General features: G+C 37.2%; 2 protein-coding genes across 2 annotated transcripts; one reads left to right on the plus strand and one right to left on the minus strand.

The window, feature by feature from the left end:
- Window positions 1–4,476: 4,476 nt before the first annotated feature.
- On the minus strand, window positions 4,477–78,269 carry enpp1 (ectonucleotide pyrophosphatase/phosphodiesterase 1). Its single transcript, XM_067384604.1, has 25 exons — window positions 77,949–78,269; window positions 73,697–73,769; window positions 71,823–71,951; window positions 57,425–57,550; window positions 55,345–55,405; window positions 52,205–52,302; window positions 51,826–51,905; window positions 50,177–50,296; window positions 42,242–42,351; window positions 41,826–41,891; window positions 41,479–41,551; window positions 41,061–41,169; window positions 37,659–37,790; window positions 36,501–36,532; window positions 36,271–36,398; window positions 34,960–35,029; window positions 31,986–32,073; window positions 26,264–26,442; window positions 23,239–23,278; window positions 22,991–23,145; window positions 18,674–18,800; window positions 16,999–17,073; window positions 11,629–11,761; window positions 10,735–10,879; window positions 4,477–6,454 (listed from the first exon to the last, which is right to left on the minus strand). Exons 1-25 carry the CDS (start codon window positions 78,075–78,077, stop codon window positions 6,302–6,304), a joined length of 2,631 nt encoding a protein of 876 aa, XP_067240705.1. The 5' UTR covers window positions 78,078–78,269; the 3' UTR covers window positions 4,477–6,301.
- Window positions 78,270–81,708: 3,439 nt separating this feature from the next.
- Window positions 81,709–104,241, plus strand: kcnk3a (potassium channel, subfamily K, member 3a). Its single transcript, XM_067384611.1, has 2 exons — window positions 81,709–81,991; window positions 103,361–104,241. The coding sequence occupies exons 1-2, from the start codon at window positions 81,709–81,711 to the stop codon at window positions 104,239–104,241; spliced, it is 1,164 nt and encodes a 387-aa protein (XP_067240712.1).
- Window positions 104,242–127,021: the final 22,780 nt, after the last annotated feature.

Below are 127,021 nucleotides of genomic sequence, written 5' to 3' on the forward strand. Positions count from 1 at the left end.
AAAGACTTGAAAACTATATTGGCATTAGTGGAATTGCTTTGGTATGGTTCAAATCGTACTTATCTGACCGTTATCAGTCTGTAGTAGTTAATGAAGAGATGTCGTATCGATCACAGGTTCAATATGGAGTACCACAAGGCTCAGTACTAGGACCTTAGGAGAGATAATTAGGAAGCATGGTGTTAGTTTTCACTGCTACGCTGACGATACTCAGCTCTATATTTCCTTGCGCCCTGACGAAACCTACAAATTCACAAAACTAACAGAATGCATAGCTGACATTAAAAACTGGATGACAAGAAATTTCTTATTATTAAATTCAGAAAAAACTGATATCCTAATCTTTGGACCAAAAACTTTGTCACGAAAAAACCTTGAATACTCTCTAACACTTGACGGGTGCTCCATTAAATCTTCGTCCTCAGTGTGCTCTTTGATACCAATCTTTCATTTGAAAGTCATGTTTCTAGTATCTGTAAAACTGCCTTCTTCCATCTAAAAAACATATCTAAATTACGACACATGCTCTCAATGACAAAAGCGGAACAGTTGGTTCATGCATTCATGACCTCAAGACTAGATTACTGTAACGCTCTACTGGGTGGTTGTTCTGCTCGGCTTTTAAACAGACCACAGTTGGTCCAAAATGCGGCAGCTAGAGTTCTTACTAGAACCAGAAAGTATGACCATATTAGCCCAGTTCTGTCAACATTACATTGGCTCCGTATTAAACATCGTATAGATTTTAAAATCTTGCTACTTACTTATAAAGCTCTAAATGGTTTAGATCCCCAGTACCTAAGTGAGCTCTTAATGCATTATAGTCCTTCACGTTTATTGCGATGTCAGAATTCAGGCCAGTTGATAATACCCAGAATATCAAAATCAACTTAAGGCGGCAGATCCTTTTCCTATTTAGCACCTAAACTCTGGAACAATCTTCCTAGCATTGTTCGGGAAGCAGACACACTCTGTCAGTTTAAATCTAGACTAAAAACACATCTCTTTGCTCTTGCATACACATAACACATTATCAATACATTTTACATTTTTCAAATCCGTTAAAGGATTGTTACGCTGCAATAATTAGGTCGGCCGGAACCGAGAACATTTCCTATAACACTAGATATACCTGTACATCAGAACAAGAATGGCATCTACGCTAATATCTGTCTCTCTGCTTATCCTAAGGTTTGCCGGGTGCTGGATCCAGGCCGTATCCAGATCAGATGGAGAACCTGTGTCTGGACCTGACTACAATGTAGCCCAGGAGACAATGGGCCTAAAGATCCAGTTCTGGCTGCATCTATAATTCAGATTTTTAATCCCCGTATCCGCTTACATATATTTATATATAATCTATATTTAATCTCTATAATAAAAATTTATAATTCAGATTTTGATCTCCATATCCATTTACATATATTATATATATCTTCCAAGGGGTTTTTTCCCTCCTAGGACTTTTTTTCCCAGTGCTAGCACACTGGGTTTTTCTCCTAGGGGTTTTTTCCCACCTCTGGGAGTCAGCCGACATTGGCTTAATGTAGCACCATCTTGTATATGTTACATATTACCACGCTTGTTTGTACAGCTTATTTTTAACCACTTCCCTTTTTTCTGTGCTTCTAATATGTAAAACTGCTTTGAAACAATTACCAATTGTAAAAGCGCTATATAAATAAATTTGACTTGACTTGACTTAAAAAAAGCCAGTGTTGAGCAGCCAACAGGTATTTTCATCTTCAGAAAGTTCTTTCTTCCTCTGCATATTACATCAGAACTGTGACTTGCTTAATAATGTGGAACAACCTCTAAGTAGGATTTCCATAGACCTGGCAAATTATTGTGTCTGAGATTGATACCAGTTATCTAAAAAGACATGGATAAATAAACGAAAAAAAAAAAAAACATTTTCTTAGAAAAACTAAAATCTGAATGTTTATTCTACTGAAATCTTACTGATATGTCACTTGCATAATAATTTGGAACGCGGCGTATTCTTATATGTCACATAACTGACAGACAGTGTTCTGTGTATGTCAACAGGCATCTATTGCCAAACGCCTTTTTGCCTAAAATGATTCACAAATATCATATATTGTGTGTAAGTTTTTTGTGTTTTTCCAGAAACTACAAAATATGACTTATTCCAACAGTTTAATAGGGTGACAATAACTAAACCTTAAATGAGTAATTTTGTATTGAATTTGTCTTGCTTTCATATAGAATGCTATATGAAAGCAAGACAAATTCATAACAGTTCAAAACATTAAAATGTTGTTTTACTTCAGAAATGACTGGCACAATTTACCCCAACGTATTCTCCCCAAAGGCACAACTTACCCCGCACCAGGGGCAAGTTGTGCCAGAGACCACTTTTTTCCCAAAAGCTATATTTCTGAAACATTTTATTTCAGATCCAAAGTTATTGTTCTCAGGGATGCACCACATCCTGAAATATGTGTACATTATTAAGTTGAAGGCATTACTGCCAGGGCCTCACTTTAAAGGTGCCCTAGATTAAAAAAATTGAATTTACCTCGGTATAGTTGAATAACAAGAGTTCAGTACATGGAAATGACATACAGTGAGTCTCAAACTTCATTGTTTCCTCCTTATATAAATGTCATTTGTTTAAAAGACCTCCGAAGAACAGGCGAATCTCAACATAACACCGACTGTTACGTAACACTCAGGATCATTAATATGTACGCCCCCAATATTTGCATATGTCAGCCCATGTTCAAAGCATTAGAAAAGGGCAGGCAGTATTAACGTCTGGATGTGCACAGATGAATCATCAGACTAGGTAAGCAAGCAAGAACAATAGCAAAAAATGGCAGATGGAGCAATAATAACTGACATGATCCATGATATCATGATTTTTAGTGGTGTTTGTAAATTGTCTTTCTAAATGTTTCATTAGCATGTTGCTAATGTACTGTTAAATGTGGTTAAAGTTACCATCGTTTCTTACTGTGTTCATGGAGACAAGACTGTTGTTATTTTCATTTTTTAAACACTTGCAGTCTGTATAATTCATAAACACAACTTCAACAGTGTGTAATGTTAGCTTTAGCTAAATACTTTACTTACGCAATTAGACATGTTGTATGACAAACACTTTGTAAAGATCCATTTTGAGAATTATATTAGCTGTGTGAACTTTTTTTTATGTTGTTTAAGGCAAGCACAAGCTCTTGGGGCATGGAACAGGAGAATTAAAGGGGCTGCACACCCTGAATCGGTGCATTTATAATGATACCCCAAAATAGGCAGTTAAAAAAATGAATAAAAAAAAACTATGGGGTATTTTGAGCTGAAACTTCACAGACACATTCAGGGGACACCTTAGTCTATGTTCTTCGGGCACCTTTAAAGTCACTTTAAGTAAAAACTGGCACAACTCACCCCACTTTCCCCTAAGTATACTAATATCAATCTACTAGTAGTATACTTGTCAATACTGCTTGGGACTAAATTAGTCAGCCTCAGATGTAACGCCCACGGACCATTGGCTGAACATCTGATGCATATGGCACACTTAACAAGAAACACTTCAGGATTTTCAAAGTCGTCATCTTGTTGGTTTGATTCTACAGGATGTCTGTCAAAGTCTCTGGAAGGCAAGCCTGTAACATCTAGCCAAAAAAGCGTAACGGCTAATGCTAATGCCCCGCCCCCAGCGGTATGCAGAGAAGGAGACCAGAGGCTTTTTTTTGAATGGATGTCAATGGATGAGAGGCTTCACTATGCTGATTAAACAGCTTTGTGGGGAAATAGCTAATTAGCCTGTTTGCTAATCAACAGGACAGCATGTTTGCTAATCTTCAGCATGTTTTACACTAAACAATACTTTCTTTGGGAACTACATGTAGATTTTAGCTTGATAAAAATGTATTTTTTTAAGAGAAGGCAGATTAGTATACAGTTCTCATATCGCATAATTTTATTAACTGCTTATCTACTGAACTACAACTTTCTTTATCACACAAATCCCGCCATGCAGTCAGTTTTACTGTTCAGGGTTAGGGTAGGTTTAGGGGTTAGCATTTGTTGTAACATAGCATTGTGTAGGGAATCAGCACTGTAGAATTGGCTGTTAGCATTGAACTGGATCGGGGGGAAAAATGTGTCATGTGCCTATCTGCCAATGGGAGGAAGCTACGCCCTGTTTTGGAGCTCCCACCCCATTTTGGAGTTCCCACCCCCATTTGGAAATCTCCAGGCTGCAGCTATAACCTTCTCGAAAATTCAGTCAGTGGCAAGGAAAATGTAAAGCAGACTTGAAGCAAATTCGTACTGTATGTACACTACCAGTGGACTAGCCTACACACAAATTCAGATCAGAATTATGAACATATCTGTTTTCTTTATAAATCAATATTTTCAAACAATGCAAGTTTGTAAACAGTATGTAAAACTGTGAAAAAAAAAAAGTATTTTATTCATTTTTTTGCTGCTTTTCTTCAAAACTTTACAAATCCAAGAACTGCACACACAAAAAAGCAAACATTTGTCTTAAGTTGCAAACACCTTTGCCATAATATTCTATATTGGGATATATCATACACACCCACTTATTCAAAACCTAAAGCTCTTCTTTCCTATTTACATTTCTGTACAAGACTGAAAGTAACTCACAGAGAGATGTTGAAAAATTCACAGTGAATGCGAAAGCAAGATTGAAACCAATTTTTTTTTTTTTTTTTTACTGTAAGCATTTGTGGTTGTGATTACAGTATTACAGATGAAAGAAATACATCAACCAGAAACCATGTTTGTGTTTGAAAAGGAAATCTAAAAACTTCTTGGTAGAGTGTTGTGTATTACATAGAGAATTGTGTGTTGTTTTTTGCAAAAAGTGTTTTATGAAATTGAAAACTCAATTTAAGTCAAAGGCCCAGAATTAGTGTATGGTTTTGCAAATTTGGTTTGTGGTTCTGGTGTTTGAGTGTCAGGTTTCAGAAATTGTGTAATAAAGAAAGATTTTGTTGTGTAAGCAGCTGAAAAAAAAAATAAAAATAAAAAAATAAAAAAAGGCTACTCAAACAAATGATTAAACACAACTACAAGCCAAGCATACTTAAAATACTTATAAGTATATCTCGATCAAAAGACAAGTATACTCAAAATATACTTATACTTTTCTGTGAGTACAAGTCAAGTATACTTAAGTGCAATTTTAAGTATATTTCTGTGAAGTACATAAAAAGTAGACTGAAAGTATACTTTATTTTTAGTTTAAAAGTAGTATACTAATAGCACACTTGAATAAAAAAAGAAGTTCAAAAGAACAGCATTTATTTGAAATAGAAATATTTTGTAACATTATAAATGTCTTTACTGTTACTTTTAATCAACTTAATGCACCTTTGCTGAATACAATTATTGATAACTAACTTATGAATGGTAGTAGGTAATTTTATAATAAATATATGTTCATATTGTAGTACAAATCTTACTGAAGTGAATAATATTGACAGTGACGCTTGAAACAAACTGCACAAACAAAATACACACAAATATTAAACATTTAATCATTATTCACCAAATGAGACAACATGCTAATCGCTGCTTACACATCGTAAACCTTGAATAACAAAAGTACCGTACAAAAGTAATAAGAATGTTGATGCATATTTATTAATATCAAAACTGACCTGAGAGAGTGAATCAATTAAATCATCAGAAAAAAAATACACAGTGACATACATTTTGCTTCTTTTGTTGATGTAATTATGCATTTTGGCCAGAAGGGGGAGTAAAAGCCACTATTATACAAAGTAAATAAATCTTGAATTTGCTTGTTTGACATGTTACAAACTGCTGCATTTGTTGCAGAACAATTTAATAAAACAATGTAAAGCAAGTGACACTTTGAGAGTGATTCATGTGGAAAATGTGGCTTTCCAAACCTCTTGATATGGTTTCTTTTTTTTAGGTACTTTTTCTTTTTTGAACTGGCTGAATGCAGGATCAAGTCTAACCACAAATCACTAACATATGTGTGCTGAAAAACTTTTTTTTTTTTTTTGAAAAACAGAATTTTAGTTAATCTAAGATTGCTGGGCAGTTTCTAGTGCAGTCAGCTCTTCTCCAGTTATATAAATAGATCGCCTCTGAGAATAAAGATTTCGTTAAAGCAGAGATCATTTTATTTTTCCATTTTAGGAATTGAAAGACTCTCTGGATGAACTTGTGTGTTTGTTTCAGAGTCTGGTAAAGCTCAGCTGCATTTTAATGTTGAAAAAAATCCATTCCGAATGTGGCCTGCAGATGCAGCAGAATGAGGTTCCTAAAACGTTTTGAGTGTGGTCTTGAGTTGTAACGTTTCAGCAACAGATATCCGGTCATGATAAAAGCTCAAGCCTGTCAGAAGCTCGATGTCTCTGATTCGCGCCACGTGAAGCTGAACCCAGTCCTGGAGCCATGAGTAATCTGTGCCATTCTGGGGAAGTAAAAAAGGAAGTAAAACAAAAAAGGAAGTGTAAAAAATAAATGCATAATGAGATATGAGAGAGAAATCCTTAGCTGTATTTGATTAATCTCCTGAATTTTTTAGATTAATAAATACCCTTTTCCATATTATGCTTACACTTGTGAAAAAGAAGTACACTTTAGCATACTTTTAAGAGTACTTATTACAGAATTAATACACTTTCAAAGAATATGCTTAACTGCGAACTGAGTGTATTGTTTTCAGACACATAATATAGCTGAATCCTTAAATGAATTATAGTTTAGATTTATATTAAATGCTTAAGAGTGCTTTTTGACCCACTTAAGTAGGACTTCAGTACATCTTTATAGGTATTTTCATAGTACTTCTATTGTCTTTGAAATATGGTTAAAGTGTACTGACGAATGTACTAACAATCTTTTATGGACCTTCGTTCATCTTAGGAAAACAAATTAAGATATTTTTGACGAAATCCGAGAGGTATCTGACTCGTCCATAGACAGCAATCTAATCACCACTTTCAAAGTCCAGAAAGGTACTCAAGACATTGTTAAAACAGTCAACATGACTGCAGTGGTTCAACCTTAATTTCATGAAGCGACGAGAATACTTTTAGTGTGCCAAAACAACACAAAAATAACGACTTTATTCAACAATCTCTTCTCTTCCTTATCATTATCTTTATACAGTTAAGCACATTGAAGGCTCCCGAGTTTATGTCCGAATGCTGGCTCGGTATTGGCCAAAGCTGCACATGCGTGTGATGCTGACGCAGGAGCCGGCCAATCCTGAGAATCCATAGAACCTGGAAGCGCTGGACGTAAACAATGTATGAGAATGACACAGAAGAGAAGATATTGTTGAATAAAGTCATTATTTTTGTTTGTTTTTTGGCGCACAAAAAGTATTCTTGTCGCTTCATAAAATTAAGGTTGAACCACTGCAGTCACGTCGACTGTTTTAACAATGTCTTTAGTGCCTTTCTGGACCTTGACAATGGCGATTAGATTGCTGTCTATGGAGTCAGATACCTCTCGGATTTCATCAAAAATATCTTAATTTGTGTTCCTAAGATGAACGAAGATCTTACGGGTTTGGAACGACATGAGGGTAAGTACTTAATGACAGAATTTTAATTTTTGGGTGAACTAACCCTTTAAGCACACTTCTTTTTCACAAGGGTACTGCAGCAGATAAAAACTGCTATGCATATTTTCATTCATGGTTTCAAATCAACTAAAAGGACAATCAGGCTGTAAATTTAAATGGTAACAATTCTGCTACATAAAATTACAGAAAAAGTACATGTTGATTTTTTACACTTATCAATTAACAGCTGTGTTGGGGAAAGTTACTTTTAAAAGTAATGCATTACTCCCTAAAAAAGTAACTAATTGTCTAAGTTATTTTTTACAGAAAGTAATGCGTTACATTACTTGTGTGTTACTTTTTCTCATCTGCTTGTTTATTTGTTTTAATAACAAAAAAAAAAAAAAAAAAAAATGTTTTTATAGTTTTGCAAACGAAAAAGCCCTTTCGCACCAAAAGTGAAAGGAATAAAGCCTCGGTTAAGCTGCATTCATAGTACTGATTGGCTGACTCCTGCGTTGGCGCTTGAAAAGTTGAGAAATCTTCAACTTCTGCTACGAGCAACACGAGCGAAGCGATGCAACCGAACCCACATATGGAGTGAGTATTGTGCCATAATTAAACAAACAAATCCAGAATTTTGAAAACAAACACGATCTGCTTTGCACAGGAAAACTCGACTCAAACAAACAGAAAGTGATGTGCAAATACAAAGGTCAGTTTCAGCGAAAATGCAGAGGAGTAACAAATAAATGTTGTGTGTTTTACAAATATAAATAAATGAGCCTACATCATATTTCACAAATAAACACAAACCATCCTACAAATGGCATGTACACCTGTCTGTTACAGTTGTAAGACACTTGCCTTTTTATGAGATCTCTCGGCTTGATTTTCTCACAAATGTGTGCAGGCAGATATTCTCAGAAATGCAGTTGAGCAACTTCCTCTTCCAAAACAGCAGATGGCACTTTGCTATGGGTAAATTTACCCTAGTCTCCTGAGAGAAGCCCTTAAAACATGCATTTATAATAATAATAATAATAACACATTTTATTTTATAGCAGGAAATTTTATTTAATATTGAATTTTTTTTAAATCGGGGAAATAAAAGATAGAAACAAACATCAAAACACATTTAAAAACATATATAGTTATACATATAACACAAAATAATCACGTACAGCCTGAAAAAATAAAGTTTCCAAGGAGTTTACAGCTGACCAAAATGAGCGGTGAACAGGTGAGTTGGGCGTTTCTCAATACCAAGTATGCAAAGTTTGGTAATTCTGCATTATCTGCAAAATGCAACAGCAGCAATCTTGATAACATCACTCAGCTCGCTCTGGCTACTCCAGTTATGTCTGTATGTATAACCGCCAGCAACAAAACATGTTATAAAACACAAATCTGCTTCTTTTCATTTTCATGTTTTTGAAAGAAGTCTCTTAATCTCACCAAGGCTGTATTTATTTGATCAAAAATACAGTAAATACAGTAATACTGTGAAATATTACAACTTAAATTAACTGGTTTCTGTTGTATATTTCAAAATGTAATTTATTCATGTGATCAAAGCTGAATTTTCAGCATCATTACTCTAGTCTTCAGTGTCACATGATCCTTCAGAAATCATCATACTCGCCTGTTCACTGCTCATTTTGGTCAGCTGTAAACTTCTTGTAAACTTATTTTTTTCAGGCTGTACATGATTATTTTGTTTTATATATAACTATATAGGTCTTTAAATGTGTTTTGATGTATGTTTCTATCTTTTATTTCCCATATTCCATTGTATTTTATTTGCATGTTCTTGTAAAGCAAGATTTTCATTAACTAACGTTAACAAAGATTAGTAAATACAGTAACAAATGTATTGCTCATGGTTAGTTCATATTTAATACATTACAATAAGGTTCATTGCTTAACATTAGTTAAAGTGTTACCATAAAATGTATTAATATTATTATTATGAACGCATGTTTCAGGGCTTCAGGAGACTACCGTAAATTGTAAATTGACCCATAGCAAAGCGCCATCTGCTGTTTTGGAAGAGGCATTTGTGAGAAAATCTGCCTGCAAACATTCGTGAGAAAATCAAGCCGAGAGATCTCATAAAAAGGCAAGTGTCTTACAATCGTAACAGACGGTGAGCATATGTATGCACTAGATTTGGTATTTGTTCAAAGGTTACATGCCAATTGTAGGATGGTTTGTATTTATTTGTGAAATATGATGTAGACTCATTTATTTATATTTGTAAAACACATTTATTTGTTACTCCTCTGCGTTTTCACTCAAACTGACCTTTGTATTTGCACATCACTTTCTGTTTGTTTGTGAGTCGAGTTTTCCTTTGCAAAGCAGATCATGTTTGTTTGCAAAATTCTGGATTTGTTTGTTTAATTATGGCACAATATTCACACCATACCCACAATTCATTTCGGCAACGCATGACGTCACCCATTCAAAGTAAATGACACGTACACGGACAGCTGCGGACAGCACGGACGTGGACTATTTGTATTTAACTACTGAAAGTGTATGCTAGGGTCCACAGATTTCTTCACACAGTTGTTGTTTTTCCAGCGTATGTGCAGTTGGTGCTTTTGTAGCCCAGTGATAAGTATGCACAGTCACAAAAAATGGGATGCACGCGGATGTCCGCAAAGAGCCTCTGCGTACACCCCCTGATGACGATTTTTACGTCACACGGACACTAGCGGATCCTCGCGTACACGTAAAGTACACTACCAGGCTACCTCAGGCTGAGGGAAATGGTAAAAACTATTGCTGACAAATGTAGTTCAATTAGTAGTTACTTAATAGTAGTAGTTATTACTTTAAGCTCTCCAAAACTGTCAGTTCAAAAGTCAGTGATCAAAAGACATCACTGTTCACTACAGCTAGTATTTTGATAACATTATGGCAATAATCTGCTTATTACTTTTTTTTAAACTCCTATTTGTATGAATGAATGCTACATGATCCCATAATGTTATACATTAGTCTAGTGAATATTAAAATTACTCTTGAGTGTCTCAGGTTCACTTACACAACATGAAAGTTAATACCGTTAAAACAGTTAAAAAGTTACCTAACAAGCAAGTTACTCAACTACTTCCTTAGTACAATCTTATGGTCAGTGTGGTTTCGATCATGAATGGCTGATTACATACATGACATGTTTCCAGACGATCAGGTCGATGAGGAAGAACAAAAGACACAGCATCTAGAGGGCCGTCACATTGTCGCATAGGAAGGGACGAGTTCTTACAACTTGTAAGAATCACAAAGTAATGTGTAGGGATGGGCGGCCCATTCCTGAAAGAACAAGAGAATCATCTGAATAAGAGAGGAATTCAGTGATAGGCATTTTGAAACAAACATTTGGCCACCAGTGGGCAGTATGAGCTGTTTGCTAGGTACCAATAAGGAAACAAACTCTTCAGGTCTAAGTCCTGTTGCCAAATGGTGTACTAGGCCTAATAAAACATTTCTAATCACATATAACCAGATTTTTGGCATGAAGCATAAAGTTGGTTCCACTTCTGGTTCTGGCCAAGCATTGCTCACTTAAACAGGAAAGGACCATGTGAAGTGACCAACCACAGTTTGTTGTTTTTTTACGTGCCATTTGGGAAAAGATAAATCTAAAATAATTATAAAGAAATTACTACTTTTATTCAAGAGGGATGCAATAAGTTTATCAATAGTGGAAGTAAAGACATTTATAATGTTACACATGAATGAATAAACTTTTTATTCATAGAACCCTGGAAAATATCATGGTTTTCACAAAAATGTTAGGCAGTGATCAAATTAGACTGATTTCTAAAGGATCATGTGACACTGAAGACTGAAGTAATGATGCTCAAAATTCAGCTTTGCCAAAACAGGAATAAATTACATTTTAAAATATATTCAAATAGAAAACGGTTCTTTAAAATGTAATAATATTTCACAATATCACTGTATTTTTGTTTGTGAAAGTGCTAGGATTTTCTTGTCTACTCTGTTCAGCTAATATCCCTTTCACACTCCATCAGTACTGGTTCATTATGCAAACTTACGGGGATCCCTTGTTCATGAAGTCATAATTCCCATCAAAGTCATTATCGAATATTGGTCCGCTCACAACGTTTACACCATTCAGCTCTTGTGAATACTTCACCAGCAGAACATTGTGGAAGTGATTCCAAATATCTGTTACAAAGACATTAGACATGAACAACAGTGACACAATGAACAAACATGAAAGTATGTGGTTTATATGACAAGAAATCATATGATATCAGAAAATGATAGTGATAACCACATTCCAAACATAATTTAAGTGTTAGTGCAGAGTGCTGTCCATAATTTTGTTTATACATGCTTAAAAGGGTCATGACATCATTTTTTAATTATTATTTTAATATGAAGAGTTTGGTTCCAAAACGCAATAACTCCATTTTGATTAATTTGAGTAAAAAGGTGGCAAGATAAAAACCACTATTTTCTGTTTCAAACTTTCACATAGCATCTTTTGGTTATAAAAACATTAAAAATTCAAATCTACATTATGATTTTAAAAAGTTTATTATAAAAACGTAATATTTTTTCCCCCCAAAATGCAATAAATCCATGACACTTTTTTTTTTCAAAATGCAATTAATCCATAAATAAAAAAGTTATTTTTCAAATTGAAAATACACAACAAAGTAAGTTGATTCACATATATGACAGAGTCTAAAATTTGCCAATATTTATCTTATATACAGGCATTTTACTAAAAATAGGCTACATTCAGCCGTCGCTCCCAAAATGAATTCAACAGGTCATGTTAATGCTATAAATTATTTGTCATTACCAATTAAAGAGTATCTGGCGTCACTGCACAGTTAAATAAACACATTTGCCGAGTACACTGGTATTAAAAACCTTTTTTAAAAAAGCTTTTAATGTTTACAGTGGGTGGAATGGTGCGATGTGATTGGTTGAGCGTATATATCGCGTTCTGCAGAAAAAGGAGACTGGCGTTTGTCGCGTTTTGGAAAGAAAGGGAGAAAACATGACAGAATAAGACGACGGATATCACATTTTGCACAAAATTAATAAATGACTTTTTAATACCGACAGATACAATACTGATTTTGGCAGAAACTAAATTTTTCTGAAAATGGCGTTTATCGCGTTTTGGAACCAAACTCTTCATATGTTCCTTGAGGTTCACTTATAAAGTTTTTTGCTAATATATATATATATATATATATATATATATATATATATATATATATATATATATATATATATATATATATATATATATATACACACTATATTGCCAAAGGTATTGGGAGAAATCATGAAATCATTGAATTCTGGTGTTCCAATCACTTCCATGGCCACAGGTGTATAAGATCAAGCACTACGCATGCAGGCTGCTTCTACAAACATTTGTGAAATAATGGGTCGCTCTCAGGAGCTCAGTGAATTCAAGCGTGGTACCGTGGCAGGTTGCCACCTGTGTAATAAGTCCATTCGTGAAATTTTCTCACTACAACTGTTAGTGGTATCATAACAAAGTGGAAGCAATTGGGAACAACAGCAACTCAGCCACAAAGTGGTAAGCCACGTAAAATCACAGAGCGGGGTCAGCGCATGCTGAGGTATAGTGCGCAGAAGTCACCAACTTTCTGCAGAGTCAATAGCTACAGACCTCCAAACTTGTGGCCTTCAGATTAGCTCAAGAACAGTGCGTAGAGAGCTTCATGGAATGGGTTTCCATGGCTGAGCAGCTGCATCCAAGCCTTACATCACCAAGTGCAATGCAAAGCGTCGGATGCAGTGTTGTAGAGCACGTCACCATTGGACTCTAGAGCAGTGGAGACGTGTTCTCTGGAGTGACGAATCACACTTCTCTGTCTGACAATCCGATGGAGAGTCTGGGTTTGGTGGTTGCCAGAAGAATGGTACTTGCCTGACTGCATTGTGCCAAGTGTAAAGTTTGGTGGAGGGGGGATTATGGTGTGTGGTTGTTTTTCAGGGGTTGGGCTGGGCCCCTTAGATCCAGTGAAAGGAAGTCTTAATGCTTCAGCATACCAAGACATTTTGGACAATTTCAAGCTCCCAACTTTGTGGGAACAGTTTGGGGATGGCCCCTTCCTGTTCCAACATGACTGCGCAGCAGTGCACAAAGCAAGGTCCATCAACACATGGATAAGCGAGTTTGGTGTGGAGGAACTTGACTGGCCTGCACAGAGTCCTGACCTCAACCCGATAGAACACCTTTGGGATAAATTAGAGCGGAGATTGCGAGCCAGGCCTTCTTGCCAACATCCCTGCCTGACCTCACAAATACGCTTCCAGAAGAATGGTCAAAAATTCCCATAAACACACCCCTAAATCTTGTGGAAAGCCTTCCCAGAAGAGTTGTTATAGGTGCAAAGGGTGGGCCAACTCCATATTAAACCCTACGGATTAAGAATGGGATGTCATTAAAGTTCATGTGCACATAAAGGCAGGCATCTCAAAACATTTGGCAATATAGTGTATATGCGGAAAAATGGTTACTTTCAACCTTCATTCTGACCCTCTTTCTGAAATTATTCATTTTTAAAGGGTTTTTAGTGGCAGCTTCTTTAAGGCTTGTCAGTAAATGACCACTGTTGTGATTGGCTAACGTCACTGCATAGGAAACAGTATCAAAGCCAACTCGCTATTGCATGCAAGTAAGCGTTTTGTTAACATTATCCATCATTTAAAACAGTCAATTGCAGACAAAGCATTAAGTCATTTACTAACAGTTTGTGATGCAGCTGCTGTCAGATCCAATACAGTTGTCTGCTTCATCTTTCAACAACAGTTTCTTTGCAAACTCTCCATTATACTGTGCCTCGTTTACAAAACAAAATGCTCTGAATAAACATATAATCCTCCAACGCAATCCAGGATCAGTGATTACAATGGGTTATTATCCTTTTGACACAACACTCACATCCAGTATAGGCAAATGTCAGTCATTAAGCGGCTGAATGCCAGTGGGCGGGGCCTATGGTGCAATGATATGTAACTGTACGTTGATTTCTTGCTCTAGAGGCAATCATATGCAAATGTATTCGCCCATGTGATGTCACAGATCCCGTAATATCCAAACGAGCAGTTTTTGGAGCTTAATTAATAAATATTTTGTTTATAATCAGGAGGACGTTTTAAGATATGGAACCTGCAGGATGTTTTAATGGTACAAAGACCTCCTATATGTCAAAAGATCAAGGCAAATTTATCCTCTTTTGAGAGTGCTTATATAGCCGGTACTGAGACTCGAACTTGAGACCTTCGGGTTACAAGTCCTACTATCTAACCATTAGGCCACAACTTGCCCTAATTCTATCAGCACAGTTCAGCACAGTTCGAGAGTGGTTTGTAATCGTGCCGCACCAAGTTCAAGTGTAAATAAAACTGGAATCATTCTTTACCATTCTTAAAACTGATTGATTTGATTTCTCATGTAATGACCCCTTTAATAATCCTGATATGTTTCTAACTTCACCAAGGAACAAATGAGGCATTTTAACTGACTGAAACCAAACAAGTTATTGCAAAAGAGCCACAAAGAAATGGGAGAAAAAAGAATCTTAATGAACCATGTTTAGTTGGGTTCTTTTGAATAATATGCCTATGATAAATGCATAAACTATAAACTTTTGTGTAATCAAGCCAATCACTGATAACAGATATATGTGTTATGAAATACTGGTGAACTTAAAAGTTCAAACCACAAACACATTCTGATATTCATTTTCACATTATGACTCTGTAGATGCACTAAAATTCATCAGTACTAATTAGTCTATCGGAAGAATGACTTCTAATGGAATACAGAGTTTTCTACATGAATTCTACATGAAAGTCATGGGGTGGGGGTGAGTTAGTGGAGGACTGAAATTGGTAATCTTCACTCTGATCTAAACACTTGCACAACACAGAATGAAGAAAGTGTTTACCATACACAGGTGTTGCAATTACCAATGATGAGACTCTGAGGTTAAAGCAAAACATCAGTTAATTTGGTTTACAGGTCTGAATGGCATATTGCGTAAGTAACTCAATATGGTCTATAAATACAGATAGCTACTGGAATTTTACTACTGTTTATTACAATTTATATGACATATCACTGACACATTTTAAATGTGTCTACAGATCCACTCAAAGATGACCCTGGTACAGAAAGGTATCCAATTAAATAGGAGGGTATAATGTGTATAATGTGTGTATAATGTTGCTCTATAGCATTATTAACAATTTTCTATTTTTATGCTTTTTTTATTCAGTTTAGTTATAACAGTTATTGTAAACTCAAGATAAAACTAAAACTAATATATATATATATATATATATATATATATATATCTGATAGCAATGCAAAAAAATTATGCTGAGAAAACTGCATGCTGGATGCTCTTTTAAATATTCCTAGGTGTTTTTGGCAGGTCACCTCCTCCTGTGAGACTATTTTCTTTGATATTGGTATAAATGCGGGCTGGCCTCAATTCAGCTGTAATCAACCGATTCTAATCATAGAACAGCTTTAACTGAGCAGCATTTACCTTTTCAGGGAGTGTTGCATATCTTCATTAAATATATAAATAAAAGCATAGATTTTCAAGTTGTTTTTACAATAATACATATATTTAGTAGGCTGACATACTTTTTACAGCACTGTATAAGATCATGTTTTACACCCATGCTTATGCATCCATGATTTTTATTATCTTGTAATGTAGGAACTTTCACTTTATGCAAATAAAATACTTTAATAAGTCAAAGTCATTCAAAAGTTTAGCAGGTGCCATCATGTTGGGCAAAATCTTTTATGTTGTTATGGATGATTTCTGCATGATATTTTCTGGCTTCTAGTCTCATTCCATTACACTTTTCCAAATAGAAACTTGGTAATTCTTACTTTACAAGTTGGTATGCAGAATTATAGCTGTCTGAGAAAAACAATTAATATGTTTATTGCCATCTGGTAGCCATTCTGAATTCATTTTTTGATGATTATTGACAATGACACTCCAGACCCATATTTATTAATTTATGTGCGTCCAATCCTAACTACAGTATTTTGGCAGACAAATAATAAATAGATAATGATGACAGGGGTCACTAAGGGTAGAATTTGGACTTGTACCAACATGCCAAAAAACCTTTGATTGACTTTTAAAGTGCACAAGTAAACAGCAAATATTTTAGAAATATTCACATGGGCAGTCAGAAGAAAGACCATGACTCCATGCAGTTCTTGCCAGAACAAACCTTCAAATTGCAAGTGTACATAACATATCACAAAACAGAAAATACTAAGCAAATAGAAAACAGAGCCCAGTTATCAGGTACAGTTTCACTGTAGTCTGACTGTGCGTTTTGCTATAAGCTGAATATAAAACACAGGTTACCTTTGAAAGCTGGAAACATGGGCACCATGTTGCTTGAAATTAAGGAGTCTGGCTCAGTTCCTGTAGGGCTGAAGTCTGAGGAAGAAAGATAATCTGCTATCAGTACAGTACAGCTTGCTTATTACATAGAAACTTGAATTTGATTAGCCAAATTGCAGAACTGAGAAGTTAAATGTTTTTGTACAATGACCACTACACTGCCATGCAAAAGTTTGGGGTCAGTAAGATTTTAGTTTTGAAAGATATTAATACTTTTATTCAGCAAGGACGCATTAAATTGATCAAAAGTAACAGTAAAGACTGTTACAATTTCAAATAAATGCTGTTCTTTTGAATGTTTTATTCATCAAAGAATCCTGTAAAAAAAAATGTATCACCAGCCTTGCAAAAATATTAAGCAGCACAACTGTTTTTAACATTGACAATTGTCACAATCACCAGCTGGAGTGCCTTTGATAGCCACCAGAGGGCACTCCAACCCAGACTATTGTCATTCCCTCAATGACTACATTTTCCCAAGTCAAACCGCCAAACTGGTGAAATCACGGGACTTTGGCGCTCCGAACCACTACTTCGACACGCTGATTCATAATGCACCGAAGCTTCATGAAGCAGTGTTTTGAAATCGGCAATCACCATATAAGTCATTTTTTTTTTTTTGGCTCGCCAAAAATATTCTCGTCGCTTTATAATATTGATATTGAACCACTGTACTCACATGAACTGATTTAAATATGTTTTTAGTACATTAATGGATCTTGAGCGAGGAAATGTCATTGCTGGCTATGCAGGCCTCACTGAGCCATCGGATTTCAACAAAAAATATCTTAATTTTATAAGTCTTACGTAGTTTGACATTATTAAATGACATTATTTTCATTTTTGGGTGAACTAACCCTTTAATGCCAAGTGTAAATGCAGCCATTCATTGCGAAGTCTTGTATGTGTCAGCACTGCATTTCTGAGCACTCTGTCTTTGGTTTCTCATGTTCATGTTTTTTTTTTTTTTTTTACTTTATGCCTGGTTCCTTTGGATTTCTCTTATTTTGCCTCTGCCATGGACTCTGTTATTGTTTGCCTATATTTTGACCTTTGCCTGTTTTTTGGATTACGTCTTTGGATTACCCATTAATAAACTACTGCATTTGGATCCTCAACCTTTGTGTCTCTGAGCAGCTTGACAATAATAATCAGAAATGTTTCTTGTTAATAATTAGAATGATTTCTGAAGGATCATGTGACACTGCAGACTGGATTAATGATGCTGAAATTCAGAAAAATTCATACAATACAAATACATCACAGGAATTAATTACATTTTAAAAGATATTCGAATCGAAAACAGTTATCTTAAAAGGTAATAAGATTTCACAATATTAGTTTTTTACTGTATTTTTTGAACAAATAAAGCCTTGGTGAACATAAGAGACTTTCAAAAACAAAACATTGTACCGAACACAAACTTTATAATGCTAGTGTATGTTTCCCTATTATCCATGGCAACATAATGTACATAATTCAAATACAATTTTAAAACAGCTCAAAAAAATATCACTCACAGCTCTAATTGAATTCTAAGACTTTCTCCCAAAAGCAGTAGAGGGCAGAAAGGGAAATGAATTGGGAGTTTTGTTTAAAGATCTTAAAGTAAATATAGATATGCTGTTGGACTCACTAGGTGGATGCAGAAGGCCAAAGGTCAGAGTTGAATTGTTCTTATATAATGAGCAGGACTGTCTCGAACTGGCCTGCACACGCACATCAGCACGCACACATGTGTCTGCTGGGAGATGGATGCTAACCTTTATTTGACAAAGAGAGAAGAAAATCCATGATCAGAGGAAATAGTTCTTACTCGATAATTAAAACACTCAAGTGTATGATACAAATCTTGACAGAAACATAACAGTGAAAATGTCCTCATTGCTATTCAGTAAACAGACATTTCCAAATATTCACATCTGAAACATCTTTCAAACCTCGTGAGAAATGCTAGTTTCTTTATGTTGAAGCAACAGATCACTAATCTTGATTTGAATAGTGGCATATACTTCAAATAAAGACTATTTAGGCAGCTTTACAGTTCAATTATGAATAAGTATTTTAACAAAAATACAAGCTTAACATTTCAACTTTTAAAACATTCCGGAACGGGATGATTTAGTAGTCTTTTGTGTGTCATGCTTGTCCTTAAAGTTACTCCCATACAAAACAACAACAAAAAATGTACTGCAAGATCAGACCTGAAGCCTGAATTCCCACTGTGGACAAAATTGTGATATCATTGTCTTGAGTCAACAAAGCCAGAAGATAGTTTACTGTAAAGATAATTTAATTTAGTTCACCTAAAATTGAACTTGTATCATGATGTATCATCAACTTCTTTTTTTCCCATGGAACATAACACATTATTTTATTTTTTTTTTTATTTTTTTGGAAGAAGAATTTCCTGGTCATTCCTTAGAGGACTGTCACAGTCAAGCTCCATAATGACAAAAACACCATTAAAAAACGATTGAAACATTCAGTAGCTTTCTTTAAGGAACAAGCTAAAATTAGAGCCATTTTTGCTGACAATATTCCTGTTTTGTTAACTTTTAACATATTAGCTTTCAGTCTGTTCCACACACAGGCTGGTGTCAGAAAACTCGGAATATAGTGCACAATTTATGGTGCTTGAAGCCCAATGCACACTTCAGTTTTTTCAGTACAGTGCATGTGACGTAAATTTCAATGTGTACTGTGTGTGCTAATCTCGCCCATGTCCCTTGAATTTTTTTTGCACTAGTTAGTTGGTCCACAAGGTGGCAACATTGCCCCAGTCTCTTGTTTCACAGTCGAAAAAAGAAAAAGACTAGATGGAACAACAACAAAAACAAACTAAAATGGCAACGTGACGCCCATTTTGATGACCGCTTATGAATTAATGCCGCCCATACATTACACAACTTTCAACGTCATCATATTGCTGTTTGTTTTACACTACAAAACTTAATGCCAATAGCTGCTTAATGCCATTCAAAGTTGTGAATTTAACTTATGTGCAAATTTGAATATCGCATAAAACATTTACAAATAAAGCGCGATAAATAAATTGTGTACGACTTGAGACAACGTCGACGTCAGGTCACTGACGTATGGCCTCAAAGTACAGCGAGAGCGATTCAAGAGCAGATGGCTGACTCAGCCGGCGCAGCGACTGCATGAGCTCTGATGATGACACAGCTGGATTCACAGATGACAACAATGCTAATGCTCACAAATCTGTGTTTTTATTACAGTAAAAACTCACTTCACGTAACCATAATGTTATATATCATGTTTATCAAAATAACACTGATAAAAAAATATATAGACCCACTTTATTGGTATTTAAATAGTATAGGCTTATGATGAACATTATTGTACAGATGGCACCATATTAAACAGTACAAGTTCCTATTGCTTCATGAAAACGTACTTGACAAATATTGCATCTAATCCCCTTTGCCTGTGATAAAGTACCCAAACACATTGCGAGCGTCACTACGGGAAGCAGAAAGTGTCGGCTTGACTGCTCTGTTTTGAGTTCTGTCCCCAACTGCACAGCGCCGAATGACGTCGGACGCACTTTTTGTCATGTCACTGAACAGACCTACATCCTGTCACCTACATAGGATCATGTCGCTTTGTTGCTGCGTATCAATGGTAGTGTGGACGCAGCTATAGTAGGACGCAGTCTTCCTTTTGAGAAGCACCTGCTGTCAAACAAAGTATACTTTAAAAGGCTATGCATTCATTTGTGTACATTAGCATACATGTAAAAAACTGAAGCAGACTTTGGGCTTAAGCTTTCACGTCAAAACTGAAGAATCCTTCCAGTATGCATTCAAGTTCATTATCTGGAAAAGAGTGGCAAGTGCATTCTTCAAAAACTTCTTCAAAAAAGCAACTTATTCAGATTTGTAAAGGTATGAGTGTAAATAAATCAAAGAATCATTTTTGGATGAATTACCACTTTAAGCTAATTCACATGAATTACAATACAAACACAACAAGAACTGCACGAGGCTGAGAATACACTCGATGAGCAACAGTTTGTCATAGTCTCGTTGTGTCGAGTGTCAGCGTGTGTGACACTGATGCCAGAGACTGTGATTTACTCTGCGGTTGGCCCACATAATGAGTAGCACATGCTCTGTGAGGTCAGATAATATGAGAGATGGCCTCCCTCTCCTCCCTTCAGCATCACCATTAAACCTCTTACACCGTCCTCTTTGAATGTCATTACAAAGTTCCCTTGTGAAAAATTGTTCCCTTGTGTTTAATAGCAATTATAGTGTACTTCAAATCTTAAAAGTATATTAAAAAAAAAAAAAAAAAAAAAATAGAAGCACTTGCAGATAACATATTAATGAAATAATAGGGCACTTAAGTGTACTTAAAGTGCACTTTGTAATAATGTCAAGTTAAAAATTTTACTTTAAAGCACATTGTATATCAATGCTACAATAATCTTTAGTCATGCTTTAAATATATACACTTATTTTGATGTGTTGACTAACATACTAAAGCACATGTAAAATATTTGATTATTTTAACTGTAGTGTGTTAATTGATTCAAGTTAATATATTTTATTATTTGTTTATATTCGGCAGTACACAAACCATTTTCAAGGATAATAGCAGTAATTATGAAATTAAATGCCTTTGTGTCTTTCTCAAAGTTGAACTAATTGCATTAAAAAAAATTTAAACTATAATACATTGTCATGTATCTATAAATATGCAATTAAAGGATTAGTCCACTTTCAAATAAAATGTTCCTGATAATTTACTCACCCCCATGTCATCCAAGATGTTCATGTCTTTCTTTCTTCAGTCCAAAAGAAATTAAGGTTTTTGATGAAAACATTCCAGGATTATTCTCCTTATAGTGGAATTCAATGACCTCCAAACGGTTAAAGGTCAAAATTAGTTTCAGTGCAGCTACAAAGGGCTTTAAACGATACCAGACGAGGAATAAGGGTCTTATCTAGCGAAACTATCGGTCATATATAAAAAAAAAAAAAACAATTATATATGCTTTATAAACACAAATGATCGCCTTGTACGTGCTTCCGCTTTCTGTGTTCTTCAAAAAGCTCACACCATATGTCCTACGCCTTCCCTATTCAACTTACGGAACGAATGCAGTGCCAGTTCTGTTTTTTTCCATAAGTAGAATAGGGAATACGGAAAGCAGAAGCACGTACAAGGCGATCATTTGTGTTTATAAAGCATATATAATTGTATTTTTTTTAGAAAATTGACCGATTGTTTCGCTAGATAAGACCCTTATTCCTCATCTGGTATCATTTAAAGCCCTTTGAAGCTGCACTGAAACTGTCATTTTGACCTTCAACACTGCATTCACTTCGTTCTAAAGTGTATTCTCTTAAAGCATATTCTCTTAAAGTATATTATTTTTGTAAAAAGTATACTTATGTGTATTGTTGTATTGTTTTCACAAATGTTGTTTCAAGTTACAGGCCTGTAATGATTTGAAAAAGGGTGTAGTTCAAATCCCACTGGACATCTTGCGAGAATTACAGTAAAACATTAAAAGAAAACCCCTGCTGTGCAATATTGTAACAGCTTAAAATGAGCTATTGTGTAAGTCTTCATGACAATTAAGTCATATCTGTTAGCACTCATCCACATGTTAATCTACTCCTAAAAGTTGACAAAATTAACTTTTAGCAGATAAACCGGTACGCATTTTAAATTTACAGTCACTTTTGGGAGGACACTATACACTACATGACTCGTCTTGCTCTCATGGGCGTGTCCAAATTTTTGTCAAATAATAAAGTGCACTCTATAAAAAGACTGTTCCTCCTCATACCACCTCCGACTAGCAATAGCAAGTAGCATTATGTACCAGCCTGTACACGATGTTTCAAATACATCAACAAAGAAAAAAACAACTGTGCCTGTTAAGTGATAGTTGGTGTCGTAAGACTAATCTCACCGTTGCATTCAAAGAGTATGAAACCCAGAGGGGCATCAGGATGTTTCTGCTGTATCCGCTGATGTACGCACTTTGCTGGAGTACACAGTAATCAGACTGCTCCTGAAGGACACGCGGGATTCCGTAAGGCAGATGAAGAGGCTTGAAGTTGCCGTCTATAAAAGGATTCAAACAGAAAGTTTCACTCGATGATATTGTCACTAAAAACAGTGCCGATGTGAACTATTTCTGACAAATGGTTTACTCACTCGAACTTGAGTTGATTAGACGCTGGTTCAGTTGGTTCACCTGAAAAAGTTCATTGAAATGTATATTAATATTGTTTTAAAATGTAATTTATTTTTCAGCATCATTACTCCAGTCTTCAGTGTCACATGATCCTTCAGAAATGCTGATTTGCTGCTCAAGAAACATTTATTGTTTTGAATGATGTTGAAAACAGCGGTGCTGCTTAATATTTTTATGGAAACCATGATATTTATTTCATGATTCTTTGATGAATAGAAAGTTAAAAAATAACACCAATTTTTTTTTTTTTTTTTTTTTTTTTTTTTTAAATAATGTAAGAGTCTTTACTGTCACATTTGGTCAATTTAATGTATCATTGTGGAATAAAAGTATTAAATTATTAAAATAAAAAATAAAAAAATCTAACCGACCCCAGAAGTTTTAACTGGCAGAGTATAATAAATCTTTTAGAATGGTTAAGCACAAGTGGCTTGACTCACTTCCCTTTGGAAAAACTGGAAAGCTATGTGATTGTGACAAACCACAGGAAAAAATAAAGAACTTCAGACAACACCACAAAGCCAAGAGTGAATATGTGTTGTGGATCAACACAGAGAAACAAACAATCATAACTCTCTGGCAGAGACTGGAATGACATCCAAAACAACATTAACTGGAAGATTACTAATGCTAAAGGCCAGAAAACCCTGAAAACACCACTATTTTCCTTTGAACCATATTTTATGTTTGAATGACATACTACATTTCTAGCCACTTATTTTTTTCAGAATTGCAATATGGTAAAGGTAATATAATTGGCTTTCCAAGTCAATGAGTCTAATGCCGTTCTGGTTGCAATGCAACTAAATTTAATGTGTACGGTGACGTGCTTCACAAGATTTGAGGCTTAAATCCCCTGTTAACAAGCACAAAGAAACAATGGCGAGGAAAAACTCCTCAAAAGTAATGAGGAAACCTTGGGTGGAACCAAGAGGAAACCCATCCTGTCCTTAGGAATGAGTCATCTAATAACAGCCAGATAAAAGACACACCGGATTATACCACAAAACAAGGCAGGCATTCGGTTTAAAGCCTTTGCTTGGCCTTTAAAGGGAACTAGTCTGAGTCTAGAAAAAGTCATTTAAAGCATGCTCAAAAATGTCCTTAAATATAGCATTGGAATCTATTAATAATATCATGACCTGCATCAAAGTTCGTACGTTTATGCTTTTACGAATAATACCTTTCATGCAGCTGTTTGTGAATGTAAAATGTCTGCAAAGTTTAAAGATCAAAATGCATCTCAAATAAAAGTTTTTGTCTCCTAAAAGAAAGACCTACGCAACAATGTAACAAATTTGCATAATATCAGCCTACGGTCTTCATTGGCTGTCCGTGAACGACATGTATCTTGACCCTCAAACAGTGTAGCTGAGGCCTGGAAGAGTTTGGGCCATCTGACCAATCAGAGCAGAGGAGGCTTGCCGTAAGGAAGGGTTTAGAGAGCCTGAATCTTCGAATTAAACATTTTTAGGCTCTTTGAGAAATTAGGTGATGTGCAAATGTATATTATGAGAAAATGGAAGTTTTTTTTTTTTTTTTACCTTGAATGCATATAAGCCTATTGTAGGAAACCTCCAAAACAAAATTAGGAACCTTCAAAATGGCATAATATGGGCACTTTAAAGGTACTAAAGAGGATCTTTTCGTCGACTGAGAAACCAAAGACTGTTAGTGAGTTATTGAAATGAGCGCATGCATAAGAACTACCCCCCTCCTTCACAGCTCATTTCGAGGGAACGCCTCCCAAAACTCGTCCACGAGTATTGGAACACGAGTGTTTACCACCGACATTCATGTGTCGTGTTAGTGGATTCATTATGTCGGACTCACCACAGGTAATCTGCAGTTGTTACTCCTGTCTCCTGACAAAAACTTCGCATGTGGCGCCTGTAGAGTGCGAAAAGTTACTGGAGGGCGCAGCCGCGCACGTCTCGCACAAGGAACATCATGGCAGTGATTGACAAGTCAGAGGGGCAAACGTTTACGCGATGGCGCGTAAACGATTGGCTGATGTTTTTAAGGCCCTACCTCGTGCACAGTACAGATGATGTATATTAATATTATTCCTTTTAGTGCACCTAATAAATAGTCTTATCAGTTAGTAAAGACAGTTTCAAGTAATATTGCAAAAATGTATAAAACAAAACATCCTCTTTAGCACCTTTAAGAGTGCGTTCACACTTGTAGTTTGGTTTGTTTGGTCCAGATTTGGTCCTGGTCCAATTAGCTTTCACATTGGCAATTTTATCACAGAAACCAAATTATACTGAACCTAAAGACATAGGGATATGTTTACAACCTGATTGGTCGGATTTTATGACGTATTGCCTATTCTGAGACAGAACTTACCGAACATCCAAAACAATGTGTGCTTGGATATATTTTTAGGGTCTCATCTTTCTGTTTTTGGTTTGTTTACATGTCTTTGGTCCGTGTTGCATATCACATATAATATTCATATATAATTCGCACCAGGGTTTGTTTTAATAAAGTGATTAATTAAGTTTGATTAAAGTGGGAATTACACCCTGATACATCCTGCAAAATTATATAACATCCTTAAAAACAAAGGTTCCAAAGGAGGGGTTTTGCAGCAATGCAATGGAAGAACCATTTTTGGTTCCCCAAAGAACCTTTCAGTGACAGACAAACTCTTTTGAAAATGCATTAACAAATGATTTTTGATTGCTTCGTGATCTCCTGATGTTCAGTGTAGTCTGGATTGGTTTCTTTTACCTCATGCAATCTCTCCCTGTTGGCCTCTGTGCAATTTGACTTTTAATTTGTATCAAACTACCGCAGAGTTTGATTGGATGGAAGGCCTTTGATGTTAATAAAAGATATGAGAAGCCCCCATTTTAGTACTATCATAGCTTTTTGTCTCTGCTGTCTGCGACCATATAAGAACAGATAAAGATTAACATGTTTAGGAATACCAGAATGAAAAAAGTAGAAGCCCTGAATAATGTTTTTGATGCCAACCTCAACCTCAGTAAGGGAGTCACAAGTGCAGTCCCGGGGGTCACGTAGGGTCACGCTATCACATTTGGATGGAGCCGAGCGTTCTGCGGGGTACACCGGCTGATGGGGTGGGTTCTTCAGCAGATGGTTTAAACTGCCATGGGTGCCATTATTGGGAGCAGGAGGAACACCCAGCAAATCTAAAAAAAAAAAAAAGCAGAAATCATGTTATTGGGAAGCAGCCAAGAATAGCCCATATACTGTAGCAAATGCTAAGCCTAGCTTAAAAGGATAATTTAATAAAATGGGTATTAATTTACTCACGCTCATATCCTAACTGACTTGGATGACTTAGTAAGTCATTCCTCTGCGGAACACAAAAGAAGACTTTTTGAAGAATGTTGGAAACTAAAGTAAACTAAACTAAAGTTTCGGTTCCCATTGACTTTCATTGAATGGACAAAAATATATAATGGAAGTCAATGGGAACTGAAACTTAAAAACTCAAAATATCTTCTTTGTGTTCAGCAGAAGAAGAAATGCATACTTGATTGGAATAACATAAGGGTGAGTAAAATGATGACAAAATATTCATTTTGGTTAAATTACCAAGATGCAGCATCCATCTATAACATCAGGGTTGCCAACTTTGGTTGCCTGGCTGGAGTGAAATTGACGACATTGGATGAATATTTGAGGTTTTAAGGATCCAACGCTACTTTTTAATTTTGTCTTAATGCAACTTAACCAAATACTTCACCCTAATGTTATACTAGATGCACTTTTTAGAAACTGTCCAAATTTGATATTTTCGCTGATCAATGTGTATATGGGGATAAAAGCCTTAAGTGTTCATCATATAAAGTGATTGTGTCTCTTCAGAAGACTTTGATTAAACCACTCAATTCATATGGATCTCTTTACATTTTGAAGCTTTTGGGTAAACAAACTTTCAGTGGAGAGACAAAAATCTCTCAGCTTTCATTAAAAATATATTTATTTGTGTTTAAAAGATGAACTAAAGTCTTGAGTGAGTAAGTGTAACGAAGGCAGGACTCAGAGTAAGATCCAACTGCAGCGTTTTATTAGAAGTGAGCGTGGTCGTTCAGGCAGGGTCAAACAGGAACAAACAGGAGCAATAAGGAACAGGCAGAGTCGTAGTCAGGGTACAGGCAAGGATCGAGGCAGGCAGCAATGGGTCGTAAAACAGGAATCAGGCAAAATCAATCACAGACAGGCAAACAGGATACAAGGAAACGCTCAGAAATGTGACACAAGTGACAACAAGACTTCGCCGTGAGGTGGTGTGAGTGAAAGTCCTTTATAGTCCTGATAATGAGCTGCAGCTGGGTGTGGTGATTAGTGTGGAATGATTGTGAAGTGAGTGCAGGTGATGAGCAATGGAGGATCATGGGAAATGTAGTCCGGGATGTGACAGGAACATGACAGGAACAGATGGTGATCGTGACATAACGCCCCCCTCCCGGAAGGCGCGTCCTCGCGACGTGAAGGAACAGCTAGGGAGGGGGGGGTGGGTGCATTGGAGATCTAGTAGCAGCCAGGAACGGGATCTCCAATGCAGCCCCTGGAACTCGGGCAGCCACGGTGGGTCAGGTGGCTCGGGCGGCCACGGCAGGTCAGGTGGCCTGGGCGGCCACGGTAGATCGGGTGGTTCAGGCAACCACGGCAGGTCAGGCGGCTTGGGCAGCCACGGCAGGTCAGGCGGCTTGGGCAGCCACGGCAGGTCAGGCGGCTTGAGCAGCCACGGCAGGTCGGAGTCCATACATGGCCTTAGTGGCCTACAGTCCATTAATGGCCATAGGGGTTTATAGTCCATGGGCGGCCCTAGCAGTTCGGAGCACGCTGATGGTTGCGGCCGTGCAGGGTCCCCACCCACAAGCTCCCCACCCTCTGGTATATGGCCCCCCCCCAAAAAGTTCTTGGGGAAATCAACGGTGGCCATGGTCGATTCGTGGACAAGGAGCTCGTGGGGCGCTGGCAGGGCAAGTAGCACAGGTTCTGGAGCGGACTCGATGGCTGGAACACCCCCTATGTTCCTTGACACCAAAGGGGCGGCCATCTTGCCCGTAGGCACTGGCGAAACAGCCATCTTGTCCATCGCATCCAGAGAGCTGAGGTGCGTTGCAAGCGGCGAACTTGAGAGCGTTGCAAGCGGCGAACTTGAGAGCGTTGCAAGCGGCGAACTTGAGAGCGTTGCAAGCGGCGAACTTGAGAGCGTTGCAAGCGGCGAACTTGAGAGCGTTGCAAGCGGCGAACTTGAGAGCGTTGCAAGCGGCGAACTTGAGAGCGTTGCAAGCGGCGAACTTGAGAGCGTTGCAAGCGGCGAACTTGAGAGCGTTGCAAGCGGCGAACTTGAGAGCGTTGCAAGCGGCGAACTTGAGAGCGTTGCAAGCGGCGAACTTGAGAGCGTTGCAAGCGGCGAACTTGAGAGCGTTGCAAGCGGCGAACTTGAGAGCGTTGCAAGCGGCGAACTTGAGAGCGAAGCGGCCAGCGGGGCAAACGGCTGCTCTGAGACGGCAGCAGGCCGTTCTGGGACAACAGCGGGCTGCTCTGGGACAACAGCGGGCTGCTCTGGGACAACAGCGGGCTGCTCTGGGACAACAGCGGGCTGCTCTGGGACAACAGCGGGCTGCTCTGGGACAACAGCGGGCTGCTCTGGGACAACAGCGGGCTGCTCTGGGACAACAGCGGGCTGCTCTGGGACAACAGCGGGCTCGGGCTGGCAGACTGCTCCCAAGTCCATAGAGCTCGAGTACATCCTCCACGCACGCATGACAGCCAAGACATAAAAAGTGAAGACAGCCCTCTTGGCCATCACAGGACTGACAGGGAAAGCATGCTGGACTGGAGTGGACTCACTGGCTGGAGCGGGCTCGGGAACGGATACACTGGCTGGAACGGGCTCTGGGCGATCAGCGGAGACGTGACGTTGCTCTGGGCGATCAGCGGAGACGTGACGTTGCTCTGGGCGATCAGCGGAGACGTGACGTTGCTCTGGGCGATCAGCGGAGACGTGACGTTGCTCTGGGCGATCAGCGGAGACGTGACGTTGCTCTGGGCGATCAGCGGAGACGTGATGTGATGTTGTTGTGGTGGCCGCCATTTTGTGAGTGTTCTCTTTAGCGGCCGCCATGACGTGATTCACTGTGGTGTCGCATTCCTCTGCGATACCCACAGTAAAAAGTGAACCGACAGTGAACAGGGCAAAGTCCAGAAATTCCATGAGCGACCCTCGGGGACCATTGGTAAGTAAGCAGTTCTTTAATGGTTCGTTTAATCCATAGGTAAAGAAGTCAATGAGGGCGTGGTCCGGCAGATCAGATAAATTAGCAATCCCCAAAAATTTCTGGATATGTGCCTCGAGAGTACTGTTACCTTGACGCAGGCTGACGAGACACCATGCTGGGTCCATGCTGAGGCTGGACATGCTCACCGAAGCTGCTGGATCTGGGTATGGCGAAGTCTTCTGTAACGAAGGCGGGACTCAGGTAGGGGATCCAACTGCAGCGTTTTATTAGAAGTGAGCGTGGTCGTTCAGGCAGGGTCAAACAGGAACAAACAGGAGCAATAAGGAACAGGCAGAGTCGTAGTCAGGGTACAGGCAAGGATCGAGGCAGGCAGCAATGGGTCGTAAAACAGGAATCAGGCAAAATCAATCACAGACAGGCAAACAGGATACAAGGAAACGCTCAGAAATGTGACACAAGTGACAACAAGACTTCGCCGTGAGGTGGTGTGAGTGAAAGTCCTTTATAGTCCTGATAATGAGCTGCAGCTGGGTGTGGTGATTAGTGTGGAATGATTGTGAAGTGAGTGCAGGTGATGAGCAATGGAGGATCATGGGAAATGTAGTCCGGGATGTGACAGGAACATGACAGGAACAGATGGTGATCGTGACAGTAAGTGATGACAGAATTTTAATTTTTGAATGAATGAACCATTTAACATATATGATGGTTAGCTTGCAAGCTAATATTAACAGCTAAATCGCTAACAGCTAACAATCTCTTACTGACTAATTTATTAAAAACCAAAATTCATATTTACTTTTGTAAGCTCAACATTGTACACCAGAAAGGCATAGTATATAGACTTACATGTTATAGTATGTAAAAATTGTTGTAGGATATACAAAGCTTTTTTGTCCACATTTTTAAAACAGAAAGTTTAAAACTACTAAGTTATAGGTAATAAGGAGAAACAAAGGCACAATCTAAGTGTTGAATCTAAATTATTGTTTTCATTTCTCTCGCTATGTCTGTTGTGACATGCACATATGCACATTTTGAAGTTATAGCTACCTGTAGTTCAATTCGGTTATAAATGAAATGTTAGTAAGTGCATAATTGTAATGTGAGTGGGAATGCTTATTTCGATTCCATTAAACAGTAAAAGTCTGCTAGCATCCAAGCGGCCCAAATTAAACTAATAAAGTTAAAGACAAATTGGGTCATACTATTTTATTTTGCATTGCCTTGTTATTTGCCATGATATTTATTTGGGTAGCATGAGACAGAGCCTGAAAGCCTGTGTCTGTGTGAGAGTTGGCAACCCTATAACATCTTGGTGACAGATACTATTTGTGGCCTCCAACATATCTTTTCAGACTGCTTACATATAATGTAACTAGAGCGAATAGAGAAGCAGAGTGGGTGACGAAACCAGACAGTATGCAACAGTGTTGGGGAAGCTTTGAAACTGCAGGCTGTCAAGTTACAAATTTAAAGTAGTCATCTACCGTCAATCTACACTTTAAAAAGTACTTGGCTACACCTAACTACTATTTTTTTTTTTTTTTTAAATATAATGATAAGATGATCAGAGCAGTATTTATCTGACAAAGACAAGACTCGTTTGGGCTCTGTGAAGGATGTCATCAGTGTTCCCGTTTTGCCGTTTGAGGTCCTGAAATTTAAACTCATTTGGGCTCTGTGGCGTGCATTTAGATGCAGTTCGATGTGGGTTGCTTGGTGTACCCACTACATGAGGGACTACTTGGATTATTAAATTTTCACTCTACTGCTCATGCTGCATAGATTTTTGGTCAGATAACTATATTTCTCACTCCGGACTATGCATTTGATTCTGATACCATGACTGTCTGTGATGTTTGATATGTATACTGCATTGTTTTTTTGTATTATCCTGTTTTTCTTGTATTTATGTTATGATTGTAAAGCGCTTTGAGCTCTGGAAAAGCGATCTATACAGTCAAACCAAAAATTATCCAGACATTTTTGATATATTTTTACTAGTGGGTGCAGGTCACTATAGTTCATTTATGTAAGTGAGGATAGTAAAATAAAGTAAACTGTGACATTATACCCAAAAATTCTTCATACAGTGGACTACCAGTAAAACTGCTAAAAATTTGGAACCAAAAATTATTCAGACACTTTGACCTGACCATGTTTTGCTTAAGTGTAATCTGACATAATTAAGATAATAAAATTCTGACACATTTTAACTCAGAGATCTTGTCATATTTTAAATTAAACTTATTATTATTATTATTATTATTATTATCATCATCATTACAGCATCTACTGCAGCTAACTGAAACATCCTAACCAGCCAAACTTCGTAACATCAGGCAAACCCCAGTCCTGAGGGTCTCCAGGAGTATGCTTGAGGATATGAACCATAACACTGGAATATCTGATTGAAATGATGAAAGGAACTTCTTTCAAAAGTACATGAAACTAAACAGAAAACCATTTACCACAAAGGAGGTTGTAGACTTCAATGTTCTCGAAGGGAGCCACAGTAGTCTTATAATGGATTCCTGGTCCATACCCGATAAAAATGGCCTGCAAACAGTAACATTTAGTTAACTAAAATCACTCTTAAAAACAAACACTTTGTTTATTTCTTTGTTGTTTAATTCAATGAAAATTAGACATTTTTAAAGTGTGGCTTTAGTGTCCAAGTACTATTTGGGGCCCCTGGATATGTCAACAAAACACCCACAATAGCTTCAAAAACACAGACCGCAGCTAAAAATAACAAAAAAACACTTATTTTGATTTCCATTGCAGTCACAGTGAGACACACATTCCACTCGCCTCTGGCTGAAACACTCAACATTTGAGCAGTGGAAACTAGACTGATCTCATTTCCTTGACAACAAGTAACAAAGATGAAAATGATCCTCATTCCTCCTAACAGGAGATTTCACTTTCACTAAGATGGCCTAAAGCAATGCCCTTGTCAGAAAAAAAAAAAAAAAAACATCCCTGTTTGTGCAATTTACCTTAACTAGGTAGATAATTGCCTCTTAAGAGTTCCTGTAAGATGTTTTCATAAGCCCTACCAGCTGCATTAGACATTCCTAGACAACCACATTCCTAGACAACCGGGGGCACAGATGGCTAGAAGTACAAACACGTCACAGACATAAACAAGACTCTGTCAAAGGTCCAAAATGTGGCTAGAGTGTGTGTTTAAAACTGTAATCTGAACACCTTCCAGTTTGAAGGAACTACTACAGTAAGTGTGAATCTGGCACAAGGGGGTTATTCTCAATGGACAAGAGTTCATTTAAAGGGCATGTCTGGATTTTTCTCAGTTTTTGTTGAAAGACCCAGGGTATCATAATCCCCTTCATGGGAATTTACCCAGATCCTTTAATATGAATTCAGTATAATCCCCATCAAAGTACTTGGTCTCCTAAACCTCATTACATTCCAGCACAGAAGCATTTGAACAGAGCCTCAAGCAGAAATGTTTATTGGTGTCTATGACAGATTTAAGCAATATTTTCTCTGGATTTAGGGGATAATGCTTAATTTTGTGGAAGAGGGTTTATGTTGATGGTGTGGAAGGGAAAACACTGGAACAGCCATGAAAAGTAGCTGAGAACTTATGGGGCAAGTCCAACCATTATCTTCTTCTTCAAAAAAAAAAAAAAGCCACTGAGACTAAACAAGTAATAATAACTAAGGTAGCGGATATTTGCACTAAGGGTCCCACTTTATATTAAGTGGCCTTAACTACTATGTACTTACATCAAAAAATAAGTACAATGTACTTATTGGGTTCATATTGAATTGCAAAACACTTTTGCTGCTATTGAGGTGGGATATGGGTAAGGATAGGGAAAGCTCTGGTGGTATGGGTAGGTTTAAGGGTAGGGGTAAGGTGTAAGGGATGGGTCAACAGTGTAATTATAAATGAAATTACAGAAATTAATTACAGATGTAATTACATGCAGGTGTTTTTAAAATATAAGTACATTGTAAAAACATGTATGTACACAATAAGTGAATTGTATCAAATTATTAATTTATATGTAAGTACATAGTAGTTAAGGCCACTTAATATAAAGTGGGTCCGCACTAAGTGCAAATAGCGATAGATGCTATTTAAACTAAGTCTTTTTTAAAACTTGAGTGGCCCAACCAGACATTGGTGGACGGAGCTAGTGTAAATAGTGTTTGTCAGCAAGAGACGCTATTTGCACTTAGTGTAAATAGACACTCCAAATAACTAACCATTGGGAAGGAAGGCTTTTAAACCACCCCTGTCAACACAATGGGTCAAGAAAACCTTTTTGTAACATAAAAAAAACATCTGCTAAAAAACATCAATATCAATATTTTTTTTATTTACTTAAAGGTGCAGTATGTAAGAATTCTGTCCACTAGAGGTCACTAGAGGCCTATTCAAAACAAAGGCGTAGCTTGATGATGCCAAGTTTGAGAGCGGAATCTTGGGACATGTGGTCTCCACCTCAACGGACGGTGCAAAAGAATAGGGATAGGACTTGGGAAGAAATCATGTTCATGGATGCGATTATTAACGTTACTGTAGTATGAAGCAGAGCAGGACCGAGTGTTGTGGGAGCTGAATGAGGCCGCTGGAGTGATTGCGCAACACACACCTCACGAGCAGCGGAACTTTTATTATGCCACAGTTGCCGGCGCTGCTTCCACTTTTCTGAGTCATGAGTATGAGGTAACGCAGCTCTGTTTATCATATTAGATACATTTGAGAGTGTTGAAAATGATGTTATAACATTTTTCTGTGCGTTCGCTCGGTGGCTGCTGTGAGACACTTGTTTGAGACACACTGCAGTAAGCTAGATCGATTTTAGAATATCATATTAAACGCTGGATGGCTTGTGTTGAAAATGGCATGTATTTCATTTTAAAACGTGTTGTATAATGGAGAAAATTCTGTATTACTGTTACTAAAAATAAAGCTGCATCTGATTATACTATGTTAGCTACTTCACAAAAAATTGTTTTTCTCTGAGGCATGGAAAAGCATGGTACTCGCAAAAAATCAAGAAAATTAGATTTAAACAATAAGACTAAATGTGTTGAGCTATATAACAACAATTTGTTTTCTGTCTATAAACGTAACCAAACAGTTGTGCCCTTGTCTATTAATACGTGTAATATATTAAAGCGTCTTTGGTGTCTCCATGGTTTCTACATAATAAAACCGAGGGTAATGCGGGTAGGACGCAATTGACAGGCGACTCCTCACACGTCTCAGAGCCTTGGTTAAAACTGCAATTTTCTCACGATTTACAAGTAGTTGGAAACATTTGGGATATTGTAAGTACTCAAGTGAACAAAATATATAACAGTGGTTTTTGGATATTTTACTGCAAAAATATTACATATTGCACCTTTAATTATATAATAAAAGACAAGTGCTTTGAATATGATAGTATTTTAAAAACCAACCTGCATACTCTTGAAGACATTATCTGAACCATGGAAGCCACCAGTGCAGTATTTAATTTCACTCGGTTTGCTGTTGACCAAGGGGAGGAAGAAAAAATACTTTACAAAAATTGCAGTAGCTTAAATGGTATATATATATAAAATCTTCTGTCATACTTTATTTCATTTGTCCATTTTTATGTACTTTTCAACTACAGGTCAACTAGCAGTCATTAGAGTATTAGAAAATTTTCAGCTTAATATCTGTTAAAAGGATAGTTCACCCAAAAATGAAAATTTGATGTTTATCTGCTTACCCCCTAGGGCATCCAAGATGTAGGTGACTTTGTTTATTCAGTAGAACACAAATTATGATTTTTAACTTGAACCGTTGCCGTCTGTCAGCCGTACAATGCGAGTGAATGGTAACGCAATCTATAAAAGTAAAAAAAATATGCATAGTCAAATTCAAATTAAACCCTGCGGCTCGTGACGACACATTGATGTCCTAAGACACGAAACAATCGGTTTGTGCGAGAAACCGAACAGCATTCAGCATTCGCTTAGTGAGGTCTGATCGCGCTCTGACAACAGCAGTAATGTCTAGCACTCATTGAAGTATTTGCGCGAGACATTACTGCCGTTGTCGAGCTTACTGCCGAGCGCGATCAGACCTCACTAACCGAATGCTGAATGCTGTTGGACATAGTTGTGTATTAGAGGTAAAAAATTATATAAATAATGTTTCTCGCACAAACCGATCATTTCGTGTCTTAGGACATCAATGTGTCGTCACAAGCCACAGAGTTTCATTTGAATTTGTTTATGCATATTTTTTGACTCTTATAGATTGTGTTACCATTCACTTACATTTAGACGGCTGACAGACGGCAACGGTTGGAGTTAAAAATCATCATTTGTGTTCTACTGAAGAAAAAAAGTCACCTACATCTTGGATGCCCTGGGGGTAAGCAGACAAACATCAAATTTTAATTTTTGGGTGAACTATCCCTTTAACACTTTATTTTGATGCTCCCCCAACAGACATTCTAAGTAACTTTCCAACTACAAGTCAAATTATTCTACTTACCCAAACCCAAACCCAAACCTAACAGACTACTAATACTCTAATGAGAGTTAGTGCCTTATCAAAAATAAAGTGTAACCAAATCTTTAAATGCTTTTTAGTCAAATTCTAGTTACCATTTTGACACAGGACGGTTTGCACATTGATCAAAAACTTCAAAAGGTTAAATAAACACATCAAGTTTTATAGGATATTGATTTCCTTCATTATAGCACTCATTTTGACATGATATGCGTCAAACTCACAGTGCAGCTTGCCACTGCGGCTGCATGTAGAGATGTGCTCTCTCTATACGGATGCTTTTTGCAAAGTGAAGCCGTTTGGGGAGGTGCTCTTTTAGATACGGTCTCATTGGCTGATCAGGATCTCTGCACTTCAAACAGAAAGAAAAAAGGAAAGAATAAAGGTTTCAGCATGATTAAGCAGAACATGTGGTCTATAAGTGAGGTGTGGGGATGCTGTGACAGGGTCATACCGAAAGGTTCTTCACCAGACCTTCATAATCAACTGCCAGATGAATGCAGGAAAAGAGAAGAGATGGATCGTTTGACTTACATTTAATGGACATAACACTTTTTAGAGATGGGCGTTTCTTCAACTATGAGCACTTTAGACCCACATTTTACACTTTTACACTACCATTCAAACATTTGGGGGTGGTAAGATGTTTTTGAAAGAAGTCTCTTATGCTCACCAAGGCTGTATTTATTTGATTAAAATATTGTGAAATATTATTACAATTTAAAATAACTGTTTTCCATTTTAATATATTTTAAAATGTAATTTATTCCTGTGATGCAAAGCTGCATTTTCAGCATCATTACTCCAGTATTCAGTGTCACATGATCTTTCAGAAATCATTCTAATATGCTGATTTGCTGCTCAAGAAATATATTTTAATATTAATCATTTTAAAAACAGATGTTCAGCTAAATATTTTTTTGTGGAAAATGTGTTTATTTCAGGCAGGATTCTTTAATGAAAAGGAAGTTTAAAAGAACAGTGTTCATTTGAAAATTTTATTTATTTTTTTGTAACAATGTGAAAGTTTTTACTGTCACATTTGATCAATTTAATGCATTCTTGATGTTTTTTTTTATTATTATTATTTCTTTCAACAAAAACATCTTACTGATCCCAAATATTTGACAGTGTACATATATTTTTTTTATATTATTTTTACATATTCATGTTCTTCACTGACACTGCTGTCTCCTTGGTAAACAACAATAACTTATTTACAATTATTGTAAGAATTGGGAAAAAAATATATATAAAAAATATAATAATATATATTATAGAAGTTATATATGTTTATATAATGATGTATTTAGATCATCATAGTTTTTCTGTAAACATTATTTTTTTATACAAAGAATTAAATGCTTTATATAAGGGTATAAAAATAAAGTCTATGTGTGGCATATATAAAAACTAGCAAAAAATAATGAATAACCCATTTTAAAGATAAAATGTGAGTTTTATACCGCAAACCTGCAAGTTTTACAGCAAATCTGCAAATAATCAACTGCTGCAAAAAGTTCATAGTTGAAGAAACACCCATTAAACAGAAAACAAAACATAAACAGACACACAAGCACTATTGTGTGGTGTGCCAAATCTATCTGCTTACAGGAGAAGAACTCATCAGGCACACGCCTTGGTCGGATTCTCGCTGCAGGGCCCTGGATGACAGTGATGTCATCAATGTTATCCAGATAATCGGAGACATACGCAGCTTTCTTACATGATGCTTCTTCCATCCCTGCATGTTTTATAGATAGAGAAGGACAGAAGTATTCAAAATGAACTAATATTTCACAGGTTGCACATTCAATTTTGTTCATAAATTCATGATTTATTCACCCCCCGAATTCTTTCTTTCACAAAACAATGTTAGTAAATGAAGTGAGTAATTTTTTGGTTGAACTATTGATTTAAAACATAGTATTAAGTTCACTGTAGTATTACAACATTCAACTTTTTTTTCTTTCACTGATGCATCAAAGAAAGCATATAATTCACTGACAGAAAAGGCTTACAGCAAAACCTCCTCTTCTCTCATTATATTCTTGAGCGAGTACTAATTAAACATCAGTGATGCAACTGAAGTGCAGCACACCAAAACATACAAGCTCAATATGCATTCAAAATCATTCCAACCACAAACTCAGAGCGGCACATACAATTAAAAACCCAAGAGTCAAAATTAGCATGCTAGCAAGCCTCATGGCACACTTCAAGGGCAGGAGACACATGTGCAATCCCACACACGCCTTTAATTTGCCCAATCGCAAATAAAGACACACGTCAAACAGATGTCACTGCCGAAGAACTTCTGAACTTAGGTGGGAACCTGTGATATTTTAGCATCGAGATCTAATTTTTATTTTCTGTTTGTATTTTAATTTTAGTTCATGTATTAGTAAGGGATATCTGAGTTTCTCAGTTTGATTTTGTCACATGGATCTTGCCTGTGTTCGTTTTTTATTGTTTTGCACGTGTTTTAATTCTGTTTCCTGGGTTTGTACTCATTTATATGGTTTCTCAATAATTTCATTATCATGTGCCCATGTATTTAAAGGGTTAGTTCACCCAAAAATGAAAATTCTCTCATTTATTACTTACCCTCATGTCGTTTCACACCCGTAAGACCTTCGTTAATCTTTGGAACACAAATTAAGATATTTTAGTTGAAATCCGATGGCTCCGTGAGGCCTCCGTAGGGAGCATAATATTATAATATTAATATTGAGCCACTGTACTCACATGAACTGATTTAAATATAATTTTAGTACCTTTATGGATCTTGACAGAGGAAGTGACAGTGCTCCCTATGGAGGCCTTACGGAGCCATTGGATTTCAACTAAAACATCTTAATTTGTATTCTGAAGATTAACGAAGGTCTTACGGGTGTGAAACGACATGAGGGTAAGTAATAAATGACAGAATTTTCATTTTTGGGTGAACTAACCCTTTAAGCTCTGTGTTTCTTTCAGTTGATTGTCTGTTCTTGTCTGGTTAATATGGTTGTTCTGTTCCTGTTTTTGTTTTAAATCATTAGTGTTAATAAAATGTAACTGCTATGAAAAGATTCTGCTTATCTCCATCTTGTTTGCAACCAGTTTTGTTAATTGTTGCCAATTTAGCAATTTTGTCACTAGATTTAGCGACTTCCCGACCCCATTTGAGACTTTTTTTTAAAAGCCTAGGGACAAATCTAGCAACTTCTTGGACAAACCTTATCTAGATTCTTATCTCACCCACTGATCTATATTTATATATTTATATAGATAATTGAAATTGCCTTTATGATGTCACCTAGCGACATTTAGGCCTGGTTTCCACCTGGTATTAAGATGCATTTTGGTTGATTGGATCGCAAGTGGACAAGGGAGACACATACATGTTTCCACCTTGTATGGAAAAAATAAGCTCACATATAAACACGCCCGGAGAAGATGGGAAAACATACGGAGAGCATTAGCTTTTATATCTGCTCTGATAGCCACAATACCGTGCTGAATGCTGTGAAGAAATCGGGACTGGTGAGAGAACATTGTGTTTTTGCTACGTTTTTTTTGTCTTCAAGCCAAACTTGGGTCTGACAAAGTTTAAATCCTGTCTGCTTCTCATAATGTTTACACGATAGATCAGTAGGTGGTCTTTTGTGGCTGTTTGCACACAATCAACCACATGAGCATTTCCACTACCAAAGCAATCCGGTCTAATTAGTTTTCAACTACCTCTGGAAGTGGTCGAAAGTGGACAAGCCCTAATACCAGGTGGAAACAGGGCCATTTAAAGCGGCTGAAGATAAACTGAAGCACGCTTATGCGTTGATGTACACATTATATAGTTATTGTTATTGGTGTGAACAGGCCTTTAGTTAACTATAATATCCCTGGGGGGAACTGGTCTGTTGTTGGAGAAGTACTTTTCTCTTTAAATGATGTAATGACTTGTGGGAGATAAATGTTTTATAGAACACTGTATAATCCAATTCCAAATTTTCCAACAAAAAGCTAAAATTACAGTGCCATATTCATGCCACAGTAATATTAGAACTATTGCATATACCTTCATGACATGACATGAATATGACAGATTTAATACTACAGTTATATGAACGACTGCAATAGGCTTCACTGGGAATACATAATTGCAATAAATATTTACTAATGTCTGATTGTTATTTTTAGTAAAAGTGAAAAAAAAAAAACCTTAGATAAAAAAAAGTTCAATTTTTATAAAATACTTGAAATGCAGATAAATAATATAAAATGTTATGCCTACAAAAATAATCCCTCTCAATCATTACTTATGATCCACTAGAACTGTGTGTTGGTGTATACAGAGACTCTGACTGTATTTTCTTTTTTTATTTTTCCATTGCTGTGCTCGGGATGTTTCTGGGCTGCAGCCTTTGGCTCATGGGTGTGTCGTCTGTGTCTGAAGCTCAGGAAGCTCTGCTAAGTGGTCATGTCTCGACACAAAAACAATTTGCTTATGTTGCTATTGCTTTGTCAACTGCTATCTGTAACTTGACCGAATACTAGGCATTGTAAGTTTTTATGATAATTATTATTCATTAGCAGGCTAGACTAGGATGTCTGTATACACTTTATTTTGACGGTCTTCTTTAGACATTTGGTTGACTATAAGTAAGTTGCACCTACAGAACATGTCAGTTAACTCTCATTAGAGTATTAGTAGATTGTTAGGGTTAGAGTTTGGGTTAGTAGAATAAGTTGACGTACTTGCAAAGTTACTTATAGTCAGTAGAATGTTGGGGGAGCATAAAAATAAAGTAAGCAGATATTAAGCAGACAGTCTACTAATATTCTACTGAAGAGGCTTTCACAACAGGTAGTTATAGGAACTAGCCACCAGGGTGGTTCCCTGAGAACTAAATTTTCCACTTGGGACATTTTTCTGGTTGCATTTGCAACGTCAGTAGGAACTCTGAAGTGATTTAAGCCGACAGACAGCAACTTACGCGTGATAAACACAATAAACCATCACAGTACTTACCGTGGTCAGAGACCAGAACCAGGTTGACACATTTGTGCAACTGTCTTTCCTTGAGACCGTTCATCAACAACCCAATAAGTCTGTCAACATTTAGTAAAGCCTCAATTACCTGCAACATAAAAATTAATCACAATTTTGAATGAAAACTTTTCACCAGCACCACCATACTGATTATGTACAGTATTTAAGAGTTCTAACACCAAACAACATAAAATACTGGCTTTTACGTTCCTTCTTTGCAGTCATGAGAGCAAACCATTGATAGGAGTTATATCAATCATTTCAAATCGTCTTGTATTGCATGCACTTCATCAACAAAAAAAGCAACAACCAAGTTCATTTAATCAGACATTTGCCCCCGAACTAAACAGAAATTGAGGTTCACATGTTTTGCACATGTGATTTGTCTTCAGTTTACCTGGCTACTCATTGGTCCATATTTATGACCAGAAGAATCAGGCTCTTCAAAGTATAAGGTGTAAAAGTCTGGCCTGAAACAGAGTATATACAATGGAAAAAACTAAAAAATAACATCTAAATTAACTGATTTTATTCAACTTAAATATTATTTAACACCACTTTTTAAAATTTATAACAACAAAACACATTTTTAAGGGTTAAATAAGGCATAAATACTGTAGCTCTTTATGGTAGGAATTACAGGTTTTTACAGTGTAGGCAGAACAAACTAAATCAATAGGCCTAATTTATAACAAAATTATTAATGATAATGTAAATAAACAATATAATAAACAAATAAATTACCTTTCTCCTTCTGGTAAATGCAACCATTCAAATATTTTTGCCATCCTCTTTTCAAAAGAAATGTCCCTTAAAAACAAACAAACAAAAAAACAGTATATCTTTGCTCTTTCAGATCAGAACAGGAAGCATATTAAAAGCATATGAATTCATATCTTGATGCCCATTATTTAAATCATATGAACTCTGTTTTCCAAATTTTGATGGCTGTAACTAAAAACCCTGATATCTTGTACTGGTTTCAGCAGAAGCCTGCATTCAGTCATATTATGTGTATACTGTAATATGAAGTGTTGCTCTTAATTCCTAGTTTTTGATGTGAATTATAGTCAGTCACAACCCTAATGTTTTGTGATTTTTAAAATGCTAAAATCCAGTTAATAGCAATGTTAAAACAATGTTGTATTGTAAATATCCACCTGTTATACTTCATCCAGAAATTTGGGTATTGTCCATTGACTTTCACATCGGATCCGGGCCAGAAGCATGTTGCCGTTTTTAGTTTGTTTCTCATGGCTGTGAGCCAAACCTAAAGACAATCACAGGACGAGCTGAATGAGAGTGCTGACAAAAGATGAAGTGCAGAAAAGATAAAACACCACATAGAAAAAAAAAAAAAAAAAACCTGCGGAGAGAGCCTTAGTCAACTGAAAGTTAAAAAACAAAAATAAATAAATAAGACAAAAGTATTGCAGGTTACTTGCAACAAAAGTAACACATTACTTGTACCAACATTCTGCAATTCTGCTTTCTTGATTCATGTTGAGGCTGTTATTTTAGTATCAGTGATATAATATTATATTTTTTGTTAATACTTTGAATTAGTTTTTATTGTTATATTTTTATTTTAATTTTTTAGCAATTTTGTTGTGTGTTTTAGTCATTTTTATTAGTATTTTTAATATGGCTATATAGATTTTAGTCTTAGTTTATTTAGTTTTAATTATTTTAGTATTTCAAATTAAACTAAACAAAAATGAGAAATGTTGACTTGGAAACAAGCTGAAAAAATAAGTTTAAGATTGTTTATATTTTATTTTATTTCAGTTAATGTTTATATTCTATTATTAATTAATATTATATTAATGATTCTTTATGTTTTTAGTTAACGACAATAATAAGGAACTGGAAATCCAGCTTCATTCACAGTTCCTTTGGAAGAACAAAAGAAAAAAAACTAAAAATGGTCACTACTACACCGTGTTCCAAATTAATATACAAGTGACATATCTGTAGGATTTCAGTACAATAAACATTCAGATTTTAGTTTTTCAAAGAAAGTGTTGTTTTATTTCACCATATCTTTTTAGATAACTGGTATCAATCTCAGACAGGTTTGTTAAATAATTTGCCAGGTCTTCTTAGGTAAATGGAGGTTGTTCCACATGCAATATAGGTAGGGATGCACAATATATCTGCCACCATATCGGTATCGGCCGATATATGCTCATTTTTAATGTTATTGTTATGTGCCCGATAATAAAATTTGGCCGATATATTAAAGCCGATAAATAATGGATTATTTCCTTTAGCTGAGACACTTCAGATGCACACGGTTCACAATGATGGTTTTGAATTGCTTGAAATATGATTGAAAATTCCATCAAAAGGAAAATACAGTTAAGTACAACATATAGTGCAGGTCTGTCATATAGGATACAAAAAATTATAATGAGAACATTTTAGTTGTGTGCTGAGGACATGGCTGTTAATGGTGATACTTTTGTTTTTGTAATCAGGCTCTCAAAAATTATATAGAAATTTGGATTTAGATTTATTAGCCAATATATCCATTATCAGCTTTCTAATATAAAGAGTTATCAGTATCGGCCAAAATTTTCATATCAGTGCATCCCTAAATATAGGGAGAAAGAAAGATCTTTCTGAAGATGATTTTGCAAAAGGCATGAAAACAACTAATATTGTGTGAAAACTGAATGGAAATTATCAAACTATCATAACATTTGGATTTACAGCACAAGAGAACTCAGTCAGATAAAGCAGAAATACATTTTCAAATAGTTTTATTGCCATGGTGTTTTTTTGCAGCATGGGGTAGTGTGCTGTCCTGAATGAAAATCCTTTTATTTCAGAAGGCACTATCCTTCTTTTCATACCATGGCAGAAAACGGTCAGTTATAAACTTCACATATCTTGCAGAAGTCATTTTGACACCCTCAGTGATCCTAAAGGGACCTTCCATCTCACTTCTATTCCAGCCCAAATCACCACCCGCTAGCTCCTTGCTGACGTCACAGTCTTGTTGGAATGTGGTGCCCACTCACCAACCATCCAGAAATCCATCCATGTGACCATCATTGTAGTGTGCCTTTCATTAATGAATAAAACCATTTAAAAATGAGTCTTCATGTATTTCTAAACCCACTGTAAACATTTCTCTTTGTGAGCTATGCCAGCCTGCATGGAGAGCTTCTTGAGACTCCAGAGACACCAGCAACTTCAAATACCTGTTTGCTGTTCAACACTGGCTTTTTTTATAGCTGTCCTTTTTTTTTCCTTTTTTTTTTTTTTTTTTGACAAACTTAATAAGCATTTATCTGACCAAGTTCTTATGATGTAAATTACACATACATCTTATGATATTAGTTGTTGTCATGCCTTTTGCATAACATTGCATCATTTCATGATTTTCATCTTCAGAAAGATCTTTCTTCTCCTCATATTGCATGAGAACTGTGACTTGCTTAAAAATGTGGAACAATCTCTTTAAGTAGGGTTTCCATTTACCTAAGAAGACCTGGCAAACTAATGAACAAACCTGTCTGAGATTGATACCAGTTTTCGAAAAAGATTGTAGAAACAAACAAACAAACACACACTTTCTTTGAAAAAATAAAATCTCAATGTTTATTGTACTGAAATCCTACAAATATGTCTTTTGCATAATAATTTGGAACACAGTGTATAGTAAAGTACATTTGGTCATAAAGAAGCACTAAAAATTCAAGCATGCACGCCTACATTCAGAAACCACAAAGGCCTCTCTGTAATTACCATAAAAGGCAATGTATAGGATAGATTCTAACCCAGTCTTCAAAGTAACACGGGCTACCAATGAGTGTGAACGTCTTGCACATTTAAGAGACCATTAGTTAAAATATTTAGTCTTAAATGGCAACAACTGCCACTTTTCTCAAGCAATTCCTACATCTCCAACTAGAAGCCCTCACACTGCACATATTTCAGCACCATGGACGGGGCAAAACAAAGGAGTATAGCTGAAAGTTGGGCACAAAAACTAGAGGGATAAGTGAGGAGCTCAGAAGCCCTGGTTGGCACCAAACAGAATACAAAATACATCCAAACAGGATGTACTTTTTGACCATTTGCTTCATGTTTGATTGCAAACATGAGTAGGTTGCAGTGTGTTCAACATCTGTGCACCACCCTTCATTACCCTCAAACAGTTTGGTGAGCTCTAAAGATAATGATAAGGGTGGTAACAGAGGATGGGTGTAACGTTCCTCTTGTCCCACACTGATACAGGAAGCAATCTGGATGATTTCTACCTTAAAATCTTGAAGAAAGTTCCACTCTGTCATTCTTTATCTTGACAACAACAGAACAAATGTGAGATGAAGAAACGGCTCTATCAAGTTCCAGAGTGATTTGTCCAGAATAGTGTGATCCAAAAGAACATCAGGACTCTTCAAGCAGTGCCTACCAGAGGCTCAATCAAATTTGAAAGGATGCGTTACTGAAGAATTTCCAGGTTGATTTAGGATGGCATTGTCTTTCTAATGAAGCTGGTTGATCAGACACCAGCGTCCTATGTTTACATAAACAATGCGCTGAAGACAAGTTTGCTCTGGGTTGATAAACTCTAGAAATACAAGGTAAGGTCACCAGCATATTGTGGTTTAGATACCTTTATTGCAAAAATATAAAAGATTCTATTTATGTTTTTTTTTTTTTTTTTTTTTTTTACCAGTCCTTCTTAAATTAGGATGTAAAGTTCACACTACAGGCTTTAATAACTACTAGTTAGTTTTCCTCCAAGTCTGCTATTAATTTGGTTGCACCATTTGTTTTTAAGGCACATCAACCCATGAGAGGGCGAAACAAACCAAAATAATAAAAAAGGAGGGGCAGAACAGAATAGAACTCCAAACACTGGGTCAGAAAAAAAAAAAAAAAAAAAAAACTCAGGCAGTTGAGAGTATACAGTGGGTACGGAAAGTATTCAGACCCCCTTAAAATTTTCACTCTGTTATATTGCAGCCATTTGCTAAAATCATTTAAGTTCATTTTTTTTCCTCATTAATGTACACACAGCACCCCATATTGACAGAAAAACACAGAATTGTTGACATTTTTGCAGATTTATTAATCAATCAATCAACATTTATTTATACAGCCCTTTACAACACTCAAGGTGAACCAAAGTGCTTTCCAATAAAAACAAAACAATGTAAACAAAAATTAATAAGCAACAAGAAAATGAATAAAAAATACACAAAATACACAAAATGCCAGCACAACTGCTAGATATTAAAAGCCAGTCTAAATAAATAAGTTTTAAGCTTAGCTTTAAAAAGGCCCAGGTCAGTGATAGTGCGCATATCGGCGGGGAGCTTATTCCAGAGTCTGGGCCCAGCAACAGAAAAAGCCTGGTCACCCCAGTGTTTGCACCGTGACCTTGGGACTTCCAGTAAAAGTTGGTTTGTTGACCTAAGAGCCCTGGTTGGCTGATACAGAGCCAGCATCTCAGTTACATAAAGAGGGGCAAGGCCATTGAGAGCTTTAAAAACAAACAAAAGTATCTTAAAATCAACTCTAAAAGAAACTGGAAGCCAGTGGAGCGAATAGAGAATCGGAGTTATGTGCTCACGTTTGCGTGTATTGGTTAAAAGACGGGCTGCAGCATTCTGCACCAGCTGAAGGCGCCTGAGGGATGACTGTGAGACACCAACATAAAGTGCATTACAATAATCTAATCTTGAGCTGATAAAAGCGTGAATAGCTTTCTCAAGATCAGAGCGATTCAGAAATGGTTTGACCTTGGTCAAGAGACGTAATTGAAAGAAACTAGCTCTAACCACACTGTCAATTTGTTTATCAAATTTCAGGCTACTATCAAAAGTCACACCGAGATTTCTGATTGATGGTCTAAGCTTTGAAGTCAGCGCATTAAAGTCGGAAGTTACAGACTCTCCGAATAAAATATACTCAGTCTTTTCTTCATTTAAATGAAGGAAATTTTGCTCTAACCATAGTTTAATGTCATTAATGCAATCAATTAGTGACTCAACTGCGTCAGTGTTTTTTGGGCTCAAAGGCAAGTAAATTTGCAGATCATCTGCATAGCAGTGATAAGCTATATTGTGCCTGGCTATGATGGACCCGAGAGGCAGCATGTAAAGTGAAAATAAAACAGGCCCGAGAATAGAGCCTTGTGGCACCCCACAAGAGAGAGAGGAGGTGGAAGAGGACGAGTCCCCAATCGCGACAGAAAAAGTTCTATTGGTCAAATATGACGAGAACCACTGAAGTGCAGTACCCCGAATGCCAACATGGTGATTAAGGCGAGACAGAAGGACTTCATGGTCCACTGTATCAAAAGCCGCTGTGAGATCAAGTAATACTAAAATAACAGGGCTCTTAGCATCAACAAACCGAGCAATATCGTTATGCACCTTTAACAGTGCGGACTCAGTGCTATGTCGCGATCTGAATCCCGATTGAAATTTCTCAAAAACTGAGTTATTTTCTAAAAAAGAATATAGTTGTGTAAAAACAACTTTTTCTAGCACTTTTGAAAGAAAGGGCAGGTGGGAAACTGGTCTAAAATTAGACAAAACTGAGGGATCCAGATTAGGTTTTTTGAGTAAAGGCCTAACCACAGCGTGTTTAAAAGCAGCAGGAACATATCCTAAGCTGAGACATTTATTAATGAAAACCAACAGAAAAGGCCCTACAGTGGTAAAGACCTCTTTTAGCAATTTGGTTGGAACAAAGTCCAAAGGGCAATTTGTAATTTTCATTTGTTGCACTACTTCCTTAAGAAATGATAGTGTGACTGCTTCAAACTGTTCAAACACTGCAGAATGTGCTGCAGCAACAGCTAAATCAGTTAAAAGAGAAAAACTTAAATATCACATGGTCCTAAGTATTCAGACCCTTTGCTCAGTATTTAGTAGAAGCACCCTTTTGATCTAATACAGCCATGAGACTTTTTGGGAAAGATGCAACAAGTTTTTCACACCTGGATTTGGGGATCCTCTGCCACTCCTCCTTGCAGATCCTCTCCGGTTCTGTCAGGTTGAATGGTAAACGTTGGTGGACAGCCATTTTTAGGTCTCTCCAGAGATGCTCAATGGGGTTTAAGTCAGGGCTCTGGCTCGGCCATTCAAGAACAGTCACTGAGTTGTTGTGAAACCACTCCTTCGTTATTTTAGCTGTGTGCTTAGGGTCATAGACTGGGCCGAAGGTTTACCTTCCAACAAGACTCTGGAGAAGGTTTTCATCCAGGATATCCCTGTACTTGGCCGCATTTATCTTTCCCTTGATTGCAACCAGTCGTCCTGTCCCTGCAGCTGAAACACCCCCACAGCATGATGCTGCCACCACCATGTTTCACTGTTGGGACTGTATTGGACAGGTGATGAGCAGTGCCTGGTTTTCTCCACACATACCGCTTAAAATTAAGGCCAAAAAGTTCTATCTTGGTCTCATCAGACCAGAGAATCTTATTTCTCACCATCTTGGAGTCCTGCTTTTTAGCAAACTCCATGCAGGCTGTCATGTGTCTTGCACTTAGGAGAGGCTTCCGTCGGGCCACTAGCCCCGACTGGTGGAGGGCTGCAGTGATGGTTGACTTTCTACAACTTTCTCCCATCTCCCTACATCTCTGGAGCTCAGCCACAGTGATCTTTGGGTTCTTCTTTACCTCTCTAACCAAGGCTCTTCTCCCCCTCAGTTTGGCCGGACGGCCAGCTCTAGGAAGGGTTCTGGTCGTCCCAAACATCTTCCGTTTAAGGATTATGGAGGCCAGTGTGCTCTTAGGAACCATAAGTGCAGCAGAATTTTTTTTGTAACCTTGGCCAGATCTGTGCCTTGCCACAATTCTGTCTCTGAGCACTTCAAGCAGTTCCTTTGACCTCATGATTCTCATTTGCTCTGACATGCACTGTGAGCTGTAAGGTCTTATATAGACCGGTGTGTGGTTTTCCTAATCAAGTCCAATCAGTATAATCAAACACAGCTGGACTCAAATGAAGGTGTAGAACCATCTCAATGATGATCAGAAGAAATGGACAGTACCTGAGTTAAATATATGAGTGTCACAGCAAAGGGTCTGAATACTTAGGACCATGTGATATTTCAGTTTTTCTTTTTTAATAAATCTGCAAAAATGTCAACAATTCTGTGTTTTTCTGTCAATATGGGGTGCTGTGTGTACATTAATGAGGAAAAAAAAAAGAACTTAAATGATTTTAGCAAATGGCTGCAATATAACTGTCATGATCACGGTCTGCTCCTGTCAGTTCCCGGACTTCACTTCCCACAATCCTCCCTGCCAGTCACATGTTCACTCCACACCAATCAACTGTCGCCACATACAGCCATGTACACACTCCTCACAAATCACCACACCCAGCTGCAGCTTGTTACCTGGACTATAAAGGACTCTCATTCACACCATCCGATCGCGAAGTCTTGATTACCCAGTGTATCATCTCTGAGCGTTTATATTCTGTCTGTCTGTTGTTACCGTTCTTGCCTGTTTCCTGTTTATTTACCCGTTGCTGCCTGTCCTGACCTCTGCCTTGTCTAACGTTCTGTGAGTGATATCCGCCTGTCCTGACTACTGCCTGTTTCCTGATTACGACTCTGCCTGTTCCTTGCTGTTCCTGTCTGATCCTGATTGACCCTGCCTGTACGACCACGCTTACACTGTAAATAAACGCTGCACTTGGATCCCCTGCCTGAGTCTCCATTCGTTACAATAACAAAGAGTGAACAATTTAAGGGAGTCTGAATACTTTCCGTACCCACTGTATATACGATATATATTGCTTTATGTGAATGTACTGTATATATGTAGACAGTGCTGAGTAAATTACTCTCAAATTGTAGCCCACTACTGAATACAAATTACATGATAAAAATTGTAGTAACTAACATTACGTGACTAACTAACTACTACTACACTACACATATTAGGTAATATAATCTGACTTTCTGATTACTTTATTTTTGGAATGTGACTGCATAATATTGCGAAAAGATATAGAGAGCTTATATAGAGAGTTGTGATAATTACTGCTGATGTCCTAACTTAAATCAGTGCATATTGATTTTTTAGGTTTCATCTGTGTGCATTTACTCACTGGTTCACCCAGGTACCATGAGGGGTTGAATTTCTCAGCAACTTTCAAACTGAAAGAGGCATTGCGAGTGACATCATACATCTTATTGTCCACAATTCCATGTGATTCTGGATATAGACCCTGCAAACAAAAACATTTTATTATACTCATTATTGCCTTTGGTTTGACTACATTATCAAACAGCTAATAATGTGTTGCTAATGTAATGTTGCACAAACCATGTTCCCATTTGCATTCTCAGCCCCCTTCAAAAAATCAGCATCCTTGGAAATAATGATAGAACAATCCCCGCCCCGCACATTGACAGGATTGGTGACATGTTTGTGATGGTAGGAAAAAGAGGCCGTTTCAAACTGCATTTTTGAGACTGTCTTTAGTCTTGACTGATAAATTTGCACATGGTTTGTCTTAAAGCATATTAAAAACACTATATAGACATAAACAACATTAAAGGTGGCCTAGAATTAAAAATTGAATTTATCTTGGCATAGTTGAATAACAAGAGTTTAGTACATGGAAATGACATACAGTGAGTCTCAAACACCATTGTTTCCTCCTTCTTATATAAATCTAATTAGTTTAAAAGACCTCTGAAGAACAGGCGAATCTCAACATAACACCGACTGTTACGTAACAGTCGGGATCATTAATATGTACGACCCCAATATTTGCATATGTCAGCCCATGTTCAAGGCATTAGACAAGGGCAGCCAGTATTAACGTCTGGATCTGTGCACAGCTGAATCATCAGACTAGGTAAGCAAGCAAGAACAATAGCAAAAAATGGCAGATGGAGCAATAATAACTGACATGATCCATGATATCATGATATTTTTAGTGATATTTGTAAATTGTCTTTCTAAATGTTTCGTTAGCATGTTGCTAATGTACTGTTAAATGTGGTTAAAGTTACCATCGTTAATTACTATATTCACGGAGACAAGAACACTTAAACACTTAAACACTTGCAGTCTGTATAATTCATAAACAACTTCATTCAAAATAGACAATTAAAAAAATTAATAAAAAAAAAATCTATGGGGTATTTTGAGCTGAAACGTCACAGACACATTCAGGGGACACCTTAGACTTATATTACATCTTTTAAAAAGACGTTCTACGGCAACTTTAAAATATTGATTTTCACCACAGGGAGTCTTTAAAGGGATAGTTCACCCACAAATGAAAATTCTGTCATTTACTCACCCACCAAGTTGTTCCAAACTTGTATGAACGCATTTCTCCTGCTGAAAATATTTTAAAGAATGTCGGTAACCAAACAGTTGATGGGCCCCATATACTTCCATAGTATTTTTTCTTTTGTCCATACTACGGAAGTCAATAGGGCCCATCAACTGTTTGGTTTCCCTTATTCTTCAAAATATCTTCTTTTGTGTTCAACAAAAGACAGAAATTCATACAGGTTTGGAACAACTTGAGGGTGACTAAATGATGACAGAATTTTCATTCCCTTTAAGACCACTAGTCTTGCGGTACCCTCACTGATGTAAATAGAGATTCAAATCAAACACATATAAACTACTAAAGAAAGAAACAGCAACAACAACAACAACAACTGTAATTACATTTTGACATGTATGTGTTGTTCTTCATGAGCAATTGTGGTTTAATTTCAACCTGTCACTTACTGTCACTATGGTGTAATGATTTGGGAAGGTCTTGGTGGGATAAGCAGGTCGCATATATGGCGTGGAGGTTCCACATTTCCCTGATGACCAAAACATGACATTAGCTCAACCACTTAATCTGGTGTACTAACTCATATAAACCAGTGGTTGTCAACCAGGGGGTCGGGGCCCACTAGAGGGCCTCAGCAAACTTCCAAAGGTGTTTCAAGATGACTTAAAATGATTTAAATGATATTTGACTCATTTTATCAGACTGCTAAAAGTGAAGTTGTAAATGAAGAGGTAAATGTTTTATTACCACAATGTTCAGTACATGCTCCTAACAGATATAAGAGACATTAATATAGCCAGGGTTAAACTTTGTGCTAATATGACATACTGAGTTTGCTGATGACAGGAAGCAGGCTGCTGTACGCTGTCATGTATCCTGCCCTGAATCCATCCAGAGACACCAGCAGCAGAGGTGGTTTAGAAAACCTAAAGAAAAATGTTAAAGAATAAATTAACTTTAAAAAAAGAATAAAAAAACTTTGTGAAATGCTTGTCATGCCATGGAAAAAGAGTAGCTACCATTTTTAGTTGAAGTGCCCATGCATAAGTAAAAATAGCAATAGGAAACATGAGTACAGTTTCACCCAGAGAACAGCACATGTTGGTGTATGTCTACAGGCAGAGCCCAAAACATCATGTCACACCCAAAATGCCAAATCCAACAACCAACATGCTTTGAAATCGACTTGATTTACTGAAAAAGCTCTAAGTAAGAAACAAGCTTGCGTGCTCTAACGGTTGTATTTTTTTTTTTTTTTTTTGTATTTATTGCTCTCCATTTGTTTTGATCATAAAGCTTTTAACTGGTTTTTATAGACAGACTTTAGGTGCCAAAATATCACCAAAGGAGCAATATCCCTACAGTTTGTTTTTGTCTTACTGCCTTGTGTAATGTCAACACTATAAAGTTAAATTAGCATTCCCTTCTGCTTCCACACATCTCCTAAAAGACCCATCAGCCATCCGTAACCATATCCTACAAAGCTGAAATGAAGATTGTGCTGTTATAAAGACAGAATTATGCATTAAACAGTAGATCGATTTATTGTGAGACTACTCAATTTCAAACTATAATAAAATAAGTTATAAAATGAAAGGAAACAGCATGAAACAGCAAGCCCACTGTAAAACAATGCACAATTTTCTTGAATATTACTTTTATATTTTCCAAATTATTATGGCTCCCCACTACACCTCATAATGTGTTTTTATGATGAGATGCAATGGCAGCAATAAGTGTTTTAAAGTCTTCTCAACAGAGCATATGGCTCATTAAGTTTTCTATTTGTGTTTACGCTATGGGCAAAGCTGAATGTATTTCAGAGTGAGTTTATTATAGCTAATGGTAAAGACAACACTGACCACACAGTCCATTTACCCAGAGTCAGACATAAACACACACACGCCTAAACATCTCTCCGTTCATCTAAATAGATGCATTTATATACAGTGCCATTTAAAAGTCTGAGTCCACATGCGATTTAAAAGCTAATTTAATCTTGCAAAAGCACAGTAAGTTTTAGGATGCAGACAGTTAAAAAATATATAATTGTTATACAATAAATACCATTTCTAGACAACTAATCAAATAAGTACACTGGTGATCTAAATACTAGGACATTTCCAAAATCATGTTTATTTTTTCACTTCAACTACTGAAGTTGTTGTTCTCATATAATTTGTCATGAAAAAACAAAACAAGAAAAAACATTAAAATGTGAAAAATTCAATGGACTAAGACCTTTGAATGGCATATATCTAGTTCAGTCATGAAACTCTAGATGTCACAGGCTAGGTCCTTTACATGCAATCTACAAGCAATCACTTCATTACCACATGGCACAAGCTGATTGGCCTCTGCTCATCCTGCAGCCAATCAGATTATTAAATAGTCTGTTCACACAGAACGTACTTTTCCATTGTAAACACGGGCTAGACGGACGTGTATGACCATAGTGATTGCGTCTTGTGCCTTTGCAGTGTCTTGCGTTTGATCAAATATATGCAGCCTTGGTGTGGTGTGTTAAAATAAGATAGTTATTTTAAAGGTGCCCTAGAACTTTTTTAAAAAAGATGTAATATAAGTCTAAGGTGTCCCCTGAATGTGTCTGTGAAGTGTCTGTGAAGATTTAATTCATTTTTTTAACTGCCTATTTTGGGGCATAATTAGAAATGAGCCGATTCAGGGTGTGTGGCCCTTTAAATCTCGTAAAAAAAGTTCAAACAGCTAATATAACCCTCAAAATGGATCTTTACAAAGTGTTTGTCATGCAGCATGTCTAATTGCGTAAGTACAGTGTTTATTTTGATGTTTACATTTGATTCTGAGGTTATGCTCCGTGGCTAACGGCTAATGCTACACTCTTGGAGAGATTTATAAAGAATGAAGTTGTGTTTATGAATTACACAGACTGCAAGTGTTTAATAATGAAAATAGCGATGGCGCTTGTCTCCGTGAATACAGTAAGAAACGATGGTAACTCTAACCACATTTAACAGTACATTAGCAACATGCTAACGAAACATTTAGAAAGACAATTTACAAATATCACTAAAAATATCATGTTATCATGAATTATGTCAGTTATTATTGCTCCATCTGCCATTTTTCGCTGTTGTTCTTGCTTGCTTACCTAGTCTGATGATTCAGCTGTGCACATCCAGACGTTCTGCCATTGTCTAATGCCTTTCATAATGTTGGGAACATGGGCTGGCATATGCAAATATTGGGGGCGTACACCCCGACTGTTACGTTACAGTCGGTGTTATGTTGAGATTTGCCTGTTCTTCGGAGGTCTTTTAAACAAATGAGATTTATATAGGAAGGAAGAAACAATGGAGTTTGAGACTCACTGTATGTCATTTCCGTACTGAACTCTTGTTATTTAACTATGCCGTGGTAAATTCAATTTTTGAATCTAGGGCACCTTTAAACAAATAAATAAAACATGATATTCCATAATACTGTGTGCGTGATTGGTGGAAGGCATAAAAATCATGTCATATTGAGTGGTTGAAAATGTAAATGAATTAATTTATGTCTATTCTTTGACATTATGATTGTATTTCTAACAACAAATAGACAACAATGTAGTAATTAAATATTTGCTTGGTCATGATTACAGCTCATTTATTCTAGATCATTAGACTGAAACTAGTTTCCCCTCATATAAAATGACTGCAGTCCTTGGCAAACTAACCATTAAGCAGCTGTTTTCACTTTCAGATGCAGTCAGGGATTTCATTTTCAAAGGAAACAAATATTGTTTTAACCCAAAAGTTGGTAAAAACATATTGTCAAAGGGACGTGGTGGCCAACAGACACAGTGTTTCTAGAAACTATTCAATGACTCATTAACTATAGATGGAGATGCCACTGTCATTTCTAAGCTTTGAGATAAGGATATTAACCTGATACAGAGCTTGATACAGAGCCACAGATCTAATTTATAAACATAAGTCTGTTACCCAGCAGGACACTGAGGAGTCCTGATGTCCTCACAGTCCTCTTCAAGCCAAGTTTTTGCACCTGTGAAGAAAGGAGGAAGAGAAAGCAAGTATTAGTAACTCAAAACTTTGGCCAGATGTATTTGTTCTTTCAGGGTTAATTTTTCCAAGATTTTTCAGTGACTTAACAGTGAGAAAGAGAAATAAAAGGGTGATGAGGAACAATTCAGCTTTTTTTGAAGGAGGGAGAGGGTGGACTTGTTGCCGTGGTAAGATGATAACACTACACAAGCATTCAAACATAATCACGAAAGAAGCCAAAGTAAAAAAAAAAACAATACTGGAACTTCATCACAGTCTTCTAAAGATACAAACAGACTGACACAGTCCATGCAGCTTATTTTCAAGTAATATTAATTAGCTGTCAATGGCTAATGCTCCCACAGGAACAAACATGGTTGCTATTGTGTAAATAAGTGTTACTGAAGTAAGACAACTAGTGGAATTATGAGCTGACACAGCCATCTAAATATGTGAGCCATATGTGTTTTCAAAGGGTTCGAAGATCAGTTCCAGTGCTTTCATTTCAGCTACAGCCAAATCACACAAACATACTGCAAAAACAAAGGGGAGAGCAGGGCTAGTTGTAACAAGGGCTATGTTTTTTCTTCTTCATTTTTTTAATGTTGGTGTCATCAAAACTCTCTTAATTTAGACTAATTTGTTAACTAGATCCCCAAAGTAACATTACAGCATATTTTTCCATGTCAGGTATAGGCATGTGTGTGTGGGGGTGGGATTACAAGTAAACCTTTTCTTATGGGGACAAATTGTAGTAATCCAGACGCGCGCGCGCGCGCGCGCGTGCGTGCGTGCGTGCGTGCGTGCGTGCGTGCGTGTGTGTGTGTGTGTGTGTGCGCGCTTTTGTTTATATTACATTGTGGGGACCACAATGTATTTTTATAATTAATAAAAATACTAAATGATGTTTTTGTGAGAAAGGTGTGCACAGTTTCCTGTGATGGTTAGGTTTAGGGCTAGGGTAGGGGGATAGAAAGTACGGTTTGTACAGTATGAAATGCATTGCATTCTATGGAAAGTCCCCACAATTCACCAAAACAAACGTGTGTGTGTGTGTGTGTGTGTGTGTGTGTGTGTAGAACTTTATATGTAACATCAAACAACACACTACAGTTAGAATTATAATCAAGTACTTACGTGCTTAGAATGTTAGTCAACACATAAAAATAAGCGTACTTTAAAACATCACAAAAGTTTATTAAAACAATGATTCAAAATGTACTTTGAAGTGAAACTTGTATTATTTTTTGTGACTATTGAAAGTGCACTCTCTTTAAGTACACTTAAGTGGACTTATTTTTATTAATATTATATTGGCTGCATGCAAGTGCTGTTTTTAAAGTATACTTTTAAGATTTGAAATACGATGCACATTCAATACAACACACTTCTTTTTCACAAGCGTTGTTCTGTTGGACTTTTTAAAGTTTATTGAAAAGTCTATAATTCGCTATTTGGCAGATCCAATATGACAACTTCCCTTACATTATATAGTGATGGCACCGTCTCCTTTTTACAGGGTAATAAAAGTGGAAATATTTAATAGCTTTTAGTGCAAGACTTTAAGATCCAATCTACTTGAGCAAATGTGTGATGACTAGTAGAAAACAATAGTGCTATAATACGATTTGGATACTATTCTATCCATCATGCCCAAAAAGTGACTTAAAATAATCAGTTGCACATTTGTGAAAATATTTAAAAGAAAAACAACTGGCCATGAAAACACCATGTAGGGAAGCTTCTCTGGAAACTGCTCTCTAACCTGCTGAGGGGAGATGAATTCCAGGCCTGAATAACTTCAAAGGCAAATCCTTCAAATCCATTACAACTTCATAGACATGATGAGCCGTTCAACAAAACAGATACATGTCTGTTCAATGCTAAGAAATAAACCTAACCAGCTTAATAATCTTATACAATTGCATCAATTTAAAATGTCTTTATTTTCACTTATACAACATAAATGACAACTAATAAATACACAGCTATGGAATACAGAGCAAAGCATGTCATGTACCTTCACATGTGCTCTTGTAGTTAAAGCAGCAGTCACCCACTTTCACACAGTCGGCAGAACAGGAGCAGATGCTGTTCGCCAAGCGCTCCTCACCGCAGCGGAATTTAGAACACGTCCAGCTTTGACCTGTAACACAATGACTGATGGTGAGAAACAGCGTGACAGAAGATGTGGGAAGAATATAAGAGTTAGTGGTGCAACGGATCATCATTGATCCGTGATCCGTTCGGATCAATATCTTCGGTTCGGCACACACGTGATCCGCGGATTGATTTATGAAAAAAAAAGTTGTGCGCATATTCAGTCCACACACAGCGTGGTCATGGCGAGCAGAGGAACGGAGGAGCTTGAATGCCCCGCGTCATTTAAATCCCCTGTATGGGAGCACTGTGGCACAAGAAAGCCATATCACAGTGGAAACACATCAAGCATAGCCACGCATTTGAAGCGACATCACACCGGTGTTTCACTGACAGGAGTGAAAACGAAGGCTGCTCAACAACCGCTTATCACCGCGGCATTTAAGCAGCCCCTTGTTGCACAATCAGACCGGGCTAAAGCCATCACAAACGCTATCGGTGTGTTTATAGGTGCAGACATGAGGCCATATTCGGTTGTGCAAAACGAGGGCTTTAAACACATGCTGAAAGTGCTTAAGCCACGTTACAACATCCCGTCGCGCACCCACTTCAGCGAAAAGATTGTGCCAGATCTTTATGAGCAGGAGAAGAAAAAAGTTGTGGATGAACTATCCCGAGCATCCTCTGTTGCGCTCACGACAGACGGGTGGACGTCCAGGGGAACGGAGAGCTATGTGACGATAACCGCCCACTTCATCACATTTTATATATTTTTTTATATATTTTAATTTAATAATTTAAAAGTGTTAATAAACAAAAAGACAAAACTTATGTTTATTTGTCTTGTCTTTTTTTTTGCTGATCCGAAAAATGATCCGATCCGTGACTCTGATCCGAGAAACGATCCGAACCGTGAGTTTTTTGATCCGTTGCACCCCTAATAAGAGTATTCGATTCAAGTGCTTTGCAATGTACATTTTGTTTCAAAGCAGTTTCACAGAAAATAAATGTTTCAGTGCAGTATCAATAGAAACTGCTGATGATTTAGTATATATGACAAGCCTTCAGAGCTGTATAGAATAGTGTATATGATCATAGAGCATATTTACAAACAGAAATTTGTAATTTTGTTGTGTTTTGTCATTTTTATTAGTTTTTTTTAGATATTATAAATATATTATAAAAACAACAAAATTACTTAAAATCTAAAATATAATAAAATCTAAAATATTTTATATTCTAAAATATAAAAATTCAAAATATTAATAAAAACTATAATATAGTGACAAATTAATACAGTTAAAAATTAATACAAATAATAGGTCAACCCATTTATTTGTATTATTTTTTGTTTTAGTTATTTTGGTACATCAAGTTACACTCAATGAAAATGAGAAACATTGAACTATCTGAATCTGAAATAAAATAAGTTTTAGGTTTATTTATAACTATATAACTATTTAAACGTATATTATTATCAGGTTATGGTTATGCTGGTTTGTTTGTTATGCTTTCAAGTAACGATATAACATATTTTTAGCAACATATTACATATCGCATATCCCTGCTTTCTTTCTTCTGGAATGCAAAAGAAGATATTTTGTAAATGTTTCAAATGGTTGTCCACACAATGAAGGTCAGCGGGGTTCAAAAACAGCAAGACTTTCTAAAACAACGAGGAATATTTTAAAAATATATTCCACATACAAAATATATAAGAGGTCTACAAAGACATGAGGGTGAGTAAATGACAATTCTCAAAGAAACCACCTTTTTTTTTTTTTTTTACACAAATGCTCAGGTCTAGCATCTGCTGGTAAGATAAGGATTATGTACATTTGTGTTTGCAGTAAGTAGAAGTGCTTATCTTGAGTTATATTTGTGAATCTTTATTTTAGGGCAAAGATGTTACATGAGATAAAGCAACACAAACATTCTGTAGGTCTGTGGGTTTTTGCATGCATGATAGCAACAGCTGCATCTGTTTTACTGGCAATGAAGTTCTATAGTATTGTAAATGTGAAAAAATGAGACAGGAGGAGACAGCAAGACAGGAAAAGAATCTGTGTCAGCAAAACGAAAGTCATTGATCCCTTATGTGCAATTCACCAAATAAAAGCAAAATCCACCCATTCCACACATGCAGTGCACATAGCAGGCGCCATGGGGAGGAACAATTGGCTACTGTGTTGGAAAAATGGAACTGATTCAAAACATCAGGAAAAAAAAAAAAAAAAAAAAAACTACAGGGAGGGACTTTGAGCCCAAACTTGGAGAAACCCACAGTGACTCCGCACAGCTCTAACACTGTAGTGAGGGAATTTCAACAGGTGGGTGTTGACGGTACAGACATTCTTGTTTCCAATGTTTGCAAAGCCAAACTTTTCTGGGCTGTTCCAGCCCTGCATAAATGGTCAGTGTCTGTACACACACTTTAAATAACTTCATTTTCCATTTTTCTATCTCAGACACACACAAACACAGATGGTTTGCAGGTCTACCGAAAAACAAAACATAACTTAAGGCTTCCTCAAACTGAAGAGTGTGATGTTACAGTGTCATGACCCAAAGAAGAGTTTACACCTATTATTAACAACCGTCTCGGGTGATCCATTCATTAGAGAACAGCACTAAATGAAGGTGTGAACAAAATGTATTAAGATCCAATTACTCAAAATGCATATCAGGTAATCAGAAACGCACAATCCTTTGAGAAAAGTACACATTAGCATACTGTTATAAAGAGTATTGATTACAGAAACAATATATACTTTAAAGAATAGTTAAAGGATTAGTTCACTTCAGAATTAAAATTTTCTAATAATTTACTCACCCCCATGTCATCCAATAGGTTTATGTTTTTTGTTTTCTTAAGTCGAAAAGAAATTAAGGTTTTTGAGGAAAACATTCCAGAATTTTTCTGCATATAGTGGACTTCACTGGGGTACAATGGGTTGAAGGTCCAAATTGTAGTTTCAGCGCAGCTTCAAAGGGCTCTACAGTACATGATTCCAGCCAAGGAATAAGGGTTTTGTCTAGTGAAATGATCGGTCATTTGAAAAAAAAAAAAAAAAAAAACTTTTTTAGCCTGTATAAAGAAATACATAAACATCTCGATGACATGGGAGTGAGTAAATTATCAGGAAATTTTAATTCTGAAGTGAACTAATCCTTTAAGTATGAACAATGTAAAGTTTTTTGAAAATTGAATGTAAAGTTAATTGCATTTACAATGAAATAAAAAATATATTAGTTTAAATTTATATTAAATGAAATTAGTTGAACTTAAGAGTGTTTTTTTTTTTTGTCCCACTTAAGTAGGACTTCAGTAATCAGTAATCTTCAAAATATGGTTAAAGTGTACAACCAAATGTACTGACAAACATTTATGGTAAACTAAAATACACAAGGTATATAGTTTCTGTGACACTAGTGGCAAAAAATAAATAAATAAATAAAAATAAATAAAAAATTCAAACAAACTTGCGAGCGCCCCATTTGTGCGATGTGCCTCCCCCAACTCGAACATCACAAACACGGGTCTTACAGGTGCTTTGGAAGGCATGTCTTAACACATCTTAAATTTGTATGCACTTCTGTAACTGAAGATGAATATCTTTACCCATGTAATATTCATCAGTCATGGTCCCACATTGGTTAAACATCCTCTGGCTGAATGGCACACTAATAGTAGTAAATGAAAAATGAACTCTGTTAAAAGAACGTAAAAAATAAAAAAACATTCTACATATTTCACCTTAAAGGTTTCAATAGAAATGACATTAATGTCATATTTAAATATATTTGTATTTACACATTTGTAATGATGAATTTGCAATTTAGTACATTTAAAATATATTAACTTTAAATGTAATATCAAATAACACTATAGGCTGCCATTAAAATTATAATGAAGTACTTGTGTCAGGGTTGTTTGCACAGGAACACACGACGAAGGAGATAAGATACAAATACAAAGTCTTTACTAGAGAAATCCAACAGGAACAGGCAGAACCGCAACACAACTCAGAATAGACAAGACCGGACAAAGAACACAGGGAAAACAGGAACTCAAATACGCAGATCAATTAACCAAATTGACAAACAGCTGTGATAATATCGTTAGTGTCCATGGTGATAGATGATGGCGGGAAAACAGAACAAAGGAGAACATGTGACAGATGACAACCAAAACAAAACTGAATGTGACTGAGTCCGTGACATTACGGCCCCTCCGAGTAGGTGCGACCTCGCGCTGTAACAAAAACAGAAAAACCCAAAGAGGGAGGGAGGGTGCTGGGAGACAAGGACACGGTGGAGGGCTCGAGAGAAGGGGAGGTGATGGGATGGCAGCAGCAGGCAGATTTGACCGTGGAAATGTATTCAGGTGGTGGTTCCAGAGGCAGACAGCCAACCTGGAGGGGGCGGAACATAAAAGTCCAGGGTGGTGCAGGTGGCGTGATCCAAAGGGTGACCTTGAACAGGGACAGGCTGATGATACCCCAGTGCACAACCAGAGCTGTGCTCCACGGCAGCATCGCTGGAGGGAGGAGCCATGGTGGAAACATCTGGATGACGTCATGGCGATGGCAGAAGGCGATGTCGACGTGGGATGTGGAGCCCACTGCGTAGCCAGAGAGCCGATGATGCGACGGGACACTGATGACCTCGACGACCACGACGGAGCCGCAGCGACGACCCCCCAAGGTGTAAGCAGGAATCCGGAGGGCTGAGGTTGAGCTGGAGCGATCGAGGGCAGAGGTGGAGCCTGAGGGAGGGCAAAGGTGGAGCCTAAGGGAGGGCAGAGCTAGCCGCAGCCAAAGGGGTGGAGGGCGCCCACGTACCAAGGGAGTCCAGCAAGTCCGAAAGCCCAATGGTCACTGCTGACATTGAGGGTGGAAGGAGCACAGGCGTGGGAGTCAGGATGTCGGGTCGAAGTGGAGTGAAGCATGCAGAGCTCGGAGGCAGAGCCACGGGCTCCCGAAGCCCAGGAAGAGGCGACTCCAACAGTCCAGCGGTGTAGAGGTGGAACAGAGGGGCTGATAGAAGACAGCGAAGACAGGGTAGCAGAACTGGTTGGGGACTGAAAAGGATCTTGAAGGGTAGTACAGAAGTCCACTTGAAATGAAACAGTCTCACAGGCATTTTGGAGAGGTGGTGGGAGAGAGAGGATGGGTGGGGACAGAGAATTAGGGACATGATTGACAGATTCCGATGACGATAGTTAAAAAAAAAAAACTCAATTTCTCCAAAATGCCAGAAGTCCAGTGTAGCATCCAAAAACTCACTCTCAGTGGTGGGCGGGGCTCACTTCCATGCCCTCGATATCCACTAGAACTCCCTTGGCGATAGATGTTGCAGCCGGCTCGCACACCTGGTCAGACACGTGTTGCTCAGGCTCCATCGCGCGGTTCAGCTCGGTCGTACCAACAGGCGCTGACTCAAACTTTGCGGCGGAGTTAATCACGTGGCCTGCAGTGGGCTCATGCTGCCGATCTTTGCCATCTGGGTGGTTTTGGTTGTGTACTGGGTTGTGAGTGGGGCTGGCCTCATTGTCGACAGCACCCACTCCACGAATGTGACAAAGCTCCCTCGAGGTCCCTTCCCGGATAACTACACTCTTGTGGAGGTGTTGAGTCCGGCGATCAGGAACGAGCACAGGGCGTCATCCAGGAAGTTGGTCGGAGGTACGAGGTACAAATAATCCGTTAAATGTTCCTCGAGGGAGCGATCTCCCTGCTCAAGGCACATGAGGTGAACTGGTGAAAAGTCCATAGTGCCAACAGCGGTAAAAACAGAACGGAAAACAAAAACACTGAACACAGGAACAGAAAAGAAACTTTTTTAAGCTCAACGCTTACAATCACTTTTTGTTTGGTGGTAGTACGAAGGCGTTTTGCAGCTGGAGCAAAAAAAAAAAAAAAAAAAACGAACTTCGTTTTGACCTGATTTTCTTCTAAATGACGTCAAATCAGTTCGTTCTTCAATTTCATTTGAAGCATACCAGGGTCTTTAGTGTCCATGGTGATAAAACAAAAAAGGAGAACATGTGACAGATGACAAACAAAACAAAACAGAATGAGTCCGTGACAGTATGTTAGTCAACACCTAAAAAGTGTATATTCTACTTTAAACAACAGGAGTGTATTAAACATTTTAATGATTAAAAATGTAAATTAATGTAAAACTTTTAATTTGACATTATTACAAAGTGCACTTTTTAAAATTGAACTTAAGGCCCTGTTCCTGTCACGATCACCGTCTGCTCCTGTCACTTCCCGGACTACATTACCCATAATCCTCTCTGCCAATCACCTGCACTCACTCCACCAATCACTATCACTAATCACCACACCCAGCTGCAGTACATTAACAGGACTATAAAGGACTTTCACTCACACCACCTCACTGCAAAGTCTTGTTAACTGTTGTTACATTTCTGAGCGTTCCTGATTCTTGTTTGTCTTCCTGTTTCTGATCCTGTCTGTTCCTTGTTTACGATACTCTGCTGCCAGCCCTTTGGACCCTTTGCTCCGTTTTGGATTTACGTTTGTTATCTGCCAGCCCTGACCCATTGCCTGTATCCTGACCACGATTCTGCCTAGACCTTGCTGTTCCTGTTTGCTTCTGCTTTGACCCTGCCTGTACCATCACGCTTACTTTTGTAATAAAGCTTGCAGTTGGATCTTACCATGAGTCCCTTTTCGTTACAGAAGACTTCGCCGCAACAACAATCCGGCAGCTTTCCTGGTGAACTCACGGTCGCTGGAGGATTACATTGAGGAGTACATGGACATTGCATATTGTTCAGACCTGCCGGACTGTGTGCTCATAGACTTTTTCTGTGAAGGCGTTAATCAGCCACTTAAGTCACAGTTGATTCGTGAGGGACCCCGTTCTTCACTTAGTCCTTTTCTGGAGCATGCATTATTGACTGTGGGCTCTCCATTTACTGTGGGTGTTGCAAGAAAATGTGACACCTCACTTAATCATGTAATGGCCGCTGCACCAAAGGACACTCACAAGATGGCGGCCACCATCACAACAACACCAAGTCAAGCCACCGTTGATCTTCGTGGACCAAGTCACTCCTCCGCTGATCGCCCAGAGCAACGCCACGCCGCCGCTGATCGCCCAGAGCAACGCCACGCCTCCGCTGATCGCCCAGAGCCACAATAAACACTGTATGACAGATGTAACGCTTTTATTTCGTTTCTCCTTTTTTTTTTTTTTTCAAAATATTCACAAACTTGCTTACCATGTCATCAACTATCTGATATTCCGATTCTCAAATATGTATAAGTGAGTGTTTTGTTTAAAAATGTCAATAAATGATTTTGATCTATAATGCGAGATGGCGTCACGGTGTTTGTTTGCGCAGCAGTTCAGCGAGCCCTGTCAGTCAGATAGAATTCATCAATTTTTCCCGAAATCCATGTAAGTGTCCGGTGATCTGGGAGAAAAATAGAGTAAACTTTATAGTTACTTCTATGTGTGTTTGATATGAATAAAACATGTCGGCAAATTATTTTTGAATTGATTGTTACTGCTGCTTCCATAGACATCAGTATGTACTTTACAAACTCAAAGTATGGTTTTACTAGTTCTTATGTATATTTAAATGTCTGACAGCTAAAATAAATATTATGTTGTTAAAAACACTGCATAGTTGTGACAAATGACAAGCGCTGCTGAGTGCGTCCATCTCTGGCTCAGCACCAGCCAAAGCGCGAAAGCACAGTTTGAATCTGGCAGATAAGTGATGTTACTGAACGTTATAAATCCCATATGTGGGACCATACATTCAGGGGCAAAGAAATAAAAGTGCCATATGTGGGACAGGACTCAAAAGGTTAAAAGAGATGGGCACAAAAATGTCCAAACTTCCTCTCGTTTGTCACGCCCCACCTGTCATGTCTCTATTCCCCACCAGTGGGGCACGCCCCACACTTTGAGAAACACTGCTCTAATGAGACTCTGGCAACACCACTGACGAAGTCATCACAGTAAACATGTATCCATAGCTGTAATTCAAGGGACTTAAACTATTGATGTCCATCGTTTTCAAAATAAAAGTTTCAAGGCAGTAACGCACTCATACCACTAAAACAAATGGAGTCCTGATTTTAGTAGACAGGATGCTACAGATGTCTATAGACTACACAGAGCGTACAGCAAATGGAAGATCTGTATGTGCTCTTATTAATATTAACAATACAAAACTGCTTTTGGCCTCTGTCTACACCCCAAATAACTTTGAACCATCATTTATTTGTGTCACTTTTTCAAGTTTACTCAAATTTCCTGACACACCCCTTTAACTATCTAGATCCAGTGATAGGCCGCTCACATTTATCTCCAATTTAAATTCAAGATACAAAGCACTTTTAATTATGTTACAAAATGTGCTATGTAAATAAACTTGCCTTACTTTGCCTTGCCTAATGTGTTCTGGGCCGTGGTGAAGAACTACCTACAAGTACTCATCTGTTTAAAAAAAACAACAACAATAACAACAACAACAAAAAAACTACTGCACTGGTTTTAACTTTGCCTGTTAAATGCAGCTTAAAATATATTAAAGGGATGATGAACTGAGAAATCAAATTTTCCTTGAGCTTTTGACATAAGAGGTCATCATACTTTAAGAATATCCTGTAAAAGTTCCTTGTTAGTCGAATAAAAGCTTTAATTGACACCAGACCCAGCAAACGACAGGATTTACAAAGTGGGGATCCATGACGTCAAAGGGCAGCAAGCACCGCCTCTGCAGAAGATCAAGGCCTACTTCATCACTGCCTGTTCCACACCGATTCATGCATGACATGCAATAGAATAGGTAGCCTAAGTAGCATAGGCCTATGTGGTACTAAACCAGATTGAGCAACCAAGCAATAAACATGCCGTTGAAGATTACAAAATATTGTGCAGTGCCTGGACTTGACAGTAATGCAACATGTAAGTAACTGTTAATTACAATGCCTGATCTGATATGTAATGATTCATGTACAGTACAGTCTGTGTGTCAGTAAATCAAACCAGTGACTAAACGTCAACTTGCGTTGTTTCTCTTAGGATGAAAATAATCTGTTATTTAACAGTGATTAAATTATATAAAGAAAGTGATCAAAGAAAGCCCCCTTTTGCAATCGTTGGAGCAGCGTGCTGAAGCTGTCAATCAAACAGCGCCAGTTTATCAGTGACTGATGAGCAAAACTCCCGTTTTATTCAACAAATCTTTTAGCTATATCGTGTTTGCACTGTTAGTGAAGATGAAAACATTTGTTAGTGTGCAGAAATTGAGTAGCAGAATGATGAGATCACGGCTTTCATGCGCTCAACATGTCTGGGATCGGCTACACAGTGTTCATCTCTGCAACCTTTCATGCTGCAATCTAAATATAATGCCATAGATGTAAATGTAATGCAACACTTCACGATTAGTCAACCTTGAGAGTTGTAATAGTAAAAACACGCTAAAAGAGAGTAATACTTGGCTATTTCAAATGGAAAGATGTTAGCCAATCACAGCAGTGGGCATTTACACTGAAGTCTCACAGCAGACACAGCCCTTAAAACAGAGCGCTCAAACCAGAGGGCTAAAATCAGGGTAGGAAAAATGCCTTTTATAAATTATGATAATTTTGGATGTAAAAGGCATACTAACATTATAAGTGCACCCCAGGAAACATTATAAAATAATAAAACAATGTAGTTCATGGCCCCTTTAAAATAACAGTATGGTTGGAATAATTTGTTATCATTTAATCATCCTGTTGTTGTGACATTCATTCTTCTGTGGAACAAAAGAGGAAGTTTAGCATAATGAGGCTGACAAGCTCCAAAAATGACAAAAAGCATCATAAAAGTCATCCTCGTGACTTGTTCACTATATTACCAGAAGCCATACCATAATTTTATGAGGAACAGACTGCCATTCACATGATCACTATTCACTTTCATAATGGAAGCATTCCAAAGAAAGAAAGTCTTAAAGATTTCGAAAGACATAAGAGTGAGTATAATGATATTGTTCTTTTTTGTGCTTTATGAACATGCAGTAACACACTGACGTCATGAAGTGATGAAATCTGAGACAGTTTACTCAGCAGCCATATTTGCAACACTAGGCCTACATGTAACCTTACATGTTTGAGTCTCTATCACTATATATTATCAACTATAACTTATTTTATTTATATTATTAACTATAACTAACTAAAATTTATTTTATTTGTCCTCTTTCATGGAAAAGTATTTTCTTCAGTGTAAATGCATTTAAAATCTTCATTTTCTTCAAATCTCTTAACCTCCAGCAAAAGAGTTTTGAATTGCACTGACTCTCTTGATTCGCGAGAAGTGAATCACAGTTTCAATCTGTTGCAAGGCATGTGATTGGCTGTTTGCCACTGATGTCATGCATTCATGTGCACATGCTCCAAAAAAACTCAGAATCAAAGCCTGAGATGACAGAGATGACCAGCATCATGGTACCAACAAAGCCAGATTGGAGTGGTTTGGTTTTGTCAGTTTGAAACCCTTAATGGAGTGTACTTACACCCCCAGGGGGCACGGCATGCCATGAATTTGGTTTGCCAAAGAAATGACATTTACAAGTACTTACAAGTTAATCACTTGATCCCTAAAGGGGTAGTGGGAACTTTGGGAACATGGCCAGGCCAGGGTCTCAGGACAACATGAGAATATGCCGGGCCGAACTAAAGGCACTCAGGTCAGGAGGGCCACCTTCACAGAGAGGATGTGAGCTCAATTGACTGGAGCACTCTGCAGGGCTCTTAACACCATGGAAGGGTCTCCAAAGGGAATGAGGTGTAGTCTGTGAGGGTTAACCTCCTTGTGCATCTGCAGAACCTGATGATCGGGTCATGCTTCTCTAACGACTTACCATACAATGCATCGTGACGTGCTGCTATAGCGACCACATTCAGCTTCAAGGTGGAGGAGGATAGCAGTCTCTCCAGCCTTTTCTGCAGGAAATAAAGAACTGACCCAACAGCACACCTCTGTGGGTCTTCAACTTGGGAGTAAAACCAATTAGCAAAAAAAAGTCACTCCAAAGCATACAGCCGCTTGGTAGAGAGGGCTTTGGCTTGAGTGATAGTGTCTATCACCACTGGTGATAGTCCACTCAGGTCTTCCACATCCTGTAGAGGGGCCAGACATGGAGCTTCCAGAGGTCTGAGCACAGGTGCCAAAATGTGCCCTTCGTATGAGAAAGAAGGTCCTTCATCAGAGGAATTTGCCAGGGAGGGGCTGATGCAAGGAGCAAGAGAACCAAGCCTGGAAGGGCCAGTAAGGCGCAACCAACAAGACTTGCTCTTGCTCTCGTCCTCCCTGACCTTGCACAGTTTCTGTGCAATCAGGCTCACTGGGGGGGGAACGCATACATGCGCAAACCCCGGGGCCAGCTGTACAACAGGGCATCTGTGCCAAGCGGAGTTTTGGTCAGGAAATACCAAAGAGCTGGGGTGCCCAATAGGTTGATAAACCATTAGATCGCAAAGACAATGCTGGTAGATCGCACATAATTTTAATAAATGCTTTTGTTAAATTTTAATAAAAAGAAATATAACAATGTCCTTCCTTTTAGTGTCTGGCTTGCATTTGACTAATACATTTTGACCAGGTGAGGTTTTTTGTTTATTCAGCTGCCATGACAACTAGCCTGCTTCGCACAAATCGTGCTTTCCAAGAGCTTTGGAGTCTGGAGAACAGAGAGCAAAGTCAGCTTCCTCCAAATACGCATGAAACAGTCGTCTCCAAAGAAGGAGATAGCGGGCGAGTTGTGATATGTGGCATGAGTTGATACCGCCCTGCAAATTAAATGTGCCACCACCACTGTGTTGCTTAATATATATTAAAATAACGGTCTTCTTGGAATAATTTGTTATCATTTAATCATCCTGTTGTTGTGACATTCATTCTTCTGTGGAACATAAAGGAGGAAGTTTAGCATAATGAGGCTGACAAGCTCCAAAAATGACAAAAAGCATCATAAAAGTCATCCTCGTGACTTGTTCACTATATTACCAGAAGCCATACCATAATTTTATGAGGAACAGACTGCCATTCACATGATCACTATTCACTTTCATAATGGAAGCATTCCAAAGAAAGAAAGTCTTAAAGATTTCGAAAGACATAAGAGTGAGTATAATGATATTGTTCTTTTTTGTGCTTTATCAACATGCAGTAACACATTTACGTCATGAAGTGATGAAATCAGAGACTCCAGGAAATTTGAACAGTCAGATCATGGTCCCTTTCAAAGAAAGTCCGGTTTACTCGGCAGCCATATTTGCAACAAGTCCTGGCAGCTATTTCAGGCATTCAAGACTAAGTCCTATCTATTTGAATAAGGAAATCTTGTAATCTCAAACTGTCTCATAAATGTTATTTCTTATGTTCTTATTTCAAGCTGGACCATGCGCATGTGTTGTCCCAAGCGTGCTTCTTTGGACACTGATTGCTTCTATAGCAATTAGCGCTACTAATGCAAGCTGCATTGATGCAGACTTTACCAAATGGTGATTGGTCCTTTTATTTAGAAGGCAGGACTCACTTTCTCCCATTCATAGTAATATGAGTGCATCGACCTGGTATCTAAAGCCTTTGATGAGATGCATGTTAATACTAGGTGTAAATAGGGCCAAAGGGATAGAGAACAGCAATAGAACGAACTGGTGTGATATAATTTCAAAAACAAAATCAGGTCAAAACAAAGTTGGTTTGGAGTCGCTGCTGACTCCAAAGGAGGAGATAGCAGGAGAGTTGCGATATGTGGCATGAGTTGATACTGCCCTGGCAATTAAAAATGCCACCACCACTGTGTTGTCCATCCAGACTAACACATGCTTGCCCTAGATTAGGGCTTTTCAACTGGCGGCCCGTGGGCTAAGTCCGGCCCACCAATCATCTTCATCTGGCCCCTGGGCACCCACACCACTAATCCTACCCAAAACTAACAAGCATATTATTTGAACACCATAAAGTGCGTATCATATGCATGCTAAAACTCATTTTGGCGTATATATTCTACGAGATTACACGCACATACTATTGATACGCATTCTCATGTGATAGGGTTGGGTGGCCACAGTGGCACCTGCAGCTGCACTGTTCATACCATGCACGCTCCTCCGACTGACCTGAGAAATGTTTTCCGTGCAAATATTTCAGCAGTTATATATTTCTGTCGACTGAACCAGCAATACCAATCATTGACGAATTAATCATTCTTTTGTCTTGATTCTTTTACGTGAATTGGCCAAACGCGTTTGCATAACTATCTGAAACGTTCACATTCACCCTTATCGCGCTTGCATAACTATCTGAATTTTGATTCACTCGGACCGTTCTGTCACTGAATCATCTGAACTTGTTTTTCAATCAGTAACAACAAATACAGAACAAATAGCGCTGTTTTCAGGCGTTTCACTAGTTTACTTTGAACTACGCAGCATGGCAAGGTGGATAATGGAATAAAAGCTTAAAAGAGCTATGTTTATACCCAGTCACCATTATTAAACACCATTGCGACATCCAGTAAGAAACGTTTCAATTTGACAAATCATTACAAACCACAAAAACACTTGATGATTAAACTAGTTTTAAATCAGATGAAACAGCTTCAACATTCCCAACAATGAGGAAAACAGGAGAAACCTGCCATGAATGAAGACAGAAGACAAAAATCACCACACTTACAAACATTTACCATGAATGAACTGTACAATCCATTTACCATGGATTGTGGAAATGTGGAATATTTATATTGAATAACCTGTTGTAGCCATTTATATTGCAATATATTTATTAGGTGGGTAGAGGAATATATAATTCATTTCTTTGTGAAGCTGTGTATAGTTTTTACATGCATTTAGGCATTTTTTTTTTTTTTTTACAGGCCTATATAACATATAATATAATATCATTTGACAGTGGTAGTAGTGAGTAGCCATGTATGGTTTTACCTGTGGTTACCAAGTCTCACTGTCAGAATATTTTAATATAAGCCTATATTAATTACCACTAAGAACCACACTGCTGTAATTTTTGTTGTGTTTTTGTTATTGAGAGGAAAACATGCAGCAAATATTCACATATTCATCTAAACGATGCTCTAAGCAGTGTGGACGGCATGGGGAGGTTCGCTTACAGTATAACGCTGAAAAGGTATTTTAAACTTATTTTTGCCCATAAGTAAAGAAAGAAAAAAATTCTTTGCCATGAGCATACCAGGCCCTTGAGAAAAAGAGAGTTAAAGAAAGTGCAAAAGAAAGATAAATGTCACTTACTTGGTTCCACACACACTTCCTTGTAGTCCTGACAGCAGCTGCCTTCATTTACACATGCAGCATCACAGTAGCAAGCTGCGTTAGCATCACGACTCTTGGATATGCAGCGATTTTTACAGCTATCAGTAACTATCAGGTAGAAAACACACAAAATAAAGAGCATGTGGATAGAATTATATCTCAAATATAATGTTTCAAATATAATAGTAAATCAGAGCTTCATTCCTATGCACAGTGACATCTAAAATCATTTAAAGGTGACTACACAATGGATTGAAAAGAGTGATTATAGATTATATACTTTTTACACTCACCAACCACTTTATTAGGTACACCTGTTCAACTGGTCATTAACGCAAATATCTAATGAGCCAATCACATTGCATCAAATCAATACATTTAGGCATGTAGCATGGTCATGATGATCTGCTGAAATTCAAACTGAGCATCAGAATAGGAAAGAAAGATAATTTAAGTGACTTTGAATGTGGCATGGTTGTTGGTGCCAGACGTGCTGATCTGAGTATAAAAGAAACTACATCTACTGGGATTTCCATGAACATAACGAGAATTTACAAAGAATGGTTCAAAAAAGAGAAAATATCCAGCGAGCAGCAGTTCTGTGGGAGAAAATGCCTTGTTGATTCCAGAGATCATAGGAGAATGACCAGACTGGTTCAATCTGAAAAAAGGCAACAGTAACTCAAATAACCTCTTGTTACAACCAAGGTCTACAGATGACCACACCAGGTGCCACTCCTGTCAGCTAAGAACAGGAAACCAAGGCTCCAATTTACATTGGCTCCCCAAAATTGGAAAAGAATTGGAATAGAAGATTGGAAAAACATTGCCTGGTCTGATGAGTCTTGATTTCTGCTGCTGTAGAGTTAGAATTTGGCATAAAAAACATGAAAGCATGGATCCATACTGCCTTATATCAACTGTGTGATGCTATCATGCCAATAATGGACCAAAATCTAAGGAATGTTTCCAGCACCTTGTTGAACGTCACAAAGAGTTAAGGTAGTTCTGAAGGCAAAGGGGACCTGGTACTTGCAAGGTGTTCCTATTAAAGGAATTTTTTTTTTTGATAATAGGCTCATTTTCCAACTCCCCTAGAGTTAAAAAGTTGGTTTTACCATTTTCGAATCCATTCACCCAATCTCTGGGTCTGGCGGTACCACTTTTAGCAAAGTTTAGCATAGTTCATTGAATTTAATTAGACCGTTAGCATCTCACGCAAAAATAACCAAAATGTTTCAATATTTTCTTCTGTAGTTACATTGTGTACTAAGACCGACGGAAAATTAAAAGTTGTGATTTTCTAGGCCGATATGGCTAGGAACTACTTTGTGAGAGACGCTGCATAATATCATTGCGTCTGCTGCACCCATGGTACGGCAGCAAAGTTCCTTGATTATTACGCCGGAATGAGAGTATAGTTCCTAGCCATATCAGCCTAGAGAATCGCAACTTTTAATTTTCCGTCGGTCTTGGTACACGATGTAACTACAGAAGAGTCAAGTTTTAAATAAATATCAAAACTCTTTGCTCATTTTTGCGCGAGATGCTAACGGTCTAATCAGATTCAATGAACTATGCTAAGCTATGCTAAAAGTGGTACCGCCAGACCTGGAGATCGGCTGAATGAATTCGAAAACGGTAAAACTCGACTGTTTAACTCTAGGGGAGTTGGAAAATTAGCCTATTTTCAAAAAATGTGGAGTGTTCATTTAAAGTGGCTGGTGAGTGTACAGTATGTAATATATAGATTATAAAGGGTGACCTTTAATTAAAATGATTTCAGTCAAAGGCTGGGCTAGATTCAGTTATGACAAAAAAAAAAAAAAAACTGTAGAAAACTGATATTGTACCTTTATCACTGCAGCGGAGTTTCAGTATAAATATGACTGTGAGAATTAAAGCCAGCAAGGCGAGCAGAAGGATCTACAGAAAAACAAAAACAAGAGAATCCAACTACAGTTACAAAATTCAGTAAAGAATGAATTTATTATTATAATTGCATTAAAGGATTAGTCCACTTTGAAATAAAATTTTCCTGATAACTTTTTCCGTAAGAATAGGAAAGGCGTAGGACATACAGCGTAAGCTTTTTGAAGAATATGGAAGGCAGAATGCCAAAGCACTTGCAAGGCGATCATTTGTGTTTATAAAGCATATTTGTATTTTTTATTTTTTTTTTTTAAGAAAATGACCGATCGTTTCGCTAGATAAGACCCTTATTCCTCGTCTGGTATCGTTTAAAGCCCTTTGAAGCTGCACTGAAACTAATTTTGACCTTCAACAGTTTGGAGTCCATTGAAGTCCACAATATGGAGAATAATCCTGAAATGTTTTCATCAAAAACATTAATTTCTTTTCGACTGAAGAAAGAAGGAAATTGACATCTTGGATGACATGTGGGTGAGTAAATTATTAGAATTTTTATTTGAAAGTGAACTAATCCTTTAATATAATTTGCTTGAATTTTAGGAAAAAATGGTTAAGGATAGGGCTAGGTTTTGGTTTTCTTGACATAAATTGGCCCTGTAAGTCTACTGCATGGCATCACACTACCATGCCACAAGGTCATGAGTTCAATTCTTGTGGACACATACACTATAGCAGACATGTGCTGGTATATGGTAGTACGAAATATCATGATACTGAACATGCACAATATTGTTATCGTGGGCAATTCAAAATACTGTGAATAATTATTTATTACTAATTATTCTGATTTTTAGAATGCATTTTACGAATACTTTTCCCATCAACCATTTAAATTGCACAACACAGCTGTATGCTGCAATCAAAGAGGTCTGATGAAAACAAGCACAACACACATGAGCAGCATGCCGGAACGAGTGATGGAAATAGCAGATGCAGCAGATGCAGCTGTTACACCAGTAACCCCATAATTAAAGCAGCTGCGCTACTTTCTGTTTCTGAACAGTATTTAAATGTTTTAAACAGCCATTCAGATTTTTGTATTCACTACAGCACCAAATACTTAAAGACTTAATGGGCTATTTATTTTCAAAATGTTTATATTTTAATCTGGACTTTCCGATTCTTTGTGTGTAAATTTCCCCTCCTCATCATCTTCCACAGGTGTTACAATGCTGAACGTCTCAAACTGTTGTGACTGTTGTGCAGTAGATGAAAGGGAGCAAGATTTCACTGCACACACTTTTCATTTGTTAAGGTTTAAAGTTAAATTTTAATGATGCACTACATGATGCATAAGCAGCTTTGTTGAATTTAGTATGTCACACTAAACAAAAATCAATTATTTTCTGTCAAATCGTTTAGCATTCTTTTTACAGTAATAGTTCTTCCAAAAAAAAGATTATTACAGCAATGCTAGCAAACACTAGCGTAGTTTAACGTTTAAAGTTTAACCTAAAGCTGCCAAAATCAACTATAAGAATTACACAAACCAGCCACAAATTTAAACTTGCACATGTTGGAATTTATCTGATAAACTGATTATTTGGTATAAGACTTGTTTAGAAATATCAAAACAATGGATTGTTGCAATTTGCAGCCCTAAAAAGCCTCATTGGGAATAACCTTAAGAGAACTCCACTATATCAACTCAAAGGGATGCTGTAATGCTATATTACACAGTGAGACTTCAAGAGGTAGTTAATGACCAACATTTCACCAAAGCTCTGGTGCAGCCAGTTGTTACTTGTTTTCACCACTGTGCTGTACAGTAGAAACTTCCATGACCTTTAATTTATTTTTTTTTATTAATTTCTGTGACTCCCCTATCTTTCCAAGCTTTCACTGACCATGGGGACCCTGAAAAAATTATGATAAGCTAAATCTCAGCTATCTAACAGCACAAATGATCAAATATAGGCTACTTTACAAAAACAAAAATGAAATTTGGGGGGGAAAGAAAGAAAAAACTTTACATCCCAGCTAACAGAATTTTGTTATAAGAACGTTCTCTAAATAATAGTGATATGATTATCATTTTCACATTGGTTTACTTTTATCCTCTTCAATAATGCTTCAGTTCCTTAAGTCAGCAATTACAGAAAAAACGGTTGTTTAAACAAGTTTAATGCAATCATTTGCCAGTTACTAAAAACAGACATCAGGGCTCAACGCTATGGATTTTTTCTACTGGCCCAGTCAAATTCTTGCCCCACAACAAAAAAAATTAATAAAGTAAAAGACAAGAAAATGGGCCTATAAAATAAGCATATTTATTGTTTTCATTGTCTTTGTTACAGTTAACCTCAATAAATCGGGTTATGACACCAAAAGCTACTAGATTAACTTATTTTTAAAGTATTGTTAGACAAATAAACAGTAAGTAATAAAATAGTAACAAATAATCAAATTACGAGTAATAGCACAAATAAATACAACAGAACAAACATATAAATAAAATAAATGGTGCTTTTCAAGTGGTTTAAACAGGAGATTTTCAGGTACAGAAATTGTAATCTAATGTATAACTATATAACTATAGAATAGATTAAACTTTATTAAAGTTAATCAGTCAAGAACAGTTACAGATGCATAAAAATGTTTTTAATGTTGAAAATATAAAACGTTAAATACTGTTATTTGAAATTATAAAAAAAAAAAATGAAGACACTTTAAACGTGAAATTAAACCAGCCAGTAGGTCTGTTCACTGTTAATGAGCGAATCATTGAGATTCAACCGATTCATTCAAACGGCTAATTCACTCAAGAAGTGTTGCGCAGAGACGCAAAACAATTCTGTGGACTTTGGAACTACTTTTGTTGGCGAAATAGTGAAACAGACGATTTGGTTTCTTAAATGTAAGTCACTTGATATTAAGTTCTTGTTCATTACATTATTTGTATATTATTGTAAATTAAATGTTCATTAAACATTTGTAATCATGCTAATATTTGGAGAAAAACTGCGCTCTTTGTGTAATATTTGTTAACTATATTAAATTACATAAATATCAAATATATACAGGGCAGTCCTTATTGTCAAGGCAAGCCCTGGACATGTTGATCTGCTTTATCAATGCAGAAACTTTTTCATAAGCACCTGCAATTGCTGATAAAGAAACAACTCAAATGTCAAGGCTCAAGAGCCCAACTAAAGTGAACGCTGATCTCCATGATGGTGACCTCAAACGAAACATTTTCAATAAGACATCAACATCTAAAACTCAGTGAAGTTGTTTAATCAGATCTTAAGAAATTTAATGTCTGTTATCTTCAGTTTATCTAAGGCTGAAGAAAGTCTTAGTTTGTGTTCTTATTTCTCCTTCTTTCAGTGCTTGTTCACAGTGGAGTCTGAATGTTTAAAAGAATGTTTCAGGAACATCATACTAACATTTAAATAACATTCCACTAACAATAAGGAAACTGGACATTTTCATGTTCTTGGAATGTTACAAATCAATGTCCCTAGAATGTTGAAAGAACATTTGAGGAACATCATACATTTTAAAACACGTTCCACTAACGTCAAGAAAACTGGACATTTTTTTTACATTCCAAGAACCAACACTGAATACTTGGAGAACGTTCTTATAACAAAATTCTGTTAGATACAATATAATTCTCTTAGAAATGTACACATAACCTGCATCTAAGAAAATACACCTTTTCTATTCTTTTTTTGATCAATTTCCACTGGTGCCTAAGTATCTAAGTAGTATATTAAGTTAAATTATCCATATTATCTGCTATATTATAGCATACTGTACTATACTATACTATAATATACATTGGTCTTGTGGGAAGACACACTCTTAAAAATAAAGGTTTTTGTAGTGATGGCATAGAAGAACCATTCCGTGAACAGTTCTTAAAACAACATTTTTTCTTAGTGTAAAGAACATTTAGATACTCTTTTTCCACTATAAAGAACCTTTTGAACAATGGAATTGGTTCCATAGATGTTAAAATGTACTTCATTGAACCAGATGCCAATAAAAAAAATCTTCTATTTTTAAGAGTGTATGTAAACTTACTTCAAATAAATAAAGAATATAACAAAAGACAACCTTTATTCTGTATCCTTACGCAAACTACACTTAGCCTACTACTTAAAGGTTCAGTCATGAGTTTCTTGTTTAACCTAGTTTCCATAACGTCCATGAGACTTCGCTTACCGCAAAGAGGATTTTCACATATCTTGACTTTGTTTTTGTGGCGTTTTGTGTCCGTTTTGACCGTTGTCCTGTCCCCAGTAGGTTGGCGGCGTGCTCGCTCATGTGTTCATCCCGCTTGGCTGAATCCATTATTGATCGCGCGCTCAGTTTGTGTTGTACAGGTTTGTTTTGCAGGGACTCATTTCAAACTTTGTTCTCTAGTGACTTTGTAGCTCATGTCGTCAAAGGACCGCCCAGCTGTAGTCTATCTACCAAAGGTAACTTGAGCGGCAGTACATGCCCTCTGCGTCCGTGTAATTATGCTTAAAGCCGGGAATAGGCAGTCGACTGGGGAGAATACTGGTACCACTGAAATTATTGTTGTAATCTGTCGATTTAAAATGATGAAACGTTCTAATTTCACTGACTCTTTCGGTAGAGGACCATATTTGGTAAATCAGGCCTGCAGAGTTTTGAATTGCTCTGGGAAAGAAGAAGAAGAAGAAAAAAACACTTGTGTGGATAAGTCAAACAGTAATTGAAAGTTGAAGTAGTTTAAAATACAAACAAGTGCCAGCGTTTTCTTTTCAGAGTGTGGTAGATTCACCCTAAGGTTAAATATTTGTTTCTGGTTGTGTTTGCATGTGTTTCCATTGCAACTGCCATCAGGTCCTAATAAGTAAAGGTTCAAGCCTTTATTTGTTCATACATAATTGAATGCATTCTGACATTCAACATAAATTGGTGCATTATGTTATGATGACCTCGATATGCGTTAAAGAGGCTTGGAATTACTGCACGTTATGGATATATTGTGCAACTACGCCCTCTCATGGACAGTCACCGCATGTACCTCATTCACCTGATATTCAGTAATTAGATGAGCACCCACTTAAGAGTGGAAGTACTTTGACCCATTTACTCATGAGAAATACCTACATTTATGTTTCTGTCTTTAGGCTATATGACCTAACTATAAGAAATGAGAAATGGCAAAAAAAAAAAAAAAAAAAAAAAAAAAAGATAAATTAAAGACCTGTTTTACTGTATTTCGGGTTTGATTAGCTGCTTGTTAGCTGTATTTTCATCCAGGTGAAGTTGGCAGTATTTTGCAGCTCATTATTGTGGAATATCTGTGACATCTGTTGTCTGAATCTGGGCATTGCCAGCAGGGCTGATTATCTGAGCTGACAGTATCACATTCCTAATTCATTTAGTCTCACTTACTGCATCCTTCAGGAAACGGAGGGAATCTAATTAGAATGAACAATACAAAGAAAGTTCATTACATTAAGTCAAGTCACCTTCATTTATATAGCACTTTATTCAATACAGATTGTTTCAGAGCAGCTTTACACTTATAAACAGGAAAATATTGATTCAGTGCGGCAAACAGAGTTGAATAAAGCAGCTCTGAAATGACTATAGTGAACATTATGTAATTATTCAGTTTAAATCAGTTCAGTGTTCATTCATTTCGGTTCAATAACTGTGTAAAAAGTTCATCAATTATGGAATGAGTTCAATTCAGCTATAAAGCAGCTTTGGAGAAAACAGTGATGTCATCATCCAGCTCAGGTCAGTTCTCATCCGATAGTGTCGGTGCAGTCAAATCGGTAATATTGCTGAATATTAAGTGCGACAGTGGCAATGAACCCAAACTCCATCAGGTGACAGAAATGGAGCAGAAAATCTTGGGAGAAACCAGGTCGGGGGGCCCAATTCTCAGTTATTGATCAACAAGCATCAATGGAATTTCTGTAAGCATTGTCATTTTTAAAATGATATGGTGTGGTGTACAAAATTAGGACATTTTTGGTAGATTAGACTGTTTAATGCAATTTTCATGTGATAATTGAGCATATGAAATACTAGAAAACAATCAAGAACAATTTTCTTCTATGCAAAATTACAATAGTTATATAATATTGTTAAGTCTGTGGCCCAACAACTGCTTTAACCAGCTCAATCAAGGTCTACCAGCTTGATTTCAGCCCCACAACCTGGTAGTCCATCTAAATCAGCTTGGACCAGTTCAAGACCAGAAACAGAGGACTACATAATGGAATACATATAACAGCATTACATAATCAGGATACAAAAATCCAGTAACTGTAATTCGTTACAGTTACGTCAAAAAATGCAGTAATCAGATTACTGTTACATTTTGAAAAAAGGGGGAATACTATCAGGATTACAATGGTTTCATTTAAAACTAAATAAATCATTATTTTTGCCATATTAAGCACTGCTTGCCTGCTGGTGCATGCACAAATAACACCCGTCTACAATCTCCTCAGACGCACATTGAATCACTGCTGCTAGTTGAAACGATGCTGCCCGCGGGGAAAAACGCTTTCAATTCATCAAAATTTCACTGCTATTTTGTTTTCAAAGAATAAAATGCAAACAACATGACTGCTATGAAAGCTATGAAAACACTTTCTTTATCAAAGGACTAAAAAATAATCTGTGATACCATAATGTAGCCACTAGATGTCTGAATAGCCCTTTATATATATATATATATATATATATATATATATATATATATATATATATATATATAAATATAAGCAAAATACTCATGAACAGAAATGTTTGATCCGAGCTTGTTCAGTTTGTTTATGATCTTAAGTCACTTTTATAAGCCTATTTTTAAGTTCTAAATAATGATAATAATATTGCAAGATAATTTATCAGATTAAAATATTTCTATTGTTGAGACCCATTCAAAAGTATAGCATGTGTAACATTCAAAAACTTGCAAAAATTGAAAAGAAATGATTAAAATTAAATTTAAAAATGCAATTTATTTACAATAAAGCTGACCTCTTGCAGTAAAGTTGACCCCTTTCTTTCTTTATATATGTGACCTTGAAGTAATCCAAAAGTAATCAGATTACATTACTTTCATATTGTGGTACTTGGATTACATTACTGAATACTTTTTTTATGAAGTAATTTGTAACTGTAACGGAATAATTTTTTTAAGTAACCCTCCCAAGCCTGACCAGAAGTGACCAGCATGTTGTAGGAAAACCACTTAACCTCATATAGCACAGCTACAATCCAGATATCAGGAGATGTCCTGAAAAAAACTGTTGTATGATACGGTTCCTAATGCTTGTTATACAAATCCATCAGAACAGTTTTAAAAGCTTTGCCTAAAGCTACTGTCTCACTTCTTCTAACATGTTAGTCCTTAAAAAGATCCTGTAAATAAAATTGTTTAGCAGTTTGTGCTAAAGGATTTTTCTTGTACTCTTTGTGAGATCAGTTGTTGAAGCTTGATCACCTCCACTATGATGTCATGCAAATGTTTTTTTTTTTTTTTTTTGATGAATGATGAATCTCTGATGAATCTCATTTGTCCCACTTTACCTGATGTATGGAACCCACCCTCTATAATGTAGCCTATATATATATATATATATATATATATATATATATATATATATATATATATATATATATATATATATATATAGGCTAAGAAAAGCAAAATAAATAATGAATAAAAAGCTACAATAGGATTTGCTTTGGAAATCATCTATCTGAAGGGGCCCCTTTAAAATCTCTTTATAAATGAACTGTCTGCTTTGTACCACTGGGAGGTTATGAAGATGAAACAAGGCTGAGATCTGTTGACTCAACAGGCACATGTGCACCCGTGGTGCTGAAGGAACAGCTCAGTGAGCCCCGTCGCAATGAAACAGCCCGGTGCTTCCTCATCATCGTCAGTCCTCAAAGTTTGTGGCTCATTTCATTCGCTCTGACCATGAAGAGACAAAACATCAGGACCCTCGTGTTAATCATCTGCACTTTCACTTATTTGCTCGTCGGAGCGGCTGTTTTTGACGCTTTAGAGTCCAAGATGGAGATCACCCAAAAGAAGATCTTGGACGATCGAAAGCGAGAGCTCATGGACAAGTACAACTTGAGCAAAGTCAATTTTGACGAGCTGGAGCGGGTCGTGCTGCAGCTGAAGCCGCATAAGGCTGGAGTCCAGTGGAGATTCGCTGGCTCCTTTTATTTCGCCATCACGGTTATCACCACTATAGGTATGTCAGACCGTCAAATCTCGTCTCCATCAACTTATTTTGTTCATAAAACTTTTCATAGCTGTCATTTTGCTCAGGTTCCCCATACAAGACTGACCAAATATGCGTTATGGGCATAATAAATCATAAATGAATTTTAGGTCGCCCATGTTGTAGCTACACTGATATGTTTCATCTGCAGGATCCGTGAGCAAAGATATGTGAATTTGACTTGTAAAAAATAGGCTATTTTTATACATTTCGTGTATAATAATAGCTAATAATAATAATAAAAACACATCACGTGTTTTGTTATTTTGCTATAATCCAACATGTAAATTACAGTATTATAAATCATAGTAAATATAATAAATCACAGTAACAGCCTTGTAAATCATAATGAGAGAATTTAAAATACACCGTGGTGGTAAATCCAGTTTAAGATGCTAGCTGACATGCGAACTTCTAGCTAAGATGGTCATTAGCTGCTCAAACTCGCTCTTAATTAATTGGTCATTAGCGGTGTGTGGTTACTGGCAGTTATGGTCCAGTCACGAAATTAGCTGGTCTAAAATGGTCGTTAGTTGGTCTGAGCTGGTCTAAGCTGGTCATTAGCTTTCTAAAGCTGGTATATCATTGTGGACCAGCAACAAATCATCTACCAGCTGGCCATACTAGCTTAAGGGGCAACACTGATTTTTAGGTTGCTGGTCAAGCAGCTAATGACTGTCTTGCACCATCTAATGACCAGCTGCTAGGACCCGACTACTATGTTCCAAAACACTGCAACCAGCTTAAACTGGATTTTCCAGCAGAGACTTGGATAGTTTATGTGTACTTAAACTTACACAGCCTTCAGAAAAAGTCATAGATTTCCCGGAGGCGTTGAGACATCTGTGGTTTAGCTTGACAGTGACTTGGCAGTGTACTGTGTGTGTGTGACACTGGACAGCTCTTGAAGAATCAAATACTTAGTAGCCAAAATAACTGGGAGGTCTTTTAATTCATCCAAAGATCAACAGACCATGTTCAGTGACCAACCTTCATCTGTCAGTGTCTCAGCGTCTCAGCAATAGGAAATGGGTAGCTGACGTTGACATGTCGAGCAGTGACAGCACTGTCCTATAGTGTGACCTGCTGCACTTCATCTAAAATTACATTAAACATTTATTTCTAATTCTTGTATATTACAGTTGCTTATTTATGGACTCATTAAATATTTGTACTACATGTATTAAAGAGAACTAAATGTATGGCACCACAACAGACTTGTGTACATAGATACATACATACATAAATGGGGACATCCCCTATACATTGTATTATATATGTATATGTAATACATACTGTACATATACTTTTTAAACTTAAAAATTCCCGTTCCACTACCCAAATGAACATTTTCATTAAATATTGTCCTCTTTGTCTTTTTAAATCAAAGTTGACCTTGTGCCTAATTGTACTGGATGTCTGTAGTGCACTTCAAATCGTATATATTAAAAAAAGAAAAAAATGTGCTTGCTGATAAAAATATTAATTGAATAAAAGGACACAAGTGTACTTAAAGAGAATAAACTTTTATGAATGTTTCTTAACACACTTAAGTACAGTTTTAAAAGTGCACTTTGTAATAATGTCAAATTAGAAGGTTTATTTAAAGTGCTATTTTAAATAGCTAATTATTTTTATTAAATTAAATAGCTGATTATTTTTGTTGTGCTTTAGTACTTGTTTTGATGTGCTGACTAGAATACTTAAATCATATTAAGTAGCCTACTTGATTAAAATTTGCCCTGTAATCTGTTATTCAATATCACATATAAAGTTAATATATTTGAATTGCACTTTAACCATATTTCAAAGACAATAGAAATAATTATGAAATTACATAAAGGCATACTTAAGTCCTACTTAAGTGGGTCACAAAAGAACTCTCAGCTAAATATTAATGTAAACAATAACACATATTTATTTAATTGGAATTAACATGCAATGAAGTATCCTGAACACATTACATTCACTTAAGTATAAAGTATTTTATTTCCGTAATAAGTACTTTTTTTAAAAGTATGCTAAAGTATACTTCTTTTGCACAATGGTTCTTATAGATACAGCTCAGATCATTATGTAAGACCTCTAAATCATATTAATTCTCAATCCCATTTTAGGATCCACAAAAACTCAATTAATGTTTCCATTGTCATGTATGCTGCATTTCCTCTTATCAGACACATCCATGGTCAGATCTGTTTCATGTATCTGCTATAGATCAGGTTACCGTGTACACTTGCCATGAGTAATCTAATCATCAGTTGAGCAATCAGCCTGACAGCACCTTATTGTCAATGCAGGACACTCTGTAAACAAGGAACTGTTTACTATCTGCGGTCTGTGGTATCAGCTTAGTACATTGAGCTAACCTGATCCATTAGTCTAGTGGAAGAAGTTCGTGCTGCAAGTTTCAGCCCTTTATCAAACAGAACCGTAACCATAGTTATTGAGAAAGACATGTCCCCCCGAATATGAGTGGTCAAATGATATCTTGAATATTTGGTTACATTATTCATGCCAACAGAATATTTTTGTTTGCATGGTGACCAGATCGATTGATTTAAAGATAGGAAGCTTTTATAGCAAGTGACTCATTCACAAATAAATCTATAGATCATTTAAACGTTTTTAAAGCTTTTCAAAATGCGGCCTGAACTTTGAATATTCCAAAAAACTCAAAAAGCTTCAGCTGATGAATTTACCACATTTAGGAACTAACTTAAAATAAATATAAAATGAGGAAATTATTGTTTTATTATTGACATTGAACATCTGTTGATAACGATAGCAATTTGTGATGTAAATCAGTTAAGGATGGTCCAGCTGATTAAATAGTTGTCCTATAACCAATTAGTCATTTAGTGAGGTTGACTTTTTTAGAATTTTGAATTATTTATAGTTTTGATATTTGTAGTGGCTTTGCTGTCATTAGGTTTTCTGAAAGTATACTAGTAAATTAAGCTGTTAAACCTGAAAAATACTCAAGCAAAGTACACGAACTCAGACATCTCTTGCTACGCACACTTAATTTTGTTCCGAACATTTTGTTCCATAATGTCCCAAGCTAAATGGGCATGCTGTTATTCTAGCATTATGCTAAACTATTACACCAAGCAGTTAACTTGCAAAATATAAGCTAACTTGAAAAACATATTGTAAAAACATCAATTAAATAACCCAGACTCATCAGAAAAAAAAAAAAAAAAAGTGCCAGTGGCAACATTTCTGCAACATGAAATGAAATTGCTTCCTGCATATTTTGCGACACTTTCAATGTCCAGTGAGTGGCGTTAAAAGCACATTCATTTTCTTTAGAAATAGATGAAAGTGAATTATTGTACGTATTTGCAGCAGTTCAGTAAAGTAAAACACTAAAAGGTTAAAGGGTTAGTTCACCCAAAAATGAAAATTCTGTAATTTTTTACTCACCCTCATGCCGTTCCACACCCGTAAGACCTTCATTAATCTTTGGAACATAAAGGCTCCTTGAGGCCTTCATAGGGAGTAATGTCACTTCCTCTGTCAAGATCCATAAAGGTACTAAAAACACATCTAAATAAACGTGAGTACAGTTGTTCACTATTAATATTATAAACCGACGAGAATATTTTTGGTGCGGAAAAAAAACTAAATAACGACTTATTTAGTGATGACCGATTTCAAAACACTGATTCAGGAAGCATCGGAGCATTATGAATCAGTGTATCGAATCATGAATCGGATCGCGGTTCAAACCCGCCAAACGGCTGAAATCACGTGACTTTGGTGCTCCGAACTGCAGATTCGATACACAGATTCACTGTGCTCCGAAGCTTCCTGAAGCATTGTTTTGAAATTGGCCATTACTAAATAAGTCGTTTTTTTTTTTTTTTTTTCCGCACCAAAAATATTCTCGTCACTTTTTAATATTAATATTAAACCACTGTACTCACATGAACTGATTTAGATGTGTTTTTAGTACCTTTATGGATCTTGACAGAGGAAGTGGCATTACTCCCTATGAAGGCCTCATGGAGCCATCGGATTTGAACTAAAATATCTTAATTTGTGTTCCGAAGATTAATGAAGGTCTTACTGGTGTGGAACGGCATAAGGGTGAGTAATAAATGACAGTATTTTCATTTTTGTGTGAACTAACCCTTTAATGCTCTATCGCAATGGCAAATAATGTACCTCCTACACCTACACTAAACCCTTCTCTAAAACTAACCGATAATGTTAACAAAAGCAAATGTGAGATAAAAACACATTTCTTGGAGCAACCATGCCATTTTAACTTGCTTCTACCATTTTTGAGCTCTTTTATCGTGACTCTTGTTTTATAGGTTTCGCACTCAAGCGTTCCTCATCACAAGTGCAGTGTCAGTATCAGGGGAGCTACTGAACAAGTTTATTGTCAGAAAAGCCATACATACAAAGATGATAATTTGAAGCAAACATCAAAATGTATTAGTTTGCAAATCATGCACTTAGGTAAAAGTGTATTGAGGCCATAAAATAGTACGTGAATGGAACCACACAAAAAAGTGGTTACGTTTCTTAATTGATAATCTGCCCCGGTTATTATTATTTGTGAGAAAAGGTATAAAAATTGTTGGTGTTTTACTGCCACTGTTTTCATTTCAGCTGGAAACTGCAGTTAAAGGGATACTCCACCGTTTTTTCATATTAAACTATGTTATTCTCTTAACTAAGACGAGTTGATACATACCTCTCTCGTCTCAGTGCGTGCTCTGTCTTGCGGCGAAACTTTGTTAGCACTTAGCTTAGCCCAGTTCATTCTATCGGTCTTTGTCAGGTGACGTCACACTCGTGAAAACCGAAGTGCATTATGGGTGTCGCCGCCATTTGTGAGGTATCCAAACAATCTCTGTATCAGTGCAGAGTTGTTTCTTCTTTGGCTTCTTTTCATTGTAAAAATGGCACACTTTTGTTGTGTGAAAAGCTGCAATAATATGACCCACAATAGAAAATGTCAAAAACTTTACTACGAGATTAGATTTAGTCGGTTTCCTACTTGAAAAAAGGCTGCACGGAGAGTATGTTGAGGCAGTAACAGAGGCACCGGATCGCATGGGTTGCCGCGGTGAGACGCAAAACATCACTTTCGTCAAGATATCTCCATTCACGTATGCTTGCTCTCTACATTTTCACAAAGGTGAGTTAGAGATTTCTTTTTTCTAAAGTAGCAAACGTTATAGCAACGCATTGTTTTGGATTGTATGTGCTATGAAACAATATTCAATTTAAACTAAATCTCTTGAATATGTCTACATTTTTTTTTTTTATTCTTAATTTTGCTAAGGCATTTTTATTTTATATACTTAAGGTACGACATTTTTGCTCTGTATCGATATGCTGATTCTAATTTTCTGACTACTTTTTACAGCTGTGGTCTTATGTTATGTAGCTAAAAACCTTCTGATTTCATTGCAGATCAGCCTGCTTAAAGATTATGGAGACTGACCCAAACATCCCTCCCTACATTAAGGCCACATCAGCATTAAACACAGGCTGTGTCTCAATCAGCTCCCTAGTTCAGTAGTTAGGGCACTGATCAGGAGAGCTCAGAGCTGATTGAGATGCACACACAGACACTAAGTAAGGAAAAACTATGCAGTCAGCTACTTGGGTAAAGTTGGTTTTATATTCGCACATTCAGACTTCTGATAAATTCAGACTTTCCAATAAATATGCAATAAATTAACGTTTGAGACATGATATTGACAACCGACGATTGTCAACTTACAACAATTTTCACAGTCGATCAAAATAGGCAAGTATTGTTTAATGGCATATTTACTTGTGAATGTCCAATGTAGTGTGATTAACAAGGCTATTGAATACGGATGTCCGAATGTGCGAATATAAAACCAACTTTACCCAAGTCAGTCAGCTGACACTATGGTCCATCAGGCTGGAGAAAGTGATCATCTTCACACTGAGAAGATGCAGGAGGCTGGAGGAGATGGTGATCTGCATGTTCAGAAGTAAACCGACTTGATATGTATAGGATGTCTGATGTTTGTTTTGGAGATGATGATGTTAATGTACTATACGTGTCTGCCAAACCTGGGAACCTTTATGGCGTTATTACAAATTTTTTTTTTTTTTTTTGGTGCCTCTGATTCCAGACGCAACAAATACAAATTTCAAATGCTTCTGTGAACCTTAATGTACCTCAGATTTGATCTGCCTGCACAACACTTGTTTCCCCTGAGACAGTATACAGAACATACAATGAAACTGTTGTTTCATATGTGTCATATCTATATGCAAACTTGAAGCTTTCAGCTGTATGGGCAGACAGATGATTTGCACAGAAATATGTCTCCTTTGTTTAAATACAGAGTAGCAGAGATTATTGACTGTTTTGAGATTTTCACAGAGAAACCATCCAATCTGACAGCGCATGTTTGAATCTTTTGTAGAATTGTAGTGTAAAAATGTGCTGATGCTTTATCCAGTCTTGCATGAACAATAAAGCATGTATAATTAAATTTTTCATGCTGATTTGTAGATTTATTTTATGAGTTCACAGGTATATGCACTTATAGTATTAACAGGATAATTACTAATATACACAATCTGTAAACCAGATATTTAACTTGCATGACATATCTTTGTTTTTATTATTATTAAGGCCTTTTGAAAAAAAAAAAAAGACCCATAATGTCATTGACCCAGACAGCACAGAGGTAGATGGAGGACAATAATTTACACATTATTTTGGCTCTAAAAGGTATACTATATCAGAATGTACTATAGTAAAATACACTTAAATTCTACATACATCTCTGATGATGCCTTGTTTATTGGAACAATGTTTAACGTGTTATACATTGGTTTATGTACTTAATGCAATAAAGAAAAAATTGCATGAAAAAAGGGGTAGTATTAGTTCAAAATTCTTCCTGATGACAACACTAAACCATCCTTAATCAGGCACTTATGATATACAGTTAACACGACATCATCATCATTATTGTTTACTACTGTGTTATCGCAGTCTTTCCTTCAGAATATAAATAAATCCTGTACCCAACCATTAGTGAAATGTTGTGGGTTTCGAGATATTTATAGTTTTTAAATTGTTCACTAGTATATGCGTTTATACCATAAACAAGATAGTTTACAATATTTAAGTATGATGATTTAGGTAGCAATGCGGGGTGAGCAACACTCCGACTTACTGCAGTCAGTTCGTACAGATCTATGTTATGAATGGATGAAAATTTCTCCAAATAACGGTTCCTGGCATCTTTGATGAGTTTATCGCGATATGACATTTTAACTTTTTTCTTGTGCTTCTTCATTTTTGCGAGTTATTTGCTTGTTATCTCAACTCGTGTAATCTCTTTCATTCTCACAGTCAGCAGGGATACCACAAATATGGCACCGCGGTGACGTCACACACAACAAAATCACGTGTCTGACAAAGACCGATAGGGGCCAAGCAGAGAAGCTACCAAACACCTCCACGTTTTCCCTATTTAAATACAGTTACTCAAGTAGTGTAACTCGACCTAGGACGGTGACACAAAACAAAACGTTGCGCTTTTCTAAGCGTGTAAAATGGATGACTATATTGTATGGCGGAATACCACAGCAAGTGCTCGGGAGCACTTTGACTTGGCGCAGTAATATCTTCACCCCGCTCCCTCTCCTGTAAATGACGGAAATAAGCAAAAGACGGAATGTTCGTGAATTTGAATTTTTCAGTGTAAGTCAATGGGACTTTTTTGGCCGCTTTTTCGTCCGCTGTGCGAACATCGTTGGTCCGATCGCTTATAAAAGTATATCTCTGCGGAACAAAAGAGGGGCGTCTCCCAATTTTGGGGTGTTTTCTAACTGAGAGAGGTGTTTATAACGATCCAACCAAAAAAGTACGGAAGCCGGGATATGCGTTTTTTTTTTAAAGTACGAAAGGCCATTCATTATTATTTTATTTTTTGTCTTGTTTTCTTATTATTACAACTACTTTTTTAATGTTTTAGATCCCGAGAAACATTTATGTCGAGATAATGAAAAATAAATAAAATATTGCTGCATGCTTGACTTCCGTAACAGGGAAATTATGCGTTTTTCCCGAGTGCCTGTCTAGATATATTGAAACATTTTACTATAATACATTCATTTATTTTGAAAAGTATGAACTATTTTACAGGACCTGTAGCTTGTAGCTCGAGAGGGCGAAATATATGATTTATGCAAGTTTTATTAGCCTCTTCCGTTTTTAGTTATTTATTTATTTTATTATTATTATTTTGCATAAACTAGCCTACGAATTATAATGACACGGTATGTAATTTTGTCACAATGGCTATATATTTTACACAGACAAATAGTCATTTGTCTGAACTTATCCAATCGGCATCATTTGGTTGGACATGGGATGTAAAAATACTATAGTAACTGATAGTAAATAGTGTTTTTGAACCAGTATATTGTAGTATACTGTATATTATAGTATTTACAACACTTTGTTAATTATTGCTACAGCATATGCTGTAGTACTTTAGTTTATACTACAGTTAACTGCTCTCTATGACTGTAACTGAATATTGGCATGTAGATGTCTTCAGGCCAGGACTCTAATAAAACATGTGAAGTTTGGAACAACTTCCTGTTTCATGGAGAAACATTGAATTTTGTCAGGCCGTCACGGACACGCCCTTCAGCGACAATTCAAGATCTTCACAATTTAACATTGCAAATGGCTTTAGATTAGACCGGCAAAATATGGCGTTGATCTGATTAAAGTTCTAGGAGGAGTTAAAGTTAAAGTACAATGTCTGGAAATGGCAAAAACTGCAAAAATTTTGCAGAGAAAATTCAAAATATCTCACTTCCTGTTGGGTTTTCAGATTTTGCTCCCAGGGACTTTTTTGTTGGTATTGGGCTGTTCATGTGTCTACCAAATTTAATACTTGTATTTTAAACGTAGTGCGAAGGGTGATTAGTTGAAATTTTATAGGTGGCGCTATCGAGCCATTTTGCCACACCTAATTCTGAAACCCATATCAGACGTACATTTTCACCACGTCTGATGTGTGCGAAAACTTTCATGAGTTTTCGAACATGTTTAGGCCCTCAATTGTGATTCATTTCAATGAAGAAGAATATTTGACTAAGCAATTACAATAGGGTCCTCACACCTTCGGTGCTCGGGCCCTAAAAAACATCATAAAGTGATTGTGTAGTACTTCTAATTAAGTAATGAATCAAGTATCCAATAGGAATTGGGTGAACCTGAAATCAGCCTAATAATACAGGACTTGAAGATTGTGTATTCAACTGTTCAACCAACCCACTGATTATAACAATATGCAACTAAAAGATTTTCAAAATATTGGTTGACACATCACTAATATCAATAGCAGAATTCTTGACGTAATTTGCTGAGAGAAAATATCAGTTGTTCAGCACAGATTCTGAGGGACTTTTAATTCCAGAATGTTGATGTGAAAGATGTGGGATCAATACAGTTCCAGGGTCCGGCGACAGTACAGCAGGACACGAGCCCCTCTTCTGTCCTCCTCTGCAGGGAAGGAGTGTTTTGGATGGAAAGAATGTGAACAGAAAAAATAAATACCCTCCTGGCCAGCAGAGCAGCAGGTCATACATCAGTCGGAATCTGTGGCTTTTTGCACTTTATACATTTCGGATGACTTTTCACATAGAGAATCTGTTGATCAGCTTGACAACTCTTAATGTCCCAACTGATGTTTCAAAGAGACAATGAAGGTACCAAGAAGGCCTTTTATTTGCTGCATTTTTTATATGCAACTTTACCCAAAGCATATTTACAGATCACCAGCCACCTGGACAGATTTTTTTTATGACACCTATGGTGCTAAAACACATAAAGAAAGTTATATCGAGATTACAACATGCAATGCACTGAATTTCCTGCCTTAATACAAACAGAAAAAATCATTATTTCCTGATATCATGTACAATATATAGTGTACCTCTAAACGGAGATAAAATTTTTATAACTAATTGACTTTTGCTTACAATCTAATCCATCAATATTGTATCCAAATATTTTTGTATTATGCCGTTGTCCCAGGATTGATTTTATAATACCACAGAACTCACTAGATGCACAATATTTGAATAATATGGGCCTACACATAATATCAGTAATAAAACAATATTAAAACTAAGTATTAAAGTCGTTATGAAATCAAAATGGACAATTCTTATTTTTTATGGAATATTGAAGTATTTATTAAAAATAATTTATCTGTGCACATACATTTTTAAAAGACATTTTTTTTTCTTGTTTGAGAAGTCCTTTCATTAGGATATACATCACAATAGGGAAGTAAAGACTATCCTAACTTCTGTTTCATGCCGACTTTAATTTAAAAAAAAAAAAAAATATATATATATATATATAAATGCTAATGTTAATTGATATAAATTATGATTTAAATGGAACATATTACTGCTTTGGATGAGATATTTAAGATAAAAATATCTGAAAAAGAGATGTTTAAGCACTTTAAGAGTAGAAACACTTGTCCTTGTGAGGTTGTTGGCATGACTTTGTACAGTGCAAGATGCTTACGTATACTGTATATGTGGATACATTTTCACAAAGTGACACATGGCCAGTTGCCCAGTAGTGACAGCATCGCCTTGCATGGACAGTCACCGTAATTAAAGACCCCCAGCAATTCTGAATACAAACAAAGCTGTGATCTTATATTGCTCTAACCTTAAATATATTACCCTACTACAACATGTGTTGTCATATTATATTATATTATATTATATTATATTATATTATATTATATTATATTATATTATATTATATTATATTATATTATATTATATTATATTATATTGTTCATATTCTGTGTGGTGGTTAGTTTGCAGCAGTGTAGCTAATGCATCATCTTTTATGTCAGATTCTTACATTTAATCAATAAAGTCAAAATAAGACACTATATGGATGTTTCCAATCAAATAAAATCAGTATCAACAAACATCTATCTTTGCAATGCAGAGGTGCCATAGAAGTTGCATCTGAAGTTGTATTTAGATGTGTTTACACAGACTGTTTAACGTAGCTCAGAGGTGATGTAAATGCATTTAACCTGCAGTTAAAAATGCATAAATAATGACAATAATAACAACATTTAAATAATAATAAATAATAACATTTTAGAAATAAAACATTTAATATTGATATATGAAATGATTTTAAAACCGATAAGATAATTTAAATATGAAACTAAAACTCCTGTAGGTGGCAAATCACTATTAATGAGTGAGCCATTTAGTCATTCATTCAACTGTTTAGTTCAAATGGTTGATTATTTCAGGAATGAAGCATTTTACTTTCTTAATGAGTGAGTCATTGAATCATTAAATCAACTGATTTGTTCAATAGGACAGATTCATTCAGTAACGAAACATCGCCGTGGATGTGTCCAAAATATCCCCTATACTCTCATTCTCTAATCCTTATATTAATCCACTAATATAGTCCACTTGAAAGAGTGAATGAAAACAAGTGAATTCAGTGAAAACAGTTGTGCTGTGGCTATTTTGATTGGCAAAATAAAGCAAAAACAATATGCAATATTGTTTCTAAAATGAAAGTCACTTTATATTTAGATCTTGTTTATTAAACTGTTAAGCTATGTTATAAAATCAGTATCACATTTGCAATCGTACTGATATTTGGGGGTAAAAACTATATCATAGACAAATACTAATACAGGGGCATTTTTACAGCATTTTATAGTGGACTAGTCTAACCTATACATAAAAGGCAACATCACACAGTAGGATGTACACATGTAACATGACTTGTCTGTACAAAAAAAAATTAATAACATTTAAAATAATGTTTATAAATCAAATATAATTTTGTAAATTGCATTAATAAGCGCAGATCACACACAGAGTACTTTTTTGCATTTAAAAAACATAAGATGCAGTAGAATGGGAAAATCCCCACAAAGTCTCGAGACATGCTTTTTAACCCTTTGACGCGTACGATCACACCGATGTGATCAGTCTTGGCTGGTCCCTGGAGCGTACGATCACACCAGTGTGATTAGAACGTTCAGCGCATCACATGATCAACTGCCAAATTCAAATGCGCTTGCACGCTTTGGCTGGTGCCATGCCAGCGCCGGACACACTCAGCATTTTTCATATCACAAATATGCAGTGTTTTCAACCACATAATGTTTATTTTAGGTTTCAGACATTTAAATACAGATGCGTACTAGCAATACAGTACATTTAGAGTTAGTTCACCGACTCACTTACTTTCATGAAAATCCAACAGATCCGATTCTCTGTGCGGCACAAACTAACATGGCGGCGCCCATCGTGCATATAGCTTAACTAACGCAATTGTTATAAAGGTGTTTAAACAGCAAAACACATCCACTTGCACGTATTTGAATATCGGAATATCAGATATTTCATGCTATAGTTAATAAATTTGTGAATATTTTGAATAAAAAAGGAAAAATGAAATAAAAGCAGACCATCAGTCATACAGTGCTGCAGTGTGTTACGTGACTAGCAATGACGCGTCAACATGGAAACAAAGTGACACATTCTAAATAACGGTCACCTTAAACACTCATGCTGAGGGCTCAGCCTGTATATTTTAAACTTACGTGCGAAAGGGTTAAAAGTCGAACTTTACATGGCTTTCTAAACATGTGATGCGAGTGCAGCGGTCAAAGATGTCCATCTAGTGCTTGTTTACATAGAAAAGCAGTGCAGAAAATGCGTTCTGTATGAACGGCTTGGTTGTGGTTTTGATGTAACCAAGATCTTCTCCACATTGAGGTTCTCTATTTCCACAATGTTTTGAACAGTGCAGCAGCGCCGCATCAAGTTGGTTAAACTGGATAGGCTAAGAAAAACATTGAAATGCAACAATGAAATACAACATTATCATCACATCTCTGACACACACCTAAAATTTGAATGCACTGTTTTTGCATTCAAATGACAAATATTTAAAATTCAAAATTTTATTTGAGAGCCTTATCGTTGACAGTCTAGATGTGTTTTTGTTTGTTTTTTGCAAAGTGAGGGACACACTAAAACAACAATTTTTGTTGATACAAAAATTGCAGGTTCAAACAACTATTATTGTAGATGATATATATCGAACAACCTTACTGTCATAGGTGGCTGTGTAACAAATCCAACAAAGATGAGATGCGTGACGCAGAATGAATGAAGATACCCTTTAATGAACACCAAGAATAAACTATACATAAACATTAATGCAATATAATGAACAGAGGAAAACTGAGGTCTTAAATACACAAGGAATTATAATCAACAGAACAAGAAACAGGTGCGTAAATAATCAGAAACCATGACAACTAACTATGAACTACAACTAAGGCAAATTGTGACAGGGAAATCGAAACAGAGCATGACAATGAAACTAAACATGACATGATAATGAAACTAAGAACTAAACATGAACGTGGCACCCGCTCAACTTCATGTTAAAATCAGAATAAAACAAAGCATGAGACATTTGGAAAAGGACATGAATAAGACAAGTTGGAAAACATATATATTATCTATAGATAAATTATATATTTCATAATTATACAAATATGAAGCACAATACAGTATACACTATCGTTCAAAGAATTTATACTTACTCAGCTCAGCAAGGATGCATTAAATTGATCAAACATGACACTAAAGACTTACAAATTCAGCTTTGCATCACAGGAATAAATTACATTTTTAAAATATATTAAAATAGAAAACAGTTACTTTAAATTTTAACAACATTTCACAATATTACTGTTTTTACTTAATTTTTGATCAAATAAATACAACATTGGTGAGCATAAGAGACATGGATTTATGTAAATATATTCAAAAAAATATTTTTAAAAATTTAAATGCATTAATACCATATTTAATTTTTTTTTTTTTTTTTTTTTTTAAATCAGTCATTTATAATCAAGTAACCAAATGATTTTCATGTAAAATAAAAAAATGAATAGCATTATATAATCACACAACTCTACAGCACTGGTTCTCATTTTTCAAGAAGATATTAAATATTAAAAGTGACAGCAGTGGGACATCTGACTAGAGTCACTGCTAGAGTTACATATAGCCTACTAAACAATACTGCTCAGCACATGTGCACACATACCAACAACTACAAGACACAACATTAAAAATTAGCATTTATATATATATATGTGTGTGTAAACATATGTAAACATATGGGTCTGTAATTCTGCATATGTCCTGCAACATGTGGAGAGTCCTATAAACCAGTTTTATGCGTGCCATATGATAAACTGGTTATTAATAATTTCATTAATCCTAGATGTAGGGCTGGTGAGCTGACAATGATGTAATTCTAATAAAGGTGAGATGCATCCCAGATCAGCCTTTGATCTGCCTTTAACAACCCCCCCCCCCCACCCCCAAAACACACACACACACACACACACATACACATACAGGGACATATGTGTTAAATTTTGTCCCTCAATACTTATTATTATCATCCCTTACTAATGTTTGTTCCTTAAAGTGTTTTACATTGTGATTTAACCAGTGGCAAACATCTTTAATCCTTTATTTCAAACCATCCCATCCCCCAACACCACACACTCACACTCTCACACCTTCTCTAAGTATTTAATCCCCAACCCCTTTATAATATGTGTTCAACTACTGAATGGATTTGCACTGACTGCAGCACATTTGATGATAAGGTGAAATAATAATTCAGAAAAAAAAGAGTTATTTTAGGAGATGTAAGCTGAATGAATGGAGAGAAGCAGAGACATGAAATGAGCTCTAAACAGCAGCCTGTATGTGCAGATGGCTCGACTGAGCCCTTTCAAAGAAATAATTCATGCTGCTTCTATAATAAGAGCAACTGGACTCCATCATAGTGCAATGCAAATACAATTACAGATAGTCATTATGAGCATAAGCAATATGAATCTCAATTAAAGAACCTCAACAGGTGCAGGGAAATTATAGATAATGTACCGTCTCAGGTTACGCCTGTAACCATGGTTCCCTGAGATGGTGAACAAGACACTGTATCATGGAGTTGACGCTATGGTAATGCTCGTTGTGAGCAGGTTTCTGTAGCATGTGTGTTACATGCCAATCAGTCAGGTGATGTCACAGCTGCGCCAGCAAGGGTATATAAGGGCACCTAGAGAGGATGTTGTGTCTTCAGGCAAGCCTGAAGTATGGCAATGCGATGCAGTGTCTCATTCCCCTTTTCAGGGAACCATGGTTACAGGCATAACCTGAAATGTTTGCCTTTTGAACTTTTTTTCATGGAGTTGATGCTATGGGAATGAAATACCACTACTCTATACTGAACAATTGCCTACTTACTGTGCTTGTCAACTGTCCAGGAGGTTAACTGTAGCCAAGTAATTGCCATGCAGTGCACACATGACCAAGAACAAGATAGCCTGAGCTTACGCCCACAGCTGAATCTCTGTCAAGACTCAAACTCGTGTTGCCGCGGCCATCCATTCAAAGGAGATACCTGCTCCAATTGAGAACAGCGTTTAGCATTCTGTCCACAGGACCACGCAGGTGAAAAAAGTACACTTCTATAATGTACTTAAAGATCAAATATACTATAAGTGATATCTAAATATATTTTTTAAATACAGAGATAGTATTTAATTTAATAATTAATAATTAATAATAATAATTAATAACATTTTAGTTCATATTTCATGGTGTCTCAAAATAGCACAGTTGAATACATTTAGATGTTCTTAAGATTATCTTAAGAAGTACTAAAGAATAATTTTTAGTATATTAAGTCCAAAATTAGTGCACAAAAAAAAAGAGCACTTTAAGTACATTATAGAAGTGTACTTTTTTCAGCTGGACAGGAGAACTGTATACTTTACCTAAGAATATAGCAATGTTTTTTCACACCGAAGAATCACGCCACTGAACCCCTAGGGAAACGCACTACCCGAAATTGGGTGTCCTAGAAAATAGTCAACATCAAAACGTCTGACTATAACCTCCAGTGTGAACTGAAGGAGCTTCTTAGCGGGCAGAATGGACCTTGCAAACCAAGGAAAACATACTATCATGGTCCCCCACTATGTCTGCACTTCTCACCTCCAGGTATAGACTAGAGGGGCGACAAAGTGAAGGGCCAGCCCATTACTCCAATATGAGTGTGATTTGACAAGAAGCAGATTAATGCTTCTCAGCCCCATGCCACCGAAGGACACAGAAGAGGAGGTGGGAGGTATTGACGTGATCGCAGATGGAGCACATCCTAGTGCCAGGGAGGGAAGGATGACCAATGAGGTTGTGGGACACAATTTGCGTTATTTGCCATCATCCACATTTATCACAACATAACTGTTATAGAGGAAGCATATTGCTACCACCTCCACATTGTCGGCACAATAACAGACAGAAAGAGGTGCAGGATGCAAGCAGTGTAATTGCCCGTCTTTCTTCTTTCTGCCCATATGAAATATGAAAGATGCTGAAACTGCCTAACGCCTAATATCGACTCCATATGCAAGTACTGGAACAGGCAAAAAATAAAAAGGTCACGTGTTACCGTGTCGCCCATCCTGAATTCATTTTTATGATGGATTTTACATGAGGCTTTACACCGGACTTTTGGAATTTCGTCATCCATGTCTGGAGAGGTGAATATTCGTACAGGAGGGAGTAACTCCACCTCAACCCTCGTTTCACTCATGTGAAGTGTGAGTTAATCAGGCAAATTCTCCTTTAATCCCAGACTAATGCAGTTCCCCCCTGGTGAACACACACCCCATGAAAAATCCCAATATTAATCTCCTGCAGGGAGAGCACTTCTCATCCCTGGAAGATATTTCACACTCTCCTGTACCGAGATGTACCATTTGAACGCCACTGAATTAAACCCTCGACTCCTTGAACTACTGGACCACTATCTCGACAGCAGTACCAAAAAGTCCGGAAGGCAACACTGGGGCATCAAGAAGAAAAGCTTGCTCTTTGTCCTTTAGCCCCAAGAGGTTAAGCCAAAGATGTCCCTCCATGTCTACCAAAGCAGCGATGGAGCAGACCAGAATGCTTAGTGGTCTGGAGGGCAAGATCTGATGCTCTGCATCGTCCTGGGGAACTCCCTCACCCAAATCAAAAGGTTGGCTTGATAAGCCTGTAGCACCGACATGGTGTTCAGGGCTCTTCTGCTCTGGCCCGCCACAACATATGCCTTGCCCACGAGCCTTGATGTCATTTGGCACAGTTTTGATGGCAAGGCTGGAGCCTTCTATGAGGACGCTGCACCTTCATGAGGCATCCTCGCATATCCGTGTTCAGCCAGCCCCCTAATGTTAGCGTAACTGGTTACTAGTGGGGTGTGAACACCCGCCGAGAATGGTTTATCCCACAACCTCATAAAATCATCATGGAGATCAGGGATAAAGAGAAGGCTCACCAGTGTGGGATGCCTATGACTGGCAAAGAATCAACCAAATGGTTTGGGGCAATTTTCTCTTTCTCCACAGACCAATCTAGCTTTAACATTGCTGTGGCATGGGGCATTACGTTGACCGGATCCTCATATGTGGGGGTGAGGGAGGAGGCAGGCTCACTCAACATCTGCTTCAACTAACACGTCTAGTTCCTCAGAACTAAACCGGGCCAATCGTATGCTCTTTGCCAGATCGGAAGAAGCTGCCAAGAAGGCTTCTGTATCTGGCATGAGAACTGAGAAGCTAGCAGGTGATGCCTGAGAAAAGGGTTAAATCCCTCTCTAGCTCATCTGCTAACTTCATCTACAACCCCTACGATCGCAATTGCTGGGCTGCCTCTGCAGCTGCGGGACCTGATCCACGGGGCGTAGATGCCTGGCTCCCATATCCATTGAAAAGAGCCAGGCGAGAGTGGAGATTGCTCACTGTGAAGCAGTCATAGTAAGAACAACCAGCCCCCTTGAGGGCTGAACGAGTGTGCTCTGCTCCAAGACACATAACACACAACTCATGAAGATCGCCGGGTGTTATGTATCTTTGACACAGCAGCACACACTTTCTGAATGACTTGCTGGATATTTTCTTTTTCTACTCCTAGCCACAAACAAATACACATGGGTTCACACATATGGCGTGCAAACAAACGGCTTCTGAAGACAAAGAAGATGCCCATATATAGGTGCCCATATATACCACATGTGCACGTGACGTTATCTGACCATGGTAGCCAATCAAGATTGGCATGTTGCACACGTTCAGACACCGGTTCAAATTACCATAGCATCAACTCCATGACACAGTGTTGAGTTCCACTTCGAAAGGGAACTACAGTGCCCTTTCATCATATTCAACATGAATATTTTGCACAAACAAGAATCTGAATTTGAACATTGGATTCCTATGGAGCAATTCACATACATCCTTTAAAAACCAATTGTGTCAAAACAAGGGAGTAATGAGTAACCAAGGAAACTAAACTAGTTATTAACCAAATTAATTGTCTCACGCAAGGATCATAGCTTGCGTCTGCATTGCAAAATAAGGATAGCCATTCAAGACCTGACAGATTTCAGTTTTTAAGCACAAACACACAGACCCTATATTCCTCAAATTAAATCTAAACACACATGAAAATACAAATAATGAACTGTATTAAAACCTCCTTACTAATTATTCTGTTAAATATTACAAATATACCTTAAGGATTTAATCACACTTTTAGTATTGTTTTTGCTGCTAGTATTTGATGGTTCCATCAGCAAATGAGTTTAGTTAAGCTTATATTAATCATTATTAATTAATATTCATAATGGTGTTTTAGTTATTTCATTTTTACCCCTCAATTTTTGGATACAGTTGTATCCATCACACTGAAAATAATGAACATGTAGAATATTTTTTTATGCAACAATGGTCTATTAATAAAATCCAAGTTGTATTTATTTTAGATTACACTGCAAAATAATGTACATGGAAGACCTCTCTATCTATAATACTCCTTTAATTTGCCTGTTCTAATGATTTAGTAAATTTTTCTACAGTTGTTATACTGTGAATGAGCTTGTCACTGTGGTAATTCCTTAAAAGAACATTTCAAGCTTAACATGATTTACTCTAGGACTTGGTTGTGGTTGATCTAGTTCTTAGATCAACATCCTTGTCACATTGTGTGCATCTTCAGTGGAAGTATAAATATTTGTACTAGCAGCCTTATTACGTACAGTACATTGTTATATAAATGGGATGAAGCTTGAGTATCAAAGTTTTACCGAAGCTACAAAATAAAAAATAAATATCCAATATCTAGTGGTGAATATGTACATTCCCATATCTTGCATATCTTGAGTGCTAAGTGTGCTTAGGATGCAGCGGACTACTACTGTCTGACATTCTTTACTGGGACTGTGAGCACCACTCCACCACTGCGATCCAGATATATCCAGATGCGTGTACCTGGATATATACGTAGTTATAACACATTATTTGATCATCATTTGCTGCCATGATAAATAAAACTGTACAAAAATATCTCCTGATAAAGCCTACTTTCTGTGGGCATGTTTATAGGTAAATTATGGTGAAAAACATTCCTAAAGAGCTATTTATTTGCAAATTAAACCCAGATGTTTTTTTGACTGTTTTGATTTCTTTCCTCAACTGTGTAAGTGAATGCATTTTGTCTACTGTGAGAGGATAAATAGATGTACAGTATGAAAACACTTCAACACTGAACTGACTTGAGCCATGAAATGACACTATTGTCTCCTGTAGAGTTGCTTTAAGTTTAATTGAATATGTTTCATAATTGATGTTCTTTGCAACATTGACACTTTTTGGAACGAAATTGAATCAACACTGAACTAAATTGAGCTGAATAATTACAATATCGTCTTCTGTTGAGCTGCTTTATACAGTAGCTGAATTTAATTTGTTTCATAATTGACGAACTTTGCAACGCCATTATTGAACCGAATTCAGTCGACAATAAATTGAGCTAAATAATTGGTCTAAGTAATGATATCTTCTGTACTTTTTCATAATTGATTAATTTTGCAACAATAACACTGTTATTTTCCTGTGTATCACTGTAAATCTGCTTTGTATTGCAAGCACTATATAACTAAAATGTGACTTGACTGCAAAGTGAGTGCAAATGATGGAAAATGTAAAAACAGGCAGAATGCAAATGCAATTAAATATCCAATAACAACCCATACGATAAATAATGATAATAAAAAAACACATTATTTTTCTCATATTTTTCATTAGTTGCAGCACCTCTCTTCCCAGTCTGTCAGTAACGCTCTGGGGTGCGTTTCCCGAACAATGATGTAACTCGCTGCTGAACTTCCATAGTACGATACATCGTTGAACAAATCAACTACCTAGTCACGACTGTTTCCCGAAACTGTATTATCGCAAACCTCGCCATTCAACCACGTTGGTGAATGACGTCACGCAGATGGTGGAGTAATAACTTCTTTAAATGAATCCGTTTGAGATCGAATTAATGCTAGAATTTCTGCTATAAATTACAGACATGGCATTAGAGGACTAATTCTCAAGTTATTTTGCTTTATTTCCAGATTAAATCAAATGCTTGTTCTTACGTACTAGAGCACGTACACACATGCACACTCTCCAAAAACTGTGCTTTAAATCTCTTGACAAACTAAAATACATAAATGACACTTGTATATATTCTAAATAAATACTTAATGTCAGCTTGCTTATTTTGCACAAGATAACGATTTATTAAGTCCACATGTCATAAAAACAAGAAACTATGCTTCTAACTACATCTCGAGAGCTGTCGTTTCAACCACACAAGTTTGCGATTTGCGAATGTTCATTTGAACAACGGTTTTGGGAAAGTCCAAATTGTTGAACTATGTAAGTAACGATGGAACATGCAATGTTAGTTGGCTAACGATGCTTTTGGGAAACACACCCCTGTTTAGTTCTCTATGAAGCCCCTCCTTCCAAAAAGCACATTGACTCTGATTGGGTGGCTGGATCAGTGTGTTGTGATTGGCCAATGGCTTCAAGCATGTTTTGGAAATTACCATAACCTCAAGTTTCAGTACACTACAAACGTAATTCAACCAGTCCTCTTCCCTTTTTTGTTTACCTTGGGTGGGAATTATTTCAGTGAGAAATATTGTGATGTGAAACTCCCTTCGGAGTGACTTTGCTCAAACAACATTACACACTATAAAAAGTTGAAAATGTAAAAAATAATAGATCCTCTTTAAAGACAAATTTTGCTCACATTATTTAAAAACAAATTGTGTTAAAAATGAGCTATGTTCATTCTATTTTCTAGGATATGGTCATGCGGCTCCCAGCACGGATGGTGGGAAGGTGTTCTGCATGTTCTACGCTCTCCTGGGGATCCCCCTCACACTGGTGATGTTCCAAAGTCTGGGTGAACGCATCAACACCTTCGTCAAGTACCTGCTGCACCGTCTCAAAAAGTGTCTTGGCCTTCGGCACACCGAGGTCTCCATGGCCAACATGGTGTGCATTGGCTTAATATCCTGCATGAGCACGCTGTGTGTAGGAGCAGCGGCCTTCTCCCGCTATGAGGACTGGAGCTTCTTTCACGCGTACTATTACTGTTTCATAACGCTCACCACCATTGGTTTTGGGGACTACGTGGCCCTGCAGAAGGATAATGCGTTACAAAACAACCCCCAGTACGTAGCGTTTAGCTTCATGTACATCCTCACAGGCCTCACGGTCATCGGCGCCTTCCTGAACCTGGTGGTTCTGCGTTTCATGACTATGAATGCCGAGGACGAACGTCGTGATGCCGAACAGCGTACGTTGCTGTCCCGCAGCAGACAGACTGGCGGCGCCGGAACCATGTCCGACCCGCCGTCCTCGTCTGGCGCGGCCCATGGAGGAGGGTCCGGGAAAGGGTTGTGTAACGTCTACGCAGAAGTGCTGCATTTCCAGTCCATGTGCTCTTGTCTCTGGTACAAAAGCCAGGAGAAGATGCGCTACTCAATTCCCATGATTATATCTCACGATCTGTCCACTTCGGACACATACATGGAGCACAGCGAGACCTCCGACGCCCTCCACTCTAACGGCTGCGTGTGCAGTGCCTTGCAGGAGCACTCCGCCACCAGTTCAGTGTACACGGGCCTGCTCAGCCCAGCACATTACCATAGACTCTCCAAACGCCGCAGCTCCATCTAGAGGGCTGGAGGATGTATTGCATGTGATTCTCTTTCGCCTTACAAAACCAACCACTGTTATACTTGGGGTTGAAAAACCGCTGCTTCTAAGCTGCTCGGATCCTCTGTCAGTCGAATATATGTAATGTAGTGATAGACGGGGAAGGGCGGCCTGTCAGCAGGTGCTGCTTGAGGACCGGAGACATAGAAGCGTGCAATAAAAACAGGGTAAAGGCCTGTATTTTTTGAAGTACACTTTGAGGTTCTTGAGAAAAGGCAAAACATAAACTCCTAGCTCTTCACTGAGCTCAATGGTAAATGGAAACAAATGCTGGTCTTTCAAAACCAACAAGTCCCAAAGTGTCAGGATTTTGATTTGAATAGACAGTTCTTGTGATGCAGCCATTTCAACAGTGAATATTATCTTTGCAGGAGTTATGAAATAATCATACTAATTAAAACAAATTAAAAATAAAATATATATTTAAAAAGAGAACTTGGCTAATAATGAGCATAGACCTTAGTCAGGTTGGCACAATATTTAATTTCTGACAGGAATAGAGTGCTACAGTGATGGCATGTTTGTAGGCCAACCCAGAAGTAATAGGATTTTTCCATTGTCTTTTGGATTATTGCAGAAAATAAGCTCTGTGACCAACAGTTCACAATTCTTAAACGTTTGGTTCATCAAGATAATCTTCACAAATGAACACAGCTTTTTTGAAGTGTAAATTCAATCGTTAGAAGTAAAATCTAAATGTAGGCTATAATTGTACTGCCCCACAGTGGCATGGCTTCAGCATCACCAACACAAAGCTTCCGACAACTCTTTCAGTCTCTCTTTAAAAAATATTTTACCTGAAAGTTTGAGTTAGAATAGTTTGCAATTACAAAACACAACGAGGCTGTGAAAGCGGAGTAGTGAGTAGATTTGCTTATCTGTTTGGCGCAATGATATTCAGTGCCCCCGACAACCTCTGTAGTCCCATTTAGCCACTTTTTAGCAGAAGTAAAAGCTTTAAAAAAGGGTATTACTCAAGTAAATTATGTCGTAGAATTAAACATGGAAATATATTGTGCTTATGTTCACCACAGATGTTATTTCAGCAAAAACCCATTGACTTCAGTATGATGTTACTAGAAGTGCTAAAATGTTAACTTGTTTCCGAGATTTAGCCTACAAAAATGAGTCATCTCTGCAGCACTCTATGAAAACAAGGCTGTGAGGGATAGAAGTACAGTGCGTTCAATGGATTGTATTGTTGTTTAACATTATTGTTCACTGAAGAAATGTCTTTCCGGAAGAAAAAAAACCTCTCAGTTTGAAAAACAGTTGTGAGATGAGAAAATGGCATGACCTTTATTCAGTGCATCACATTGTAAAGACCCGTTCACACCAAGATCGATAACTGTGTTAGCGTCCACAACAACGGACGATATTGTACTGTTTATTCTGCAGTTTTGTCATCTGCTGCTTTGAATGTTTGAGTTCTTTAAAGCAGGATGGGTTCTGATTGGCTGTCAATGATTTTAGCATTCATCAGCTGGGAAAAAAATCGTTTTGAAAGTGATTCCAACGATATTGTTTCCCTGCGCCATTATCCTTATAGTTGTGGTGTGAACTCTGCTATCCTTTTATATTTAGAACAATTTTTAGAATTATATTTTTATTGTTACAGTTATCGTCTTTGGTGTGGAAAGGCCTTAATTAAAGACTAAAAGTTTATCTCTCACTGCCTCCCTTTCTTCGTAAAAATTCAATATGGCGTCTAACCTGACTAAGGTCTATTTGCCTTTGTTTTCTTCCACACTCAAACTCACATTCACAATGAATTGTACTGTTCATCTATCCATGTGTTCTCTTTTTTCCTTTTTTATATCTGCTATTATTTTAATGTACCAACACGTTTAACGTGTCACCACATTTGTCTGAATAATTATTTGTTTGCATTATTGTAGCTATTGTAACATCTATTTTTTTAAATGTACTGGATTATATAATTACATAGGAATATATTGTACTTGCAGTTGCACTTTAGATGAAATCTATTAGTTCAGGTTTGTATAATCATGAATGCACAGATTATCTCTTAACATGAAATCCGAATGGACCCTATTTACTTTAAAACACATCCCTGGTTCTATTGTGCACAATTCAACACGTTATTCCAAAGAAGAAGAAAAAATGTTTGTTTTTGCTGTAATCTTTGCTTCTGAAACAATTTTTAAAAACCAATCCAAGTCAATTATTAAAAAACGAAACCAAGCCGTGTGCCCAAGAGCAGAACAGCCATTTAGGCCTCGTTTTGGGCTACTGTTGTTGATAATGTCTTTATAAAATCGTTCAATTTCTTAATGCAATTAATTTGCTGACTAAACTAAGCGCAATAAAGGATACATCAGTAATATCAAATAATGAATTGTTTGAACTTGACCTTCAGCCCCAGGCATTTTATAGCATTCTGCTATTGAATGACCACTTTTATAATCAAAGCAATTTTCAATGCTAGCAATAGCAAATCTTGGAAAAATGTCACATTATGGAAGTAATGGGTTGCAAACTGTTTCGTGTTGACTGTAACTGAAAAGCAATAGTGTTTTTAATATATTTTTGTTAATACACAATTTGTAACCTTGTATAACTACATCAGGTGTGAAGGTGTTGATATTTTAAGACTGACTAAAATTGATATTTTTAGCATCAGGTTTAAATGCAATTTTGTGTATTTACATACGGAAAACCGTATATTAGGAGGCACAAATGGCAAATTAAACTGCACTTTTAAAATCCAAAATACTAAATGTAACATCACTAGTTTTTAGAAACTGGATATTTAATTGCATTAAACTCTTAAGTGGAAACTTCAGTGCTTTGTACTATTCTAACATTGTATGCTTTTGCAATTTTAGAGCAAATAATCAAAAGGTCACAACTTTCTCTTTAATAACCTTGAACTGTCATCTCTGTTTTCTAATCCAAACTCATGTCCAGTTCAGGATGTGATTAAAATTAAGATTTGAAAATACAAAGCGGAATAAAATGTGCATATATATCACGTGGGCCTGTCATTTCTTCATTTAACTTACTTAGAAATGTGCTTGTTGTTGCTACTTTTAGCACATAGGAAATATAATCAAAGCAATATGTCATAAGAACTTGTGTTTATTGTATTAATGTCTTAGTCTCACATAGTTATTTACCTACTATAATATCAATAAGCCATCTTTTGGTGCTTGTCACGTCACGTTAAATAAGGAAAAGTTTGACATTGTTTGCTGGGTGCCTTAGATCGCTATTAATGTTTGTTCCATAATGTACAAATTGCAAATCGCATGATAGAATTGAGTGTTATACCCCCCCAAAAATGGAAAATTCTGCCTTGATCCTGTTTGTTCTTTCTTACATTGTAAATCAAAGAACACCTGCTAATGTTACTCTACCTCAGAGGGTTGAGTCAGTGTGGGTTTTTCCTGTCTTCTTCATCTCCCTTTTTCCTGCAAAGGGGAAAAAAATAGCTGCCTCTTTTCAGCAAAGTTGTCAGTTCCAATCATCTTCATCCAAGCCTCTCTCTTTATTTAGGAATGTAGCTGCATAATATGTCCACCTAGGGGCAAAGAAAGTATTTGGCAAGTGGTTGGGCGGAGAGCACAAATTAAAGCTGAGAAGTGTGTGTTTGTATGCATGTTGAGACATTTCAGTTAAATAATCATTCTTCCACAACGTTATCCATTGCTTTGTTTCTGCAGTTGAAGGAAAAGAGAAGAAATTTAGATTTTAGAATATAGAAAGAAGTGAATTTGCTTCATTGTAAAGAGTTGAAAGAATCTTATTATTGGCCTTCTATTCTCAAAAAAAATCTTGCTGAATTGATTGTGTTTAAACATTCATTTGAAGTGGGCCTGTTAAATGCTATTCTTAAGGGATGTATTTTTAAATGACCATAATTACTGTATTTTGCGATCATAATAAACTGATGTCCCAGCCGTCTGTTCAATAAATACATGATGTTAACTATGTATTAAGATCTTTCTTTTGTTGATAAGCCACAAAAGTTCTTCTGATAATCAGTCATTTTCTGCATTTTAACAAACAAAAGTTTAAGGGTGTGTTCACCCTTAAACCAGGCCAGTAGTTGGCGATGTCTAAATATAGACTGAACACATAATAGGTATGTACATTGCGTCACCGTTTTAACATATTTGTGTTTTTGTAGTTTACAACGGTATTGTTTTCAAAAACTTTGTCATGTCAAAAACATGTTTTCAAACGTTTGTGTAAATGAACAGCTACAAGAACAAGAAACAAGCAGATGAAAAAAGTAGCAGGAATTTCAGACACTTGCAACAGTGCAGTGACATCACTGGAAACTTTATTCTGTTTCTTATTTGTGAAGTGTTTTTAGTCCTTTTTATTCAGTGCTTATTTACACTACAGTTATGCTAAGTTGTTCTACGTGTATTTCTATGCTACACAACAAAATCCTCAGAGTTAAATTAGCTCTGTTCAGAGAACAGAGAATGCTAAATAGTGTTAAAATAACACAGCGTTAAAGTTAATGAGATAATTAAGCAATTAATTAAGTGATGATTGTGCATTAGTGATGAACACCTGCTGTTAACAAGCAGAATCACTGAAGAAAAGAGAAACACAAGAACTACAACTGACTTCAGTCACAGCCTTAGATGTACGGAGCCCCGGACATGACATTCAGGAAAAAAATAGCAGGCTAAATCATGCGCACAATTTATTAATTCATTCTTTCGATTTACTAAAACGTGAGCGAGATTTAATATCTCGTTCCCTCAATTTACTAAGACTTGCGCACGATTTACTATTTTGTTCCCTTGATTTATAAATCATGCGCATGATTTATCAATCGAGGGAAGGAAATAATAAATCATGCGCACAATTTAGTAAATCGAGGGAACGAATTAGTAAATCGTGTGCACGAATTAATCTTTTTCTTGCATGTCATGTGCGGGGCTCCGTATAGATGAAATCAACTGAAGATAAAAATCGTGAAATCTCTGAAGATCTGATTAAACAACTCCACAAACAGCATTCAGGCTGTGGCTGAAGTCAGTTGTAGTTCTTGTGTTTTAAGATCAGGTGTTCATCATTAATGTTCAATCATCACTTAAGTAATTGCTTAATTTTCTGATTAACTTTAACTCTGCTGCAGTGTTACTTTAACACTGTTTAGAGAGGGACCATATGTACTCTGAGCAGAGTTGATTTAACTCTGGGGATTTTACTGTGTACTAGCAAAAATAATCATTATTTTCACACAAGTTTCCCAAACACCCTTTCCTTCTGTCACTGTTCAAATAAACAGATCTAAACTCACATTTGTGTTAGACAAATATCCTTATTTAAAACTTTATAAAGTAAAATAATGAGCTTCTGGCACGACAGCATTCGATGTACATCCAAAAGGCATTAACTTCATGTCATTGTGTAGAACATCATGGCATTGTGTACTATGACATGGAAGTACAACGCGTAGTACGTCATGTCATTGTGTACTACATCGCGGAAGTTAATGCTTTTTGGATGTACATCGAATGTGTATGGCTGTCGCCTTTTCATTTTTGGGTGAACTATCCATTTAAGTAAACAAGAACAATGAGAAAAAATGACAAACAGGCTGAATGAAAATGCACTTTCACTTTCTGACAGTAGGGGGCGCTTATGGAAATCCAGAAATACAGCGGTGCACAAATAACATATTATACCACTGTATTAATCATGATCCTGATATACGCTACCAATTCACACAATCTCAATTGTTAACTACGCTATTTTACGTTTTGGAGAATTTGTGGGTAATTTGTATGAATTTGTAAGATCTCATTTGTATGTTTTTGTATGATCTGCTTATGGCTCACTGAGCAATTCTGACTTTTTATCTTAATTCTAACTTTTTTTCACAATGGTGAGTTTATTTCTTTTATTTCTTTTTCAGTTGCAATTTTTATTTATATCTCGCAATTCTGACTTTATAACTTGCAATTACGAGTTAATATCTTGAAATTCAGAGAAAACAGTTAGAATTGCGAGATATGTCCTCAGTTACACAGACAACGATTAAGCCTTAAAGGGATAGTTCACCCAAAAATTAAAATTCTGTGATTATTTGCTCACCCTCATGTTATTCCAAACCTGTATATATTTCTTTCTTCTGAAGAAAGATATTTTGAAGACTAGGGGAAACTGAACAGTTCTGGGGCACCTTAGTATTTTTTTTTTTTTATGGAAGTCATTGGTGCCCCAAAGCAGCCTGGTAACTTTCTTCCAAATATCTTCCTTTGTGTTCAGCAGAAGAAAGAAACTCATACAGGTTTGGAATAACTTGAGGGTGAATAAATGATGACAGAATTTTCATTTTTGGGTGAACTATCCCTTTAAGTCTAGTCCCAGACAAAAATGCATGTTTGAGCTGTTTTAACTAAAAGCAACTCACACTTACATATCTTAAAATATGTTAATGCCATTTTTCTCAGGATACACAGCAGAATTTTTTTTTTTTTTTTTTTTTTCTAAAGCATGTTTATAAAAGCTACTTAAATATCCTAACTGAACTAAGGCTTAATCCTGGCTAAGCCTTGTTTATGAAACCTGGACATAAACTTGCAATTGCAATTTAAAATACAATTTAATTTGCAAATGCAATTTAAAACTTTTTTTCTCAGAACTGTCAGATATATACTTGTATTTTACTTGTAATTATAAAGTCCGAACTGCAAGATATAAACTAACAATTACGACTTTTCTCACAATTCCAACATTTTGTCTCATAATTCAAACTTTTTATTCTCACAATTGCGAGTTTATTTCTTGTACTTCTTTTTAAATTGCAATTGTGAGTTTATATCTCACAATTTGGACTTTATAACTTGCAATTACAAATTTATTTCTTGCAATTCTGACTTTTTTCTTGCAATTGCGAGTTTATATTTTGTAATTCTTATTTTTTTTCTCACAATTGCTAGTTTTTATCTTGCGATTCTGACTTATAAATTGCAATTAACAGTTTATGTTTCACAATTCTGAGAAAAAAAATAAGATATAAACTTGCAATTCTGACTTTTTAAATTGGAATTGCAGGTGCATATCTCACAGTTCTGACATTATTTCTCTGAATTATGAATTTTTATCCCACAATTCTGTTTTTTCTCACAATTTGTGAATTTATGTCTCGCAATTCTGAATTAACAGACATTCCTTCAAAGTAAATCCTATCACACCAAAATTTTGCACCAAATCTTTTTTGTGAATAAGTCTTCAAACTGGGGTGCGTTTCCCGAAGCGAACTATGGTTGCAAGTTTGGTCATTACCAATAGAGTTCAGTGGGATTTACAACCATGGTTCTCCAACGATGCTTTCGGGAAACGCACCCCTGGTCGGGATGATCAGAACAAATAGAGCAAATAAAGTTTTGATAGCGACACATAGCCAAGGTTGTTAAATTATATATATATATAATATAATATAATATATATATATATATATATATATATATATATATATATATATATATATATATATATATATATATATATATATATATATAAAATATAATATATATATATATATATAGGATATATTACATATTACATACATAAATATGTATATATATATATATATATATATATATATATATACATACATATTTATGTACACACACATAATTTTTTATTAGAAGTAACAGTATTTTAATTGTTTACAGGGCAAAGGGCCATTCACAAAGAATGTATTTTTTTTTTCATTCCACTGAGAATGTGTTTTTTTTTTTTTTTCAGCGCTGACGTGTTTGACCTTTGCAACTCACACATAAGATGCACATACAGACTGACTTGATACAAAAAAAAACCAAAACAAAACAAAACAAAACAAATGACAAATAATATGGCCTTATATGAAAAATTTGAAACCATCATATTAGGTAAGTATATCATTAATATAACATTAAAAAATATATAATATGACTGTTAACAGCTTGTGCTGATTTAAAACTTATTTTTAAAACATTTTAGAAGTCATGCAAAGTCTCAAGCCCTTTTTTGCAAAGAGAGAAGAGTTTGAAAGAGTGGGAGAGCTGGAGGATTTGTGGGATGATTAAATAATACAAACACAGCTCACACAGCTGTGACATTCCTCTGTCACGTGAGGGACTCTGAGAGCCTCTTATATGTCTCCAACTTCAGCTTCTATCAGCATCAAAACCACGACTCTCATTCCATGTCAGCTGAGATTAGATGTCCTCACGTTTCAGATGAGGACAAATCTAGGGTCTGAAATTAAGCAGGCATTAAAAAATAATAAGACTATGACCGAGTTTATGATTTATTGAAGAGGCAGAAAGAATGTTTAATAAATGAGAAATTATCAGTTCAATGAGAATTTTATAACCTTTTCTTTCATCAGTGCACATCATTAATGCTCAGTTTGTATAGCATTTTTGAAGGCAAAATGTAAAAGAGTATTAAATATGCCTGTTAGATGATAATCAAATATACAGACACAAATATCACTGATTAAATAGGTATACATACATTTACTGTCTTCAGGGAGAACTGAAATCAAAATTATATTATATTACGTTGTGAATAAGAAATGCAGAATCTATTCTGTTCTAACATCTAAATGTCATAGTTTCCTCATTTTTTTTTTTTCAGTTCCCTAAACTCCCTTATTTACTAATATTTTACTTAATTATACATTTGTTGACTGTTTCTCAGTGTAAGAGTTTCTTCTGATGTATGTGACCGAGCCCTCCGGCCACAGGAGTCCTTGGCTCAGACTGTTATGTAACACTGCCGACTGCACTTTTACTGATGTTTCAGCATGTGCTCCAGGATCACTTTGCACTAGCCTGTTTGTGCTTTCTATCTCACTTCCTGTGCAAAGATGCAACTACAAATCAAGAAAAAAACTACTCAGCTTAAACATATCAGAAAAATATTTTTTTTTAACTCTCAGTGACTTCAAAAAGCATAATAATAATAATTTAATTAAGCTAATGAATAATTAATTAAACGTTTCTTTTCATTCAATTATTGTTTTATGCTTATTTTTTTCTTAGTGGAAAAATTGTGAATGCCAATAATAATAATAATAATAATAATAATTATTATTATTATTATTATTATTAATAATTAAATTACAGTATAAACTATTAACTATTTGTTTTGTTCATAAATTATTCATTATATATTTCCTTTAAACATTCAATTTCATTCAATTATTATTTTATTTCATTAATAATAATAATAAATAATAATAATTGAATATAAGCTAATTAAAAATTCATTAAACTCTTCCTTGGAACATTTTTTTTTATCATTCAATTATTATTGTTTATTTTTTCTTACTGGAAAAAATGTGAATAATAATAATAATATGTTTAGATTATTAATTAATTCTTAACCCTTTCATTTAATTATTTGTTTGTTTGTTTATTTCTGTTCAAATAATGAATGCCAATAATAATAATTATTAAACTATTAACTATTTATTTAGCTCAAAATGTATTCATGAAATATTTCCTTTAAAACATTTCTTTTCATTAAATTATAATTTTATTTAATTAATTAATAATAATATAATAATTATTATTATTATTATTATTTAGCTCATAAATTTTAAATCAAAGCCACCCAGCCTACCACCACTTTGCGGGAGGTTGAATTGCTGACAGCCCAGAAGACCAAACTCAACACCCGTGTCCAGACCAATCAATCCTCCTGCCCATTCTTCTCCCCACCACAAGCCCGAACCTTATGCCAACAGCCCACCTCCTTACAATGGGGACCCTAACTCCTGTCAGACATTTCTGTTATTATACTGTCTGCACTGCAGCTCCACCGTTATGGCACCGTGGACTCTGGGGTGGTATGTCCTAACCTTGCTCACCGGTAAGGCTCGTGAGTGGTCTATGGCTGCCTGGGATTCACAAGCACCCTTTTGTCACTATTTTGAAGACATCCGTGAGATTATCAAGCTGTTCAACTGATTGGCAAGGGGAGATGAGGCAGCTTCCAGGCTGGTGTGGCTCCTGCAGGAAGGTCGCTCTGTCACAGATTATGCTATCCAGTTCCAAACTTTGGTGGCCTCCTGCGACTAGAATGAGGGGGCCCTGTGTTCCAGGTTTCTTGAAGGGCTGGATGACAACATATAGGATGAGATTGCCACCCATGAGCTACCCATGACCTGGATACCTTGGTTGACCTGGCCCTTCATATAGAAGCTCAGACCTCAGACCTCTTCGTCTTGCCAGCGTTGATCTGTTCACACGGCCTAAAGCTTGGGGGAGTGCTTCTTTCCCTAATTCACCCCATCTAGTCATCACCTCCTCCAACAGACCTCAAGCCTATGCAGTTGGGGTGTCTCTGGCTCATGCCTCAGGAGAAGCAAGATTGCCTAGTTCGAGGCCTATGTCTGTACCGTGGGAAGCCTGGGCACTTCTCCATCAAGGTTTTAAAGGGACTTCAGGGTCGAGGGCAACTTTCTGGACAGCTCTGTGGCTAAGCAGTGGGGCATTCCAGCTATCCCTCTCTCCTCGCCTATCCCTGTGTGGTCATTAGCTGGTCAGCTTATCTCCACCATTACCCACACCACCCCTTGTGTTTAGTTGTCTCAGACAATCACCAGGAGGGTACTGAGCTGTACAACCCTCACGTGGATTGGTCTGGGAATTCTGTGTTAGCCTGGAGTCAGTTTTGTCTAGCGTCTTGTCTGGGTGCTGCTTCTTCTCTTGGCTCTTTGTCTCCTGTTTTTTAGGTGGAGGCAGCAGATCTGATTGGAGTCCCGACGGAATACCCCGATCTTCATTGGGTCTTCAGTAAGTCCCGGGCCATGTCCGTACCATCTCACCGGCCGTATGACTATGCCATTGACCTCCTCTCTGGCACTTCTCTGCCCAAGGGTTGGTTATATTCTCTTTCTGGTCCTGAACAAGAGGCCATGGACAGGTATATTCAAGAATCTCTCAATGCCATTGCTCAATGCCTCATCCTCCCCTCTTCCTCACCCACTGGGATGAGGTTCTTCTTCGTTGAGAAGAAGGATGGCTCCCTGCTCCCCTGCATTGACTAGAGGGGATTAAACAACATCACAGTTAAAAACAGGTACCCCCTACCTCTCATGTTGTCTGACTTTGAGTTATTGCAGGGAGCCCAGGTCTTCACCAAGTTAGACCTCCACAACGCTAACCACCTAGTGCAGATTCGTGAGGGGGATGAGTGGAAGACTGCGTTCAGACACCCTCCAGTCCCAGACATCCATAAGGCTTTGCAGCGGTTCCTGGGGTTCCCCAATATTTATAGGCACTTCATCAGGTCAGTCAGGTAGCTGCACCCTTAACGGCTATCACCTCCACCAAAATATCTTTCAGATGGAATAGTCAAGCTTAGGAGTCATTTGATGCTCTTAAGTCCCGATTCATCTCTGCTCCTGTTCTCTCTATTCCAGATCCTGATTGGCAGGTCATTGTCGAGGTGGATGCCTCCGATGTTAGGGTAGACGCGGTCTTGTCTCAGCGGAGCCCAAAAGATGGGAAAGTGCACTCCTGCGCCTTCTTCTCCCATCGACTGAGCCCAGCTGAATGTAACTATGACATTTGTAACAGGGAGCTGTTGGCAGTCAGATTGGCCTTGGGTGAGTGGCATCACTGGCTGGAGGGGTTAGTGCAGCCCTTCCTGGTTTGAATGGATCATAAGAACCTTGAGTACGTCCATTCGGCCAGGAGGTTGAGTTCACGCCAGGCTCAATGGGTACTCTTCTTTGGCCATTTTAACTTCGCCTTCTCGTATCTGCCGGGTTCCAAGAATGTTAAACCAGATGCTCTCTCTCGTCTCTTCGAGGCTACCAGTTAGGAGGCCCTGGCTGATGCCATCGTCCCTAAGGGGGTGGTGGTAGGATCCCTCTCCTGGGACTTTGAGAGGCGAATGGAGGAGGCCAGTTTAAGGATGGAAGTGCCAGAGGAGTGGCCGGAGGGTCAGCTGTTTGTGCCGGTTGCATTGCGCCCTGAAGTCCACCGATGGGGACACGAATCCAGGTAGGTCTGTAACCCAGGAATTCGGAGATCACTGCCATCCGCCAGCGGTTTTGGTGACCCTCCTTGGGCCCGGATGTCAGGCAGTTCCTTTTGGCATGCTCGACTTGTGCTCAGAACAAGAATTCTAACTGCCTGTCTGTTGGTCTGCTCCAGCCCTTGCCCATGAAAGAATATGGCTATCTACCAAGGACCTGCCTCTCAGGGTAGCCTCTTGCAAATTGGGTCCCAGATTCATTGGTCCATACCCTATCACCAAGGTTCTGAGTCCAGTGATGATTAGGCTCAAGCTCCTTCCTTCACTTGGTCAGGTTCACCCTGTTATTTGTGTATACAGGGTCAAATTGAATGCCAACAATAATTATAATAATAATACCAAACAATAATAATAATAATAACAATAATAATATAGTATTATATAGTAATATAGTATTAAGTATTATTGATTGAGCTCATAATTATTATTCATGAAACTTTCCTTTTCAAGAGAATAATGCAAGTGTAACCCTTAAATGCATGACTGTTTCGCCAATCGTTCTTACATATTCGGGTCTTTATCGACCTGGATCTATATCTAACACGGAAGGATATCTACCTGTCGCGATAATATAAAACTCCTCTGATATTAGAGTAACAAGAAGAATAAAATAAAACATATTTGTTACCTTTTGGAGCTTGAAAGGGCTCAGTTTGAGCAGATATTTTATGCCATCATCACTGTCCTCGTCAGAGCTCATTTCCCAGTAAATTCAGCAAATAATGGGCTAGTTTTATGTTTGAGGTCTTGAATATGAGCCATTCGCGATCTCAAACGTATTATCAAAACTATATAATTTTCAACATCTTCAAAATCAATATTTTGATCGCTAACAGCTTCACCAGATTCATCCAGTAACAGTTAGTCATATTTGATTGCGTTCAGTATTTTGTTTTCTGTCTGAATGAGTCGTCACTTTAGCATTGTGTATCAGACATTGCCACCTTGTGGAATAAAGGTGAATTACACTTATTCCGTCATCTAAGATTCAATTATTGTTGTGCAGAAAAAATATATGTACACTCATACTCACCTCGGGTCGTTAGCGACCCTATACAATTTTTACAAAAAATGAATACAAAAATAAGCATTCTTTTATAATTTTATTTTTTTTTTCTTGTTATATTCTTTATAATAAATTGATTGAGGAATACCAAGAAGGTTGATGTCTAACTTTAAAAAATGAATGAGGAGGAGGATAGTGAATGATGTCCCGGGTCACTAAAGACCTGATGTATGCATTTAAGAGTTAAATGTATAATCCTTTCAATTATTTAAGTCCTCTTATTTGATGCAATTGTACATTTAAAAGTGGTTGTTTTTACCAAAACTACTGGCCCAAGCTTCTGTTTTACCAAAATCACAAACGTACAGAAATATGAATGACAGATCAGGTGTCATGGTCAAATATGCATTAATTAACAAAGGCCTTGTGCTCCAAATGACAGGGACCTGTTTGAATGAGGTTTCTCATGAGGCTCACCAGCAGAACATGTTCTTGAATCAACATCCTTTTTTATTCCTGGAACGATCTGATTTACCAGTCACTGCCATGAGATTGTAGAATTAATTATGACTGAAATCAACAGAAGGCACAGCAGGTGTGGTGCTATAAATCAACTGATAATTTAGGGGAAAATGTCCAAAAGCATATTTTAGTCTCATAGATAGTAGAAGGAAATCTTCAAGTGCCAGTCTCTCCTTCCAATTGCTCCTTTTAACTGCAGCTTCAGGACCGCCTGTACAAACACAATTTATGGCACTATTAAAAGACCAAGTACAAAAAAGTCAAGCAGTACAAATACATAAATAGACTGCAGTGAAAAAGAGATAAAGAGAGAGAAAATAACTCAAGTAGCTCTAAATACATGTATAGCCAACCAAATTAAGTCAGCAAATAAAGACTTGTTTAATTGTATAATTTCCAAAACATAACATCTTATTTGGCGTTACCATAGGACTAAGCGGTTAATCAACATTACAAGCTGTCCAGCTGGATTTTATTACTTTTTATTACAAACAAACCTTGATGAAGCATTAAAATATCCCCGCATGTCATTTGCTTTTGCGTCAGTGGTCTAAAGCAAAAGGTTAATTGAAAGCAGTGGGGTTCATGAGAGCATCAATATAGCAGCTCTAAGGGGAACGGCTGACGTCTGAGGACTCACAGGGGTCCTGACTGTCCTTCAGTCACTACTTGACATGCAGGGAATTAGAAGAAGATCCCTGCTAATTATACTATACTAAATATGGCACTATTTCAAACACACACACACACACACACACACACACACACACACACACACACACACACACAGTCACCAAGCTCGGTAAACACTGTCACAGACACAAAGATGTACTTTTAATTTCACCAAGCTGATTGCTCACTAAAAAACCCTCCGGTAATATCTAAAAAGCTGAGTTGTTTACTTACTTTTTTAATTTGTCTTCCCATTAAAAGCATAATTTTGTTCATTCAGATTGAAACACGAAATCGCACAAAAATAAGAGGCGGAATTTACTGAACAAACCAATCATATCCAACCATAACCAATTATAGCTCAATGGAAGCATTGCCCACTCTCACATAACTCCCCCCCATTCATTCTCAATTACCCGCCACCAAACCCACACCTATCTTTAGGGTGTCTGTTTTAAGTCAATGGGATCAGGGGAGGCACCTGCTGGTATCACTGTTGGAAAGTGTTACTTTATAAAAACAAGTGATTTATAGATTTTTTTTATGTCACATTTTGTGATATTTGCTTTGTTTTATTATTAATTATAATTATAATAATTAATTATTTTATTTTCTCATCCAATTTTTTGAGGAGGCACTGCCTCCCTTGCCTCCTTGGAGGAAATGTATATATACATATACAGTACATACATACATACATATACACGAACAGGCATACCATTATGATGACTGACAGGTAAAGTGATATATTAGGCAGCAAGTGAACATTTTGTCCTCAAAGATGATGTTTTAGAAGCAGGAAAAATGGGCAAGCATAAGGATTTGAGCGAGTTTGACAAGGGCCAAATTGTGATGGCTAGACGACTTGTTCGAAGCATCTCCAAAACTGCAGCTCTTGTGGGGTGTTCCCGGTCTGCAGCGGTCAGTATCTATCAAAAGTGGTCCAAGGAAGGAACAGTGGTGATCTGGCGAAAGGGTCATGAGCGGCCAAGGCTCATAGTGCATGCAGAATACATAGTGCATCATAGTTTGTTGCGTATGGTGCTGCATAGCCGCAGACCAGTCAGGGTGCCCATGCTGACCCCTATCCACTGCCGAAAGCACCAACAGTGGGCACGTGAGCATCAGAACTGGACTACGGAGCAATGGAAGAAGGTGGCCTGGTCTAATGAGTCACGCTTTCTTTTACATTTACATAGATGGCCGGGTGCGTGTGCGTCGCTTACCTGGGGAACATGTGAACGAATCTGCTACTTTGAATGTTCGTGAAAGTCATTGATTAAATGATTCATTCGTAAATACAGCCACTTGCTTCGTTACTGAATGAATGAATGACTCAATGACTCACACATTAACACAGTGACTTACTGCCACCTACTGGCGGTTTTAGTATTTAAAAGAATCACTTTTCATGTTTTACATATTGACATTTTTTTTTTTTATTTAAAACATTATTAATGTTGTAAAGGTATTTTTAAAGATTAAAAAAATGCACTGGAAAGTCAATTTAGAGGGCAAATCAAAGGTGCAGTCTAAGTGGAAGAGAGGGGGTACGCAAAGGATGGTAAATGCCACGCTAAAAAGTTTGGGAACCACTGCACTATGGGAAGAAGGCAAGCCGGCGGAGGCCGTGTGATGCTTTGGGCAATGTTCTGCTGGGAAACCTTGGGTCCTGCCATCCATGTGGATGTTACTTTGACATGTACCACCTACCTAAGCGTTGTTGCAGATCATGTACACCCTTTCATGGAAACGGTATTCCCTGGTGGCTGTGGCCTCTTTCAGCAGGATAATGCACTCTGCCACAAAGCAAAAATGGTTCAGGAATGTTTGAGGAGCACAACAACGAGTTTGTGGTGTTGACTTGGCCTCCAAATTCCCCTGATTTCAATCCAGAGTCAAGTCAGACTGTTTTGGCAGCACAAGGGGGACCAGCACATTATTAGGAAGATGGTCATAATGTTATGCCTGATATACAATATCAAAATATATATATAATATACAATATATAATATACAAATATATATATATATATATATATATATATATATATATATACACACACACACACATACACACAAGTCAAATGTGTAAATTGTGAGATAGTCCACATCATGACTCGTAAAATACAGAAATGTATTTTGAAAGGACTAATACAAAAAAATAATAAAAGTATATCATTGAATTTTTTACTTCTCAGGACCCCAAAAGGAGGTAAATAAAATATTTTTCAAGTATTTTTAATGAATGCATGCTTTTAATTTGGTTTAATTTGATAGTTTTTCAGTCTTATAGTGAATAATAATGACAAATAATAATAATAATGATCAAAAATCTATTTTGAGCATTAATAGTTATATTAATGTAAATATAAAAATATTGTTTTTAAAAAGTGTCAGGACAGCATAACACATTGACATATCCTGCAGTGCAATATGGCAAAAATAATCTAAAACAACTTGTCACTGTTACTGCTGCAGTCACCTCGAGTGTGAAAAACTAGGTCTGAAACTGCAGCCTCCGGTATTGCAGGAATGTAGTATTGAGAAAGAGCGCTGCATTTATCTCATTATTTTATCATTATTTTGTTTTGGTGAGGTGTTATTTCTAAAACTAATCGTACCTTTACCAGGGATGGTCTAAAAGCAGCTTTGCTTTGACTGTACTTTCCTGAAATACACGAGCTGGTTTGAGACGCCACCTTCTGGACACTTTTAAATAACAAAAATCAGGATAAACATGGAGGAATGAGAAATGTCACATACATAAAGTAGGCTACCACTGATCATATAAAGTGATTAGAAATATTTCTCATGCAATTAGATAATGTTCTCAAGTGATTCAATATTTTAGACAAAACAATGTCTTATGCTTGTATTCATGTGATTTTTCTCAACTCATTTCAATTCTTTAAAAAATGGACATGTTTTGACTATTTAGGGAAAGTCACCTTTGTTTCAGAATCACTAAGTACATACAAACTCATTCATTATCAAATTACAATGAGAAACTCCCTGTCCTTTGTATCATTTCTGATAGCATATAGAAATAGCAATGATTGTCAGAGATCAAATTTGAATATGGAATAACAAATTTATTAAGTATAAATGATATTAAAATTAAAAATTAAAAATAAGATATTATAGAGACAAACAAATGAATCAAGTAAATAATAGTTTAAAAAAAAGGACAAACAGTAGAAAATTAAACTTATGTTTTGCTCTAATAAGAAAAGGTCAAACAGACTTATCCATTATGTCAGAGTTGGTGTAACGGCTAGGTCAGAATGACTGGTTAAATGTCACAGACAGATGAAAATAGATATACGAGAATACTGTAGATCTTGTCTGTCATGTCTGCAGAGATGGAAACAGACATATTAAAGGAACATCACCTAATCAAATCTGATGGAAAATACACCCACAATCTTACAGCAAAGGAGAGACACCAAAGATCTTATATTTGGAAACATAGCAGAGCATACACTGATAAGGCATAACATTATGACCAATGACAGGTGAAGTGAATAACACTGATTATCTCTTCATCACGGCACCTTGTGACACTGTTTTACCACTCTATTTATTACAATGATTTTATGTATAATAAAGTTTTAATTGGTTTACATGTTTTTTTAGTGAATTGTATTCCTCTTACCATTTTAAGTGTGTATGTCTTTAAGAAATGAAAGGTTGGCCAGTCACATGACAGGAAGTAGGAAATACATCTATATAAAGAGAGCAGCATGGCAAACAAACACTCAAAACCAGAAGAAGAAGAAGAAGGACAAGGACGATGATGACAACAAACAAACAAACAAACAAACAAACAAACATTCACTCATTAACAAACACAACTTACTTGGATTGTGGAGTTGCCTACCTGTGGACTTACCTTTCCAGAATCTATCGCATACTTAGATTATCACTACCGTTGACATTTGTATATACACTGGTGGACACTCACATTGGGACTTATCAACACTGTAGGATTCTTGGACTGTTTTAGGGTATGGCACTCTGGACTGTATGCTTTTAACAGACTGAGTCTCATTTAATATTGTAAATGTTTAATTCTTTTAACCACTAACAAACTCGCACAGTAAAATCTGACCCCATTTTAAGTCTTGTAACTCAACCGATTTGGCTGATCGTTACAACCTGTTAGTGGGTGGGATATATTAGACAGCAAGTGAACATTTTGTCCTCAAAGTTGATGTGTTAGAAGCAGGAAAAATGGGCAAGCGTAAGGATTTGAGCGAGTCTGACAAGGGACAAATTACTAGACAACTGGGTCAGGGCATTTCCAAAACTGCAGCTCTAATGGGGTGTTCCCAGTCTGCAGTGGTCAGTATCTAATGGTCCAAGGAAGGAACAGTGGTGAACCGGCGACAGGGTCATGGGTGGCCAAAGCTCACTGATTCCCCAGATCTCAATCCCCCAAACCCCCACCTTGCAACTTACAGGACTTAAAGGATCTGCTGCTAACATCTTGGTGCCAGATACCACAGCACAACTTCAGGGGTCTAGTGGAGTCCATGCCTCGATGAGTCAAGGCTGTACCATACATAATATTGTGAAAAGATTCAGGGAATCCAGTAAATCTCAGGTTGTGTAGGGCAAGTCAGGAGACCTCAGTTGAATGTGCATGACCTTTGACCCCTCAGATGGCATTGCATGAGAAACGTTCATGCTGCTGTGTTAAAAATAGCCACATTGGCTCAGGAGTACTTTGAAAAACTGTTGTCACTTAACCCAGTCTGCATTAAGAAATGTAACTTGAATCTCTGTTAATCATGGAGAAAGCTATACATCAATTCTATGCAGAGATTGCATTGAGTTCTCTGGGCCCAAGCTCATCTCAGATAGTCAAAAAGACAGTGTAATTGTGTGCTGTGGTCAGATGAATCCACCTTTCAACATGTTTTTGGGAAAAATGGACATCTAGTTTACAGTCCCAAAGACCAAAGGGACTATCCAGACTTTCATTAGAGACAGGTGCAGCAGCAAACATCTGTAATGGTATAGTGGTGCATCAGTGCAAACAGCATGGGTGACTCGCATATGTGTGAAGGTACCATTGATATGGAGGCATATATTGGGATTGTACAGAGACATATGCCATCAAAAGGACATCTTACAACAATAAGGGCCCTATCATACACCCGGCGCAATGCAACGCCAGGCACTTTGCAAGTTTGTTCACCCAGACGACGAGGGTCGGCAGCATGAACCCACCGCAGGCCAAGTGAGTGACTATGCTGCTGCGTTCGAGCCAGCGCTTTGGGAATGACTGTGCTAAACAATGCAACGGAGCCTGAGCAACACATGTCTGACCAGGTGTGAGAGACGGCTGCACCATCTATCGCCGAGGGAGTTCTAGTGAATATCGAGGGCATGGAAATGAGCCCCGTCCACCCTCCCGTCACTGAGAGTGAGTTTCTGGTTTCTACACTGCAGAGCTATCATTTTGGAGAAACTGAACTTTTTGACCCATCATCAGAATCTGTTAATCATGTCCCTAATTCTCTATTTCCACCCAACCTCCCTCTCCCACCATCTCTCCAAAATATCATTGAGACATTTCACAACATTGACACAACATTTCTTGTTGGTTTTTGTTTTTGAATTACCCTTCAAGATCCTCTTCAGTCCCCAACCATTTCTACCACCCAGTCATCTCTGTCTCCCATCAGCCCCTCTGTTCCACCTCAGCCTCTTCTCAGTGGTGCGGTTACACTGCTGAACTGCTGGAAGTCACCTCTTCCTGGGCTTCAGGAGCCCGTGGCTCCACCTCCAGCCTCTGCTCTCTCCACTCCGGCCCGACTCCTACACCTGCACTCCTTCCACCCTCGACGTCAGCCGTGACCATCAGGCATTCGGCCTCGCTGGACTCCCTCAGTATGTCAGCTCCACCTCGGTTTCTGGTTTCTACACTGCAGAGCTATCATTTTGGAGAAATTGAACTTTTTGACCCATCATCAGAATCTGTCAATCATATCCCTAATTCTCTATTCCCACCCAACCTCCCTCTCCCACCACCTCTCCAAAATACCACTGAGACTTTGTTTTATTTCTTGTTGGTTTTTGTATTACCCTTCAAGAACCTCTTCAGTTCCCAACCATTTCTACCACCCAGTCATCTCTGTCTCCCATGAGCCCCTCTGTTCCACCTCAGCCTCCTCTCAGTGGCGCGGTTACACTGCTGGAAGTCACCTTTTCCTGGGCTTCGGGAGCCCATGGCTCCGCCTCCGGCCTCTGCGCTCTCCACTCCACTTCGACCCGATGCCCTGACTCCTACACCTGCACTCCTTCCACCCTTGACGTCAGCAGTGACCATCGGGCATTCGGCCTCGCTGGACTCCCTCAGTACGTCAGCTCCACCTCGGTCAGACATCGCACCACCTTCGCCATGGACTTATGGGCCGTTCACTGCCCTCCGGCTCTCCACCCCTTAGGCTGCGGCTAGCTCCGCCCTCCCACAGGCTCCACCTCCGCCCTCGGTCGCTCCAGCTCAACCTCAGCCCTCCGGATCCCTGCTTCCACCTTGGGGGATCGACGCTGCGGCTCCATCACTGTCGTCGAGGTCATCAGTGTCCTGTTGCATCATTGGCTCTCTGGCTATGCGGTGGGCTCCACCTCCTATGTCGACATCGCCTCCTGCCATCGCCATGACATCATTCAGCTGTCTTTCTCCATGGCTCCTCCCTCCAGCGATGCCGACGTGGAGTACAGCCCTGGTTGTGCACCGGGGTACCATCAGCCTGCCCCTGTTCAAGGCCACCCTGGACATTTCATTCAATCCCTCTCCCGGACTTGCGTCCTCCACCTGAACCTCTTCCATTCATCTGTCGGCACGAGGTCACGCCTTTCCGGGATGGGGCGTACTGTCACGGTATTACTCTTTGTTTTCCTGCTTGCACCATTTCCCACCACTAGGTTGTTGTCATGGTTTTTGATTTGAGTCATCACTGTCAGCTGTGTGTCATTTATCACCTCATTTGCACATGTATTTAAGTTCCCTTGTTTCTGTTCACCATTGTCGACTATTGTCAGTGTTACGTGTGTGTTAAGCTCTTGTTTGGATTTACCTTTGGATTTATTAAAGACTGCATTCTCTCTTCATCATCGTGTTAGTATCTGATCTTTAACATGGCGGTTGTGACAGTTCCACATTTTGCTGATTTGGGGTTGGTTTAGTCTAATGTTGTCCATCAAATTTGCTATAAAGGGATAGTTCACCCAAAAAAACCTAAATAAAATTCTGTCACGATTTACTCAAGTTGTTCCAAACCTGTATGAATTTTTTTCTTCTGCTGAACAGAAAAGATACTTTGAAGAATGTTGGTAACCAAACAGCTGATGGGCCTTCTTTTGTGTTCAGCAGAAGAAAGAAATTCATACAGGTTTGGAACAACTTGAAGGTAAGTAAATGACAGAATTTTCCAACTTTATACTATATAATATAAAATATACCATTTTGTTGAATCTATATGATTACGTATACAGGATGGTTGGCAAGCCTACCAACACTGATATTAACTATTTAAACAAATGAATGGCTCATAATCAGCATGACATTTGGCGCAATATATTTGTGATGAATTAATCTCTCGCTGCTAACTGACCTTTATTTAAAAGTCTCCATGATTAAAGCAGCTCACTGCTTCCATCATCCATCATGACAATAACTTACCAGATCATTAAAAGAGCCAGTCACTTCCAGTCCTGCATAAACAACCTTTCAGGCTTTGCACTTTTGTGGAATACTGAACAAAACAGACAATAAAATGCAAACATTATATTTTTTCACATATGCTAACACGGAACAACCTTTTGCTTTTTTGCACAACTAAAAAAAATGGGATTGTCTTATATCTGAAAATATTGAAACATTTCTATCGTAGTCACCCATGTGACTCATCAGTTTACTCGTGCAGCTAGATTCAAACTAGATCATAGGAGTAATTTGTTTGCCTTAGTTTAAGGTTAATTGTGTTAATCTTTGTTTTCTTGAGATGTGCTCCCTCTGCAGGACAGGAGAAGCTTAAAGGCCTGAGTGTGGGTGTGGCTTGCTGGAAGCACATGGCCTGTAGACATTGCCTTCTGTTTGTTTGTCCACCAAAGTTGTTTGATTTCATTAAGTTTGCATTCCCTTTCCCATCAGTTTATTTTTCTCATGAATAAACAACAAGAAATGCATGTGCTACTTTGTGGACAATGGAGTTTTAAGACAAAAGGAAGCGTCTGAGGTACCCCTCAGCAGACCCAAGATGTGACTAACATGATAATTTGATTAAGGATAGTCAATACAACACCATGTAATCTTAAGAACTTTAAATATATATATATTTTTTACCGCTCCTGTACTAATACATATACATACACTACTATTCAAAAGATTTAAAAACATTTATTTTGAATGGAATATTTAGGCTACTTGGCTGTTACTGTCAATTTTTTACTGTTAATTTTGCTTCATTTAATGAAACTTGCTGTACAAAAGGAC

Source organism: Chanodichthys erythropterus, chromosome 4 (assembly GCF_024489055.1).
Source record: "Chanodichthys erythropterus isolate Z2021 chromosome 4, ASM2448905v1, whole genome shotgun sequence".
Classification (NCBI taxonomy): Eukaryota; Metazoa; Chordata; class Actinopteri; order Cypriniformes; family Xenocyprididae; genus Chanodichthys; species Chanodichthys erythropterus.

Coding starts and splice junctions, on each gene's coding strand:
- kcnk3a (XM_067384611.1), top strand. CDS start 81,709: ATGAAGAGACAAAACATCAGGACCCTCGTGTTAATCATCTGCACTTTC. Junction 81,992..103,360: donor CACGGTTATCACCACTATAG/GTATGTCAGACC, acceptor TCTATTTTCTAG/GATATGGTCATGCGGCTCCC.
- enpp1 (XM_067384604.1), bottom strand. CDS start 78,077: ATGGATTCAGCCAAGCGGGATGAACACATGAGCGAGCACGCCGCCAAC. Junction 71,952..73,696: donor ACTCCGCTGCAGTGATAAAG/GTACAATATCAG, acceptor TCTACCTGATAG/TTACTGATAGCTGTAAAAAT. Junction 17,074..18,673: donor TGGCCTTCTGCATCCACCTA/GTGAGTCCAACA, acceptor TTTCTTCCTCAG/ACTTCAGCCCTACAGGAACT.